General features: G+C 45.5%; 6 protein-coding genes across 13 annotated transcripts; 2 read left to right on the top strand and 4 right to left on the bottom strand.

Annotated features, from left to right (window-relative positions):
• Positions 1-4528: 4528 nt before the first annotated feature.
• LOC104331643 (alcohol dehydrogenase 1) lies at positions 4529-10740 on the bottom strand. Its single transcript, XM_009936978.2, has 9 exons — positions 10268-10740; positions 9875-9976; positions 9525-9666; positions 9134-9221; positions 8799-9018; positions 8419-8679; positions 7969-8104; positions 6003-6141; positions 4529-4781 (listed from the first exon to the last, which is right to left on the bottom strand). The coding sequence occupies exons 1-9, from the start codon at positions 10283-10285 to the stop codon at positions 4757-4759; spliced, it is 1131 nt and encodes a 376-aa protein (XP_009935280.2). The 5' UTR covers positions 10286-10740; the 3' UTR covers positions 4529-4756.
• A 2813-nt stretch (positions 10741-13553) lies between these two features.
• Positions 13554-26123, bottom strand: LOC104331644 (alcohol dehydrogenase 1). 2 transcript variants are annotated; one of them, XM_009936979.2, is made up of 9 exons: positions 25905-26123; positions 22785-22886; positions 21470-21608; positions 19713-19800; positions 19383-19602; positions 18446-18706; positions 17811-17946; positions 16359-16497; positions 13554-14836 (listed from the first exon to the last, which is right to left on the bottom strand). In XM_009936979.2, exons 1-9 carry the CDS (start codon positions 25920-25922, stop codon positions 14812-14814), a joined length of 1128 nt encoding a protein of 375 aa, XP_009935281.2. In that variant the 5' UTR covers positions 25923-26123; the 3' UTR covers positions 13554-14811. The 2 variants fall into 2 exon arrangements, with proteins under 2 accessions (XP_009935281.2, XP_075277593.1); XM_075421478.1 differs by lacking the exon at positions 25905-26123 and adding an exon at positions 25725-25814.
• Positions 26124-31976: 5853 nt separating this feature from the next.
• C5H4orf17 (chromosome 5 C4orf17 homolog) lies at positions 31977-42827 on the top strand. Of its 2 annotated transcripts, none has more exons than XM_075421467.1 (8): positions 31977-32027; positions 37599-37830; positions 38143-38349; positions 38928-38980; positions 41063-41227; positions 41753-41834; positions 42251-42395; positions 42506-42827. In XM_075421467.1, exons 2-8 carry the CDS (start codon positions 37728-37730, stop codon positions 42744-42746), a joined length of 996 nt encoding a protein of 331 aa, XP_075277582.1. In that variant the 5' UTR covers positions 31977-32027; positions 37599-37727; the 3' UTR covers positions 42747-42827. The 2 variants fall into 2 exon arrangements, with proteins under 2 accessions (XP_075277582.1, XP_075277581.1); XM_075421466.1 differs by having other exon boundaries at positions 38925-38980.
• A 4196-nt stretch (positions 42828-47023) lies between these two features.
• On the bottom strand, positions 47024-62466 carry TRMT10A (tRNA methyltransferase 10A). Of its 4 annotated transcripts, none has more exons than XM_075421465.1 (8): positions 62401-62465; positions 60884-61185; positions 59710-59872; positions 58257-58328; positions 57703-57777; positions 56550-56699; positions 55272-55377; positions 47024-47149 (listed from the first exon to the last, which is right to left on the bottom strand). In XM_075421465.1, the coding sequence occupies exons 2-8, from the start codon at positions 61156-61158 to the stop codon at positions 47133-47135; spliced, it is 858 nt and encodes a 285-aa protein (XP_075277580.1). In that variant the 5' UTR covers positions 61159-61185; positions 62401-62465; the 3' UTR covers positions 47024-47132. The 4 variants fall into 4 exon arrangements, with proteins under 4 accessions (XP_075277580.1, XP_075277579.1, XP_075277577.1 ...); XM_075421464.1 differs by lacking the exon at positions 47024-47149 and adding an exon at positions 49909-51689 and having other exon boundaries at positions 62435-62466; XM_075421462.1 differs by lacking the exon at positions 47024-47149 and adding an exon at positions 49909-51689.
• Positions 62467-66883: 4417 nt separating this feature from the next.
• MTTP (microsomal triglyceride transfer protein) lies at positions 66884-95035 on the top strand. 3 transcript variants are annotated; one of them, XM_075421461.1, is made up of 18 exons: positions 66884-67049; positions 71850-72037; positions 72635-72778; positions 74825-74932; positions 75691-75807; positions 76708-76847; positions 77697-77847; positions 81194-81351; positions 82229-82397; positions 82979-83086; positions 84088-84300; positions 85352-85563; positions 86194-86291; positions 86393-86514; positions 87166-87393; positions 91867-91991; positions 92323-92493; positions 93405-95035. In XM_075421461.1, exons 1-18 carry the CDS (start codon positions 66989-66991, stop codon positions 93571-93573), a joined length of 2682 nt encoding a protein of 893 aa, XP_075277576.1. In that variant the 5' UTR covers positions 66884-66988; the 3' UTR covers positions 93574-95035. The 3 variants fall into 3 exon arrangements, with proteins under 3 accessions (XP_075277576.1, XP_075277575.1, XP_075277574.1); XM_075421460.1 differs by lacking the exons at positions 91867-91991; positions 93405-95035 and having other exon boundaries at positions 66911-67049; positions 92323-92436; XM_075421459.1 differs by lacking the exons at positions 91867-91991; positions 92323-92493; positions 93405-95035 and adding an exon at positions 87494-89306 and having other exon boundaries at positions 66911-67049.
• A 4470-nt stretch (positions 95036-99505) lies between these two features.
• C5H4orf54 (chromosome 5 C4orf54 homolog) lies at positions 99506-113372 on the bottom strand. Its single transcript, XM_075422104.1, has 3 exons — positions 109932-113372; positions 109230-109841; positions 99506-103537 (listed from the first exon to the last, which is right to left on the bottom strand). Exons 1-2 carry the CDS (start codon positions 113370-113372, stop codon positions 109239-109241), a joined length of 4044 nt encoding a protein of 1347 aa, XP_075278219.1. The 3' UTR covers positions 99506-103537; positions 109230-109238.
• Between the last annotated feature and the right edge of the window lie 28163 nt (positions 113373-141535).

Raw genomic sequence — 141535 nt, 5'->3', positions numbered from 1 at the left:
AACAGTCTTCAGGAACATAAAAAGTAGCTGTAGGGTTGAGCAGGAGATTTAGCCTCCCTGATGAGATAAACTTTGACAGTAGGATACAGTTTGAAATTGGAGGCTTCTGAGCAAGGCCAAGTTATCTCTCAGAAATGATACAGAGAGTTGATCCTGCACTGGGAAAAAAGCTAATTTACATGGTCTCTCAAGAAGCATCTGAGCTCTGTTTTCAGATGAGTTCATTACTTTAATAGTCTTGCTTTGTTATTTTATGCACAGCGGCTTGTGGGTTTTAAAAAAACTTACAGGATGTTAAAAAAACACACGTGATCAGCGTCGTAAGAGATGTATTTGCTTACGATTTCGTTGATATGAATGATATTGCTAGAAAGGCACATCACCATCAGTTTCTCTAAAGTGGTGGTGTAAATTACAACAATCTTATGATATATTGGATTTTTGTGGGAACTAGGTTGCATTTAAAATACTGTATTTTTACAATAGGTATCCCCTGCTGGAGTATTTGGCATGGCTATCATAACATTTGTCTAAGTCAGAGCTCAGAGTACTTGACTTAAAATAAATGCCAAAAGATTATTTAGATAATATACTACATTTACATAGTGCAAGTTTACATGGTTCTAGAAGCAAAGATGAATTGACATTTGTGTTTGTGTTACTTGTACAATGTGAAAGACCTGGAAAAGGGGACACTTGATGAGAAATGGTGTATGATTGTCATCTCTCAAGTATAAGAAAACAGTACAGAGTCACAAATACTCAAAGAGAAAACAAAGATATTTTAAGTCATGGTCTGTTAAGAGCTTGGCGCTCTCTGCATTCACCTCTAACAGTATGTAAGCATCAGTAGAGAACAATATTTGATACTCCAATGCTTCATGAAGATGTTATGGAGAAAACCCATTTGTTTCCTTTTGATTTTTGCAATCTCATATATGGGCTTGTTGCCCATATAAGCTGTTTTCTAGGACAGGGTAGTAAATATTTTTCTGGGTTAAAATATATCTTGCATAAATCTACTGGTGTTTTGTTGATGATAGTTTTAGACTGCTGAGTCTGCATTTGTATTCTAGAAGAGATGGTCTTCTTGTTATTTCAAAGCAGCTGAGCATTAGAATTGATTAAAACAGAATTGTAGCTGCAACAGATAAGCTAAATAATGGAAATCACTCCAAAGAGCAGTGTGTTCTTCCCGTTGCTACTCTGGAAAGAAATGCCACACATTAAAATATTGAATGCACGTGGTTGTTAGGTGTAATTTGGCAACCAGCCAGAATCACTAGACTTATCACATACTCAACTTTAAGCTGCTGCTGAAGAGAGACTGATAAAAGGAACAGAAAGATGACGGACGAAGAGGTTGAAAATGGAGGTCATATGGTTAAATGCCAGTAAAAAGAATCAGTTTTTCCTAGTCACACATGTGAACTTGACCCCAGCATGTCAGAAATGTCATATATTGATTATAGCTTTGAAATCTTGCGTGTTCTTAGAAAAAGCCATCAGCTCTTTTGAAGTTGAAATAAAAGTCTTGCTCAGGTCTTACATCCTTCCTCTCTTTAGATCTATGTTCTCTCCCCACTGCTCTGCTCCATGCTTCCCTTTTTCTTCACCTTTAACTGCTTAGCCCAGCACTGAAAGCCAGTTCATGTTTCTGCCAGTCCCTCTCCCATTCCTGGGCCTGCTGTGCAAGAATTCATGTTGTCTGTAATGAAAGTAAGTTTCTACATGCCTAACTCAGCCTTGAGGACCTTTATGATCCCACCAGCTCTAGCCTAGAAGGAATTCATAGACTAGAAGAGGCCAGTCCACTAGAAAGGAATCCTCCTTCGGTGTGGCTGAAAGGATGTTTTTGTATACCTAAGGAATGGGATAATTTCCTAGAAGACCACCAATAACGACGTAAAAACTCTTCTTGGATCAGGAACCATTTAGAATGCTATAGTGAGCAGAACTCAACTCTTTAGCTGTTGAAAAAAATGCTAGATATACTAATATTACTATTTTTAAAAAATCAAAAGACATCTGTTAACACTAGGATGGAAAAATATTAGTCCTGATCAGAAAAAAACACAGCATTCATGAATCAGGAAGGCATTACTCTGTGGACTCATGCTTTGGACACGCAGCTTTACAGCTGGTTCACACATCCTTCATGCCTGTTATCCTGTCAGTTCACCCACCAGATCTGGTGGAGCAAAGGCGTGGTTCTTCTCCAGGATTAGTTGCTTTCATGTGCTTTGCAGCCTTCACTCCACTTTGAAAGTGGACTGATGGTTAAGTGCTTAGCTGAAAACAAAAATATTCTTTAAGCTGTTCAGACAGAGCCACTGTACACAGCTTTTGAGCCTTATTTTAGTTGGTTTTGGTTACCATTCAATTTTCTACCTTGTGCAAGAGTTGGAGAGCAGTTCCAGAGGACAAAGTCTGTATGGCTGATATCCCATATGGTTGCTAGTGCTTGAAGTTTAAAACAACGCATTTTACAACTGCTGTGACAGGTACTGAAATCCTGCTGCTTCCTAGATAACATTCCATACACATGGCTTACGTTTTCCTCTCACACATCAGGACATGAATGTGAACAGTGCTACAGGTACAGGTATTTCATGCCTCTTAGGACATGTTCAGTTTCTGCTATAGAGCTGATAGCCTACAACATGGTTGTAAAAAGGTCTTTAAAATGTGTAATATTATTTTTCCTTAAAGCATCCACGTGATGCTCTCCTCCATCAAACTTGCAAACCCAGAACTGATGTGAAGACAACATAGAGTTCAGAACTGCTGACTGCACTGCTTGCAACCGTGAAGCGCCACGGGCAGCTGGCATCTCTGTAAAACATTTGAAGTGTATGCAAATATGAGGGGAGCTGATACTGAGATCTTGTTGCTGTGCAGCTTTGTGTATACCTTAAGAAAGCAGGATTTTTTTTTATTATGCAATTAATAGAGGGAAAATAAAATCAAACTTGCATGTCAGTAGGCGTGGATTTAATGGTTAACTTTTTAATGACAGATACTGTGTATCTGTGCTCAACAGTATTTCATATCCTGACTTGCTATATGTGTTCACGTATCAGACAGGATTTAATAACTGATCTGTTAGGTCGGATATTTTTACAGATAGGCACGGACCTCAATGTCTTTGTCTTGGGTAGTCAGTGTTCTGACCCTCTTTTTGTATTATGGTCAGTTCCTGTCTGTATCAAAGTGGTGGAAAAATCGAAGAATAATTGGCAGAAATCACTTTGTGGAATAGACTAAATGCACTTACAAGGGCTAAGTACAAATCTTATCTTTTCCCTTGCATGCAGTAGTTCAAACCCTTCAATAATTTTTAACTAAAAGACAAAGGCAGATATGAATGCCTTTATTAATACCTCAGTGTTAAATTTTTGTCTTCAGTGTAACTGGGCACTAGTTTCAGAGACAATCTTTGCAGGTCTACTATGAAGAACAAACTAGATTATATCCTAGCAGGTATGGCTTTGCAAATTCACTATTCTTGAAGGTACCCTGTTGTTTTAATTTCCGTTAGGACAAAAATATTGCATACCTCATACAAAATGGAAGGGGGAGGAGGCCAATGAGGTAAGAAATGTGAGAGTTAGATCCACCATTATGTATTATACATTGAAGAGCTGTAACAAAAATATTGATAAAGGTGTATTAAACATGTGCAATTGATTCTGTTCACCCTAGTGAAAGAGAATGGCTGAGGAAACAAACTGTCTTAAAACAGAGAATGGGAGTCTTACAGCAATTGCTAATTTTGACTTTATGCTAGCGTAGAATACTAGAATATCTGAAGTTGGAAGAGACACGTAAGGATCATATCCTTGCATTTCCTTTTGTGCATGGAACAAATTTAGTTGCCAGACTGGTTGTGATCGTGGTAGTTCCTACAGAATTGCTCTCCTGCAATGTAAGGAGGAATTTTACTTTTTACTTTCTGAAAGTCTAGCTATAGTACCTCTAGCACCCTCATTTACATATCGTGGGACATCAATGCACTTATAATTTCTCTTCCTGATTTCAATCTGTAAATTTCTCTGAGGCTGTTATCAAGAACAAAACTAGATCAGGGGAAAAGCCACCAGACTGAGGTCAGCAGGCCAGAGGCTCCAAAGAGGACAAATGTGAATTGAAGAAGGGAAAATTAGGAGAGAATAGGACAAAGCAATGTGATAAGAGAGCTTTGTGTTTATATGAAAGTTGCTGGAGTGACAGGTTTTACCCGAGGATAACCTCATGTAGCAAAACAGATTGTGGTCCTGTGCGTGAGCCCAGAGCAGAGCAGCAGCAGCTGTCATTTCCCTGCCATGCTTTGGTTGAGGGTGCAGCATTCACCCACCTGAGATGGGTGCAGAGGCGTGTGGGCATCAGCGGGTAAGGTGGGAGGCAGCAGCAGTGGAGGGGGCAAAGGCTCACTGCTGAGACAAGGGGGTGATGGAAGGACCTGTGGTACGAGGAAGAGCTCCTGCTGCCCCGGGGGACCCCTATTGATTGCATGCACAGCATGGAATGAGTTTGACCAAAACTCTTTATTGATGCAAGCGTTTTCTTGGGAGAGGCGTCCTGCCGGGTCTCAGCCAGGCATGGGAGCCAGTGCTGGCAGCGGCCCCAGCCTGAGTGAGTTCCTCGTTCTTGTCTCCTTGCGCACCACAACGTGAGGTGCTGGGTGAGAAGGGCCCGTGCCAGGAGAGTGTCTGCTGTGCTGGTCCCTCCGCTCAGCCTCCCATGGCTGTGTCCTTCAAAAGAGCAGGACACTGCGAATGCTGACAAGTGGAAAGGAAGGGAGGCGTTAGAGGTGCTGCGGCTGGGGGTGTTCGGGAGCAGGCAGCGGGGCAGGCAGGTGTGCCCGAGGACTGGCCGCCTCCTTTCTCATCCAGCCTCTCCCTAACTCAGCTCTGTGAGACGTGCAGCAATGGGGCCGCCTTCAAAACCCTGCTGAAGGGAAGCCCTCAGTAGCCAAGGCACCTTGTCCCTCCCCAGAGCTCCTGTGCTGCTGGTGTGAGATACGATCTTCCCGGGATGCCATTCAGAGGGAAGCGTGCTCAGTGGGTTGCGGGAGGTGATTTGCCACCTCTGCTCCGCTCTAGTGAGACCCCACCTGGAGTCCTGCGTCCAGCTCTGGAGCCCTCAGCACAGGAAAGGCATGGACCTGTTGGAGTGGGTCCAGAGGAGGGCCACAAAGATGGTCAGAGGGATGGAGCACCTCTCCTGTGAGGAAAGGCTGAGAGAGTTCGGGCTGTTCAGGCTGCAGAAGAGAAGGCTGCAGGGAGCCTTTCCGTACTTAAAGGGGGCTTATAAGAAAGATGGGGACAAACTTTTTAGCAAGGCCTGTTGCGATAGGACAGGTGATAATGGTTTTAAACTGAAAGAGGGTAGATTTAGACTGCATAAAAGGAGGAATTTTTTTACAATGAGGGTGGTGAAACACTGGCATAGGTTTCCCAGAGAGGTTGTCAGTGCCCCATCCCTGGAAACATTCAAGGCCAGGTTGGAAGGGGCTCTGAGCAGCCTGATCTAGTTGAAGATGTCCCTGCTCATTGCAGGGGGGTTGGACTAGATGACCTTTAAAGATCCTTTCCAACCCAAACTTTTCTATGATTCTATGATTCCTTTGGCTTTTATGCTGAAGTGACCAAGGATGCCCCTTACTCCTCGTTCTCCCTCGACTGTCCTGTGCTTTCAAACAGTGCCATGAGATGTGGTGTCTGAGGGCCTGTGCTGGCCTCAGTGCAGTGCCGGTGCGGCGGGATCTCTGCTAAGCGGAACCTTGAGCAGGAGGGTTCCCTGTGCTGAGCATCGGCTCTTCCCTCTGAGCTATGGCAGATCCTCTCGGCACATGGCTCTGGGCCCTGCTTCCTCACAAGGCTCGGATGCTTTTTGCAACGGCGGTATTGCATGCTCTGCCTGCCAGGGTGTGGGGACTGTTGGAATTTTAGGTGGAGATGGCATTTGCTGTACCTTGCTCCTGCTGGTCAGGGTCTCACCTTTTTCCTGCACGTAACAACTCAAATCCCTCGTTCACTTTAGCAATGGGCAGCGTGTGTGTGATCAGCAAGTCTGAGTTGAATTTCTTCTCCAAATAGCTGGAAACTAGTTTGGGGATACAATCTTTCGCCTTCCAACCTAGAAACAGGAGAAAGCACCTGCAGTGAATAATCAGAGAAATGCTGTGTTGATAAGGTCGTGTTTGTAGAGTTTGCTGGTGTCCAATTGTAGCGAGTCTCCTCTGAGCCAAATGTTAGAGCCAGCCAGGGTCTTGTCCCCTCTACCAGGCCGTGCTGATCCATAAAATATACTTGAGGCTGTGCCCTTTAAAGCGCAGTAGCTACTTCTTGGAATGCATCAAAATTAATACGAGGAGGCTAACAAATGTGAGAGGGTCCCTTCTTTGAGCTGGGAGTATAGCTGGAGGGAGTGAGAAGATCCTTGAGGTGCACCAGCCCCTCCTCTGGCACACGCCAGTGAAATGCAAGTGGAGATCAGTTGCTGGGGCTCGAGGGGAGTGTGTATGAGTGGCCACACCTGAAGGTCCAGGTAGCATCTACGTGTGTGACCGAGGGGCGGCAATGAGAGAAAGTGAGAGCATGGGAGAGGGAAGAAGAGTCTTGTAGTGGAAGGAGAGAGCAAGGTGCAACAGGAAGGGGTTAGTGGGGCAACAAGGGCTTGCTTTCATGGGACATTTATGATCTTCCTGCAGATAATGTAGGGTCAGGACTGAGTGACCCGTACCGGTGCCATTATCTTGTGAGAAACTTTCCTCTCCTTGGAAGGAGAGTGGCTTTGTCCTTGTTTTAGTCTCTGGTTAGCATAGACAGGGGTGTGTGTCGAACTGTATGAAACAGTTACAGGTTTGTTAGCATGTATTAGGCCTATCTGTACAGTGGAAATGCAGCGCTTGTCTTTAACTGTGGTTTTTTTTTCTGGAAAGCCCTCTCAAAGAGGCTTCCTGGGACACTGCCAAGCTTGAAATACTCTTGGTGACTGAGAGGTTAGAGAGTAACAACTACAAGGGAAAGTATCTTTTGTCCTCCAACTCAGGCAGGAAAACTCTTTGCCAAGGGGAGAGTTACTCATACGCACTGACGGGTACCTCTTCCACAGATACACTAGAGAGAAGCGACGTAGAGAAGGCTGAGGTACTCAACAGTTTTTTTGCCTCATTTTTCAATGGTAATCTCTCTTCCCACATCTCTCAAGTGGGAAGGGACTGTGTGACATAGACAGAGGGATCAACCGGATCCTCGGCAAGTTGGCAGGTGACACCAAGCTGAGTGGTGCAGTTGAGGGAAGGGCTGCCACCCAGAGGGACCTTGGCAGGCTTGAGGAGTGGGCCTGTGCGAACCTCCTGAAGTTGAACAAGGCCATGTGCAAGGTCCTGCACCTGGGTTGGGGCAATCCCCAGTATCAGCATAGAGTGGAGGATGAATGGATTGAGAGCAGCCCTGCAGAGAAGGAATTGGGGGTGCTGGTGAATGAAAAACTGGATGTGAGACGGCAATGCGCACTTGCAGCCCTGAAAGCCAATTGTGTCTTGGGCTGCAGAAAAAGAAGCATGGCCAGGAGGTCGAAGGAGGTGATTCTCCCTTTCTCCTCCAGTCTTTTGAGACCCTAACTGGAGAGTGCTATGTCCAGCTCTGGGGGCCCTCAACGCAAGAAAGACATGGACCTCTTAGAGTGGGTCCAGAGGATGGCCATGAAAATGATCAAAGGGCTGGCAGATCTCCCATGAAGAAAGGCTGAGAGAGTTGAGATTGTTCAGCCTGGAGAAGAGAAGGCTCTGGGGGGAGCAACCTGTTCTAGTGCAAGATGTCCCTGCACACAGCAGAAGGGTTTGCCGAGATGGTCTTCAAAGATCTCTTCCAATCCAAACAATTATGTGATTCTATGATTTGGAAACTGCCATGAAAGGAAAAGGCTAAAATGTGTCAAATGTTTCCTTGAGTTCCATACCTCCGAGCACAGTCCCCTTCCACGTACGCCCAGACAGCAGAAGCAGAGGATCGAAGGAAATCACTGAACCAGAAGGCACTAGCCCAACCATCACGCAGACACCAGTGTTCATGTTGCAGGAGGCCAGGGCAGCAGTCTGATGGGACAGGAAGGTGAATTAGAGAGCGCAGCAGTGACTTTGTCAGAAAAGCGTTCTTTCTGTGCAGTCGTCTGCCCCTCCCTGGTAATCTGAAAACACCTACTCCCTTCGGCAGCAGACATGGCGAGCCCAGTACCCATTTTAAGACTGGTACCTCATTTTCTCCCAAAGCCAGTAGACTGCCGTTCTGAGCAAATCTGTGCCCGGCAGTGCAGGCAGGGGGCAAGGAGCTGCCCGCCGGGGTGAATTCCAACCTGATGGGAGCCTGAGAATGAGCTGGGAGGGAGGACACATGCTGAAATGCCACCTACCATGGTATCTGCGTGCCCGATGACCTCAAAGGAGTAGTCCACACCATGGCCGGTCATGTCAGTGAGCACATCCTGGATGGGCTTCTTGAAATCTTTAGGGTTGACACAGTCGGTGGCTCCCAGCTCCTTGGCCTTGGCAAACTTGTCCTTGTTGATATCAACGGCAATGATGCGGGAAGCTCCAGCCGCCTTGCAGCCTATGACGGTAGAGAGGCCGACTCCTCCGAGGCCGAAGACGGCGCAGGTGGAGCCTGGTTTCACCTGCACAACATGGGGCCCTGTGAGTCTCCAGTGTGAGGAGGAGGTTTCTGTTGCACAGGGCTGGTGAGGGTGCAGGGGCGGCTGTGGGGTGCCCGTGCTCGACACGCCTGAATACCAACCTTGGCGGCGTTGATGGCAGCCCCATAGCCTGTGGAAAACCCACAGCCAAGCAAGCAGACTTTGTCCAGAGGTGCAGCAGCATCTATCTTGGCAACGGCGTACTCCGGGACAACGGTGTATTCTGCAAAGGTGCTGATCCACATGAAGTGGTGGATCTGCTTCCCTTTGCAAGTGAACCGGCTGGTCTTGTCAGGCAGCAGGTTTTGTGGTTCAGAGAGGCTGTTGGGAGGCACAAGCATTTGTTTTTCACCAAGTAAAGCACCCGTGGTGGTGTCAGAATTGTTGAGAGACAGCCGACCCCATTTAGGTGTAGGGGAAGGAGAAGCAAACTCACTGGCACTTCTGGCAGTAGTTGGATTCGGGATTCCGGCAGAAGCTGCATTCCCCACAGTGTGGGATGCAAAGGGGGATGACTTTGTCTCCTGCAACAAACCAGATCCTGGTTAGGTGCCTCTCGCTCAGCAGGCCCTGAGGGTGCTGCCTGTTGGAGCACCTCTGCTGAGCTTTCTGATGGCAGCATCCTACCACGAACCTTCTGCTTTGCCTGTCAGGGGGAACAGCTCATGTGCGTGGGGAATAGACCAGGGAGAGTATGGGACAGTCCAGTGCAAGGAGTGTGAGCCACTGGCGCAGGAGCAGGGGGCAATTTCTGGGCTCCAGGCAGCCTCAGCCGCTTTGAGAGCTGACTCCCGGCGCACGTGTGTGTGTGTGCGTGTGTGTGTTACCTGCTTTCACAGAGGTCACTCCCTCTCCAACACTTTCCACAATCCCAGCTCCTTCATGGCCTAGGATAACCGGGAAATCCACGTTTGGAAAGCCGCCTTCCAAAACGCAGTCATCTGTGTGACAGATGCCTGTGGCCACCATCTGTTTGGAGAGGAAAGAGCAGATGATGAGCTTGAGCAATGGTCTGGCCTCTGTTTGACCCAGTTTGTGGAAGGACTTTTCACAGGACAGTTCTGGACAATTCAGGCCTATGAGTTGACACAGGTCCCTGACAGGTATATTCAAGGCATAACCACAAGAAGAGCAATACCCACAGGGCAGAAAAAAAATAATCGTGACGTGTTTTTACCTTGATACGGACTTCACCTGCCTTTGGAGGTGCAACCTCCACCTCCTCAAGAGAGAGCGGTTTGCCCACGGCCCAGGCAACAGCAGCTCTGCATCTGATAACCTGGAGGCGACAGAGAGGGTGTTTTTCAGAGCCGTATGACTCAGTGTTTTCATTCCTGAGCTGGTGGGCAGGAGAGGAGAGGAGAGGAGTGCACTGCCTAACGCACGCATGGACATGTGCGGTTGTGTGGAAGCAGACGCTCCTGTAATGCAGAGGGGTCTGCGTGGGTTAGGGGAGTAAGGTCAGGGAAAGAGGGCACACAGCAGAGGGGCGCAGGCTGGGCCACTTGCAGAAGATTTCCCCAAGAGCAGGGTACCTGGGAAGGGAAGGGGGGAAACGGGTTGTCCTTACTTTCCCGGACGTGGCCATGTGGTCTCAGTGGAGCCGTTGCCGTCGCTGCAGCAGGCTGTAGGGAAGCGGCTGCCCGTCTGGCCAAAGCCCTGTGTTGGGGAATGGCAGAGCCGTGGGGCTGGAGCACTCGTGGGCAGGGGAGGCCGGGAGCGTGGAGGGCGTCCTGGCGTGGGACTGTCGCCGGAGAGCCGGGAGCGGTGGCTGATCGGTGTCCGATGGCGGGTGCTGAGGAGCTGAGGAGCTGCAGAGCGGCAGGGAGATGCCAACGCGCAGCAGTCGCTCTCCACGGGGAGCGGGGAGTGGGCAGAAATCCTTCGGGGAGGCTTTTATCTGTGGCCCTGCCTTCGGTTATGCCCTGCCCTCCCTGCCTGAAAGGCACAGAGAGCTCAGCGAGACTTCTCTGCTCCGGTTGCTTCCAGCAGGTGTGGAGGGAGGAGATTCGCGGGACCACTGGGGCTTCCTCGGGGACCCCTGGTTGCCAAGAGGTAGTGTTCGACCCAGCAGCAGTTCAACCCAATGTGTCTGCGAAAAGATTAAACATTAAAAAAGGAAAAAAAGCCAGTGAAAACGTGGCATGGTGAATAAACACACATGTCCTTTTGGAGTCAGGCTTTACTGTCTGTGGTACTGCAGCGATTTTCCCCTGGTTAGTAAGGGCAGAGAGTGTCAGCAAGGGGGGGCTTTTCCAAGGACACATTTGTTTCACTCGTGTGTAACCAGGTTTGCGAGGCGAGTTCGCTCTCCAGGGCTCTCCTGGTTCCCACAGAGCTGTTTTCTGCTGAGGCATCGGGCAAAGCAGTTTAGAGGAGAGTGGGTGAGTGGGACCTTGCTGGAGGCCCAGGCTAAGGTGAGCACCCCGTGTGTGACGTGACCCCCCACGGTTATGTGTGCCGACACTGCCTGGAGAGGGTTGTGTTGGTGCTTGGTACTGCGTGTCCAGCCCTGTTCTGTGGGGCAAGGGGGATGGGCAGCAGCAGCACTTGCTGTTGACCAGCTGAACCCCCCAGCTCCCAAATCCCCTGAACCCGTCTCCAGCTTCACTGATGCAGGGCGGCAGCGCTGCCGTGCCCCAGCAGCTGGCTGAGCTCTTGCCCAGGACATGGTACAGTGCTCCGTCCCTGGGACAGGCTATGCAGGGAAGTGGCCACGGCACTGAAACTGCCAGAGTTCAAGGAGCGTCTGGATGACACTCTTAGTCACATGGTTTAGTTTTAGGTAGTCCTGGAGGAGCAGGGAGTTGCACTCAGTGATCGTTATGGGTCACCTCCAAATTTAGACATTCTGTGGTGGCCCTGTGGTGTGACAGTGGCTCCAGCTGGGTGGAAGGGCTGCTGGGCAGCCTGTTCCCCAGCCGTGCTGGTCAAGCCCAAGCTCTATGTGATGATGGCCAAGTGCTGCCGTGCTCCTGTCATGGAGGTGAGCACCTGGCACTGGAGCGGCCATGCACTTGTGGATCATTTTGATCTCTATTTCAGGTGCGCATGGTAGCTCAGCATCTTTTTCCCAGGAAACTTCTTTTTCATTGTTTTTTTTGTGCACCTTTGGTAGCCTCCATCAAACTGTGAGTGCTGCTGATGTGTAATTTCCCAGGAACAAGGGATTTTAGAATGAAATTTTGAAGGTTTCAGTATTCAGGCTGGAATGCCTGCTGCATTAAAAAAAATAAGTCTATCATGTCTTGTGGTATGATTTATGTATCTTGCAAGAGAAAAATCCATTTCACTTGTCCTGACTAGGTGAAGATGTGACAGCCCTTGAACAAAGCACTGGCCTATCATTTCCCAATTATCTGTGCAGCACAGTTGATTTTACTACTGGGAGCAGCGTTCTCCAGCTGATAACCTGGAAGCAATAGAAGGAATTATGCTGCATGGGAATGATCATTTGCCTGTGATGCACGGTCAGGGAGGGTGATCTTACAAGTATGTGAAAACAGAGCTGCACAGCGTGTGTCTCTGCACCCTGAAGCAGCGCTGCTGGAGCTCCACAACTGTCCTGTGCTGTTTCCTGGGGGACTTGCGGGGTGGGTGGGATGTGGTGGGAGAGCAGAAACGCCAGAGTGCTCAGCTGTACACAAAGCCAAGTGATGTTCAGTAAACACTGGGGCAGTTTAGGGTCTGAGGAAACACCATTTGTATTTTGTCAGCCAAAGAGTTTGTCTCTTGGGAAGGCATTGGATTTTTCATGGCTTTTGTGGATTGTGTCTTCATGTGCTAATGGAGAGGTTGTGCTCTGATGGGGAGCGTGGACCCTGCTGGTTGACAGGAAAGCTCCTAAATGGAGGCTCAGACAGAGCCACTGCATGTGGCCCTGAACCCACCTGGAGTACCCCAGCGCCAGAGCCATTGGGAAGGTCTGTCAGAAACATGCTATCCAGAGCTGCACAATCACCCACACAAACTGTTCTTAAGCTCAGTGCGGATGGGGATCTGCAGGGAGAAAAACTCTAGGGCAGTATGAACTGTTTGTCATTCCCCAGAGTCAGAAGCCACTTCGTTCCTCCATGCGAAGACAGAACTAGATTGCTGTGTTATAAAATGCCCCTAAGAAGAATGATTTCATAGCTTTATTGTTTGTTTTGGACCCCAGCAACTATCCTAAGAAAGGCACTAACAGCAGATTTTTACCTGCATGACGTTGAGGAGGACAGAAGCAAGGAGGTTCATTGTACTTTATTCCCTAGCTCTGTCTTTGTTTCTTCTTCTACTCTGAAGGCTCTGTTATATTCTCTACCCTTCATGCAACAGGGAATGCCTTGGAAAAACCATGGATCTGGCATACGGAGGATACTTTACCTCTCCGTACTCCTTCTTTCTATCCTCACAAGCTAGGTTTAAACAGGCCTTCTTTGGCTTCCGTTTAACTCAAGAGTTAAACATACCTTAGCTGATACAATAAACTAGCTTGGCCTCCACAGAAAACATTTCATGCTCTTGTTTCTGCTGACTCAGTGTTACTACAGATGAGCTCAATTAAGTAGAACTAAAACCCCTCTCCTTCTGCATAGTGATCCAGTTCACACTGTTGGTTCACACACAACCTGCCCTGAAGGAGATGAGAACTCTTCAGCTGAACTGCAACCTGAAAAGAATTATTTTATGGTCCAGAAGAAATGGACAAGGTCCTGTGCAGCCTGCTGTAGGTGACTCTGCTTCAGCAGGGGAGTTGGACTAGATGACCCACAGAGGTCCCTTCCAACCCCGAACATTCTGTGATTCTGTGAAATCTTCAGCCCTGACTGCACAGGTAACCCCACAGGAACGAATAACTGAAGTTTGGGTCTTAATTGCTGTGTAAACTGAGTTTATTACACACATACCTCTTTACAGATCTTCTTCTGTTAAAGGCTAATCTCTTGGTAAACTGGTCCTCAAATCATTAACCTAGCTGGGCCGCTCAAGGACTCTTTCTGCTGACACAAACAAGTCATCATTAGCACACAGTCCCCTCACTTCACAGGCTCTTCTGCCCAGCTGCCATGCACCTGAGTGCCTGCAAGCTCCAGTTAGTGCTTTCAAAAGGTACGTCAATGCTGACCACGTCTGCCAAGACAGAACTAGCCTCTGTTCCCGTTTCCACGTTACAAATGCAGAAAGCACTATGATGCTTTATGTTTGATTTCTTGCAAACTGTTACCAGTCACCTGTTTCTTCCCATTTACTCTGTATTCACACTGAAAGGTTAAGAAACCTCCCTTTTATTTAATGGAAACAAATAACAATACTTGATGCATGTTCATATTTCTTCAAATTGTTTCCCAAGCATCAGATGCACTTGTATAAATTGGCCAAAGATCTAAAACCATACTGATAAAACAACTAAAACGTCCCCAAGAGAGAGGTACAAAGTTTAAAAAAAACCCAACAAACCACAACACAGAACACCACCACAGCAGTTTTATGTAAAATGCTTGGCAGTGTTAATTTGGTAAAATATCCAGTGGTGAGACACTCTTCAGTACCTAAGTCTATGATTTACTTAAATATAAGTTACTGAAATTATTAATTCAAACACATTGTCACCATAAATTTTAATCTCTGCAGTAATTTCAGTGTCTATTGCATAATGGAATGCTAAAATCATTCAGGATGGATACATAGTTCTGACCTAGAGTTTTACTGTGCTGAGCTGCATGCACAAATCTGTTAAGCTTGCAGTGTTATGAAGGCCTAAAGAAACAGTTTCCATAATTTTTCTTTTATTGCAAGATTGCATATGAAAAGCCATTTAAAAAAATTCCAAACCTTTCATAACACCTGTGACAGCAGCAAGTTGTGTAATTCATAACTAGCTATTAAAAAAAAATTGCAGCAAAATACAGAGGATTTAAAGCAAGAATCAGGAGAAAAAGGCAGGAGGAAAAAGATTATTTCATTTATAAATGCTGTGCTTGAATTTTGGGGTTTGAGCTTGATCCCTTTCTTTAAGGATGGTGGTGGTAGACCATTCAGAAATGTCTTGGTTTGTATTTCATATCAGCTGTATTGGAGGATAATGAAGTTTATACTGGTGCCGAGACATCTGCTGCTTAGCAATTGGGAATCCTAAAACGTCAGGACACTGCGAATACTGCAATATAAAATGACAGGTTAGCGACTGTAGAAGAGTCCCTGGGCTAAGATCAGCAAAACACTGCTGTTTTCTCTGACGATCCAGGCTACTGCTGCCAACCAGGGTACTCCCTCCCGGCCTGCCCCCCGGCCCTGCCAGCCCCAGCTTGCAGCAAAATGACTGAGCGGATGCGCAAAGCTTCCTGCAGGTGCTGAGAACAAAATTCATGCAAGACTGCAACGCCTTCACTCAGGAAGCCCAGGGCTCCTGGCAATTAATCACCAAATCTAGCCTGGACAGTCTTTGGAGAGTGGCTTAGACACATCTTTCCCATTACAAACAGGTAACCTCTAAGGGCAGCCTCTGAATGGTACAGCTTGTTCTGGGCCGAAACACTGAAGTGCTTCACTTCGTAAAAATGGTCAGCTGCAACGTGCCTCTGGCTTCAGGCTGACTGTCAGTATTTTAGCAAAGCTGATGGCATCTCTGTCCTCACCAGTTCTCCCTGTTTGTTACACTAAAATCTAAAGCTAACATTCACAGCACTGCTAAAATAAGGCCAGTCGAAAAATTGAGTGTGTGCTGCATAGCTGGAACCTGAGAACAAACCTCAGGGGCTGAGTTCTTCTGTTGCATGCTTTTTATATTTAGAGCAAGTGACACCTAAAGTAACTGCAAGCAAATCACAATGAAAAGAAAACACGAATGTAATTCTCCAGCTGTTATAAACAGCTAGAACCTTCAAAAAGGGTAGCCCCCGCACATACTAAGATATACAAAAGTATTTCCCACTTCTGCCAAGGAAAACTTTCAATTATTCCCATGGTGAATCTTGTCAAATGTCTCTGGCAAACAGTATTTCCAATTTCAACACCCTGTGAAAACAGAGTCTGAGCTGAACTCCCACAATATGAGGAATGCGCAAGAGCTAAATTCTGAGTTTCAAATTCAAAAAGGAAAGTACTTGGTGTATTGCACCAGAATTTGCAATGTATGTATACACCAAGTACTTTGCTTCTTGAAAAGCTCCAAAATTCAAGGTAAACTGCCTAGTGGCTTTAGGACTAATTGCACTGGGGCTCTGTTCCCTAACTCACAAGAGGAATGGCGAGTTGCTCTTCCAGTAAACATAGCTGTTTTTGTGTTGCTGCTCCTCATCCTAAAACGTTGCTTGGAACATGATGTAGCTAACCCCTGGCACTCTGCAGCTCGGCATTCCCGGGCTCCCTTGGCTGTGTGCTGGGTAGTGGGCAGAGGCTTCCTCATCTGTGGGGTTTTTTCTCCCTCTGCCACCCATAGTCTTTGCTTGAACAAGAATCTGAAAGCTTCTCCGCAAGGGAAGACGGGGCGCACTGCATTTCAAAAGCTAAAGCTTTGCTGGCTTTATGGCTACCGCTGCACCTCATGGACACACACTGGGCGAGATTAAGGGCCACAGTGGGTTGCCTTCCCCATTCTCTGCCGTGAAGTGATACTCTGTGTTACCGTGCAGCTCTTGTAGGGTATTTACATAAAGTCTTTACAATGAAACAGTGCTTACCTCTTCCCTGTCCTTAGCAGATCAAATCCTTCATTGATTTTAGTGAAAGGAAGTGTGTGGGTTATTAATGGATCCAGAACGAACTTTTTCTTCATGTAGTCAGCAACCAGTTTAGGGACTGAATCCTTACTCTTCCAGCCTGAAAAAACCCACGGACAATGGATAATGTATATTAAATGCTTGTGAAAATAGACGAAACTCATGGCAGCTTAAGTTTTTTGATAAAAGATGTACAGCAGAATAGCATGATGAAATGTTGAGCACGTCTTTACCTTTGTAACACCGAGTGCCAGCAGGAAACATGGGACAAAGTGCAGCTATTCTACATGCGAGAGACCCAGTAAGTGCTTTACTGGTAGAAGACAAATTTTCTACCGTTTTAATCTTTACAGAATCCAGACTTTCCCCCCTATTAAATACTGTTCAACTTGTCTATCAATACATTGTCCACTCAGTCACACATCATAGGAAAGCCAGAGTGCTGACGTCCATGTTGGTAGCTGGAAACTCGATTGCCTGGTCAGAACTGGGGAGGTGGGGAGTGGGTGTGTCTCTTTGGTTTTACAAGCAGCAGGAGATAAAGCCATCTGAGGTAGCAGGATGCCCTTCCAGAGGAACCTAATCTGTCTCTGCTCTTTCATTCAGCTGTCTATTGAACATGCCAGAGGAACTGGTTGTGAGCGAGAAAATCCACTGTTGGAAGTAAGTTTTCTGCGGCCTTCAGCTTTGTGTTGAGTGAGCTGTGGCGTGCTGAGTGTGGGGCTCTGCTCGGAGAGCTCAGGAAGAAGAAAGAACTGGAAGGGACTGACGGCAGCTGGCAAGGGGCTGAGCTGGGGTCTGACCCATGTGGAAACCAGGTGGGTCTGGCCCCCGATGTCCCTGAGGGTCCTGACTCTCCAGCTCTCCTGCTCTCTCGTTTTTCTTTCCCTCTCTTTCTGTCTTTCTGTCCCCCTCATGCTGCTTTTTGCTCTTGCTCTTTTTCTCCCCCTCCTTCTCTGCTCTCCCCCCCTTACCTTTCCCTCATTTTCTTTTTCTCCCTTTGTCCTTTTATCTTTCTCCTTCTCTTTTTCTCTTCTCTATTTTCCTCTTCTCCCTGCCCTCATTTTCTTTCTCTCTTCTTCTACCTTTCTTTCTTTTTTCTCCCCTTTTCCTCTTATTTTTCTATTTTCCCCTCTTTTTCTCTATTTTTTGTCTTTTTATCTCTTTCTTTCTCTTTCTCTATCTCTTCTGTCCCCTTCTTCTCCCCTCCCTCCCTCCATGCTTTTCTCTCTCCTCCTCTCACCATTAACTAACAGTTCCTATCATTAATTCCTTTTGTGCTTCTTTGTCAGCAAAATAGCTATCTATATTACTTAGGACAACCTAAGCAGTTAATTTAGATATATCCCATTTCATTCAAGATGATTTACAAGTTTCCCAAGCCAGTTAAATCATATCTTTCCAAATCCTTACCTCCAAAAACGGACCCTTTGCAGGTGCGACCAGTGAAGAGGAGCATGGGGTCAAAAGTGATCTTTTGTGCTGCTGGGGGCACTCCCACAATCACACTGACGCCGTAGTTGTACTGGCAACTGGCCAAGGCTGCAGTCTGCATTTCAAACAGAGGGACACCCCAGAGTCATGCGAGATTTGCCTCTGAGGCACAAAAGTTTGAATTTATTCTCTCCCTCTCAGGGCTCAGCTTGCAATTCATTTTTTGTAACTGAAACCACATCAAACAATTTTCATTGTATCTTCTCACACCACTGAATCTGGTGTCATGGGGTCGATATGTCCTAGCTTTGTTCTGCTTCCCCATTTTGCCTTAGTCATTAGTGATAAGCCACTGCTGGAAAGCAGATAGTGGGCTATGTGAAATTTAGCCACCCTGGTCAGGCCAGGGGACTACACTGAAGTTCCCTTTCCTAAGTTTTTGAGTTTGCCTCTATCCCTGCATCTCACTGGCAGATTGCTGGACTTAGCAGGTTTTTAATTAGCTTGACACTTTGCCACTGGCTCCCAGCTCCTCACCCTTGGTGCTTAGTGGGTTAGCGAAGAGAGAGCTAACAAGTTAACGCCTTATTTGACCACATCTTTTGGTTGCATACCATGGTTTCGGTACGGCCGATGACCTCAAAGGAGTAGTCCACACCATGGCCAGTCATTTCGATCAACACCTCATGAATAGGCTTCTTGAAATCTTTAGGGTTGACGCAGTCGGTGGCTCCCAGCTCTTTGGCCTTGGCAAACTTGTCCTTGTTGATATCAACGGCAATGATGCGGGAAGCTCCAGCCGCCTTGCAGCCCATGACAACAGAGAGGCCAACTCCTCCGAGGCCAAAGACAGCACAGGTGGAGCCTGGTTCCACCTATAATAACCATATAAACATGGCATAGTACAATGCATTTTCTTATTATCAACATGTTTTCACTTAAGCCACTTCTTGTAATTTAGAAATTACCTGCTGAGAAGCAATTTGCATATGCATACCTACTAGTGCAGTAGCCAGCTATACTGTTAGAATCCTACATGTGACTAAGATAAATTGTCCCTAAACTAAATTTCTGAGACCAGATTTGCATTACACATCTCAGCTTCAGGTTTAGAGACACATCTCTTTTATGATGCTTTATATTCCAGTGATCTGTAGTGTCACTCCACTGGAGACAGTGCTAGCTGCAAAAGTCACATTCGTGTATTGCTACAAATGATAAGTGTTGCATATATAGGCTTGCATGTGTTCATAGACTTCAGTTACAACAAAACAAATCAGCTCTGTTGTAACATTTTTCTAGGGGTGATAAAACTATGAGAGAAAACTTAATAGATGGTAGTAAGTATTTTTACTGGATTTTAAATTGAAGACTTCTGAGTACCTTAGAGACAGAGAAAATGAAGTAGGCAAAGAACTAGTATCTTCTTCTTTCCACCCTGAACTCAACAGAGTCTACACCTCCTGGCTGCCTTGCTGACAACCTGCTCGCAGGCCACACACTCCTGAACAGACTCCATGAGGTACCAGAAACACCCACCACGATACTTACCTTGGCAGTCTGCACCGCAGCCCCATAACCCGTTGAAAATCCGCAGCCAATTAGACAAACTTTTTCCAGAGGAGCAGCAGAATCAATTTTGGCTACAGCAGATTCATGCACTACTGTGTATTCAGTGAAGGTACTTGTACCAATAAAATGGTGAATTGCTTTTCCTTTACAGGTGAATCTAGTGGTGCCATCAGGCATTAATCCAGCACCTGAATCAATGCTGTTTGAAAGATGACCAGAAATAACAGCAAGTGAAATCTGTTGAATGTGACCAGTTTTGTATAAATAAAAATCAAATAAGGGTCATAGGTAACCCCCAGGAAAACTCACTCGCTGTTACTGCAGAGATTACCCTTGGCGCTTAAGCAACTGCTGCACTTCCCACACTGTGGAACAAAGAGTGGAATAACTTTGTCTCCTAGAAATAAAACAGTGATGACAGAGGATTAAAAAAGGCAAACGAGAAGCATGCAGGTAAAAACATGAAGCAAGTCATAATCCCTAGGCAAACGTGCACTAGGAGAGCAGTAAACCATCTTTCTCTGTTATAAAGGACATAATTAGTGCAGAGTTATGACAACTAATTTCAATATGCAAAATCCCTGGTATCTTTCATAGAACTGAGTCTGAGCTATGTCATAAAACTGTGTTAGCTACTGACATTCCTGAAGTACTCATTCAGCAGTGTATTGCATCTTCTACTTCAAAGGAAAATAGTAATGCACAGGTAAAGAAACTGAGATAAAAACTGACAACCACAAGCACAGGAGGCTGGTGTGCCAAGGTAGCGGCTGTAAACTGTGCAGAAAAAGAACAGGCAATCGAGCATTAACTGGCCAGCCTCTTTCACCTCTTTCCTGTTTGCAGTCCAATTACTGTTGCATTGGAGTAAAGGCGGGTGTAAATTAAGCAACATTCACGAAATGAGAGAAAGTGAGTTTGGTGGGGGTTTTTTTTCAGGTCTGCCATTTCAACTCACCTGGAAACACACGGCAGCTAGAATTAGACAACAAAGTGATTTATGGACCCAGACACAAGAAAAAAAGCAGTAAAACTATCACTGAAATCTGGAATACACATATCTGTTTGGAGTTAAACCAGAAATCTCTAACAAAACGTCTTCTCGTCATACATACCAACCTGCTTTGGACAGACTTCGTACTTGTTGCAGTGCAAACAAAGACACTGGAAGTATGGAATGCGTTAAAAGCGAACTACTTAGGTATTATAACAAGCTGCCTGGATAAAACTGAGCATTTCTATGCAGATTCTGTTCACTGCATATTTTGTCTTAATAACTTGGCCCTTGTTAGAATTTGTTCGTCCCGTAAAACTGTATGGAAATCTTGTTGCATCTTGCAGCAGCTGGAGGAAAATCAGCACCCTTCACGGACTTCTCTGTCTACCCGCTGGGGCTCAAAGGGAGCGTAGTGAGCGGAGCTGCCGGTCCAGCTGCAAGTCCTGCGAGCGATCCAACCCTCAGCGAGCAGTGCTGCCTCAGCTGCACTGGTGCTGCACACCAGCAAAGCCTGCGGCAGGGTGGGCACTCCAGTCATGCCCTGATACATTTAAAGGGAAGCAATTGAACACACAAACCCAAGTTCTGGTCTACTGAAGCAAACAAATTATTTAGCTGTCAGGAGAATTAAAAGAAGGTGCTTTGACAGGTTGTCTAGTGCTTTGCTTTGCCTCAGGGTAAGATGAACTATGCCTGTATTATTACTGAGAGATTTTAGCTGTGTAAACTGTGTTATAAAAACCTGCAGCTCATACCTGATTTCCCATGACCAACAGCAAAGAATCTATGTTCTTCATCCCCTGACAGGAAAAGCACTATGCAGGTGGAAAGCAAGCTGCAAACATTTTTGCCAAAACCAAAAGAAATTGAATAGAAAATCTGAACATAAATCAAGACTGGGAACACAGAAAGATGTAGGCAGTAAGCAGTGTCCTGTAAGATACCCCTGAAAAAGCTCAAAGTTGGAACATTTTCCTCTGCAATACAAGTACTCATGCATGTAATCATCTTTGACTTAAACAGGAGTCTGGAAACTCAGCACAGGTTTGTAGTCAGTGCTGTTTCATACCTGGTTTGATCGAAGTTACTCCCTCCCCAACACTCTCCACAACACCAGCTGCTTCATGCCCAAGAATTATTGGAAAAGGCATAACCAGTGCACCAGTTACCACATGGTCATCAGAGCGACAGATCCCTGTGGCCACGATCTGATTTAGAGGAAAGACAAGAATATTTCAGCATTTAACTATGTGATGTCATATGTGGAAGTGAAATGGTATCATCCATTCAGAGAAGTCACTTGCTTCCCTCCAAAATCACATATGCACACAATAAATCTACAGGTAAAACACTTTTGATTGTATGATTCATGATTTTCATGGTTTCTACAAAGCAAGGCTCCTTTGTGAATGTTTGCTATGCTCCACTGAGCCATACAGGGAGTCTCATTGATTGTATGGCAGAACCGATGTTCTAGCAATACAATCATACATGAAGAACAGAATAAAATAAATTATTCCTAATATTTATATATAAATACACAAATAGAAAAAGGTTGCAATATTATAGAGTTATGTAAATATAAATTAACTTTCACATATTATTTATAAACATAGAAATATGTATTATATTCCTTATATTTAGGTTATATTACAATAGATCATATAATAGATATGTTGGATAAAATATTTATTATACAATGATACAATATTACATTATAATTATTATATAGTATTTGTATATTTTAAATATATGTATATGCTATATATACACAAAAATTTAGGCTACACATAGTGTTTTATATCACATTTTTCTATTTCTTGCAGGTAGCACAGTAGTATTTCTTCTGAAACATTCAGGTATGTCTTTACAACTTTTATTCTGGCAAATGGAGTTGTCAACGCCATGAGAGGGTTCTCCTCACTTGTGTAACACTTGAAACTGCTCTAAAATGAAAACAGCGGCTGAATTCCACAGAGTAAGTTCCTGAAATGTAACAGATGTTCAATATCCAGTTAAAAAAGGAAATTCCCAGCCCTTCTGAGCTATTTCCTAGCATAGATTCAAACAAAGTAAAGAGAAGCTCTTGCTCTCTGCTACAGGAGATACAGATTTTTCCCTTGTACTGTAATTTTTTCAGCCTCTTGGAAGCACTGGTGTCTTAGCAAATGAAAAATCCAACCCTGAAAAACTTTTTTTTTTTTTAAAGAACCTCATGATCAAATTTAGGAGGTAAAGCATGTTCCGTAGGAGCTCACTGAATAGTAGCTACTCGCCTAGTGCATGTTTTCTAACTGGATCCAAAAAATCTATAGAAATAATACTGATAAACAGCAAGAGAGAATGCAAGTCATAATAGTTGGTTTCAATTTTATTTTTAGTACCTTTATGCGAATTTCATGTGCTTTTGGCGGGGCAACTTCCACTTCCTCGATAGAAAACGGTTTATTGGCTTCCCACAATACTGCTGCTTTGCATTTAATAACCTGCAAACAGAGCAGAGAAAACGCGAATGGCACTGGCATTTGCAATTCACCACACAGACGGATTCAGATCCTTACATTTCTGCATATGAAACTCATGCTCATATTTGGGGCAGGGGAGGGAAAACTACAGGGAAAAAATTCTCAAACCCAAAAGGCAACAAAAAAGCCAACACGAAAGCACAGTGTAAGCCCATTTTTCCCCCCACCAAGACCATGTCTCACTTTGTTCATATTTCTGTCATACGCAGTTTTCAGCAACACGTATAACAGTCTCCTAGGACAACTGGATACCTTGTCCATCCTCATTGCTCCTTCTCTGCTGCTGACTTCCTTGGAGAATTATTTCTGCCGTGTTGGATTATGGTGTATATTTGAGTCTTCCTAGAGATGGCACACTAAATGATGCCAGATATCAGACTGTGATAAAGTCTGCGTTGCCTAGAACTGCCTGTGTTGGCTACTGACAAAATTGCTAAAAATGGAATTCAGAGCCTAACATGGGTTTATAAATGTTTTATTACAGCCCAAGTTCAGCCATGAGGTGATGGCTGAGAGGACGCCTATGTAAAATGACGTAGCACTATGCAGAGGAAATCTTGAAGAAGCAACAGTTCCTTTAGTGCAAGATTACCTGTGCTAAGGTACCTTGCTTCTCAAAAAGGATATTTAACTCAGGGTGTGTGGGGGGGTGTGTTACTCCCCATACCCAAGACAGGCTTTTTTTGTCTGTTAGGCTAAGTTTGTCCCATTAGCTCTGCAGGCTTTGTCCAGGTGCTGACAGGCCTCTGGGCTCCTCTGAACATCGGCCATTGAGAGAAGAACGCATTCAGAAGAGAGAGGAGCATTGTCCACTCCTCATCCCAGGCTCTGAGACAGAAAGTAGCCCCCGTTTCCACCCTGCAAGCTCACTCCTAGTGTATTCAAAGGCAGTGGAGCCTCTCTCTCCCTGTATTCATTCCTGTTCTTCCTTGGTGGTCTCTGCCTATCCCAGAGCTTTAAACAATATGATTTTCATGTCATCCTGATGGGTGGCACTCTATTAAAGTCCTCAGTCCCTCAGTCACTCTATTAAGTCCTACTGACTGCAAGCGTTCAGGTGGCACTATCTTGAGAGGGAAATGGAGGCGAATTGACTCCATGATGCAAGAAGTTCAGCACGTGCATAAGCATCCTCCGCGACCAGGACCCTGGGACTGGGACAACTTAACACCAGCATACTGCAAGGTTCTCAGGGGAAAAAAAAAATAAAGGGAACTTTTTTAGTATCAAAGCTTTTGAAGTAGAAGTAGAAATGATGTCTAATTATCAACAAATTGTCAACTGGTAACAAAGAAAATAATTGCTAGGAAATACTAAACGTGTGAAATAAAAAAGTGCACTTTCAGTAGCCAGACCCAAAGTGGGAATGAGCACAGCGCTTTGAAGAGGACAGACTCATGAGAGGTCTGCACTAAATTTACCGTTTCATGTGTCAAATGCAAGCGTGATTAGTAAAAAATTCACAAGGCCAAAGATCACATTTTAAAGGGCCATATTTTCTAGGAAACTTACTTCAAAATAAAGGTATTATGTATTTATACTGTATCCCACATAGCATAATAATGATTTCAAAACTTGCACATGCAAAGCACATGTAGTGTTTATGAGAACAAAGGTAGCCAAGAACTGTGGATTGCTGAGAACAAATAAATCTCTCCTACAATTAGACATTGATTAACTAAATATTGTTCTGATGTTTGAGTCCCTGTGAACCTTTACCAACTGTAACAGGTTCCCACAGATGCACCAACAGCACACTATCACCCAGTTCACCCATTAAGGCAAAGAGTAGCCGGAGGGGTTTTTTCTGCTCATGTGCTCTACCAGCCTTACAGGTTATTGCAGCAGGGGGAGGGTAGGTGTAGAAACACACCCTTTTATAGAGCGTAAGGATTATGCTGCTTGGTCCCGTAAATGGCATGGTAACTCACATATTACTTCAAGATAAATACATTGAAAACAAGGCAGCTTAGTTCCACCACAACACTTCATTTACCATGCTCAGTCCAAGGCTAGGTGGAGGAGTGAAGTCGGTGACTCTACCTACAGGTGAACTACAATTCATTTTGCACTTGCAGTATGTCAGAGTTAAAAAGAGCATTATTTTTTTTTCCTCTTCTTTAGTTTGGTTTTAGAATAGTGAAGACAGACAGCAGTAACAGCCAACGATCTTTCTTAAGGCACATTCTAGCAAGGTACATGCCTTCCTTCGTTTCCCATCTCTGGGTTCCTGCCCGTCAACCTCTCTTGCATGTCTCTGGTTGTATGTTGGCATCTCTCAGGTAGTGCAAGCAGCAACATCTACTGTCTCCAGCAGTGGTATTAACTTACATCTATCTTGTCACTTACTTTCTAGCAAAGATACAAACACTCATTTCGGTCCCAGCTCAGTACTGCATTGCATGTGATACTTACTCTGGTCTTCATTAACTTAAGCTCCAGATTTGTTATATGCACATTCAAATTTAATGACTGTCCTAATATCAGCATAATTACATCCTGAAATTTAGCACAATATTAACTATGTCTTTTTTTTTAGAAAACTAACTGATACGAATCACAAAGAAGCTAAAAATAGCTTAAACCACTGTGGGATCTCAGAATGGAAACAGATAGAGCTGATAAATACACTGATCAGAACAATGACTACATTGTATCATATTTTAAACTGTCCGGTCAGAGATTAAAAATAGTTTGCTAACGCTGGGGGGGAGGTTATTATTATTCTGGTGCTGTTACCTTATGTTGCCTCAGTGTTTAAAAAAATAAATAAATTATCGCCTTGAGGAGTGTACCAACCATTTCCTAGGAGAGTACAGTGGCCTGCAAGTAAAGGCAGTTCTCCTGTACCAGCTTCCTCCTAAACTCTCATCCGTGCTATACCACCAGCACTTACGGTGTCCCTGTGAAGAAACTGCATTTAAAAATGCATTACTCAGCTGCAGCAGAGAAATTTTTCTAATATAAACTTTTGCTTACTTTGCCTGCCATGCTCATGTTGACCGGCGTGTCTGTTTCAAATCTTCCTTGTGCCAAGAATTCAGTCGGCTGCCAAGCAGTCAGGTTGCCGATACTACAAGTCCACTCAAACACACTGGAAGCGAAGCCAGCCTTGTGAAGTGCTCCTGCGAGTGCACTGCTCTGACCTTTCAGCCAAGCCTCCCAGCTTGGAGTCCCACCCCTCAATCAGCCAAAGCGCTGGAAAGAAAACAAACCACCCATCTGCTGAAACCTCGCTCCTTACAGTGCTTCTGTCTCCCCGACGCTTTTGTCACGCTCTTCCCCACCCTTTTTGCATCCCACCTACGGCTGCCCTCAACTCCACAGGAAGAAAGCAAAAGCCCTGGCTGGAAGCCGTCCCCTCTTTCCACCTGCCTGGGAAGCTGCTCTCCAAACCCACTGCTCTCCCTGGCACTGCAGGAGCAAAGAGAAAAGGGGAGAGTGGCTCTGGAGTTCACAGTGGCAACGACACAGTGACAACATGAAGGCTTTGCTGAATTACTTTGGTGACACTCATAAGAGCCCAGCTGATATGTTAAAGCATGCTAATGTGCAAGCTGCTTAAGATACAGCGTCCAGCTGCGGCTGGACCTGCTCCTCTGATTCCTTGGTTTTACAATCAGCTACTCATTAATCTGTTAGAACGGCTTTCAGTGAACAGTGACCAAGGATGACATGCCGATCATGCTGATGGGAAAACAAAAATCAGTAAGTCAGCAAGAAGTGCTGTGAGAGGATGCGTGTTTCTTACCACGTGCAACACCCTGCTTGATTTGCGGGTGATTGCCTGGCCCATTGGCTCCACCAACACCCCCAAGTGCAGGCCCCATCGCTGCTGACGCGCCCACACACTTGCCGTCTCCTGCCATGACATGCTGGTGTGAGGGACTGGGCGGAGGTTGGCACTGCACGCTTTTGCTGTGGATTTCAAGCCTCATCTGTTTTCAAATTATACCCATTCTGAAATCAAGATATTTCCTTCAGAAACGAGCAAAAAAGAGATAAAATACTGCATATAACCTGACTAGTAATTGCTAAGTACAGCACTCTCTCAGGTTTACCAGTATGACTGTAATTAATTTAGGAAGGGGTACAATACTCTCAAAACCCTCAGAACTTTCCTCATGTCTTTAGCTATATGCACATTAAGTCCATGAAATGTTTTTTTCAGGGAATGGAGCTGAGGGCATCTGGAAACCATCTCCTTTGGCCAGAGTGGGTACCTCCAACTGGGAACACTGGGCAGTGGATCCTGTCTGCAGCCTGTGCAGGGGTAGCTGGCATGGTCTTTCGGAAGAAGGTGGCAACAAAAAGGACTGTGCATAGTGCCAGTGAAACGAGCCGTCTTGCCTAACTATGTTGCAGACACTGTTTTATTTGCATTGCTCTGCCAGATTGCTCAAGATGCTCAGGATTGAGGTGTACAGGGAAACTACAGTGCCGCCCCTCTACGACTTGCTCACACAGGCCCTCAGGCTCAACACTTTGCTCTGATACTTGTCCAAAAATACTTAACTGTTCCCTTGAGGCCATCCTCTCCCCTTTTAGGGCAGTTCATTATGAAGAGAATTTTTCTTTATGTTTATCTATGTATTGTATTCCTTCTTATGCAATTAAAGTATACACAATTCCTTCATCAGCTTTTTATCTCACTTTGTCCAGCTGAACGTGTAGCCCTAATATTCTCTCTCCAGCGATCTGTCAATGTCAGCAGATCGCAGTGAAGTGTAGTGACAGAGGCAGAACTTTGGAGTTGGTAATGACTGGTGAGCTTGCACACAAAAGAAGTTAGGAGGGGTAACCGAAGGCCTGTTCATGCAACTCCAGGTTGTCTTTACCTGGGGACTGTAACTTGGGCAAAGGACGTGAAACACTGACCGTGCTCAGCAGATTGTAGCCATAGCTGCAGTTTCTGACTACAGGCACTTGGAGTGGAAGGGGGTTCTTCTTTACTTCCACTCCACAGGCAGTCCAGCCTGCTTCCCACCCCTCACTCCCATCAGAGCTGAGCAGCCTTGCATCGCTTGCTTTCCTGAATCAATGCATGCAGTTGACTCCTGGTAAAGAGAGCTAGCGGTTTGTGAAACAGCCTGCTTTTCACAGAAACAAAATTAGTTCTTCTGCACTGAACCTGACCCAACTTAACATGAGAATATTATAATGACAGCTCAAGTGGCTTAACTCTTTAAAGAAAAAAGCTTTTAGGGGCAGTTACGCATCACAGTTTTTAGCAGCAACTATATTCGGCCCTACAAATAGTAAAATGCATATTAGCTTTAGCTAATACTTAGGCATTTTTAAAAAGTTTACTTTTTCCTGCATCTACACTGTTAATACTTATTTTTAAGCTTACCAAGGTCCATGTATGTTTCTTTTCAGACAGTGATTTAGCTGTTAAGTATCTTTATGAACAAATACAGTTTTAGCCTTCTGGAGGGTCTTTAAGTTGAAAATTCAGCATTTCTTCCTACTGTGTGATAGCATTTCCAAGTTACTCTTTTACGAGTCCCTTCTTACTCTTCAGAACTTGATAAGCGCAAAAGATTCAGCTCTGGGCTCCACAAGTTAGTGGTAAACAGAAAAAAAAATACAGCTTTTCTGAAGTCCCACCCTACAGAGCACAGAAGCTCTGACTGCTCAACTGCTTTGTACTTTTCTACCTACACATTTAAGGATGTCCAAAGCATGAGGTGCACAAAACACTCCAGGTACTTACTAGTCTGCAGTGCAGAGATAAAATGGAGCAGCAGGTAAGATTCAGATCTAGCATGCAGGGCAGGTCAAATTAAACCTGTTCAAACAGCTTAGGGACCACATCTGAACATTATACAAATGTGCATGACAAGGCAATGGAGCTGAATTAAGCAAGCATGAGATAATGACATCCAGTTTTGTGAGAATGTAAACAAAGACTTCCAGAAATAAACATCACTACCTTCCAAGAGCACACAGAAAATAAATCCATTGCTCACGAGACAATGCCTTACTCATTTGAGTAAACTGAAGAACAAAAGCCAAAGGTAGAAGCTGCAAATTAGCTCTGCACAGGTTCTAAAAGTTTGTGGGTTTAGAGCAAGTATTAAAAGAGTTTGAAGAGGAAAATAATATCTCAGGGGAGTACTGAATCAAGTATGAACTGCTCTTTCTTAAGTAATGCTTTTTATCTTCCTTTTAGGTCTCTGAAAAATCACAGCCAAGCGACAAACACAAAGAACAAAGCACATCTTACATTACTTGAAGTGAAAATGGAGCAAAAAGGAATGAGTCTGAATGAACAATTTTATTATTTCCTGGCTTCAGGAGTGTCAGTAGCAGATGCTGTTGTTCCAGCTAACAGAGCCACCTTCTTGGAACAGAGACAAGCTATACATTTGAAATATGGGCCAAAGTTTAGTCAGCTTTAGATTTGGAAGTCATACTGAAGCCCACTTCTACTTCTCAGCGTAACTTATCACAAGCAGAATGTGTACTTACTCAAAGTGTATTTTAAAATCCCCCTGCAGAGTAAATGGATACTCTCCAATAACATGAACCAACACCAATAACAGTGCGGTGAACCTATGGTCTACAGCACAATTACCTAATGAGCTGCATGCTGGATCTTCAACATGTCCTGAGCAATAAAAAGCACTGTTTCAACCAAAGAAATGCTGGAACTGTTCAAACTTCTCCGACCTTATCCTCAAGCTGTAAGGATTTTAGGAATGCCACCTTCAAGACCTATTTTACAAACAGGTAAATGCATTGTTAATTCATGCGAGCCACCTAAATCTGCCCAGCGCACAGCAGAATCTTCCCCTGGAAGTTCTGTGACAGCGCTCGCACTTAGGTACCTCCTTGCTGATTCAAACCAGGTTAACCTCCAAATGTGTTGTTACAGCCATCTACATCATTGCAAAGTGTGCATCAGCAGCGTGACAGCACCCATAAAACAATACATGTTTACATCATCATCATCTTATCTATTGACTTTCAGCTAACCATGCATTTAAATAGTTGACACCTGATCTTTCTCTAAGCTTCCAACAGGAAGGTTTGGGTTATTAGGCAGCTGCAGAGAAGGGACTGATGTCAGTAGGTAACAGTATTTCAAAGGCAAGCCAAATAGTCGTAGGATGCACTTCAGGGTGTTTTCTTTGTCAGTTCCTCGGCCCTGGGGCTCCAAGCGCAGGCACAGCCAGCCTTCCAGCTGCAGCTGGCAGTCAGACTGCCCCAAGTCTGCCCTGAGCTGAAGTGCTGACATGGGTTTTTGGAGTAACCAGTGAGTATGCAGCATGCTGGCTTGCACTGCAAAAACCACCAACAGTGGCCAAGTTCTTGACCAAAAGGCCCTAAGATGGGGATATTCAGAGAGACTCTTTTCCACTAAAATTGTTCAGTGTCCTCCTGGACAGTCAAGTCTAGAATCAAACACAATTGCTCCATAACCAAACATAGGGTCAATGAGCAGATATGACATGGGACAGGAGTCTATGTGGAAACCAAATCAAAGATAAATTGACCTAAATCCAGGAAAAGGACAAGCAGGAGGCCAGTACACTAACCTGCAGTAGCACAGCGTTTGGGAAGTTGCCACAACACAAATGCAGATGAACGCTGCTGGGGTCCCAGACTTCAGAAACCTGGTAGATCTGTCACATCCCACCCATAACCAGGGGCCTGAGTCTCAGCAGTAAGGGAATGAGACAAGGGCTTACTCATGGCACCTTGCTGTGAGCTCCCCACTGCATGCTGCTAAAAGAAAGTTTGTCCATTTCAGTGAGAAGGTTTGACTTTCTGCCATATCTTCTGTTTCCTGCTTCTGAGGCTTTCTTTCAAGGTGCATCGAGCCATACCTTCTTTATTGTCTTTCTAATGTTTTATTAGACAGGTGTAAAGATCTCTGGACATCTTCTGCTGTTCAGCAGCTGCTCAGGATTGCTCAGTAATAGTTCTGGCAGTACCCAAAACTTTACAAAGCTCAGCGTTGAAAATCAGAGCTTTGCTACGCAGAGCAATGGTGCCTGATGGCGAAACACAGTCATCATATTCTTCTAGAGCTTCTGTGCAGCTTTTCTTTTTAATGTTCTGTTCTCCATCTCCATGGTGACCATGGAAAAAAATGTACTTAAACTGACACAAGGAAGATTCAAATCACACTTCAGAAAAAAGCTTTGTCTGGGCATGGATAGCAAAAGAGGTAGATTGCTCGGCAATGGTGTGGCACCATCATCTTGGAGGTCTGTAAGGCTGTTTAGACAGGCATGCCAGAGCTGATCTTCCCCGGGGACAGCAGGGTGAAGCAGAGAACTGCCCTGCCTATTTCTCTACGGTTTTGTTACCTTTGTACAGGTGAAGCTGGGATTCAAAGAAGGATCTTTAAGAAATGCCTGAGAGCACAGCATATAAATACTTATTTCTGTTATGAGAAATTATTTCCTTTTCACTGTGCAAACAGTACAGTGCTTCATCTCTGCTTCCAGTGCAACGCTTCAGTGGGCCATGCCTGACATATGCAAGTACGTCTATCTCGAAAATCTTGAGACCAATACAGCCAGGCCTGTAGATTGCAAACAAGGAATAAATGTGCTTTCTTAAATAACATGCCACAAGCTAGAGCACCAGAGTGCCAACCAGTGCTATAACTTGCATACAATATATACATTCAAAATGAAAAAAAATTAGAATTACATTTAGTGGCCTCCCAAGCCAGCGGTATGTGCTGCCTGTGGAGCTCTCCTTTTCAGTCCCATCTCACCTTCTGGGCGCATCACTGTTCAAGGGGAGGTGGAGGGAGCTTTAGGCCCACCACCACCGTATCTTTGGATCAAAAATGCAATTACGGCTGTCAGGTATCAGTACGATAAATAGGTGGAAAGAAAAAGCTCAGTGTCCTGGGTTTGGCAAGGACAGGGTTAATTTTCACCGGACTCCAGGAAGGGGCACAGCCGGGGGATGGGGGCTGACCCCACCTGACCAAACAGAGCCCGGTATTCCATACCCTGTGACGTCACGCTGGGTTCCGGGGGGGGGGGGGGGGGGGGGGCGGCGCGGCGGGAACGCACTCGCGGCTCGGGAGGGCTCAGCGGCGGTGCGGTCGTGTCCAGGAGAGCGGCTGTCTGGGTCGTGCGGTTTGTGTTTTCTCCTTATTTGTGTCGTTGTTGTTGCTGTTCCCTCTGTTTGCTGTTCTGTTAAACTGCCCTTATCCCGACCCACCGGTTTCTGCCTTTTTCTTTCCATTCTCCTCCGCACGCTGGCGGGGGGAGGGGCGGCCGCGTGGCGCTTTTGTTGCCGGCGGCAGCCGAAACCAAAACACTCAGAGAAGAAAACAATTTACTGCCTGATTTTAGCCTGCAACCAGAACCAAGAGGGGCACTTAACCACTGAAGGAATACATGTTCCCATTTGTTAAATCATCATATCTGGCATTACTGAATTTTGTAACTCCATTCCTGAAAGTAGTGATAAAACCATGGAATTCAGCCACCAGGAAGCAGGTTCCCAATCCATAGTAAGCACTGATAATAACAGCCTTGCAATGTCGTCAACTGGCAGTTCATGAAAGGATCCAGATCTTAAAATGTTACAGCAGCCCTTCCCCTCACACCCTGGAGATACTTGAACGTAGAAAGATCACAGACTTTTCTCAAGTTGGCTTTTATCCACCATTTCTGTTTGTTTTGTCATTATTTAGTTACAGTTGCTATTTATCGTCCCAGGTTGTTCTGCTTGCAAACTGATCTTAGCTAGCAACTGCCATGAACGCGATCGAAAACAGGGATGGTATTTCTTTTGCCTGAAGAACATGTGGCACTGAGAAAGTTATCTTTGTGTCTCCATGATACGATCTTGAATGGTCTTCTCTGTATCACTATAGGGCTGGAGCTGGGAATTACAGGAATGGGGACGACAAATTGGTGCATGTTTGTTTGGGTTTTTTTAACTAGATATTTATCTTTATGTAGGTGATCACCGTCTGAATTGCACAGGAAATTCCACAGGACTGCTACCAGGACTGTAGCTAAAACTTTTTACTCTATAATCTATTTTTTTTTATTCAAAAAGTTGGATGCCAGTTTGGAACAGATATTCTGTCTCTCCACCTTTGACTAGAAGTCTTTCAAAAGCACCTTCCCACACAGACAGAAGATAACCCCTACTGAACCACTGCTTGAAGAAACATTAACAGATATTTTAAACCAAAGGAAACTGTTAGTATCGCCCACCAACCCAGACTTCTTTCAATTATCTTTCACCAATACGTTTCTCAATAACTCCCAAAACAGTTCCAGCCAGCCTTTTATTTCAAGATTTTCAAGATCCAAAGTTGAAACAAATCTCTAATGCTCTGCTGTATCTGCTCCTACCTTTCTCAACTTCTGAGTTCTAGCTGGGTTCAAGAGCTTTCATCAGTTTCCCAAAGAAAGTTAAGCTCCTTGCACTGCATCTCAGGAAAATGCTGTTCCAGAATGTCACTCTGATTTGCTGTATTTCGATAAAGACAGTACTGCATTATGTGAGGTCTTAATGGCAGCTCCCTTTTAACGAGTCCAGCTGGCTATTTGCTTAAGTTGCATTTATAGCAGCTACTTGTAAATCCCAAGCAATCGTAAAAAACTGCAGTACGCTAGAAAACCAAGGTTTGCAGATCACACTCTGTTCTGTAGGCAGACAGTTGTGGTCCATTTTTTTTTGTCACAGTTTACTCAAAAATTAACTGAACAGCAGTATGAAAGACTTCTACTTTGCAGTCCCGTCCACATCCTTTGAATATCTCGCATTCCCTCTTCCAGCAGTGCCCCGCTGGTTCTTATTTGTAGCAAAGATACAGGTATTTTCTGTTACCTCTCACTCTCCTGTGCTTTTCCCCCACCCATAGATACAGAGCATTCATGATGAAGTAGATCCACAATTTCATGCCAACCTTGTTGGCTTTATTTAAAAAGAATTGATAAAACTGCTTTCAGTGATAAAATACACATCTTCGCACATGCCCCAGGGGTCGTGGTACTTTGCCTCTCCACATGTGGCAATCCAAAATCAGCCTGTGCTTCGCGCTACCTCTGTCCCTTCAGGACAGCCTCTCCTCCACGTGGGCCTTACAACAAGCAAATGGTAACAGGCCATTCTGGGCTGCAGGATCAGAAGCTAGCAGCTGCACGGACCCTTTCTCAGAGCTTCTGCTGTCAGCTCCCTTCTCTTCTTGAAAAGATTCAATAGAATCTTAGCCTGTAAGTTATCCAAATATTTGTCATAATGACAGAGTCACCCCAGTCACATGCCTCTATTTTTTCTCCAAGTGTAAAAAAACCTCCCCATGCTTCTTCCATTTTTTGCTTTTCCCCAGCTACTTGTGGACACCACGTATTCCCACTTCTGCTGAGTCATAAAAAGAGACTGTGCCCCATTTTTCTGCAGAAGACCTTAAAATCACAATAAGAAACTTAAATCTAAATTATTGTTGACCTTAGAGCCAAAGTTTTTATCCTCCTCTTTGTTCCCGAGATGGCTTCCCAAACCAAAAAAACCAACAAAAAATTAAATGCGTAGGAGTCACTCGCAGGTGCAACGTCCTGAAATAGCTGGGCCTGGAGACCACAAGCTAACAGACTGCTACGGCCCCCCTCTGGGACCAAAAGCGCTGATTCTGGCCCACCCTCACAGGGAGGGAAAAGTCACCTCTGACAGCTGTGCTTTCTGGAATATGAGCAGTGGTAAGGAAATAACAGCCTTTGAAACCCAGACACACAAAACATTCTATGACTTAGTGTCTGAGTCTACAGAATAACGCTTGTGAACTTGGAGGATTTCTACGGGAAATCTTACAGGTGGCTTTCTTATGTTTGATTCACTTGATTTTGGATCATCATGAAATAGATTGGCTAAGCCCTCTGTGTGACATTTGCAAGGTGCCTTCAATAAACCGCCGTTGTCAGGGTGTTCCCAATCTTACAAGTTACGGTACTGAGTGTCCTAAACAAGTGTCAGGCTGTGTCTGTGTCTACAGCACAACGCTTATCAACTTGGAGGATTTCTAAAGACACGTGAAAAGTGGAGTTGAAACCTCAGTGTAGCAGGAATCTTATTTTTGTGGGCAAAGCACCATTGGAGACCTCTCCAGTAATAACCAGTGGCCACATCACAATGTAGAATTCTACATTTTCTTTCTGCTGCTAGGTTCAAATGGCAATTGCACGATGACATTCAAGATCCTTACTGGTCAATGCCTAAAAATGTATTTTTAGCCTTACTCATTTAACCCTATTAACCCTACTCGATAACAATTTCACCTGTTGAAAATGAACAGGGCGACTACGTAGCCCTGCACTTGTACTCTACAAAAAATCATCCCTAAAATCTTCTCTGCATTTTGAGTATGATTTTATTTACAATATTAAAATGAGTGCGCTGGCTGGTAACACTGTTCTGCCAAATGCCCAATCGTTTGTGGTATCGCTGCATTTAATTTTAGAATATTTTATGGTACGTACTACACAGTTACAAAAATCACAGGGCTTTAGAAAAGCTAGTCTCTCAATTAAAGTTATCTTTTTGGAATCAAAGTTATAAAAGTTGGCTGATAAATACAAGTGCTATCAGGATGTTACAGAAATTAGCCATTTGCATTTCAATTATCCAATCAATCCACTACCACCAATATCAGGAGATACAGGTATTTTAAATTTTTAGTATATCCTGGTAGGCAGGCAAAACTAGGCACCCTATATAAAGAATTTCCTAAAAAAAAAAAAGATAGTTCTATTTCTATATTATTATACTATCTTATCCTTTTAATCTCTCATTGGCTTTTCTGCTGATATATTTCGGAATTTGTGTTTAGAACAGATGAAAGCTAGGATAGACTACTGTGATAGTATAGACAGAAGAGTTTAATGGCACACAGGCGTTCTTTTTACAGCCTTTAAAGCAGTCTTTGCACAGGCAGGTCTCTGATGGACAATCCCAACAAAATGTTCTGATTACCATGCATTTAACATGGTTACTAGACCAAATGGAAGGCATGGTCTTTACTGAAATCACAGGAGCACAGTAGCTCCAAAAGGAAGATGGCACCTGACATTTGTCATGAACATGCCAGGTTAGCTAATGTAAAACTAGGACTCACTCACTGGTGCTGCATATTGCTTATAATTCACATCTGTAAAAACAAAGATGAAGCAAGAATTTATTTTCTTGCAGTAGGGAATCAGAAATCAATTAATCTTTCATCTTGCTGTGCAGACCAGTTGAGCATTACTAAAGGTGGTGAAAAAAACAAAGTTCAGTGTAATCTCATAGGTACACTATACAGGTCAGAGTCTAAACACTTCTTGAAAATACACAAACCATGAAGGTCATTTACTACTTTGAATTCTCTATGCTGATAAATCCATCATTCCACAGCTTTTATGCAATCTCATAATTTCTATCCACTAAAATAAAAATATTTCCTTTTAGTTTTTAAAATAACAAACAACAACACAAAACCATAAAATAATTCATTTATTATTAAAAAAAACCCACAAACAAACAGCTTGCCAGAAGCTACAAAGCACTTCTATGAACTGTAGCTTCCACCCTGCCTCCTCGTGCACCGAAATGTGATGATTCACGGGGGACAAACACTGACCTTGCCTCTGTTGCTTTGTCAGGGCCTAGGATGACCTTAATGCAAGACCTTCAACTCTGGAATTTGCACTTTTTCGTTTTCAGATGGGCAAGCCTCCTCGTGTCTGTTGACCTTCTGTGCACATTGCAAAATCTGTCAGTTCATTTGAGTTTTTCCCCAGAGTCAGACGTAGTTATGGAATAAAAATGTAATCTTGCAAAACATTAAGAGTTGCTTAAAAAGATGTCCTGCCTTTTCCCAATCTTTTTCTCTCCACATATTCTTTAGAACATGCTTTTTCCTCAAACTAACAGATAACTGACGAATGCTTATTCTGTTCCCAGCCCATCCAGGCCTTTACAGCCAGCAGCTCTTAAAGGTGGATTTCTTATGTTTCATTCACTTGATTCTGGATCGTCACGAAATAGATAGGTTAAACCCTCTGTGTGATATTTGCAAGGTGCCTTCAATTAACCGCCATTTTCAGGGTGTTCCCAGTCTTACAAGTTGTGGTACTGAGTGTCCTAAGCAAGTGTCAGAGGCAAAGAACACTGTGATCATTAGAGGCTTCTGCTACAGGGAAGGAAAAAAAAAAATCAGGTTAATGGTAATAACAGCTACAAGTCTATTATTCAACCTTTAAAGACAAAATCTAGAACAGATACCAAGTATTAAGAGACATGGGACTGCCTCTCTGCATACGCAGCCCTTAGTAAAGACAGAAATCAACAAGGCCTGTACATCTCCTTTGCTATCATCACTTGTCACTGCACTTCAGTCCACTCCCCCTGCTTCAATATACTCTGTCACTACAAAAAGGTGTCTCAGATACACACCGCCATGAGCAGCTAAGCTCCTGAGCAGAAACAACAAGGAAATAAAAGCCACTGGAAAGTGCCCACAAGCTGCCTTAGTTGCCCAAACTTAAGAGTAGTAGCTTGCTTCCACCTCCTGTGCTTACAGCTTCTCCAAATTGTATATGGAAGAGGTAAAAATAACAGGTAAAGTGGTTACAGAAAAAGAGTAATTGAAGTTTCTGCTACCTTTCTGATTATGTCAATTTGTGCTCTTTACTTCAACTGCAGTGTTTGGCCTCAGGCGAGTAGCGCAAGAGCTAACCTGCTCTGCAAGAAGACACTCTGCAAGAGAATAATAAGAACGGTTACACAAAGAATACCAATTTCAAGTCAGTGTATGAACCTCAGTTCCACCACATGTGGCAGAACAACTGGTATTACTCTGAGTCTAGCTGCTCAGGGAGAAAGTACTACTTCTCCAGGAATGTTCCCCATCCTAGGATGGTCTATCACATGCCAGGTAAGAGTTGCTGAGAAACCACACAGTTAGCCCGGACAACTACCCTGGCAAGCGTGAACTGAAATTTGAGTGTAATGCAATTTTGTTTCAAAAGTACCCACCGCTCCCATTTCTTGCATCTAAGAGAAGCATTTCATCAGCATGCACAACTGGGTAAGAAATCCCACTCTTGGAACAGTGATTAGTCACAACCAAAATACAGAGACCTCTCGGGAACAACACGGATCTGCAGTGCCCCCACCGTGGCCACAGGCATGGCAGCGAAGCATGTTTTCTGTAGTACAGACCATACCCATTTGTTTGCTTGCACAGGGTTGAACAACACTCAGGTCTGTGTTGTGAGAAACAGAGTTTTACACAAATACCCGTCTGCTGGCAAAACAGCCATCCCCAAGCAAGACGCTGATGAAGAGCTTGCTGTAACCAGGAACGCCACAGGCAATGCAACTGCCAGCTGCTACAGTCCAAGCCTTGAGACCCTCGAGCAAGGGGAGCCAGGCACTTCCTGGCCCATGACAGGTGAGTAGGGGGACCACACTGCTGTGCTACACAGCACCAGAAGAGGAACCTGAGCTGTAAAAGGTGCAGCTGGGGCTCAGCCAGGGCACTGTGTCATTACAGCTCAGGTCCAGGGACAGGGAACATAGGGCAATGAACGTGCATTTAAAAGGCGAGTATTTCTTTCCTTCTACGTGTGTTAGCCACCACATCTTAAAAGATTTCTCCCCATTAATTACACTTGCATCTTTATAGCTTTTAGAGATTGTACGCTCACTAGACATCTAATAACATTTGTCAGCACTTATTGCATCTGTGAGCAACATTCTGCAGTAGTAGTTACACAGCACCTATGAAATATGCTTTCCAGGATTTTCATCATCTTTGCTATGCATCCCAGCAAATAACTGCATTAATATACTATATGAGGTAGTGAAAGCAAACAAAAAAGGAAGAAAATACACCCTCTTACAGATATCTAAAATATGGCTTGTGCATTTTTGTAATTAGAAATGGCTCCCCTGGTTATAGCACAAGGCGAATCTTAGGTCCTTTGTGTTTCAACTTGAGAAAACACTCTGCCTGTTGATTTCCAGAAGGACGTACAGATGTGCCTGAAGGGATTCAAAATGAGACTACTTCATCTGAAAAGGTAAGGGAAAAAAAGACAGACTTCTTTATTTCAGCACTCTCCTTTTCACTTCTGAACGCTGTAACCTGAATTGACAGTCTCAGACTGCTAAGGAGGACAGCACAGAATAAAAAGAGGGATGCGAGGATCCCATGTGTAGAACACAAGAGCTCGGAAGGAAGATGGTATCAAGTAGGGTGATAACTAAGCTATAACTGTATCACTTTCAGCTCTGTAATGTCACTCTTGTTTTGCTAGCAAGAAAAAGGGTCAAACCAATGAAAATGGAAATAAAATTCACCTTGTTTAAAACTGCTGGGGCAAAAATGGTCACACTAACAAGCAAGCACAAGGTCACAAACAAGCACGGAAAAAGCCTTCTCCCTCACAACACAAAGATTCTTTAGACTATTTGCTGCCAACAGTTTTACTTTTGCCGACGCTGCTTTGTAGAAGCAGCACGTAGGGGTTTAGATCCAACTTTGCAGCTGTGCTCACAAACTCCAGTAAGTGATTCTTTAGTCTGAAGCTGCAGGCTATCTAATTAATTATCTCCTCTATTGTGACTGCACAACAGCTGAGTACTAAGTTATTCTTCCATTGCAAACACGTTATCACCTGCACACTATTCAGAAAAAGGTAATGCAAGTGTTGCTGTCTTGGTTCTGGACAGCAGAGGGCATGATGAAGACGTTTTGCAGCAAAGATGCTAAAAATAGGATTAACTTTTCGTCTGCCTAAATGATGCCCTGGGGTTCTTGAGCTGGGTAAAGACCATGCTGGTAGCTGGAGAGAGCGATAACTTTTCCCCTCAGCCTCCCTTTCTCCAGACTAAACAGACCCAGCTCCCTCAGCCGCTCCTCGTAAGACTTGTGCTCCAGACCCCTCACCAGCCTCGTTGCCCTTCTCTGGACAAGCTCCAGCACCTCAATGTCCTTCTTGTAGTGAGGGGCCCAAAACTGAAAACAGTACTCGAGGTGCAGCCTCACCAGTGCCGAGTACGGGGGCACAATCCCCTCCCTATTCCTGCTGGCCACAGTGTTCCTGATACCAGCCAGGATGCCGTTGGCCGCCTTGGCCACCTGGGCACACTGCTGGCTCATGTTCAGCCGGCTGTTGACCAACTCCCTCAGCACGCTTGGGTGGATCCCATCCAGCCCCATAGACTTGTGTGTGCCTGAGTGGTGTAGCAGGTCGCTAACCATTTCCCCTTGGATTATGGGGGCTTCAGTCTGCTCCCTGTCCCTGTCATCCAGCTCAGGGGGCTGGGTACCCCCAAAAAAACTGGTCTTACTATTAAAGACTGAGGCAAAGAAGGCATCAGGTACCTCAGCCTTTTCCTCATCCTTTGTTGCTATGTTCCTCCCTGCATCCAGTAAAGGATGGGTATTCTCCTTCGCCCTCCTTTTGTTGCTAATGTGTTTAGAGAAACCTTTTTTCTTGTCTTTTACAGCAGTAGTCAGATTAAGTTCTAGCTGGGCATTGGCCTTTCTAATTTTCTCCCTGCCATATAACCACACTCAGTACAATAACTGTTAAGTGCATTTTGCTTTTCCTCTGCACTTCCAAACAAAACCTTCTGCCAATCACACTTGTATTCCTGGGCCTTTAGTAGACTGGTGAAGCCTGCACATGGAGAAATGAAGGGTAGTGGCTCAGCGGCACACTATAAACCCACAATGGCAAAGCAAACAGAATACAGAGGTCCAGATTTAATCCCTTCCTCATCTGAAATCCATTAGTAGTTACCTGGCATCACTTTCATTCTTATGCCAAGATCCAGCTCTTTCCAAAACACACAGCTACTCCAAAAAGGTGTTTCAAAGCACAGTGTACAATTCTACACATTTTCTTCAGCAAAAGGGAAAAACCCAGCATTACACATTATGCCATGGATATCTGTTATTATTCTTGGTGACCACATACTAGAAGCTGTAACAATCAACAATATGTGGCCACATTGAACAGAGTAACAGTTTTAGATGCATTTTCTGCACACCCTTGCTGGGGACTAGTGTTAGCTATGTACTTCACATTGCCTTTACCTGACGCTTAAATGGAGTCAAGCCAATTCTTTACACATTGTTTTCTGTTTTGGAAAAGCTTCGGAGAAAACAATTCCGAGACTCTGCACAACTTGCAACTGGGCAGAAAATCCACAGGGCGTCTGTCAGCCAGCCTTCTACTCCATTCATCAACTCGCAACGTGGCCCTGGTGTCCAGGAGAAGGGGAAGTCTTACCTGAACTACCTGGAACAGGATATAAAGGTAAGACATGAGTGCTGTAGTATATGGCTTCCAATAATGTTACATATTTTTATTTCTCTTGAGAATGGTGTGGGGTATTCTTTGTCATATTTTTTTCCCCAGTGTGGATTCTACTCACTTAATTTTGTGTTTAGCATTTACTCTGAGTTGGTTTTACTCTAACTGGATGTTGCCACTGGCAATCACTGGGGAAGCAATGCATGTGGCTGAAACTTGTTCTCTAAAAAACAGCCTGCGAATATTACATCACAGGCAAGGGGCTTCACATGCAGGAAACGCTGCTCATGCTTTCATTCCTGTGTCTCTGAAGTGCTGCGTACATGGCACTCTCTGAACATCACCTTTTGCAGACTGGTGTCCGCAGCTCACACTGTGGCAAAACTGATGGGACACTTCAGGCTAGGCAAGTTGCACAGCTGTAAAACTGCACGCTCACGCAGCTAGAGCTAAACTAAAACACACACACAAACTGTGTGGTGCGTCAGCTTCTCTTCCTTCATGGTAACAACCCTGTACATCTTCCAGGTGCTGAAAAAACTTGGCAAAGTTTTACAGACAGATTCGCTTACTAAGATCCAACAATGGTTCGCAAGTGCAAGTAAAAAAGGTAAGAAGCATAGGCATCTGCACCCTTTTCTGAAAAGCGCGCTCTCCTGTATGTCCACGTAAAACCCTGAAATTGTGATAGACCTGAACTGAGTGGGATTGCTGAGGTGGAAGGAATAGGATCCAGTGAAGTGTGCTTGGCTCAGCTGTGGCTGTGCTGAGCAGTAAGCTGACGGTACACAGAAACCGGTCACTCGGGCTTCAGCGCACTCAGGTTTGGTGCAGGGTGGAAAAATGTGCTCTCCTAGTGGAGCTCTGGGCTGCTGTGGACTGGGGGAAGGTGGAAAGCAAAACAAATATATCTCTCATGTCCTTAAGCCCTTTGAAAATCAGGTAAGGGAACTCCTGAATTCACCCCTAAACATCCAGATCAGCAAGTGAGAACTTCAGTAACATTTCTGCTACTTTCAATTTCAGAGAAAGATTTCGTGATCAGTCAGATTTACACAAAAGTGCCTGATGAAGGTGTCCTGAACTATAAGGAAGGTACAGCAGAGAACATGGATATCCAGAGTCTGCTGAAGCTTCAGACTGGTCCAGAAGGGGACATGAATCGGTCCAGGTAAAACCTGCAGTGAGGTTGCTAGGATTAGCGATAGCTAAATCTCATAATCAGAAATCCTTGCTTTCTCCTCTTGTGAAAAATGCAACTTTGCAACTTTTTTTCTCAAGGCTGGGAAGCAGAGGTCCAGCACAAGCAGACAAACTGCTCCCAGCGAAGAACTGCAGCCGAGAAAGCGCTATGGAAACAAAGACACCGTCCTGCCCTGACACTCTGGCAGAACTCTCGCCTGCAACAAGCCATCTCCAGACTATAAGGCAGCTCCCTTCCCGTGAAGGCCCCCATCTTCAGAGTCACGGAAGCAGCTCCCAGTTACCTTCACTTACAAAAATACGTGATTTTAGCACTTAGATTACAAAGATGGCTGTTCAGACTCCCTATTAAAATAAATTTAGGTTTGTTATACCTAGTCCTCAAGTGATTCAACCAAACCATGCTGCATAGGTACATGAGAAGTGAGCTAAATGAAAAAAAGGACAGAGGCAACACTTTTTTGGCATCAGATTCCTTTTTTGCATGACTCAGCCAGGCCTGCACAAAGAGCTCTTGCGTGCAGACTTGACTAGTCACAGACCTACTCGAGTAAGCAGAGGGGTACACACACATAATCTGCAGAGTCAAGCCCTAAGTACTGGGAAAAAAAATACCCTGAATTTTCAAAATCGGGCCAGCAGAGTGACTGCAGATGTCTGCCTCACAGCAAGCTACAATTTGCTTCCATAGCTCTCATTATTAGCAGAGAAGCATCACAAATTTTAGCACCCAGTGGAGGGGGCAGATGGGACACAAATGGGATGGGACGACACCCAACAAACATTAAAACCATCATGCAAACCTCAAGCTGTTGAAATAGAAGCCAACAATGACAGAAATGTATCTGGACCTTTTTCAGGCCTTGTGAGCCAACTGTGAAAGCAGAACTGGGGTTTATCTGTTTTAAGCACACCTCTGGCAATTTATTCTTACAAAACCAAAGAAAGGTGATAAGCCAACCCTACTTCCATTTATCTTCCACAGCGAGACGATTCAGTGCAGACAGGCTCGTTCAAAGCATCTGGCTGTTTGAGGGGAAGGGAGAGAAATCCTGTCAGCATAGCATTAAGGAAAGAGGAGCTTAGCCCACAGCAGACCTCAGCGTACTCTTTCCAAGACTCCCTGCTTTCATTTCAAATCATGCCTACTGCAGTAACAACTACCACCTCCATTCCCATTTCCCGCTGCCAGAGAGGAGTATGCTGAGACTCAGAGGACAGCCTCAGCTCTGCTTTCGCTTGGTGCTCGCTTGCTGCGCACATGCCCAGCCGTGCTACAGCGCTGGATGAAGCAGGCTGGAGAGCGTGAACTAACCTGTAGCCCCAGATCAACGACCAGAGCATCTGTGAACGGCCAGCAGAAGGCCGGTCACCCAGGGCGGTCACTTGCCAACACAAACCACAGAGGCAGAAATGCATTTGTACAAAATTATTTAAATGGGTATCAATGTCCTGGATAGGTAATTTCTGTACAGCTGTGCAAGAGTATTAGCCTGCAGGCCGCAGTAAATGGCACCGGAGCTTCAAGTGGCAGAGGAGCTGGCAGCACTCTGAAACATCCCTCACGTCTTAGGCGTAAACCCTACAAAGCCAGCTGGAGACCAAACTGGAAACCAAGTGAACTGGAAACCAAACAGTGGGGTTGAGTGACCATACACTGACTGAGCTGCGGTAATGACTTACTGAGAGGGCCAGATACTTGACCAAATGCTTTTGGGCCATACTCACATTGCCTTAATTCCACATAAATCTCTGTCCTGAGTGTTTCTTATCAGCTGTCTCAGCACCACGCTGCGTTAGCTGAGCCTGAAGAATTTAATTACATCTCAGAGGCTCGCTATTAAACAGAATCAAAATGAAAGCAACCATGTTAACACAGTCTTTTAGCAGCATGGATACATTTCCTCCATGAAGCTGACAGGTTACTGAACAAACATGTCAGAGCCAGAAGTGGGATAGTTTACGAGGTTAGTTACAATCAGTAGCATCTTCTCAGCCATTTCCCTTCTTAAAGCATCTGTTACTGTATTTGCTAGATGTCCGAAAACAAAGCTCCCTCAAGGGCATTTCACCCATCCTAGTAAAGGAAGAACAAGGTTATGTTTAACATGTGAATCTGAAGATCAGAATTAAAGTCCTTTATGTTAGGAAGTGTCTCAGATCCATAGTAACCTGCCAATCCAGCCTGAACTTTGCCATTCCCTAATATAAATGTTGCCCAGTCAAGTTTTCATCCTAAACTTAAGCAGCGCACGTGTCCTCCGACGCCTTCCTTGATCTCATCACCTGCCTGCTTTATTGGTGACCTGGATTCTGGTCTTGGTTTCGGCTGCCGCCGGCAACAAAAGCGCCACGCGGCCGCCCCTCCCCCCGCCGGCGTGTGGAGGAGAATGAAAAGAAAGAGGCAGAAACTGGTGGGTTGGGATAAGGGCAGTTTAACAGAACAGCAAACAGAGGGAAACAGGAACAACAACGATACAAATAAGGAGAAAACATGACAGAAACAGACCCGCTCTCTCGGACCGTACCGGTGCCGCACGCTGCTGAGCCGCGAGAGAGTTCCTGCCGCGCCGCCCCCCCCCCCCCCCCCCCCTCCCCGGAACCCAGCGTGACGGCACATGGTATGGAATACCGGGCTCTGTTTGGCCAGGTGGGGTCAGCCCCCACCCCCTGGCTGTGCCCCTTCCTGGAGTCCAGTGAAAATTAACCCTGTCCTGGCCAAACCTAGGACATTATCCACCCCTTGTTCCATACCATCTACGTCATGCCCAGGTCCCCCATGGTCCAGTTGATCACCACCACTTCTCCTGTCTCCAGATATCATTCCCTTAGTCTATGGATCATCACTCTAAAGTGTCCGTTGAGTTCATTTAATCCATGACTTCAGGCTCCATCTGTCGTAATGGTCTTCCGTGGCAGCAGAGGTGATGTGTGGTGGTGGGCGGTCACTTGCTGCATCCAGAGCTCATGGCTGATGTATCTGGTGCGGCCCGTGCCCACAGTCTGCAGGAAATGTTGATCTTGATGAAGTTGCTGGATGCCAGTTGTTGAAAACCAGGTCCAGTTCCATCATCGCTGTGCTCTGCTAGGTTTTCATTGAAAAAGTCCATCCTTCTTTAATCTGGATGATTCTTACTATGCTACTACTGGTACAAAATATAACAATTGTAACAGTGATAACAGACAGTGACACGGTTATTTAACAATTAACTTTATACAATTTATTTATGGACTATTCTCGCCCAAAATTAAATCCCCATGAGGTACACATCGGACTTCCCCATCCTTCCGCATTACCCACCAGGTACACCCAGGTCCTTGAGCAAAAGCAATGCCGCGGACGGGCTTGCCTTTGCCCGAGGCAGGACTGACCCAAACCGTCTTCCCTAACATGTTCCGCACGTGCACTACAGGGACTTTATCCCCTTCTACAGGGCGCTGAGGTTTTGACTGGGCAGGACCAGCCCGGTTGGTGGACCCTCTGGTGTTAACCAACCAGGTGGCCTTTGCTAAATGGGTATCCCAATTTTTGAAAGTCCCACCCCCCCATTGCCCTCAAAGTGGTTTTTAGCAGCCCATTGTAATGTTCGATCTTTCCAGATGCTGGTGCATGGTAGGGGATGTGATACACCCACTCAATACCGTGTTCTTTGGCCCAGGTGTCTATGAGGCTGTTGCGAAAATGAGTCCTGTTGTCCGACTCGATTCTTTCGGGAGTGCCATGTCGCCACAGGACTTGTTTTTCCAGGCCCAGGATGGTATTCCGTGCGGTGGCATGGGGCACAGGGTAGGTTTCCAGCCATCCGGTGGTGGCCTCCACCATTGTGAGCACATAGCACTTGCCTTGGCGGGTTTGTGGCAGTGTGATGTAGTCAATCTGCCAAGCCTCCCCGTATTTATATTTTAGCCATCGTCCTCCATACCACTGAGGCTTTACCTGCTTGGCTTGCTTGATTGCAGCGCATGTCTCACATTCTTGGATAACCTGTGCGATGGTATCCATGGTCAAGTCCACCCCTCGGTCACGAGCCCATCGGTATGTCGCGTCTCTTCCTTGGTGGCCCGAGGTGTCATGGGCCCACCGAGCTATAAAGAGTTCACCCTTATGTTGCCAGTCCAGATCCACCTGAGCCACTTCAATCTTAGCAGCCTGATCTACCTGGTGGTTGTTTTGATGTTCTTCAGTGGTCCGACTCTTAGGGATGTGGGCGTCCACGTGATGGACTTTTACAGCCAACTGCTCTAGCCGAGCAGCAATATCTTGCCACAATGGGGCAGCCCAGATAGGTTTGCCTCTGCGCTGCCAGTTGTTCTTCTTCCATTGCTGCAGCCACCCCCACAAGGCATTGGCCACCATCCAAGAGTCGGTGTAAAGATAGAGCACTGGCCACTTCTCTCGACTGGCAATGTCTAAAGCCAGCTGGATGGCTTTCACCTCGGCAAACTGGCTGGACTCACCTTCTCCCTCGGCAGTTTCCGCGACTTGTCATGTAGGGCTCCATACAGCAGCCTTCCACCTCCGCTGCTTCCCCACAATGCGACAGGACCCATCCGTGAACAGGGCATACTGTTTCTTATCTTCTGGCAGCTGGCTATACAGTGGGGCCTCTTCAGCACGTGTCACCTCCTCCTCTGGCGATGCTCCAAAATCTTTGCCTTCTGGCCAGTCCATGATTACCTCCAGAATTCCTGGGCGACTATTTAACTAACACAGAAAAATGCCTATAACAAAATTTAACAAAATCTAAGAAAGCAGTTTTAACACCTGCTGCTCAGCCCTGCCGTTATCCCTGCCCCACGCTCGGGCGCCAATTTAATGTCTTGGTTTCCGCTGCCGCCGGCAACAAAAGCGCCACGCGGCCGCCCCTCCCCCCGCCAGCGTGCGGAGGAGAATGGAAAGAAAGAGGCAGAAACCGGTGGGTCGGGATAAGGGCAGTTTAACAGAACAGCAAACAGAGGGAAACAGGAACAACAACGATACAGATAAGGAAAAACAGACCCGCTCTCTCGGACCGCACCGGCGCCGCATGCTGCCAAGCCACGAGAGAGTTCCTGCCGCGCCGCCCCCCCCCCCCCCCCGAACCCAGCGTGACGTCACATGGTATGGAATACCGGGCTCTGTATGGCCAGGTGGGGTCAGCCCCCACCCCCCGGCTGTGCCCCTTCCTGGAGTCCGGTGAAAATTAACCCTGTCCTGGCCAAACCCAGGACAATTCTCTAGAAGGAGAAGCTGAAGCAGATTCTTACAATCATGTCAGGGTACAGCAGAGACGGAGAAACTTATAATACTATTCTGGCAAGGCAGCTGCATTTCTTTGTCCTGTAATAAAATTAGATGCCCCATCTTCTGAACTACCACATATCTCTACCCCTAACAGCTGGGAGCCTGCAGTCTTTCAGATCTGTCTGCTGTTACTGAAAACGCTCGGATATGACACTCGTTTGAATGGTCATGCACCCCTGTCAAGTATTTCCAAATGCTTCATGAAGTGCTCAAGTAGCAAACCAATATTCCTGCACAAGCATTTATTTCTATCCCACTTCAGAGAGGTTATTCTGTCACTGCAGATCTGGCCCACTCAATAAATATGTAAAATCTTTGCATTGTGCAGTGAACACAGAAATAAGTGTTATACGCATTATCACGATAACTAAATATAGGCAACTTTTCAGAGCTTTCAAAAAAAACAAAGGTGAGCTCAGGTAGCCATGCAGCCATTTAAAACAATTTCAGTAGGCAGTTAAGAAAAAGAGTAAAAAGCATTAGAATAACAGTGAGTATTATCAACTCTGTAACTTATTCATGGTAGGTAAGTAAAGAACCACTTTAGTTCTACCTGACAAAGGAGAAACACACTAACAGCATCCTCCAACGAAAAAGAATCACGTCAGACACTTGGACTGCACAATTTAATCAAGGTTGAACTGTCTTCCCCAATCCATCCCCCCCCAGCTATGTATTAAATGACAGAACAAAATATGTAACAGGTATACCCTGCAACAAGATAAGGAGAGATTAAAAATACTTAAAAGCCGAATGCCGCACTACAATTAAACAAACTTGAAAGCCACCCTCAGACTCCCATGGTTCCTCACAAATCCCACGATACAGATTTCTGGTCACCTGACAGTTTGCAAACAGTTCCCCTTCACTGCAGGGGTAGGAGGTGCTACTTGGGAGGTCTGTGCCCTTCTTCAGAGAGGCAGCCAGGGACACTCAGGGGTTAAAAAGAAAGGACACAACGCGTGAAACACATCAGAGTATGCACTGCGGGATCAGAGTGAAATACAGCACAAGACCAACACCTCTTGGGATGCTTTTCCCTGGGGTGTCAGCAAAGCGCCATCCTATCAGCCTCCACTTCCACACTGCAGAAAGACATTGGAGAGACAGGAGGACTACCTTCCTGGTCTGTCATGAGGAGTCGCGGCATCACGGCAGGGACCGGAGGTGTCACAAACAGCACAAGCCTTCTTGCTTTTACAAGCTGCCCTCTCAGACTCTCTCACAAACAGGTTTATTTCTTGCACTTGATCTGCTGCTGGGATGATTTTCAAGTCCTCCAACCAATTAAACTGTTTTAATTGATAACTTTACATTGAACTCACTGCAAGAATGGCCCCTTCAGGGCTTCTTGAACTGTCGCTTCTCTCTGAGGACTCCTGCATAGCTGCAGCCGGCTGCCTGAAAGCGAATCACTACTACTCTAGTATGATCGTGTCCTGCACTGGTGATTCCACCAACAGCCAAGCATTGAAAGCATTTAAAGAAGGGTTAGAAATCTCAATGCTGCGAGTCCAGGTCGGCCAAGAACAGCCTTTTCTAGATGGCTGCAGAACTGTAGGATATTGAAAGGCTGAGGACAGCATCAGTAGTCAGAAGGCTGCGCCCATCAAAACGCCAGTCTACTCTCGCTGACTGCTCCATCACACCAATTAGCACATCCCGAGGACAGCATCCTGCAGAGACAGTTCATGACAACAGGCATGTGTTTCAGCCCAATATGACCTGATTAGGTTAGCATGAGCAAAGATGAGGTAAACAGCAGTCATGGCCTACTGGCTAAGGCACCAGTGAGGACAGGAGGACCACGCGACTGAGACAAGCAACGCGTATGAACAGGCAGCAGCTAGTCACCAGGCTGCGGTGACACTGTGGAGTTAGCACTAGGAGCCTTCCAAGAGCGGCACAACGGAGCATCTTTTGCTTCTGTTTCTCCATAGACAGGTAAGCTTCAGATTTGCAACAGCTTGGTTTAAAAACACGCGCATGGGCATGTGTGTTTATCTGATTTCACTGGTAAAGATGTAAGATAGGTTGTGTTTTAAACCAAAGAACAATTCCGTAGGATGCTTTTGGACCCTTGCAGAACATCTCCAAAGTCCCCAGTTTGTCTGTGCAACCTGCTCTTGCACTCTCAAGCCTGAGTAAAGGTGGCAAGCGTATGAAATGGTCTTAAAAAAACCTCAGAGAGACTGAAGAGTCTTAGATCAGGTTTAATAGGTACTATGGGCAGTAACATGCGGAACCTCAGCTGTAAAGATATAACTCCTTGTAATCTCACTGCTTTACACATTTATATCAGAGAACCAGTGTAATAGATGGTAGGTATATTTATGCTGCCATTTTTGTTACAGAAATACAACCAGCAATGCTTTTATGAAAAAGCTGATAAAATTTCTGGAACAGAAATATCACATTTTTGTAAAGCCTAACATAAAAACCCACATTACTTGAGCAACAAACCACCATCCATACCTTCAACAGAAGAAGCTTTTCTGTGGTTATTTAAAAAGTACAGAGCAAAGTGCACTGAGCGTATGAAGTCATAACCAATTGGTTGCCAGTCCCTTACAGACCATAGGGACCTGCAGGGATCCCACTTCTAGTCTCCACTTGAAAGCAGTAACAACAGAGGGAGGAATAAAAACGGGTACAAGCCAAGTCATATCTGGATCAGCCCTCTGATTCCAGCTCAGCCAACACGAACAGTTATGAGGGTATGTTCTTACGCTCTTCAGCTGACGTGCGTGAAAGCTGCACTTGTTCAGAAGCTGCAACTCCCTGGCTAGTCCCTGTGGAAGAAAGGCTCACAGGGTGAAGCCACACTTCCAAGGTGTCCATTTCAGTACTCTATAAAAGCACTTATGTCAGTTAGAAAGAAGCTGAATCAGAACATCCAGCCAAGTCTGAGATAATTACTTCTTTTTTGTTTTCCAAAAGGAAAAATATTTGACAGACAAGACAACACATACAGGATTACGTGATTAAACAGGTACACTGAAACTGAGTAAGCGACTTGTAAGAAAGAGTTCCTGTCTCCTGGTATTGGTCTGAGGCTGTGTGATAAATTTTGCTAAGAGGATCAAGAAGTAATTAAAAGTGATGGTGTCAACTCAACCTGCACCGCGTGCCAGTCAAGGCACATGATTTTCACTTGTGCAGACATCCATCCCACTCAAGCTGAAGTATAAAGCATTGGCTTAACCTCAAACTCGTATTTCATCTACTGACCCCAGCTAACTAAACAGGGTGTACAAATCAGTGTGGCTCAGCTGATAAAGGCAATATAGTTGCTTGTGATTGTCTGTTGAGGTGCTCAGGAAAACTAGAATTTTTGTTTGAGTGCTCATGCACACTTTGCAATAGACATTAGCAGTACAGGTTTTGAGGTCACAGGAATGCCCGTCATTCACAGCTTCTAAGAAAACTCAGAGCAGAAATGGAGAAGAATGCACACATTAAAATAGTAACTACTAATGCTCTTGGGTAATACACCCAATTTGGTATGTATAAAATATAATATTAAAAAAATCAAATAGCTTCCTTGGGAAACAAAATAAATTCTGCATTTGCCATTCATTTATTTTTTATAAAAAAGCTATTTATATGGAAGCTTCAGGATAAAAAAACCTGTATTTGTCTTTACCCTTTATGTCCAGAAACAGCTCTGGGCCAACTATGAAACTACCGAGCATTGAGACAATTCAGTATCACAAGGGCAGCAGGTGGTCTTCGGAGCACAGCTACTTCACATCCCAGTTTTATCCCACAAACCACGTGTCTCATCTTTCCCACTGTGTCATTCTGAAGCCTAGCTGCTGTCCGAGTCATTGTCTGTATCTTCTTTTCCAGACAGGGCACGTTTGGATGAATTGTTGGCTTCTCCCAAAGCAACAGCGCCTTTCCTCTGTGGCAAGACACTGAAAAAGGCCTCCTTCCAGTCTCTCTTCTCCAGGTATGCAAGGATGATCTCAAACACTGCAACATCAAGAAAGACCATCAGCTCTCTTACAGGGAGATAAGCGCACTGCTGATAGGAACACACACCCAAATCCACCTTTACAGAGGTTTACACACTTTCGGTTGTAGCATCTTCAGAGTAAAGCTGATGAAGTACAGGCAGAAGACAAGGCAATTCTGCTACTTCTGCAGTCTAAACCCAAGCACGCTTTGAGTCTCCAGCTGTAAGGCAAGTTACTACAGCAGTGCTTTACTGCAGCGGCTCCAGTTTGAGTTAATTCCTCTCAGGGACAGAGAGCAATGTCCCCCCAGGTACTTCAGGTCTCACCCGTGCCTTCTATGCAGGCACCAATGCTTTCCCATGTTTGACAGGAATACCACCGTGGATGCACTTTAACGACGACTTTGTCCCTTTCCCAACACATGGACAGCCCAGTCTTCCTAAAACCTGCTATACTTAGGCTTCTCTTTCATTCCCATCTGAACTTACAGCAAAAGTCCTTATTAGTCTCCAATTCTGTCACCCTTTCTTGCTGTTTCTATTTATGCTAACCATACAGTCACCCTACTTCTCCTGTTTCAGGTCCCGAAACCTTCCCTGGGTGACAATAGCTCCAAATGGCGTTATATACAAAATTAATTGGTAAATTTTTATTTAGAAAAATCCCAGGCTTTCCAAAAACCCTCTCAACACAGACTGTGGCTCAGCAGCAGCAGGGAAGGCAGGAGGAGGCCCTATGGCTGGCGAGTAAGCCAGACTCAAGATGACAAATCTGGGACAGAGGGGTGGCTCCCCAAACTTGGGGCTACAGGAATAGTGCTAACACTGCTGGAGAATGCTGACTTCAAAGAATGCACTCAGCAGAAGCGTTCTCGATGCCAAGCGACAGCATATGAGAAAGGATCAAAGGAGCTGTGGAGGGAAAAAAAAACCTTACAGAGGGTTAGGGAGGCGTTCAGAAAGGGAGAAGGAGCACGGATCTAATACTCGCCAAGAGTCAAGTTACAGAAAAGTGTCAAGAGGTTTCCTAGATGCAGGTTTACTGGACAGCCAGCTGCTCTCTGTGACACTGATACTGAAGAGTTGGCCATTGCACTAGGCAGGTTATTCACCTGAAATGTACTGTGAAGGTATGAGCTCTCAAATGACTATATCAATAGCACTGGAAGTTACTGTAGAAAGCATCTGTGGTAAAACCGCTGGCTTAAGAGACAAGAAGAGTATAAGCAGCATGTTTGTTTCTTCTTTGTTTTGGAACTTCCTTTATCTGCATACTAAAGTCAGAACTGACAGATAAAGAGTGGCTTCCACAGGAGAACACAGGCTTCTATGATGGGCTTCAACAGCAACAAAAATACTATGTAAGGACAGAAAAAGGCAGTGGGAACAGTCAGTAGAAATCATTGTAGACTGGAATGGAGCAACATCATCCCTGCAATATACATTACAAACTCTTAGCCTTGGAATACAAACATGAACAGAAGGAAACAAACTCTCTCAGCTACACTTAACAGTTGTGTTTTGCAATAGTGTTTTACACAGATCTCAAATCTTCCAAGTTTTAAAATTCCAGATCAAGTTAAAAAAAAAAAAAATTCTCATCTTACACCTTGTCAGTTTTCTAGCATCAAATACTCCACCCATACGTGTGTTCCTCATGTCATTTTAACACGGCAATGCAGGCACTGAACTGCCTGAGCAAATATATGGAGACCCAATCCCAAGAGAGAAGGATTATAGGTAAGTAAAAACCAACAAGCGAATTCCACTGTTAACGACATTCTAATCTCCCACCACCAGAGGGCCCACCTAATTAAAGCCCCTCAAAGACTGACAAGGCAGTTCAGAAAGAGTTTCTTCTTCTCCAGGCCTTTCCAAATTCACAACTATCAAAAGCAGTTCCACAGGGACCAGGCCGGTCCCACAGTCTCATCTGGCAAGCCCTGTACTGTACTTTGCAAGCTTCAGCTTCTGTACCAAGGGTGGGAACCCAGAGCCCAGAATAACCAAATCAAAACAGAAAGGGTTACACAAAGCAGTGAGGTCGATGTATTTACAGGAAAATACAGAAGTTCACTGCAAATATCCTTCTCACCTACACAAAATACATGAGATTTGAGAGTCAGCTTGATTCTGTCTACCTTACCCACGCCAAGTTCATCTCCTGTGAAAGTTGTCTTTTTGGATTTAGGTTGTAAGCTATTATGGTTAGAGTACACACCAGCGCCTTTATTACAACTGTTAAAGGTACCTCTACTTCTGGTGGTGGTCGAGTTGTATTTATTTTCCTGCCCAAAAATCTTAAGCAAAATACTGCTATAGTATAAACTTTGGCTTAAAAAGGGTCAGTGTGTTAAGAGCCTTCCAGCTGCAATTTGAAAATGTTTAGAAGGGCAATGGAAGACAAGCTCATGCAAAATGAAACCTCAGCAACTAAACTGCAGTGGAATCAGTGCCTAAAAGTCTGGCACAAGAAACACACACATGACCATTAGGCAGATAAATGAAAGCCTCAATGCAAGTGACCCAATTTATACCCAGTGCTCAAACATGTAGAAGACTGCCTCCAGAAATGCTGACGCTAGAGGTCAGTATAAGATTACTGCAGAAAAACTCCAGCAGAAAGCTACAGCTATCATACCTTTTGAAGAATAACACACCAAGTCCTATTCTTGTCTATATAAAGCAACGTTTAAAGATCAAGTTTTAGAAACATGTAAAATATTAGAAATACATGGGATTTGATCATTTTTAATTCCAGTGATATACTATATTCTCCTCCATGTTTAAATAATCTTTATTATCATGCAAATACACACCTCATCACTCAATGGCATTTTAAGAAAATAAAGTTATAATCGAGCAATGTGTTACATAATAAAATAAATTTGGAATAAAATGAGGTAAGATAAAATAAAAGAACCTGCAGTGGGGAAAAATAAAGACGTGGACACCATGTCAAAAATTTCCATAAAGGTCTGAGTAGGCTCCTCAATGCATGTATTTTTGTTTAATGACACAAAGATAATCTAATAATAGAACTGAAAGTTTAAAAGGAGTGGGATTCAAGGCTTGGTTAAGCAATTGTATACGTCAATCAGAACCAGGAAAGCGGGTAAAAATACAGTTACAAAAACTCAGCGCACTGAGTACTGCAGATATCAAATGAGGCAAGTCTACAGGTACCTCAGCAGTTACGGCTCAACAAAGCCATCCAAAGAGGTGAAAACATCACACACATTTATCCTCCCCTGGGATAAAACACATGGGATAGTTTCCAACATTTTACTCACTTATACACTGAGCCTGGAAACAAGACCAGGATTGTAAGAATGCCACAATTACTCATGGGACAAGTCAACAGATGAGGAGGTGCACTTCTAAGCGGCTAAGACACCATCCTTTACATTTAATCATATATAAAATATTTAAAGGTCAGAGCAATTACTGTATCCCAAAGGCGAGTAGATTCAACAAATACCAGCATAATAAACTAAGAATTAGGTATCTGCACTACAGTGCACATTTCAAAGGTTCAAATTCCAAACATCACAGGTATATTCTATAATAACGTCATTATTTTGTGGTTTAAAACTTACCGTGATTAACAGCTAGCACTTTCCGACTGTTCATCTTCACAAAATTGCCAAGCGGGAGCTGTGCATGACCAATTCCCTGCTCTACAGCTTTTTTGTAAGTAATTCCCTGGGGAAGAGACACCAAAACAACTGGACTGTTAATCGTTTCATATCAGCCCATAGATTACCACAACTACCATTTTCTGGCAAGAGTTTTGCCAATGCTGCCATGATCCTGCTTTAGAAGATATTTACAAAAAGAAACTTCTGCCAGTTAGACAGTACCTGCTTCAGTGGCTACCTTTGGAAAACTTACTGCTTTGAATATCTGTCATGCTGTGATGTATGGTCAAAAGGATCATAAATAAAACTTGTTCATGCAGCTGCAGCTCTACATGTCAGCTATAGCCTGTTTTAAAGGCGAGTTTATGCTTAAGTACAAAGTTACCCTGATTGCAGTAACTGGGTATTTTTTGAGAGGAAGAGTAAAGGGTAAATAAATTTTGTTTCCTTTTTTCAACCTGGCAACTCCTGTGCCCAAGACAAGCAAAAAAAGCCTTTAAAACTGTGTAAACACTTTATATCATAATGACTACGTAAAGGATCTGCTTTAGCTCCCTCCTAGTCTTTAACTGTGGACTAACGACTGCTGAAGTATCATTTGGTAAGGCTGAAGGATCCATCCCTCTTTTCAGCATCACATTGAAATATTAAACATGTCACTAGAAATTACATAGGAGTATCTTTGAAGAAAAGCAGTAACAGTGCTTTGATTTCCCAGCTGAATTCTCTATGACATTGCAGGTCCACGCAGCACGATCCCACATACAGGTATAGAACCAGATCCCTGAGGTATGTGTGTTACTTAGCCAAGTTCTGACAAGCAAACTTATTAAAAAGGACATCCAAGACTCAATCGCTGTTCTTCATCTATATTTGGGCACGTGCACATACGAGCACGCGCACACAAGTGCATGCACAGAAACCAAACCCTTCTGTCTGAAAATACAACCCTCAGTAAGCTGAGCAGTGTTATTCATTCTGTTCCTATATTTAAAATGAAACGATAAAAATCCTAAAAAGTTCAGCATATCTGCACTCTGGAACACAAGCCACCGCTACCACCATGAGGGTTTTTTTTTCCCCATTTCTTTGAAATTTTTTTTAAGTAAGTCTTTTTTGAAGAAGTTTTCTTGTTATTTATTTTTTTTTAGGTTATATATGTAACAGCAGTCATGTCAAGTAAGGTGCTAAAAAACAAACAAAAAAACCCTGTAAAGAAACGGACCCGCAGCTTACCTTGTGGTGATTGTGATCCACCAGTCCTCCAATCACATAGGCTTTCTTCTCATCAAGCTCGCTGAGAATCTCCGGGGAATCTGAGGTAAGATATACTAAGTCTTCTTTCTTCATTAGCTCACTATAGTGCTCTGTTCTAATTTGGATGTCCTCAAGAAAAGGTAGTTAAAAGAAGTTACATTCAGCTGATGAATTGCTGGGCAAGCTTTTACAGTTCCAAGACGGAATCAGCAAAAATACATCCAATAGTACGCAGTTATTCCACATCCCTCAGTCATGTTTAAGTACATGCCACAGTGCAGATTTGACTTCTGCACAAACAATCCACAGTCCCTACAGCACTGACTTGTAAAAATCCTCAGGAAATTTTACGAAACCTGAAAAGAACTTTATAAATCTTTAAGTTTTTGTGATTCCCTTCAAATGTTACCATGTTTCTCCTAGGGATCCAAATAATTTTCAAGTCCACCTTTTTTAAAAAAAGCAAAACCAGAAGTAAATGCTTAGTTAACATTACTTGTTTGATAAGAGAGGTTTATGCTATGCTTTTGCAAAGCAGCTATCGCACAAGACATGCTGAAAGCAGAACTGTTTACAGAAAGTGCTCTTCATTTGAAGTTGTTGGAATACTGGTTTAACAGCAAGTCACAAGGAAAACCAATGTGAGTTTGACCATCAGACAAGCTACTTCTCTAAAGAACGCTTCTGTATTGAGAGGCAACATAATGGAAGTGAAGGTGCACACAAGAGAATCACATCACGACTTCAAAGTCTTGTTTTTCCCCAAGAAAAAAAGAGCACTGTCAAGACAGATGACTGCCAGAGCTGCCTAAATCAAGTAATCTTGCTTAGTCTATAAGAGAATTGAATCCGTTCAATAAAAACAGGCAAAAATGGATGCATGTGGAGTTTTTCAAGCAAAAATCAAACCTAGATTCAAGACAAGCAGTCTTTGGCTTATTTAAGTTAAACTACTACTAAAGCACAAACAGCCAGACTATTTCTAATATGCTACTGCTCCGGTGTCTTAGAAAAATCCACATGGAAAAAGCATGGGTCCTTCACAACTAACAATCTAGTTAGCAACTATAATCAAGACTTCATTTTTTTTTTTTTTTTTTTTTTTTTTTAACAGAAATAGTGAATTATTCACCTTCCAGTTCACCCATCCTTTATCATTTTCATTCATGTTGCTCTTCAACTGTCCCCCATGGCTGGTCAAGTAAAACTTTGAAAAGAACAAACAAGAGGTACAAAATACTGAAGTGTTAATACGCCAATGTGTTTCCTCTCTGTACAAGACTTTTTCTACCCTTAACTATTAGCTAAAAGTCTTAATTACTTTTTAGCTGAAAGTGGTACTAAGACCATATTCTTACAGTTAGTGACACATTTAAAAGACAAATATGCACTTATAGTCACTTTTTTTTTTTAATCTGTCACAGATAAAACTGAGTATCAACAGTATTTTAGTGGCACGCCAGTATCTGGCACTCTTCATCTGCATGAACATACTTTTTCACATATATGGCGATTTTTATAACACGTGGGTTAAAAATTAATCTATTACAATAGAAGTAATTTTCTTACTAAAAAGAGGCAGCTTAATTTTTTTCTCCTACAGTTCTCACCACTTTGGTCACAGCCGCCTTTCTCATATGCTTTGTACATGGCAGTACAGTCAGTGCTCAGTTTGCTTAAACATACCTGCACAGGATGAAAGGCTTTACGGTTTTCTGCATAACATCTCTGAATTTGCTTGTGAAGCTTCTTAACATCCTGTATACAACACAATTTGTTGTTACATAGTCCTTCAGACAGACCACCACAAAATGCTTTACCATGAGCCAGTCAGAAGCTAAAGAGAGAAAAAGGAAGCTTTTAACTGGCAAAAGGGACTGCTGACAGAGAGTGGACATCAGACCCTGAGAGAAAAACATCCACTGTGAAGGTATTATGCTGACAAGGAAACACACACATCTTTCACAAAGTGTATTTAGACACCTCTATGCATGTACTTGATTTGCATTGTTCAGGAAACAAACAAAACTCATAAACAAAAATCACAGAGATTTAATGATCCGTAATAACATACTCAAAATTAATCTGAGGAATCAAGCAGATTTATCATTGTGATAATACTCAGTCTTTCACCCACCAGAAAACCCTGAGAATATACAGTTTATGTTTAAGAAAATGAAATATGCATATTTAACCTGAAGAACCCCAGAACAATGCAAATAATTTAGTGGTTGGCTCCAGCATTTTGACCTGACAATTTGGACAACAGTTAACTAGTACTACTTGAAATGCGGCAGACTTAACTTCTAGCCAGTTATGGTTTTTGTAAGGTACATTACACAGCTTTATTCTCAGTGCCCCAAAAGCAGTGTTTTGTAAATATAACCAATTCCCATTTTAAAATGAAACACCATTATATTGCTTTGATTCATGTAGTGCTTTGAGAACGTTTTGATATCTCCAAAGGATTTCAAGTAAACTAGACTTCATCACTACAACACTGCAGTGCAAGTTTTTACAGACATTAGAGAAAGCGTCTAATGAACCCCATTGGTAAAGGCCACAACCCTGATCACACTGATCTTTCTCATATTTACCTATCCTGCAATCATCTCACCTGTTCTTTCATCCATTCTAAAATTTTAGAGACGGGCTGAACAGTGTCCTCCTGTCCCTACTGCCTCTCATGTGACTGAGAGAAAAAGTTCATAATGCTCAAAATCCTTATTTCCACAGACAGTGACCAACGCAGCTGGGAGCCTCAGGTCCACTTTGAAAGAGAAAGTAACTGGATGTGGCATTTGCAGCCCCTCTGGCAAAACCATTCTGAGGCAGACTGCATCTAACGTCATGGTGAACACGAGACACAAACTGTTGCTATATTCCTGTCTTGGGAATCAAACTGACTTACCACTTCTCCATGAAGGCAAACAAAATCTTTGGCAAGCTTATATAAAGGTACATTCCAAACCCTAAAAAATTCAGCAACTGATGTGAGCAGGTCTGGGAGTCATCATAATCTTAAACATGCTAACTGTTCTCTGAAAGCTGCCCTCCAGCTTTTGTGCTCTGACCTTGCATCAATGATGCCACCGGGAAACCCTTCAACTTTTATTTGTGATGGGTAAGATTCTTTTACCTTTAGCATCATCAAGTCATCAAAGCTGCAGTCCACAATGAGGCGAAGCGTACTAGGAACAACTTCCCTTCGCATACACTTTCTGTTGTTCCCTTCGCTATTGGAGTCCACTTTTGACTGACGTTCCAGTTTCCTCTTCTGGCGCTTTTCTTTTCGTTTCTGCCTAAATAAACAAACAAATCTTCAAAAAGAGCTGTCAAATCTGCTGAGGTACATGTTATGCACATAAATGCATACTTCTATGATCGAGGCGATTGTCCCATGACTGGAAGTTTAAACTTATCCTGTTGCTTGCATTTATGCTAGGCTGATACCAGGACAAAACACATACCTCGTCTCTGTGAAGTTCTGGATGTACCTCCACAAATTCAACAAAGTCAACAGTGGCAGTCTCACGGATTTAAGGGTGTTTTGAGTCAGGTCTGACTGATAACAGAAACCACCAAAAAGATTGCCAAAATTGCAGTATCAGAATCAGAATGTGGAAGGCAATTTACCTCCTGTTCCATTGAACAGTTTTTCAAACAGGTTTCTGAAGCAATTGTTTCTCCCCCCTGTTCCCCCCGACGGGAGCAGGGAGTTGGGAGATCAAATTTCAGGGACTGCAACTTTAACAGCCACTGTCTAGGGAAGGAACAGTTCGCATTCAGCAGGACAAGGATAAACCAAACCAGCCCATTTGCAGATATGCTTTCTCTCAACAACAGTACAATACAGAAGCTTACCACCTTCCAAAACTATTTTAACAGATAAGTCAACAGAACTTCTAGCACAGCATTTCTTTTGCCAAAAGAAATTCCTTTTCTTCACTGCCTTTGTAAGATTCACCAAGTCTCGACACCACCAGGGAAAGAGGGCGCAAGCCCATGCCAAAAGGAACAAGGCCGTATGTTATTTTTTCCTTCTGACAAGCCAAACACTTGCAGGTTTGAATCCCTCCTGATACCCTCCTTAAGTTAAACTTCTAGCCTGAAGAGAGGATGCTTACTTTTATAGCTTCTTCATATGTAGGCGCAGTAGCCTGTGACTACTGCTTTAAACCTGGCATGGGAGAAAACTGGTTCAACTGCCTTGATTCGCTGAAGCGATTTACGTGCAAATTCTGCTGACACACTGTTATTACTAGCACTAACTACGACACATGATCCTAGGAAAGCCATTTTGCAAACCCTACCTCCGTAGATCTTTCTGTTCTTCCCACTGTTTCTGCTTCAATAGTTTCTTCCTTTGCCTCTTGGACATGGGCTCGAGGCATTCTTCCTTGTCTGAGCCTGCCTCCTGTCTCTCTACTGGATTGTCACCCAACTTCACCTTTCCTTCCACGTCAGGAGCTTGAGGGGACATAGCATCTTCCGTTGGCACCTCTGGACCTTCTCTAGGTGTTTCTGAAGACATTAGCTTTTGGTTGGGTTTACCAACTCGTTCTATAGCATGTGATAAATATTTCATCAAAAGCCCGCTTTTCGCTCACCAGTTCTGTAAGAAACAAAACAACAGTATCAGCGTTATTAAGCAGAAGTCCAATTAGAACAAATATCACTCTACACCTACTGTGAACCTGAATAAAGAAAAAATAATAGATAAGAGACAGCCTTCATTTGTTTAAAGCTAGGTTAGTATCTCTGCAAACAGTAACATAGAAACACCAGAGAGATTATAACCTGTATTCAGATCGTGTCTAAAACTCTGCCTGCTATATCTGCAGCTATTCAACAGCTTCCAGTCAAAAACTTTGTGAAAACATAATTGCATATAAGTAAGGAATCATACTGGGCTAAACGTAAAAGAAAAAACATTAGCAGCACTATTCCATGTATGCAAACTAATCTCAAACACACAAACCGCAAAAATTAAGGAGGTATCTGGTGATCTACCTATGGCAGCATGTTAGGGAAGTACGATTTTAGAAAGATACATTTCGTTGAAAAAAAAAGTGCAAACAAGCTGTACACCTTCAAAATTAATTTTTTTTCTTCTGAGAACCCAAGACACTGGCCAACCACTGCCGCTGGCCACCGCCAGTGGGCAAAGCACAGCAAGGCAGGGGATGAGCAGACTAAACCATTACTCGGCAAAACGTCCTGCCCTCTCCTCCTCAGGGGCAAGCGCCACTCTCCCACGCTGGCAGCGACCCCGTGCTCACAGCCGCGCCCCTCGCCACAGGCGGTCACTGCGCGGGAGCGGCTGCACCCGCGGAGCCGCCGCGCCGCAGCAGCCAGGCCCCGGGCTCCCGCGGCAGCCGGGAACACACGAAACGCCAGAAGGCCCCAAGCGCTCCGGCCGGCGCACCCCGCTCTCCCTGCCGGGGGGCGTCACAACACGAGGACCCCGCAGCCACCACAGCGTGCCCCGGGTTCTCCGCAGACCTCTTTGCGCGTACATACAGACACATACACGCGGGCGCACGCACAGCTACAAATACACGCAGCGACCTACACAGGCGTCACACATACACGAGCACGCGCGCCATTTTCGCTCGCGCTCCGCATCGCCCGCTAACCCAGAGGGGCGGGCCGGGACCCCACAGGCGGCGGCGGCAACGGCAGCCGCAGCGACAGCCGGGCGTTACGGGGGCGGACATTTTCCCCTCCCTCCCTGTGAGGAAACCCGAGCCCGACCCCCAGCTTCCCCTCCCCCGCCCCTCAAGGGGTAACGGACGCGGCGGGGGGGGGGGGGGGCAGCGCAACGTACCCGCGAGGCGCCCCGCGCGCGGAACGACACCCACCGCACACCCCGCCGCCACGACTTCAAATCCCGGCAAGCAGCGGGCGGCGGTCACGTGGCGCTAGCGGGTCCCGCCCCGGCGCGGAGGGCGGAAGCCGCGCGACACGGCGGTACGAAGGGACGGGCGCCGGGGCCGCCGCTATGGCAGCCGAGCCTGCGAGGGAGGGAGGGAGGGCGGGCGGCGCGGTGCCCTGGCCAGGCTGCAGGGCCTTGAGGGCCCCCCTGGGAGGCGGGCGCACGGGGGAGCCGCTTTGCCGTGAACCCGGCCGGGGCAGGCTGATGGCCCTGCTGCGGACCCAGCCGCGGGGGAAGCGGCGTGACACCTCCCTGAGGGCTGCGGCCCCTCCAAGGGGTGAAGAGGAGCCAGAAGCGAGAAAATCGTGTTTTTGTCTGGTGGTTCTGGTGACGCCTCCGAGCTCACGCAGGGGCCAGCGAAGTATTTTTAAGTGGTGAACATTTCTCAGGGCGGATTTCTACCTTCAAAGGTCCCTCAGCAGTGCCATGTTCCCTCCGCCCCCTAAAAAGGGGTACGCGCCTTCACCCTTTGTATTTTTAAAGGCCACCGACAAGTAGCATTCTAAACTCTAGTGTCCGTACTCGGCGAAGGGCGATGTTCTTTCGCCTGCAGATAACTTCATGAAAGAATGCTGCCCTGCCACAGGAGTCAGTTATGGAGACCGAGGTTATATTATATGAGAAAAATGTATTTGGGGCAGCCTAAATACGTAGGTATCTGTTCGCCTCTGGTTAATGAGGCACACAAAGTTAGCAAACATACAAGTGCGTGCTACTATAACACCCTTTCCATCTGCCTCAATGTTTGTCTCAAGTTTCATTGGTTCCAGATATACACACTCTTTCAGTTTTACTGCTGGTTTCAGGTTTACTACGGCTATGTTAAAGTCACAAAACTGTATGGTGTAGCTATAGTAAGACACTGACCTTTAACTGCTGTTGGTATTTAATATTTGCTGTAATATTTTCTTTCATTTGTGATTCCTAGTCCCTGCATTACTTTAAAAATAGCTAGATTTGCATTTGCTTTCGCTAGCATCTATTTAAAACCTCACTCGTGTTACTATTAATATCTAGCTTCACACGCCAGCACCACACAAGTCCAAATGTGCCACTCTCCCTGTGAAGAATCCGTCGTTTGCTTCTGGTCGTTAACAGGCTGCAGATCACTTACTGATAGAAGCCCATTTGCTTTCTTGCCTTTTTTTTTTTAAAAAAAGAAAAGGCGTCTAACAAATTCCCATGATATTCAAAAGTGCTTTTTCTTGGAATGAAGAAACTGCTTACGTGCTGTGGTTTATAAATCTGTTTTTCTCATATTACACTTCCCAAAGGGGCAGTATTGCTAATCCAGACCCCTATGTCCCCAAACACCGATACAGGGTAATGCAACGTTTTCTGAAGTCTGCCAAGCGGTGACAATGCAAAATGAAGACCTGAGCAGCTGCAAATATTGAGAAAGAGCTGTCCAACTGATTTTCATTATTTTGGTGGAGCCATAACGTGACTTTTCAATATGGTGAGTTCCCCCCAGCAACAGGCCAAACTAAACACCCCAAGGTTTAAAACTGCGTATCGAAAAATTTTGTACAAACAGCACTGTGGGTCAAGAGGCAGAGTATGGAGAGAGGAGGAAGATACTCAGTGGAGGCTCAGGTGCAGACACAGACACAGCTCCCTGCAGGCCAGGTCTGACTGCAGCGCTCTTGAGGCGAGGCTTAGGATGCGAGTGACACGCATGACTTGCCTTTTAAAGGCCTCAAGTTGCATCAGGGAGGTTTAGACTGGATATTAGGAGAAATTTCTTTACTCAAAGAGTGGTCAGGCATTGGAACAGGCTGCCCAGGGAAGTGGTGGGGTCACCATCCCTGAAGGTGTTCAAAAAACATGTAGATACGGCACTTCAGGACATGGTTTAGCAGGCATGGTGGTGTTGGGTTGACAGTTGGACTTGATGATCTTAGAGGTCTTTTCCAACCTTAATGACTCTATGGTTCTGTGATTAGCCAGTGGCTTGGGTGGGCATGTCCCTTCCCCTGCAGCAGAAACAGGGGTGGGGGTCTTATTCACTGAAACGGCACGAGCTGGGGTACGCAGGCACCAGCTGAAGGGCAAAGATGGACTTGGGTACTTGGGTGCACATAGCTGGAAGTTTGAGTTGGAAACTGAGATCTTCACACTGTCACTTGTGAAGAGAAGACAAAAACATTTCGTTTGCCTCAGGAGATGTGAGGAAATCTCATTAGTTTTATTAGGTCGTATAAAGATACGAGCGTTATAGTTTGGACTCCAGAAAATGTGCAGCAACAGTAATACTTTGACCCTGGTACATACGCCAGCATGGCATGAAGCGTGCCTTAGGGGCTGATCCTGCAACCTCAGTGTGCAATGGACTTTGGTGGGCGCAACGCTTCTGTGTAATCTGACTTGAAGGAAGTCACTGCTGATTTACTCTGGCCATAACTGAGGTTGGGCTCAGGCCTCCCGTTTTTATGATGTTCAAAGAATATACCAAGTATGCATTATGGGTATGTATATAGAAATGTGTACGTATATGCGCATGGAAATGTAGGTACACTATTTCTCTACATGATGGTTACATCTTTAGTTCTGCAATTCACACTGCTACAGTGGTGTCCAAAGAGATACGCTGATTTACCTCAGCAGGGGATCTGGCCTCTGATATTCCAGTGTCTAAAGAGAGGCCCTCTTTTTTAAGAACTTCATTTCAAGGAAGAAATACATTTCCTGTGTCCGAAGAGCACAAGTAGAGGACAACTGCTCTGCTCCAGATTTCACCATCAGCTCCTCCCCATGAGTGAAGTGTGAACGTTACATTTCCACAGCAGGATCCATACATCTGGTCTCTCTCTAGGCAGAGTTGGTTTTGCACACAGATAGTGTCCTTAGCTTTTTCAAAAAAGCGCCGAAAGCATGGCAAGCTCCTTGTTTACCAAAAGCAGCAAAAGGGTCAGCTGGAGTCCTCTGCCTCAGTCCCTTGAGTTCAGGAGCACGTCAGAGCCTGCGCTGGGGAAGCAGCGTAAACAACCACAACCTGGGGAGCACCACTAGCAGTCCCCAGGGTTTCCTACTAACCTCCTCCCTCCCATGTGTGCACACACACATGCACGACACACGAAGAGCTCCGGGGGGACTTACGCAAGGTGCAGGGAGATGAACATGAGCGAGGAGCATTGGCATGGACCTGTTGTTTCTCTCTGCTGGGCGACGTTTGACATCCATGACGGTTGTCTTCTCTTCTACTGCAAGTCAATGAAGAAGGCATTTATACCACCCAAGGCAAAGGCCATTCTCACCTTACAACCCCTTACGAATACAGAGGAGCTGGTGGCAGAAATGGCAGAAATGGCTCACTGGGACCAGCTAAATGCAGCCCAGGGCAGGAGGGGTTCAGTCGGGGTGTTTGTAGTTTGTAGTCTTGTTAAAGCAACCTCTGGAAGTCGAGCAGAAGCGCGTGGTGATGGCTCGTGGGTGTGCCTCCTCTGCAAGCAGGACCAGATCCTCCCTCCCCACAGACCCAGGGAAGCTTCATATGCCGGGGCAGAGGGTGCCCTCTCGCAGGCTGTGACACCCGGGGGTGCCGAGGAACATGAAGGGGTGACCTACTGCCCTGTCGTTACGCGAGGGACAAGGGGTCCTTTGGCAAGCCTGGTGGCCATGAGGCTTAGTGCGAGGTGGCCTGGGATTTACCCTCAGAGAAAGCGAGGAAGCGCGTGGGTTAGTCAGCTGGGGGCTTATCAGGGGAGCTGGTGAAAGGAGCGTGAGAAAAGGGGAAAATAGGGGTGAAAAGGAGGCCTTGGTTTGCCCTGCTCCCAGTCATAGCCAAGCAGGTACTCTTCACCGAGGTGGGACAGGATGGCAAGTCTATCTCATCTTTTCAGTCTGTAACCTCTGCCACTGCAATGATGTAAGCTGGGGGTTGGGGCTGCTGAAAGAAAGGGAATTTATGTGGTACGACACAATACAGCAGGAGCTGACGTTGCATCTGAACCTCCCTAACAAAGTAGCATCACCTTTTGGTATGGAACTGATAAATCCCATCTGCTTCTGCTTCCAGGAAGACCCTTAAAAAGCATCTGCCTCTGGGGTTGCTCACAGAGATGATACAAGACAGTGGAGACAGCAGTCAGGGTCTGGCCCCTGGCAGCAACAGACCCCAACGCCCTTTTGTGCAGACAGAGGAGGGGTGGCGGGAGCCCCTGGTTCTGCCAGGACTGGAGGTGGGCTCCTCTGCTCAGAAATGTGGCTGTGTGGGCTCAGTATTCAAAAATGAAAGCTGAAGCGATAGATAAAATGGGGCAGAAGCCACCAGTTACCTTAGTTCTTAATAATTAACTGGAAGTCCTTTGATGAACTTAGTACCTGAGTGTGGAATTTGGAATCTGACCTTTACTACATCTAGATAAACAGTGTGGCCGACCTGGTGGCTCTCTCTGCAAGCGTCCTTCCTCTCTCGGCAGCTCACTTCTTGGAGGCTCTCACGCTTCATGCTGCAGTCAGGAGCTCGGGGGAGTCCAGCATGATTCTTCTTACCGTGCTGTTCCTTTGCATCATTTCCACTTACTCAGCCTCTGTTAAAGGTAGGTCTGTACCAGGCTTGGTTCAGCTTTTGGCTCAGCAAAGGCATAACCAGTGTGTGTATGCAGATCTGTTTTGCATCAAAAATGATCATCTTTACTCATCCATCCTTGAGTAATGCAAGATGCATTTAGTAATTACGAAGGCTTAAGTGCTTGTAGCATTCATGTCAGCAGAGGGGATGGAGGAGATGGTGTTTTCAGGTGCAGAGGGCCAGCAGTGGGAGACCGGGGATCTTGACCCTGCTTAGTCAGGACATGCTGTGGGGGGACCAACTTGAAAGGGACTGTTCAGACGCTCGAAAGTTAAACACACAGAAGTGCTCCGGTGGAGCAGAGCCAGGGAGGGCTCAGGGCTCTCCGGGTTTCAGCTTCTGAGCAGTTGACTCAGCTATCACAGAAGTCAGGAACAAGCGTCCCATTAATGTCATGGGGAGCTCGCTCTGCAATAAGTCATGAAAACCTGGATGTCTGCACAAGCCCTGGGAGCAGGGCGTTACTCAGGTGTCCTGACAAAGGTCAAGAGTATGAAATCCGGAGACTGCCCGCTTCAGCAGTGCCAGTGTATGAAGCAAGGAAAGGTGTCTTTAGTAGTGGCCTTTTGCATACACCCTGATATTAAATTTAGAGAAGTAGCAACTTTAAAACGTGAGCCACCATGTAGTTTTTAGTTTAACAAGGATGTCTTCATCATAATGAGGAGCAGAGGGGCACGCCATCCTAGGTTAAACTGTTAAAAAGGCTGTCAAGGTGCTCTCGTGGGTGCCTCTTCCTGCTCCCTGTAAGGGATCCAGGACACTGTATCTGTGTAAGCACAGAGCAGCAACCATCCTCCCTACCTCCACACCCACTTGTGACAGGAGTTATAAAGCAGAGAAATTTGCAGGCAGTTCCTCTACCCGTGAGTGTATTTCTGTGTGACTGCCAAGTAACGTTTATGGCTAGATATCAATGTGCCACATTTCTGGTGTCTGCCTTTCCCAGCTTCTCCTTAATATCAATTAAGAAAAGCTCCTTTTTGATGTGAAGTAATATTTGCTTGTCACTTTACATCCCCAGGGTACTGAGCAAGCATTTTCTCATTAACTAGTCCTCCCTTCAGCTCTGCCAGGTCTCATCTCGTGCAGAGAGATTGAGAGCTAAATTACTGGCCCAAAGGCCACTTAGTCCCTCAGTGACAGAGCTGGGATTAGGACGGGTGTTTTGTCTTTCCACCAGGCCACGCTGCCTTTCGGAAATATTGAAGGAATATTCTTTTCTTTTAAGTCAGCTAGATCAGCACACATGAAACTTTCCTACTGCAGTTCCACTTGAAAAATGTTTTCAAAGAAGCTGATGGATTTTGCTTTTTAAAGCTATCCGGTATCAGAAACAGTGGCAAGTATAATTTATGAAGGTAGAGCTAGCAAGTAGTTAGAGACACGCATGCTGTGCATGCCATGTGTATTAATAAAAGGCACAGGACTTGACAGCTGTCTCCACTTATGCAGTGTAACCTTCTGTATTATACAGTATCATGATTTAATTATAGACTTGGCATGTTACCCTTAATGACAGACACTTAACATTACTAGTCAAACTATGTGTTATGCACTCCACCTTGAAAGCAGGCACTTCTGACCCCAGGAGAGCACGGCTGATTGCAGTCTTTATGTTCATCCCTCCTCTCTTGTCAGTCAGTGGGACATTTGCCATCAGCTGAAATGGCAATGGGTATACGGGCAGCAAGGATCCTAGTGCTGTGCTGAATACAAAGGAAAAAGCTTCGAAAGGCAGGGGTTTTATTTTTAAGAAAAGTTTCTATCAGAAAAGCGTAGGAATATTCCTTTTTAAATAGTACCAACGTTTCTTCATGAAAGATGGCATGAAAATTTAGCTATGCTGTTTTGAATACTCGTTCTGGGCAGTGACACTGTGTCTCTGTCCTTCGGCCACCAATATCCCCCTTGCCTCTCAAACTGACCATGCAATCCAGTTGCCTCTCTTGGCTTGGCCATTTCCACCAGGGTAAGCGCTAACTCCTTGGGACTGCCTTCAATACTGCCTCATCCCTGATGCTTTGCCTCTTGTGATCCACCACTGGCTCACCCGTTTCCATCAGTGACATCAGTCTAGCAATTAAAGGTGTCTTCTGCCCTGGCTCCTGCTGTGTTTTCCGCGTATGAGATGGTGAAATCTTTCAGAACCTAATGTTCTTCTAGCTCCCGGAAATACTTCGCAATTATTCATCTTTTCCATGACACTTGCAAGAAGCTGCTGTGCCATTTGCTCATCTGTTTCCTTCAGGAGGGAACAGCTCATTTTTTATGGGAGGACAAACAAATGCTAAAAGGGAAGAAGAGGGAAAGAGCTCTTGAAAAAGGAAAAAAAGATCTATGGGTTGAGCTGTAGGAAAAGGAAGAGGATAGGTGAGAGGTGATTTTAAGTGCAAAGAGAGAGGGAGCAAAACCACCAACATCCACCCTAATTAATGAGACACATGTCTTTCAGCACCCAGAGCATTTTTCTTGGGTGTGCTTTTGCCCCACCTTTATCTTTAGGTGAGATTGTGTTGCCCTGTGCATTTAGAAAGCACCTAGTGGGTGGCACTCATAATATCTCAGCTGATATTAAATCGTTAGCGCTGACATTTCTGCTGCAAACAAAGGACGTTTGGAACCAGGAAGCAACCTGCTCCAAGGCACTGCAAGGAACCAGGGGCGTCCCTGAAAGGCACAGCCATCTCTGGGCAGGCACCGAGACCCCCTACTCCCAAGGGCAATGGAGCTTCAAAGCTGATGGGAGTGTGGGGAATTGGGGGACTGGCTAGGAAATTCACAGTAAACCTGAAGGAAGGTTTGTACACCTCTGGGTGACTTTTTTTCAAAGCAGACACAGAAGACATGCAAAACCAGAAGACCCTCATCGTGCCAACCTTAATGCTTCAGCATCCCTGCAAAAAAATCAATAGTCACAGCTTTGAGCTCTCACATGCAAACAGGCTGCTCCCCCCGGGAATACCGAAGTTGCTATGCCGCATCTCTAGCTGGTGTAAAGCACGAGTCAGTTTAGTTCTGTGTAGCTTTGCCAATTTATGCAACTTGCAGACCAGATTTGGTGGGGTCACTGTTTTTCTCAAGAAAAGGTTCTTTGAAGCTTACTTTAATCTGCTGCTATGGCATCTGAGTGAACATGGGAAGAAAGCGAGCAAAACCTTTAAAAAAGAGGTTTTTGGACTCTTTGAGCACTGCCGAGTATATCCGTATATATCCAACAGCCGTGCTGCAACAACACTGTCCACCCACCTAACTGGGATTTAAAATCTGAGAGTGAAACAAGAAAAGACTTTGGTTTTCCTTTTTACCAATGTAGTGATTTGACATTTGTTTAGTAGGGACATGACATAACTCATGATAGCCTGTTGATTCTCTTCAAGGGATTTTGAACACACTAATGACATTACAGCATGCTTAAGAATTTGTCTGAGATGTTTTGATAGATTTTTCCTTTTTTTTCCCCCATCCATAAGACTGAGATGCATCTCCCTGAGGATAGCACTTTGCTTTTCTTAGATTAACTCTGTTGTGAATGTTTTCTTCTGCTCTGCACCTCCTGTACTCCATGAAGAAATTCCCAATGGATTCAGTGGTGCACTGTTCAGGTCTGAGAGGCTAGTGCCGTGCTGCTTACAGATAGCACCTAAGGTCACTGTATGTGTATTTACTTTGTGGATGTAACAGCACTTTGTGTACAGCCAGCTTCTCCTCCCTTCCCTTCCCTCTACAAACTGACTTCATCAGTTTTTCTTGTGTGGGAGAGACCTTTGTAGCCATCCACACCAGAGGAGGAAAGCCCTTGAAAGCAGTGAAAAGGGATGTTGTGTATACCATTTGTGACAAAATATTCAAGGGTATTCAAGAAGAAATTGATTTTCCTTAGCCACAGATTTTAGGGGCACAATCTTCATGCCTGTGCCTGAGGCTGGGTAGAGAGTTGTGACACTGGTGCCACACATTCCCCACGTGGCTTTGCGTGAGAGAAGAGAAAGAAAAGACAGGAAAGCATGTGGTACTAAGTAGTTTTATAAAGGAAAAACAAAAGTCATTTGTATACTACGGATTTCAGTTACACTAAGAAGAGTGCAACTGAATCCCTAAGGAAGAGCCTGTCCAATTTGTTAATGCAGATGTAAATGGCACCATACATTTGGTATGCAAGTTGCATTTATGCTAGAATTTGGCTTTTTATATCCCTTAAACTACATTAATTAACAGCAGAGGCACAGCTACAGGGACAATTATATAGTTTAAAACATATTTTCCCAATGACTTCCTTACATTCATCTCACTCCTGGGGAAGGCTCTCAATGGAAAGATTCCCAAGAAACATGCAAGAGGTGCAGAGAACAATTTCTGTTGGCTCAAAAAAAATACATCAGTGCATTTCAAATTGCTAAGCACACAAATTGCATGATTAATTACAGTATTGTGAGTTGCAAATAATTTTGGATTAATTTCCAATGCTAACATATCCAAGTAAAGAATTTGACTCTCTTTTATTTATTTGTAGAGCTAGAACAAAGGATTTTGTGGACATTCTTATCTTAAATGTGTGAGATTAGTGTCAACTTAATCACAGAAAATTCCCAACTGCTCCAGTGGGACACCTCTGTAATCAAGGGTAGCAGGATCAGTCCCATAAATCTTTTGTTGGCAATTAATTTTTTAATTTTTCTAAAGGTGTTTTTTTTTAGGTAAAATGACAGATTATGTGAGTTAGTAAATTCTAAAACACTAAGTAAGTATGTCTTTGCTTTCCAAACAGGCCACACTACTGGACCAAGCTTAAGTAATGACAAGCTATATAAATTTGCTTACTCAGCTGAAGTGTATGTTGATCAGGTGAAAGCATCACTGCAGAAAAGTGCAGGCTACCGGATCTCTTCTGGTGTGGATGTCAACCTCTTATGGAGAAATCCCGACAATGATGATGACCAGTTGATCAAAATTACGGTAATTAATGCCATCAGACAACTTAAAACATGCCCAATCTTTTTTGCATTTATACAACTGCTAATCTAGTCTTGAAGAACTTGTTTTCAGAAGATGAAAATAATTAAAATAATTAAAATAAATCTTTTATTCTTTTGTAGTTTTATCAGCTAAACCCAGCTTCTTTGATAAGCTGATTCCTGTAGAATAAGACTTCACAAGAATGTATCTAACATCATAAGATGGAACTTCAGAATTTCTCCTATATTTTGAAATTGCTTCATACAACTTCCATAGCTTCAAACAACTGGTGTGCAAGCACCTACCTGAGGGGCAATAGGTTGTCTGAAGTGCTTGGTTCTAGCTGCATTAACATTTGCTATATATGAACTGTGTTTGTTACTTAGCTTTGCGGTGAGTTTTTCTGCCACTGATTTCACCAGTGGTGAGTGCTGGTTTCTTTTGAAAATGTAGACATAGTAATCATGGAAGATTAATGGTCAGAACCAGAAATGAAACAATAAAAAAGATGTATTAGGTGATTTAGTCTATTCAGCCTAGCCCAGGCCAATACTAGAATGCTCTCTGCATGAATTTTCTCTGCTTTTACTTTGCTAGATAAAAGATGTTCACGTTGAAAATGTGAATGAACGTCCAGCTCCTAAAAACATCTTCAATGGAAAAAGCACAGAGAAGATCATTGGGAAAGAATACCTGCAAGCTTTGCAGAGGCCCATAGTTCTTGAGTTAGTCCGTGGAAAAGTAAGAGCCCATCTTTTAAAATTCAATCTGTAAGGAAACCTGAGACAAATCTTTTCTTACAGTCTTGGAGAATTTACCAATTCCCTATCCTCTCGGTGTTCTGAATATGCTGTCGTGTCATATCTTTCTATAAGAAATACAGTAGTTAAGAACAGAAAGTAATTCACCTGTACAAGGGGCCCTTCCACCCCAAGCCTCTTGTGCATTGACAACAATGTACAGTGTAGAAGTAAACAGCAGAGTGGCCACAAATATATGGGTACATATGCAGATATGTGCACAATTGCTGTGTAGGATGTGTGCTGTTGACTTCAGTGAGGCCAGGATTTTATCTGAGGTCTGAAGGCAGAAAAGGAGATACAATTTGCCATGAGGGAGGCTGTACTTGAGTCTGTGAGGAACAGTGTCAATCACTTTAAAGCCTTAGCAAATATTTTAGCGTGACTGCTTTTCCCACCTCTCCGGCTTACTTATTTACTTCAGTGTCACCTGAAGTTTCAGTGGTCCTGAGTTAATGAGCTTGATGCTGAAAGAGCTACAGCCTTTCATATTGTTCCTCTACTGGGAAACTGTTCCCAAAAATCAGAGGAGAAGGGACAGTGAGCAGGCATGTCTCTGTGTGTGCCTGGGTTTTATAGCCTGCCCTGAGAGAGCACCGAAGCACTGTCCCACCACGGGAGCATCCATGTCCCGCTGCAGCTCTCAGCGTCCCAGCTTTGCTCAGAAGGGGAATCAAGTAAATTCATCTCCTCCTCTTTTTTTCTGCAGAGCTGCTCACTTGTCTCCTTGTACTCAGCCTATTGCTCTGGCCAGGGAGTGGCAGGGCTTGAGCCACGGCTGCTCCTGCCTCCTCTCCACGCTCCTTCAGCCTCTCATTGCTTGGTGCATTAGGCCAACAGCCCCGCTCTCCCCTCCACAGCCCAAGCAATGCTCGGCAGGCGGGACATGGGCAGAGGGGCAGCGAGAAAGGAGGAAGGTTGAAGGTCACACTCCCTTTTCTCTTCTGCAGAGCGGAGCGAGGGCTGTGACACCCTATCCCGGCAGGATCTTTACCTCCTGCTCTAAATAGGCACTGAGCACATACCCCGGCCACCAGCTCAGCCTGCTGAATTGCAGCTGCTATCAGGCCCGCTCAGTAACTTTCAGACTCAGCCTTGTCATCAGTTTTACACAACATAAAAAGAAACAGGACAGCACTGGCTCCCAACTGTACACATCCCTAAAAGAGGACGGAGGTGTCAGAAGAACACAGTCAAAATACACTTGCTCCCAGTACGTTGCAAACCCGCTGGGCAGAAGCAGTTCACACGCTAAGGTTGAGGATCAGTATTAAAAACTTGGGCTTTTTCTCAGGTAGTAGGATCTGTACACTCCTTTTATGATTTCTCTGTGGTGTGATACTTTCATCCCTGGCACAGTGATTTAGCTTTCCAGCATTGCCTCAAGATAACACACTGATTATACTTACAGTTCCAGAAAAAAGTGCACTTCCAAAGCACCTTGAAGGCAAAGTGGAGGTGCAAAGTCTTGTTACCAGAGGAGAGGTTCAAGCACAACAGTTGACCCACAAGTGCAAAGGTTGTGATGTGTTTGACACGTTGTTTAAGTCATTCTGAGTGACACATCGTTTAAGTCATTCTGACTGTGACTTACCTTTGATTCATTCTGGGTTTTTGTAATCCGTGATTAAAGTGCAACAGACATTATGTGCGTGTGGGGAAGGATTATCTGAGGATTATGCAGAAAAAGGAGTCACTTGTGAGATTACGTAAATTTTCCCATTTCCCTTCTAAATTCTCGCTAATTAACAGGCAGGAAAGGTGCTCCCTGCACTGAAACAGTATTTAGGTACAGCTAAAGACTAAAACATGTTTGTAGTGCTATTGGCAGCCCCCGCAGACTCTGGAGTTTGCTTAAATAAGGAAAACAGGTCCAAATTCAGCTTCCTAATCATGAAAAAATTAAGGGAGTTTTTCTAGAGGGAATCCTTGCTATCCCTTTCTCACTTAACCAGCTTTGTTATATACTTGCTTTTTATTCGTACAGGTCAAAAACTTCTACTCGTATCAAAATGAACCTGGGTTTACTCAAAACATTAAGAGAGGTCTGGCTAGCCTTTTCCAGCTACAGCTGCACTCTGGCACTTCCCATGAGGTACGGTGCTCTACTGGCAAGATAATCAACGTCAGAGAAACAGGCAGAGCCCGCCCTGCTCTGAAAGGTAGACCTGTGGCTCCCACTGACTTCAGAAGGAATGAAATGTGACAGACATCAGCCCTCTGATCGCATTTGAAGTTGGGGACGTAAAGGCAGCCTTCTGAGTATTTGGTGACACAAGTCAAGTTTCTGCAATTAACATAAAGAACTGGTGAAATCCATTTGATTTCAAATGCTCCTACCAATTTAGCAGAATTTGGCAATATACCAACTTTAATAAGGTCACTATAAAAGAGATTATACTGATGTTTAAAGTCGGTTGATTCTTAAGATCAATACAACAGATAAGGCCATTTAAAATCAGACAGAGTATCCACACAAAGTTAGCAATGGTTTAGCTGCGTTCATTTAACCTGTGTTACATTGTTAAATTTGTACATCTGTCCACATGAGCAAGCTGGAATTTAACTCAGATTTGTGAGTATAGTGCCAACTGCCAGATGTTTCCTAAATTTTTTGTTTAAACAAATGTTGTTACTTTCCTTCATAGCCATCTAATGAGAAGTACCTCTGCCTACGCAAAGCAGGTAGTTAGAAACACTGATACCTTCAAGACTGGTAAATAAACCCAAACAGTGCAGTATCTCAGGTACAGGATTCCAACAATGGAGAAAATTATTCATCTTTGGAAGGTGTTCTGGGGTCCCAAAGATAAATTCAAGAAATTTGTCCTAATCTAACTCTTTTTTTTCAAGGTGGACATATCTGGGAAATGCAATACTACTTATCATGTGCGGCAAGATCAAGTGACTAAAATAAAAGCTCAAGACTCCTGTGAAACAGAAAAACAAGGATTTACCAGTCACAACCAGGTATGATTTCTCTAATAAATTAAAATCTGTTCTGCCTAGTTAAAATATTTTCCTAGTAGCTATTACTCATTTTCTCAAAAGTCTTGTCTTGCATTGCAGAAAGCAAATTCTACATGTACATTTTGTAGTATTGCCAGTACAGATTTCATATGTAGTACCCATGCGGAGAACAGGGAATGGATTCTCCTCTTTTGTAAACCACTTTGGCTCAGCTGGCATTGAATACAGCACATGAATTCGCATAATTTTTTTATCTCATCTATAACATATTTTAGTTTCTGTGCAGATTTACAGCACTTTTGTCCTGGCTGTACTGAAGTTTTAATCAATATGAGGCTTCTTTTTTCTCTGGAGGAAAATACTAGGTACAATCACAGCCATAGTGACAACAGTAATCTTTTTCCCAGCTGCTAAGTCACAGCATTTAGTGTGCACAATAAATGCCAGGCAAGATGTTGACTCCTGAATGGAGCCTGGTCAGCCTTGCTCGGTCAAAGGCTTCCCTAATGCACAGGTGTAATGTAGGAGATGGAAGAGGTAACTGAAGCCCTACTGTGGCCTTAATGGTCCTCCACTACTAGCAAATAAATAAAAAGTGTAGTACCAGGCATTTTCTCAGTTGCGGCCTGCTCAGTAACTTCCTCCCCTCCATCTCCTTTTTTTTTCCTCCTGGTACAAATTGAATTTGAAACACATGGTGCAGAAGTGAGTGGCTTCTTGTTGCTTCTTCTTGTTGTTGGCTTATAGGCTTAGCTTGAGATGTTGTCAACCCACATGCGCTTTCCTCATTTGGCTCTATTTCATTATGAGTTTTGCCCTAATTTGGAACTGCGAGTTCTTTTCCTATTCTATTGTTTATTGACCAGCCCTTTTTCTGGTTTATTTACAATTTTTTTTCAGATTTTGGATGTTGGTACAAAAGCCACATCTGCCACAATTTATGTTCTGGAAGACAGTTTCATTAAATCCATTAAGGCAGAAGAAAATTATGTTTTGCTTCTGAATTTCCAACGAAAAACAGGTGCCAAAATAGTTTCAAAGTAAGTTGGGCAATTTGTCATTGATGGTAGCAGGACTAGTAGTTCAAGTCAGGTTATATGTGTATGTCTTATAGCATCAAGATCTAAGGCTGTAAACTCTCCAGGTAAGGATTTAGATCTCTTCTGTACTCCCATGGTACCTAGTCCAACTTTCATTTGAGAGCTCTACTGTACTGCAGATAACAAAAAAGGCATTCATAAGAAATTAAATTAAAACAGCTGGAATTGGCCAAAACATCTTAAGCAACACATTACTTCTGCAGATATTCTGTTTCTGTCATCTCGTTTCTTATGAAATGCTTCGTGGATCTCCATTTCTAGCATGTGAAAGTACAGAAGTATAGAAAACAGAACATGCAGCATAGAGAGAAGACAATGGTGAAACCTAGATCTGTGTTAGACTCCAGACTCTAAAACATGAAAAGTTTGGAAACACTCATACAAGATAAATGATTTAGTCATCTCCTCAATATTATGATATTAAAAATACGTACATTCAAAATCTCACTTTCCAGATCTTCTGAACAAATACATGAAACATATCAAAATGTATCTGGTTACTGAAGGCTGCTTACCAGGTGCTATAAATCCATACTTTAGAAAGTCTATTATTTAGGTATTTTATGCCACATATCTCTAGCAGTAATTCTGCTGGTACCAGATACTTCTGTTACCTTAAAAAAGTCATAGACTTGCTATGTTCTGAACATTTTAAAATAAGACTTCAGTAAGCTGTGTTCTATATTTTTGGTCTGTAGTGGGTTTTTTTTTGTTTCCTCTTGCTGTGATTTCTGCATATCTGCTGTAGTGGTGGAGTTCTAACAGTGTCTTCACTGTATGGATACACAGGCAGAGACTGGAACTGAAGTCAGTACAAGCTGGCCCTGGACTAATCGCTGCGAAGCAAGTTGACAGTGTTATCAAGACCTTGGACTCCAGTTATGTTGCCATGCCACTAGTAGCAGAGCCAGTCAAATCCAAATGCAAAAACTGTCCTTCGGTAAGTAAACACAGGCTCATCGGGCATCAGGTCGCTTAGCTGAGCAGAACAAGTGTGAAGGAAGTTTCTCTCCAAGCAGCCCACTAGGAGAAGTCTAATGTACCAACATAAAATATGCCCCGGAGTGGGGAGCATGGTAGTGGCGCAATGGTGCTCCACCACACAAGTGTATTTTAAGATCTATCTCTAAAAGTACCAACCTTTTTGCTCTATTTCAAAGACTGAGTGCAGTATTTCTGAAGACCACTAGAAAACACAACACCGTTTTATCTCATCGTTGCCAGCTTTGAGTTGGCAGGAGCTTATTTCCTCTGGGTGATGGAGTGGGAAATTACCTTTAAGATGGTTGGCCAGTGTTTATAAACAATTCTGTTATGGAGGAGCTGAACTACTCCTAGAAATTAAAGGTAGTTAGCCATTCCTTAGGCAGGCTAAACATTTGTTGGTAATATATCTAGCCCTTTCTTACTGCCTGACCCTGAAGTAAGTCTTTTATTTAAAAGACTATATAGGTATTTTGTAAGTATAAAATGGGGCTTTAGTATTCTTGGTAAGCCCAATACAGTTCTCATTTTTCCCCTGAAAAAAAAAAACCTCACACTTTTTTTTTTAATATATTTAAGACATCTAAAGACTACAAAGAGCTTGGTACTGTAAATGCATCATTTTTTGTTTTACTGATGCTATTAATCATAAGCTAATATAAATTGCTGCAGTGATTGTTGGCAAATAGTTTTAATGCTATTGCCATTGTGGAATGAATTTAGCAGTGAATGGGAACATTAATTTAAAGGTTATTATTCTCTGCCAGCTTCTGATAAGCAAGATAAGGCTTCTGTTCAGCACACATAATTTTAATCCTCCAGAGATACTCCTTATAAGCACAAATACCTTACTGTACTGGAACTTGTGATAGTTATTTAAAACATTGCACTGTAATGATTTATCTTGTCCAATGTTTGTTGAGCCACAGAGAACATAAAAAAGTATGTTGGGGGAAATGACTTAGAAATGATGCTGCATGCATGCTGGAGCAGTTCTGAGCAGGGAACATCAAGGGATCTTAAACAGCGCAGGGACAGGTGCTTTTTCCCTGACTTTGACCATCGGAGTTCGTGCTGACCAATTTGTCTCTTGGAACTGAGTTTGTCATAATAGTTATAGAGATAATTTCGAGACCAAGATAACAAACACAGGGTATAATTCCAGAGCACTGCCCGGGGACTGAGCTAAGTCCTTATAAACCTAATGGCACGATGAGAATGAAGTCCTGCTTTCTCGCTGTATTTTACAGTAACTGCTATGAAAAGATGGAGTCTATAAACAGAACACCGTATCCAAAGCAGCAACATAACATTTGGTACTTATATATCATAGTATACATTAATGCCATGCTGACATGGTATGCCCTACAAAACCCTTTTTCAGTCATAACAGGTCTTATCTCTATCTTTATGAATTTGGTAAAATAACCGTTACTAACCGCACTTCACAGATAGCAGCACTAGCTTCAGTGAGGTTACGGCCAACATTTACATTTAAATTTAGGCCTACATTTCTACATTTAGACATCATAAAGCATGCTCTTTTCAGAAGAGCTCATGGTTCTGACATTTTTTTTGTGCTCATGGTTCCTACAGAAATGTTTGCCCATTCTGAAACTGAGGTGGGTTTGTTCTGTTTTGTGCAGCCAACCGTTGTAGGCTGGTAAAGCAGCTGCTCAGTTTAGGACCTCTTGGTTTGGCTTGACCCACAAGACCTCTGGTCTGATCTCTGGCAGAGAAACACAGATTTGTGTCTGAGCTCAGCTGAGTTGCCGTGTGGAAGTGCATGCATCTGTGCCTGAATCCTTGGGTATTCAATCCAAACTGCCTGACATTCACATTGGGAGAATGAGGCCCCTTGCAAAAGTTAATTGTGAATCCTGTTTTTTAAAGTCATGGAGGAGACGGCAGCTGCTCCTTGAAGCAGTTGAATGCTTAGAGCACACCTCCAAAGAGGAAGACTTGGTCTCCACTCTCTTTTCCTTCAGATGGCTCCAGCTTGCATTTTCCACCTTGCTTGTCTCTAGGGTATGGGCTAAGTTGACTAAGAGCAGCCTGCATAGCTGGGCTCTGCACAGGAGAAAATATAGGATTAATGAGGTTAGAGATTTTTTTCCAGGCTATGTTGCAACTTCAACAGGGGCAATAGAAAGTTCCCCATATATTTATCCAATTTCAGCTTATAATAGCCGCATTGACCTTGGTGCCAAGCTCTAATCACCACTTGAGGTTAACAGACCCATCTGTGCCTCAGAACATGAGCTCCTCCCAGCTGGTCATTAATCCTCAGGAAATATCCTATGTCTCAATCATTGTTGCCTAATTATTGTTTGTTACAGCTGATGGAAGTTGCACTATGTACTGCTGAATGATACTTCTATTTGGCAGCAGGTTCAAGGTTATTGCCTAATACAAAACCCATGAAGAGGGGAAACATTTTAGTGAAGGTCAAATGGGTGCTAGTGTTATTTCCCACTTGGGAAAACTGCAGTAAACACTGCTGCAAAGAACAGCTGAGTTTTCACCAAGGAATGTTCTTGATAATTTGAGATAACAGAGGCAAAGGCAAGTGAGAGATGAAAGGTCAAAATACCTGAACCAGTGTCTTCTGGGAGTGTATCTGGAAGGACAGATATAGGTGCTTTGGTACCATCTTGGCTCAGTCAGGTCAAAAATGTTGTGTGTGGAATAAATACAGCAACCACATATGAAGAAGCTGATACCTGTTCTAATACCATCTTACCTATCATTTTGCCCAGTAACCACAAATCCTTCCCCATCTTCTGCAGGTTTATGAATAAGAAATGTTAATTACTTGTGGGACATTTACTTCTGTTCTACACAAACCACTTACAAAATTACCACCTTCTAAAACAATATGATTAATTTGTGAGTTGGAGATTGTGCATCTCCCACTTTAAAAAAAATGACTTAGGAGAAAATGGGAGCAGAAGGCAAGCACCATGTTCACCAGAAAGCACAGTAAATTTGTAAGAGAATTCACCTTATTCCAGTTACGGTATAAATAATCATTTTGTTCCAAAATAGATTGCATTTAAGTCAATGTGCATTATCAGCAAAATACTAAAGTGTTGAAGGAGAGAGATACATAGAAAGTCTTCAAAGATATTTGCACTGGGATATCATAAATTAAATAATACTTAGCTAAAGGATCAGCAATCTATTGGATTTCAGCTAATTTGAGCAATACCTGGCCTACATATCTGCATTTAGTTAAAGTCTGACTTTGAGAACTGAAACCACAATCTGAGAGATCTGACATAATGTGAATTATTTTGCAGCTTTCTGAACACTGGCAGAGCGTGAGAGAACATATGTATCCTGAAAAACTTTCCAAAGCTGAAGCAGTAAGAAGCTTTTTGTCCTTCATTCAGAACATCAGAAAAGCTACAAAAGAGGAGATACTGCAGATTATCAGAAGTGAAAATAAAGAACTTCTGTAAGTCATCATGCACAAGCTTTCAAAAAGTTTAACTTACTTAAAACTGCGGAAGGGCAAATTGCATGCAAACACATTCAGTTCTACTGGTGATGTCCTAGCAATTAAAAAAACAGTATTCAGTCCTGTCTACAGGAAAAGGATTTGTTTTTTCAAAGCTGTGTTTGTTCTTGTGACATAATATATTTGCAGCACACTATTCAGCCACCAAGATTATAGGTAGAATGCAAGGCAACCATGCTTTGTAGCTTACCCAAAGGTTCTCATCTCAACTGCTTGTTCTGAAACACTCTATAACTTGTTCTTGACTTGCCATTTGTTTCCTTCAAATGGAGGTACAGCAAAGAAAGGGATGGTTTGCGTCTGGATATTGTCCTAATATTAGAGTTTGCATGTGAACAGCATGTGCACTTAGACTTGGAAGCTGGAAAGCATTTCCAAGTCCCACCATACAGAAAGGATCTTATAGCAGTTGTTAACAATAGAGATAAACCTGAGAGTAACTCAGTGTAGAAGCCTGTTCTCTAGTTGCAATTGTGTATGTAGAAATAAAACACTTTTTTTGATTTACAACCTTATCCTGTAAACTCTAAGACACTCTGGGTAGTTCTGATTTTGTAATACTTTTTTGGTTCCATATTTGCATGAATTCAAATATTATTATCAGTGGATATAAGTAATTTTGGACTTCATCTACCATTTTGAGGTGGAAGAATTCAGGGACACAGTTTTCTTCAACAAGAGCAAAAAATTCTACCTCTTACCTGCAATGAAGAGATCTTTCAGCACATTAGCTTCTTTCTTTCCACATGCAGCAAAGTCTTTTCAGTATTCTCTAGCTCATTACAATGATACGTTAATTTCCAGTTCTTTGTAGTCCGCAGGTAGTGGATGCCGTAACCTCCGCTCAGACCCCAGCATCACTGGAGGCCATGCTGGAGTTTCTTGACTTTAAGGATGCAAGCACTTCTATCCTGCAGGAGCGATTCCTATATGCCTGTGGATTTGCTTCTCACCCCAGTGAAACGCTCCTGAAATCTTTAACTGTAAGTCAAAGGACAAAAAAAATACAACCGGGCTAATACTCTTGAGCCTCATTCCTGTCAAACGGGAAAGGAAGAAGAAACAACTGTTACTGTTTTCTGTTTTCCTTTCTTTACCCCTTCCAGGGTTTCCTTTAAGTGTGCCAGTAGCATATAGCCTGGACACAACAAAAATCCGAAGGTCCAGACTGAAAGTCTGTTTACTTTGTAAAATGTTATCAGTATCTACTACTTGGAAAACAAAAATATTTCTGAGTGTTAGCAAAACAATTTTAGGATTGTTTGATTGTTGCCTTATTGAAGTCCTGTAACCATTTAATATTTTTTTTTTTTTTAAACATAGCTTCAGAATAACTCTACTATTTGAGACTGAATGTAACTCAAGGGGAAAATGGCAGTCAATTATTGTGTGTGATGATAGAGCAGTGCTCTGCTTAGCCTGAGCACAGGCCGTTGTGGTCATCGCTGCCTTTGCATTGCATTAGTGGTCACAGGAAGTGAGGGAGGGTATTCAGCCCACTACAGACAGTGTTTAGACATCATGTTTAGACAGAGAGACTAACAGCATTGCTTTTGCATAACAGGCTAAGTTCAAGGGTGATATTGCAAATGAAGACATCAGAGAAACTCTTGTCATTGTCATGGGAGCGCTCATCAGAAAGCTGTGTGACAAAGAAGGCTGCAAGCTCCCAGTGAGTATCTGCTGTTCACTCCTGGCCAAACCCTGGTCTGCAACACACGCGAATGATCCCTACTGATGTTACTAGGAGAGCAGGAGAGACATGGGAAGCAAATTGCCCCTGTTTTAAAATAAGCCTGTAAATTCCTATGTTGGAGAGAGAGACGATTTTTTTTGCTTTTAATAATCACATCTACTTTGTCAGCTTTAGGCTTTCATCTGGTCTCTTCCCATTTCTGTGGATTTCTCCCAGTTTGCCCTTGTTTGACAGAACTTCTTCTCACTGCCTGGCCTGTCAGCAGAAGCAGTACTTGTGCTTGCTTGTCCAAAAGCTTTGCATGTCCTCAGAGAAACACTGGCAAGCTCAGTATCTATTTAATATTTGCAATCACCTTATGTTATTTCTGTTCTGTGAAGAAAATTCGTTGGTTGAAGTACTCAACTCTGCCCCAAACATGTGTAGAACAACCCAGGAGGAAGGCTATCACCTTAACCACGGCCTGGCTAGATGCTGGTGATAGAAGATGAGGATGATCAGACAAGGCACTGCTGCCTGCTGGATCTGTGCTGCACGATTGCAGCACACTGCTGAAAAGACACAGAACACTTGAATGGCCCTCAGGAATCCCTTTTTCCTTCCCCTGTTAATTGCCAAGCACTTTCATAACATTATGTTATGAAGCACTAAAGAACATTTCCCTTGTCTGTTGTTGTGGGGGAACATGTTGGCCCCACAAGTAGGACCTGTGAAGTCACTGAATCAGTCACCAAATCAGAGCAGGGGCAGCTAGCAAACGATAAATCTACGGACCAGGTGTCACTGTGGCTATAGCCACTTCAGTTATGCTTGAAGGAAGCCATCCACATAAAGGTTACAAATGACACCTTTGCTAACCCTGTGCAATGATGGTTTGAAACAGAAACATTCTAGAACCCAGCCCTGCCCCTCCTACTTCTGCAAGGGGAAAGGTAGATTTATGATCACCATTTAAACGTGCTGTTGATTTTCTTTAGGCCGTTGCGGAAGCCAAAAGGATGATTCTAAATAGACTGGAGAAGGCTAAGAAAGACGACAATGTGAGGATGTACCTGCTGGCACTGAAGAACGCACTCCTTCCCGAAGCAATTCCACTGCTTCTGAAGTACGCCGAGTCAGAAGAAGGGCCCATCAGCAATGTTGCTGCCACTGCCTTACAGAGATATGATCCTTCTTTTCTCACCAAAGAGGTAAGAAAATATACTGCCCAAGAAAAGAAACAGAAGAGACTGTATTAAACATAAAGCATAAATTAACAGAGTTCATTCGTCCATCCCACTCTTTTTAAATATACCCCATGTATGTTGGGTTTTTTTTTACCTCCAGGAAATTATTACACACACTTCATTTCCAGCCAGAAAACTCTACACATTCCTGCTTGCCAAATCCCAGCTCCCAGTCTGCCAGTCCCAGTCAGCCTTTGGCTCCAGAGTCACACACAGACATTGAAGGTGGCAGGCAGTCTGCAGGGAAAACTGGGCTCCCTTACCAAGAGCTCTCCCTACAGAGGACATTAGGAACACTTGGGCACCTGCGTAACCCCTCTTCTTCCATGTGCTTTCACATAGCCAGGGAGAATGGATGAAGTAAGGAAGGATGAAATAGCTGCGTCTTACCTTGCAGCCTCCAAGAGTAAGAGAAGATATACAAAATAACGGAACATGAGGTCCTGCCTCTGCTACATTATCATGCATCCCATTTCATACCTATGGTTGGTAGCTGTGACTGAAGCGGCCAGGGTGCTGCACTGCAACAAACATGCTGGAGGCTGTTCTGTCAATGGGGCTACGTGGCTCTCCATAGACCTATCTGTAACAAAAATGTGTCACAACCTTCTCAGGGACACGAGGCCACCATAGGCATTATCTAGAAATTAAAATCGCAAGGTTCTTTATTTTTTTAAGTTACCTATTTCCTTAACAGTCGAGGAAATCCCTCTTTTGGTGTTACCACTGCCACAGTACTTATTTACAGCCCTGCTGTAAAAATCATCGCAGAAGACTGTGTTTGGACTGTGGCTGGGAGAACATAACAGATGCCCCACTTGCCCATGTGGTCACTGAGCTATACATATCTCGTGCATTCCCAAAGGACCACAAAAAACAGGGTGCTGAAAGTATATTTTATGTATTAGCCTTAGCTATGGAGCTAGCTTAAGCTGATACTGTAAATGAGATTCCAATCTATACTTTGCCCAGTCATCTATGTGAGCACTGACTGAATAATCTGTTTCCTGACCAGGTGAAGGCAACAATGAACAGGATATACCACCAGAACCGTAAAGTCCACGAAAAGACAGTGCGAACCACTGCAGCTGCTATCATCTTAAACAGTAACCCATCCTACATGGAAGTGAAAAACATCCTGCTCTCCATCGGTGAACTGCCTCCGGAAATGAACAAGTACATGCTCTCCATGATCCAAGATATACTTGAATTTGAAATGCCTTCGAGGTACATTAAGTTCAGTATAAATAAATATTGCTCACCCTTACTTCTTTGCAGAAACCTGAAGAACACACAGGTTCTTGTTAATTACTACTGTAAAATTCAAGGAGATTACAAAAGGACATCTGATTTTTGTGTCATTTTTAAGTATTGATATTTCAGAATAAATCTCTGCATTTCAATTGCATTCATTTAATAGCTATTCACATTTTCAGAGGTACAAATAAGAATTAGGCATCTAACTTGCATTACTGTAAGAAACATCATCTGTTGGTCTTAATTCTCTCAATGAGGCCCTTGCTTTTGTATTTTAAAAAACAGCAAACCAGAAAAATTCTAAACATCACAGCACTAGAATGAAAATAACCAAAGTATCTCTTCTTCTCAACACCATTCATTTTCAAGCAAGACTTCTGCTTGCCTTTCTACCTGTGACTGCAGGGAGCAGCTGAAATTGGAAACCAGACTCTGGGTTAGGGCAGATTTTTAGTGGGAAAATGTGAGCGCTTTGAAGACCCTCTTTCCTACTGAGAAATTCACCCTCTCTCAAATTTGGTATTTCTATAGAGCAGGAATACTTTTGGTACCGTAACATTTTTGTGTCTCTGTGTTCTTGTTTGTTTTGAAATACCACAGCAAAATAGTTCGGAAAGTTCTAAAGGACATGCGTGCTCATAACTATGATCGCTTCTCCAAGATGGGCTCTTCCTCTGCCTACTCTGGCTATATTATACGTATGTAACCATGAAACTGCCTTTTAACCCTGTTTGTATTCCCAAACATTTGATTATTCTACTAGTTTAGTCACAGGTACCTTCTTTCTTTTTTAATTAAGGTGGGCCTGACATATCATCCACATACAGCCTTGACATCCTCTATTCAGGCTCTGGCATTCTAAGGAGAAGTAACTTGAACATCCGTATTTTTGATAGAAATGCTGAACTTCATGCCATCCAGGTAACTGCCACACTGTACATAAAAACTAAGCCAGTATGTGGTCCTCTTCTTACAATTTCTAAATCAATTCAGCTAATGCTTAAGACCATAAGGTTTGCTGCACTGGGCAGAAAACAAGCCAATAACAGGGGAAAAAGAAACTCACAGCAGCCAGTGAGGCATGTTTGCCCCAGTCAAAAAGACAGGTGTTTTGTTCTGTATCACATATCAAGTTCTGTCTCTGGTCAAAGCCTGCACTGTTTATCTGATGTAATTAGTAAAAGCTTTTGAAATTTTTGTAAAATCAAATTTTGTTTTGGGTATAACATAGAATAACATAACATCTTTGGGTTTTCCTCCCAGCCGCCTGTGGAAAATAGTCATATGAATAAAGGAAAATATGTTTGAAAGAAAAGTAGGCTCTGGATTATGATCTGCACATGGGCAAATTCTGCCTGCATCTAAAGGGAAAAAACATGCCATGAGATTATTTTATTTTCCATTTTTCTAGCTGCTTCACCTAGTTCCCTTGCGTCTTAACCTTGTACTTTTTAATCTACAACTACATAAATTAGAGTTAGGCTCTTAGACGCTAAGAAAATGTGTAGGGTTCTTAACAGCCTGGGTCAGGCAGAGTGTTTTCATTGATTCTGTATCACTGTTGCTTCTTAGGTGGTGATTGAAGCTCAAGGTCTGGAGTCCATAATAGCTGCAACTCCTGATGAAGGCGAGGAAAACCTGGACTCCTTTGCTGGCATGTCAGCCATTCTGTTTGATGTCCAAATGAGGCCAGTTACATTTTTCCAAGGGTATGGTGATTTAATGTCTAAAATGTTCTCGGCAACTGGAGATTCCATGAACGTGGTGAAAGGACTTGTCCTCCTGACAGATTACTCACAGGTACTAACAGCACACTGTTTGCTTCTTTTTCTGTCTCTTAAGCATAGATGCTCCCTCCCCCACACCATTACGGCAGGGCATCGTATTTTCTTTCTTTTAGATGCTGATAAACCTGATTGATGTTACGTAGGCTTCTCCTACTATGGGAGCAATAGAAAAGTCACAGGTATTAAAAACCAGAATGAAATTACATGAAAAGCAATCTAGAACAAAGTTGAGAACACATATCATTCTAGAAAGCAAAGTAACACTGAATAAAAGCAAATTGAACTGTGTTTCCTGTAGAAAACTCGTATGGCTATCAGCTATGGCGTCCCCTCCCACAGTTTCTTGTAATAAGGTATTGTCCTGTGTGGCCACCTAAGCTTTCCTCTTCACAAGTTGTCCAAGGACCCTGTGTCCAAATAGGCAATAACTGTCAGGTACTGAACAGATGAATTACTGATACTCAAACTTTCCCAGATAACTGACATTCAAAGAACAATGCTAAGAGGTCCAAATTTCAAATACTTATTGCTAGGCAAAACCAGGAATTAAAATGAGGATTACATGATTTGTATGCAACTGTCACCCCAAATGATCTGTTAATTTTATGCTTAAGCATAGACTCATATACAAATATACCCGGCTACATAATGTATTATTGGAGGACTAAAAATCTAGCCATGTCTCTGAAAGTGCAGGGCCAGCATTTGGTTTGATATTTTCGTTCTTTCCGAGCAGAGATCTCCTTAGACCCTGTGAATTTAGCAGCAGCCTCAGCTCATGAAACATCTGCAGGCTCAAACTTTACTTTTTACTTTTCCCCTTTAATTCTTGGCAAAAGAAATTGCCAAAAGCAGATGATGAGAAAATCCACCCTGATCAAAATTACACTGAAACATCTCCTGCACTTGACAGCTGTCCCCATGCTGAACCCAGCTCAGCCCCTTTATAACGGTATTAGAAGTCTAGAGGGCTTCCCACGTAGTGCACAAACTGGCGAACTAAAGCTCATTCCAACAATGCTTTACAGTTCACACGCAGATTATGGGCAAAAACTTTACCGTGACCTATTTAACAAACAGGTTGTGGAGATGAGAAAGATAATCACGTCCAGCCCTGAGCATACGAGCATGGTGTTTACAGAACTAAATATTTCCAACTGCTGTGCATGTACCAAGCTCCGTACATACCCCAGCTGAATCAGCTGGCCGGGCACCCCGAGAGCTCTGCCAGCCAGCAGATTCTCCACTCCTCGTCTTTGAAGAACTTCACAAAAGTCTGGGGCACATCAGGGCTGGGACTGCGTGCCATTTTTAACAATATCAGGGTGTAACATTTTTGGTCAGTCGCTGACTCTCTGGAAGCCTGAGCAGCAGTGTGATGAGATGGGATCCCACCATGCTTTCTCTCTTGGGTTGCCACTAGCACAGTTGCTGCCTCACAACCAAAAAGGCATTTGTTCTTACCTCTAGCCCCCCCAAAGGCAAAAACTGTTTAAAGCACTGTTGAACACAGCGTCAGGCTGAGCTGCATTTTAAACACAGCACATTTTTCTAAGAAAGGTTTTACAGCTATGTTCCAGGTCAGCAGCTACATCAACACGCCTTGGGCACTTCCACATAACCCAGTCAAGCTTCATTAGAAATGCTTTCCCCTGTCAAGTTCTTGAACTGTGATTACAGCTGTACCAGAAAACACTGTCAGAATGGAGGTGTAAATGGTGTAACACTGGAATTGAGGAAAAACAGTGCAGGAAAGCCATAATTAATCTAGATTCTTGATAGCTGAATACTACCTCCCCTTTCCCTGGCCAGCACGGACAGGCCTTGCCTGGAACATAAGCCCCTTTACAAATTCATACTGGAGACAACCAAGCCAAACGTGGATTTATCTTCTTTCAAAGAAGAAAACCAGGCAGGGGAAACAGTGCCCATTCTATACCAAAACTCAGCGTGCCACTGGTGACCGCAGTGGGATTTCACAACAGGCAAAAAATGTTAGGACACAGACAGCGCAGTTGAGATCAAACACCAAAAGAATGCCTTGGAAGCCAAGACAGGAGCTTAAAAACAGGGCAACTGAATAGTCAGAAAAGAACTTGTATGATATTTGGGTTGCAATTTTTGCATTGGTGTAGTCTGATTTTCAGAAAAGGGATTTTTAAATATTATAAAACTTGTGTTCCCCTACTGCTGTTTGTAGGGACCATTTTGCATAGAAAGACCAAAACTGAGTCAAAGTGCTGTCAAATCCACCAAATAACCTTACCGCCCCTGGAAAATAGCTTCCTTTCATTAACTTTACAACTGCAGTAATCACAATAGACACATTTTGGAGAGGTGATTTCCAAGTTAATAGTATTGCTTCTAAAGCTTACGCTCCTGCCCACCACTGTAACAGCTTTTCTCACATAACTCCACAAACTGAAGTTAGAGTGTATTTTACAGCCATTGCCCGTTCTGACAGAGTTGTTTGAGGGCTAAGAGTAACCATCCACAAGTTACAATTCCCTCTATAAAATAAACAGCTCTCATAAAACTGTTTTTGAGACTTCTAAGTCACCTCCATTAAAGTTCAGTAGTGTTAATATTTCTCCTAGGCAACACACCTGCCAGAAGCACAGAGAAATTAAATACTGTATTAATAGGTCAGAGAAGCCATTTGAAAGCCAGACCCCGGTGGAAGATAGCCAGTTCCCAAATAAGTGCCTGTTTCAGCCATCTCTGCATTGCATTACAGTTGCGCTGTCACTGCAGTATATAAAGAAACTTATTTTTATTGAAACATACAATGTTTTAGCATTTTAAACAGTAACATAGTACTGATTCTGATCTTTCGGATCACATTTTGCACTGCAGGTGACATAGAAAACTTAAAATAGGAAGGGAAATGAAAATACTGCTCCTGAGGAGGCTGGGTCCCTGTGATTTACACCTCCCATCAGCCTGGATCGGATTTGCACGAGGCAAAGGACAGGACTGAGCTCTAAAGAAGGAAATAGATGAGCTAGTAAAACACAAGGCAAGGGCTCTTTAGCTTCTCTGCTGGTTTCAGTGACAAACCTGACTTCATTCTAGGTAGCCTTTAAAGCCGTAAACTGTGCAAGCACTGCAGACCAAGCCTACTCTAACATTATTAGGTGTGATTTGACAATGCATCTAAAAATACCTGCTCCTCTGGTTGTGTGTACATGTCTCTGCCAGAATGTATACTGTTACCTCCTTGCTCGTTAACAGCTACCCACCAATTCAGTCCCAATTAAAAGCAAAGTAAAATATAGTAAAACAAGCTTTATCTCCAAACCTAAACATACCAACAAGGAAAGTGTTCCTTGCCCCACTGCAGCCAATAGAAAAACTCCCTTTGATTTCAGAAAGGCCACAATTCCAACCTGTGATTTTTACTTGGGTGAAAATAAGAAATTGGAGGACAACATGACCACGCGTGCTGGGGGCGTGCTGGATTTATAAACCACAGCCAGCCCACTGCATTCTTACGTTAAATCTGGTGCTCACTTCAGCAGCAACTGACTGCCAAATTGGTTCTGCCAGGGAGGTTGTTTCAGAAATTGTTTATTTACCTTAAAAGGTGAAGTAACCATACACAGCCACCATAACTATCCAAGTCCTGGATTACGGCAGGAAAACTTTAAGGGCCTGAATGAAAGCCTCCCCAAATGTTGCTCTTTGCTGTAGGGATTAGGAAACCACACTGTCTCTGCTTGCTCCTTTCTTAAATCCTGGGACAGCATTAGCTGGAAGCACTGGGCTCCTGAGTAACTAAGAAGACAAGAGAGACTTTTAAGGTGCCTGGATATCAGAATGGGGGAGGAAATTGGGTATTCACACATCCTACAAAAGCCTGCACCATTAGAGGTGCTGAAAATACCACAGGCATAGAAACCTGGAAGGAGTGAGAAAACCAGCTGGGAGAGAGGAGGAAGTGTCCTGTACACAAGGGACGTGATCGAAATAGACTTTCCCTGAATTAATGATTCTTTTAAAACAGTGAATTAATCCACTAGTTCTTAGAGAGGCAGGACAACTGTATAACGTGAGTCAGATTGCCAAGCTCAGTGAACCTTAAAATCTTGGCTGTGCGTCAAAACTTAAAAGTAATGAGCTGCCACGACCCTGAGCTATATTATCACTTCCGAAACGGACTCCGTGTGATGCCTTTCCAGACCAGCCACAGAGATTTCAAGAAGCCATGAGCACACTCGATGGCTGATGGCAAATACATTAAATGCAAATTTGTGGTGGCAATTAAGGTGCATTAGCCTCTGGAAGAATGCAAGGTGCCTCATCTCAGCCTCAGCCCATTTTCTGGGGAGCGAGGTACATCAGAGGTGTTTTGTCCACCCTTTCAGCAAAGCCCTCTGTTCCTTTTTGTTCCTGCAAAACGACATGTTGCGTAAGGAAACAACTGAGGTCTGCAGTCAGTAACGGGGGGGGGGGGGGTGTTACCTGTGCTTTCTGATGGCTCTAGGAGTTTCAGCTGCAGTCTGGGCCGAGCGCCAGCGCAGAGTTCCTGGGTGGCCTCGCCATTGACATCTCAGGAGGGATGGAGTTCAGCCTGTGGTACAGGGAATCCAAAACCAGTGTCAAGAACCGGTGAGATACTCACAGCGCGTGCTATAGTTGTAGAGAGCTCAGGCTCCTGAGCCCCGGTAGTCCCAATGAGAAGAATTTAAATATAAAAGACATTGCAGATGAGTTAAAATTAAATAACAGTTACCTGTATGGGAGAATGTTTGTACTTCACTTTTCCTTTCCGCCTCAGTAATATCAGTTCCCTCTGGTCTCATCTGAACTTATATACCTTTGCTTGAAGAACAGGCTCTTGAGGGCAGATTTTATGTATGGATGGTAGGACTGCTCGCAATCTAAATTCCTCTTTCTTAATGTGTTTTGAATTAACTGTAATGCCTGACTTTATTTGCAGGGTAGCCATGTTTCTAACTGGTAACACCGAGGTGGATTCCTTCTTTGTAAAAACTGGTATGGAAACCACTTTGGAAGTAGAAACGACATTAGACTTCATCTCCACGGTGCAGTTTTCACAGTACCCATTTTTAGTCTGCATGCAGATGGACAGAGTGGAGTCTCCATTCAGGTAAGATATAAGAGCACGCAATTTATGAGGTGTCGTTTCAGCCGGCTCCTGAATCTTAAACTTTTGGTGTTCACAGCCATGAGAGATTAACAACAGAGGTCAAATTTCAGCCTAACACAATAAGGTGCAGTGTTGGCTGTTACGCGTACCAAACTCTCTGCTAACCTCTTCTTCCCTGTCCCTCACCCCTGAGATTGAGAAAGGACGTTTCTGAAGATCACAACTTGCTCCAAACGTGCACTTTAGTCTCATTTTTTAATTTGGTTTTGGAACTGAAGTGGCAGGACACTGGTTCCCTCGTGTACAATCAGTTCTGACAGTGACCTAAAGCTGTGCCAGCAGTAGTTCTCTATTACGCTGTTGAGAGAGGAAGCGCATAGCCGTAAACTAGCTGAAGTTGACAGTTTTCTTCATCATCTGCTCTTTACTAATGTCAGCAAAAGTACCTGGTGTGTTAAGTTCTTGCAGCCATCGTGTTCTATCATATTTTATTAAGGCACCAAACTTTCCGGAAAGCTAAACAACTGCACAATAAGGTAAAAAAGATCCTTTCCAGCAGCCAGAGTAGTAATTGCATTGCCATGTGAGAAGTTTACTACTCCCTCCTAATCCCTATTTGCTAAGACCTAAGGGTGATAACATTTGCAGAGCCTGTGCCAGATTTCCATTCAGGCTTTTCTGATCCAAAAGATGGTAAGCCTGAGAGAAAGTAAAGAACTCGAGGGTCTCTGGGAAATCCTAAGAAAAAATATCTGTTATTCTGTAGATACAAAAACATCTTCTGCTTGTACCTACGCACTGTGGAAGTGTGATCTCGTCTGTATGTAAAGTGTTTATCTCTAGCCTCAGCTACAGGGTACAGATTTTGCATAAATTTGCGAATGCCAGATCACCACGTTGTGTCTTTGCAGGCGTCAGGTGACGAAGTATGAAAGTCTACCGTCCGGCAGACGGTACACTGCACAGAGAGGGAAAGCAGAACTGTTGGCAGGTAATGAATACCCTCTCCATCAAGAAAACTCCAACATGTGCAAGAAGGTTTTCGACGCAAAGTCTGATTCCTCCAGCAGCTGGTTTTGAAATGAGCACCTGAGCTTTTGCTTTCCTGAGTCCGTGGCTCCCTCAATGACTTCGGCTTGTACGTAACGTACTAACCTGGAGCTTGGTCTTGTACTGCTGCAGTTAATGGGAAATTTGCCATTGATTTCAACAGGCTGGGATCAAACTCTCAGTGCGTGCACAGTGTTTACATATTAACCTATATTTAAGACTTTTGTAAAGTACAAAGCTAAGGCAAATAAAGAACAATTTGGTAGTATTCCAGGCACTCCCTCAAGGGTGGTGCTAATTCTTTATTTTTACTATTTTTGTGCGGAAAGCAAAAGTAATCCCTCATTTTTCTTTGGGGAATACAGAAGTCCATGTTTTTGACATGCAGTAAGAACAATTATGATGTATAAGGAATGATTATTTATGAATATGTTTTAAAGTATTTCGGTGTTTTAGGCCTATGACCAATCCTCATTCAAATATTCAAGTACAATTAACATCTAAATGGGACCATGAATTCCTGCTTACTCAGTATTGCCTGTTTACAAAAAAGCAGGTTTTATTTTACGTGATTTTAAGGGATTTTCCCTTTTTTAAGCAGTCGGAGCTTGCTTATTATTATTATTTATCTTTTGGGTTTTTTTTATTAACTGTTTTAGTTAAATACAACTGATTAAAAATGTGGGGTAACATTTCCAGAAGTACTTATGGCTACCTGAATTCTGTTCCCACTGAAATCAATGGTATAATTTCTGTAGTTATCACCAGTAGCAGAGTTAAGCCAACACTGGTTGCTCCTCAAGGTTGCCTCCTGAAAATTTGTGTCCCTTTGTATAATCAAGGCAGGTGTATTTCAAAATGTGCACCCACTAAGGCAATTCTGAACTACAGTGAAGGAAAAGGTCCTGAAAGAAATGTGTTTTGAATGCGCGGTCTAGCAAAGCCTGTGCAGAGCCAGAACGTTTTCTTCTAGGTAAGTTAGGCTCATATTTCAATGCAAAGAAGCTATCACTACTCATACAAGTCCTCCGATTAACGTGACTTACCCCTTTTTGCTCGTTCAAACAATGTCTTCTTAGGAACTGTGAAAGTTTTACAACAGCATTGCAGATTAAGAAAGGATATACCTCATCCCAGATTAAGAAAGGATATACCTCATCCCAGCTCAGCTGATCTCTGACATGATCCATCTGATTTAATTTTTATAGGACAAGGTGGGTGAGTGCCGTCACAAAAAAGTGAAATAAAAAGCCAGGAACAATTGCTTTTCAAACAAACAACACCAGGCAGGAAAAACTTGTAGATTGTCATGAAAAAAAATGTATTACAAGAATAAAAAAAATTTCCAAATTCCTTCCCGTTGTAAAAAAACAAGAGTGCAGAAATCTGCAAAAATCAGACTGTCAATGGGATGGAACAGTCTACTTGTTGTCTTTCCTGAAAATGCTGACACACTTCTACTCAAAACATAAATAAATCAGGTAAAAATACAGTGTGAAAAGCCTGTTTTGTTTTCAGTCTTGGCTTTTGTCCATTACCTTCTGGGTTGTGAAAGCCTCTAGTTGGGGAAGGAACGGTGTTGACATGGGTGAGAGGAACCATTTCATTCATCACCACATAGGAACCAATACTGTAAGGTGGACACCCACTCATCCCGGGCTCCCCCTCTGCTCAGGAGACGGAGGCATCTCCAGAGGGTGGTGTAGACCCCAAGCAGGATGCATCACGTGCTGGAGGTGCCTGCCCGAATCCTCTGCCCAGAGGAGAGGTGAGACCTAGGCGGCCCTCTTCAGTGCCGATACTTAACCAGGAATGAGTTCAGGCCAAAGCAATACCGGCGCTGCTGGCAGTGTCACCAGCCTGTAAAATAACGTGGCCAGCACTGCCAGTGACCCCGCTCCTGATCCTCAGCCTTAAATGCCCTCTCACTCCTCTGCTGAGGATTTTATGCAACACCTCATCCCCAGGCATTCCTCCTCCCTCAACGAGGGGCAGTTTCTCCTTCATCCCTTCCAAACCTCCCCTCCTTCTCCCCAAGCACAGTCTTTCTTTCAGCAAGGCTCCCACAAAGCTGTCTCTTCCCCTCAATATCCACGCTCAAAGCCTGCACCTTCTGTTTTGTAGACACTGTTTGATACCTCCACTACCATTTTAGGAACTGGAAACGAAGACAAATTTTTACATTTGTCACTATTGACAAATACTTGCTATTTGTGCCATATAAACCAAAAACAAGATCAGAGCTAAGTATTCACACACCTAGAAAGAGGCAGTCTCCTCCTGCAGTGACTTGACACCCTAAATATAGGAGGCAGACAAAGAGTGGCCCAAAGAAATAGCTGCCATAACTATTTCGCTTGTAGAGAATTGAGATATCAACAGATTATGACCTCAGCCCTACGTCCTAATTTGCATCAACAGTTTCCCAGGCTTGCCCATGACGTCACAACTCAAAATCAGAATAAAAATGCTCTAGATAATGCAGTTCGTATCTGTGTGATCTATATCTGGTATCAGCAGTACCACTGCAAGGCTTACTCGCTCTCAAATTTATCAAATCTAAGAACCTTCTGAATGTGTGCCTGTAGAACAGGGTCCTTTGGCATATAAAAATAATATAACATCGGTGCTCACTTTTAAAAAGATAAAATATTTTCCAGTTATGAAGGATAATCTCGCTCTTGCCGAGCATCTGGCCAACGACACCAGGTTTGCTTCTCTTTCACATGGAATACACAGGTCTGTTTCCCATAAATACATCCAGTCTCCCAGAGTTACTGATCTCTGTGTTTTGCTTTTTTATTTACTCACCAAGCCCTGGCACAGCTTACTGAGGAAAATCCCATGCCCATCTGCATTATCAAAAACTGGTCTTTCGGAAGCGGATGACCAGCCCGTAAGGGCAATTTTGGGGCTTCCACAGCTTTGCCAGCATCCCTTGAAACAAAATCAAACGGAGCTTCTGAGGCCCACGTTGCTCCTTCAGAAGTGATATGTGTCCTCGTGGAGACCCCCTGCCAAGGCAGCATTACACTTGCCTCTGAAGCTATCTGACCCTAACAGCTGGACATGATGGGGATTCCAGAAGGGGTTTAGCCCAACAGCTGGGTAATGGAAGGCCATGGCTTCCTTACGTGGGCTCCATAGCTACGGAAACAACAAAGCTGACCATCTTCTAAAAATACGGTGAAATTAATGCATTGCTTAAGCCTGCACTTGAAGTGAAAACACACTGAGGGTTACAACCAAAGCAAACACTATGAGCGTTAATCACAAACACGCAACGTGCATCTTTCATAATGGGTATTATGCATACTTTTTAAATCAGCAGCAATGGTAGCAATTAAACAATATTTCATACAAGAAGTTTAGAGAAGCAAATAAATGCTCAGTCCCTTCTAATCGGAAGCCGCAGAAAGAACAGTGCAGCAACCCACTTGCAAAAGAGATTTTAAAAACCTTCCCCTTAACCTCTCAAGCAGCGCTAATTTTTAAAGAGTATTTTTCATACTCTCTTCAAAAAATATTCAAATTCCAGCATTCAGTTTCTAACTCCACCGCTAAACATATTCTGGTGTGAAAAGCACAAGGGAATATAAAGATCAGTGATCTGGGAGGCAGACCTCCTCACGAGGTTATGAATTAAGACACCAGTGCAGTACAGGTTAGCAGATATTGGGACTAAACATCATCATTTTGGTAACATTTGACCATACACAACTGCTGGTAAAATGCATTCTTTCCTACCAATAATGGATACCAACCAGAGCTGCATGGGTGTAAATCAGCACGATCTCAGAACAGCCTGCAATCATGCTGCCAGCATCTGCCTTTCCCTTTGGTAGTGGGAACGAGATCATAATTTTAATTATTTTACTTTTAATAAAATTAATGGACACTTGGTGAAAGGTGCTAGGGTTAACGCACATGCAGCAACTCGTAAAATATTTAGCCTGGATTTCCACTGAATATATGTTACTTATAAAGTAAACTCTGACTTACTGAGAGCATCTGGCAGAGAATTTGTCTGGCTACATAGTGTAGAAGGAACCGCAGTCCTTAAGTGCGGACAGGTTTCAGGAGTCACAAGCCCATACGACGCATGCTGCAATTGTACCTTGGAACACAGCAGGATTTGTTAAAAATAGCAAAATAAACAGAAGTCCTGGTTGAGCAAGGTTTTTAACCACATTTTCAACTTGAACTGTGTGCCTTGCCCAGCAGAGGTCAGTGGATAGTAGCAGGGCAGCAGCAGAGCTGGGCTGGCAGGTGCTATTCTGCAGCATCAGGTTCGAATTGGGTAACTAGATGACAGGTACCTCAAAAATAAAACAGCTGGATAGACTACGGATACAGTTTGGGTTTGGCAAGAAGACTGCTTGTTCTCGGTAGTGACAATCCAAAATGACAGCACTTGTAAAACAGGTGCTTTAAAAATAATAATTAAAAAAAAGGAGCCTTGTTTTATCCTGGATAGCTTACTTAGATTTGGTATCAGGGAATTATCTGCTTCTCATTTTGCATTGTTCCCGCTCCCCCTGGCAAGCAGTGCTGCGTTTCTACCTTTTGGTCTTATCTTTCCTACCAGTGATGTTTTAAAGTCTGTTTAGAAACACTTTTCTCCACCAACCCTCGAGAATCCTAGACATATTTCACTTGACTTTTCAGATTACTTATAGGTGTCATAAGAAACTCTCTCACGTTAGTTTCAGTGGGTTTTTGTAGTGTAAGGCACATTGCTGTCGGACAAACACTGGCTGCAAGATCTTAAGAAAAGGCTGGAGTTCATGTCTCCAAGCATAAGTACTTCCGACCTCTCTTGTAGAAGTTTCAGCTTAAAATGTTCATCTGCCCTTAGAAACCAAGGGTGCTGCGATGAGCTCATTACAGAGGTCCACTGAAATCAGGCTCCAGGGTTCTTGGAGAAAAGTAAAGGAGCAGTTGCCAAATCTTCCTGTTGACCACCCCAGGTCCCTTTGCAACGTCAGACTCCTCTAGTTTGAACAAAGTGATCTAACGCCTTTCTCTCCACGCCCACTATTAATTTGGTTCTGTCTTGGTCATGCTTAGATCTCCTGTGATCGCCTGGCTTGCTCTTGTTGAGCTAAGCTTGCGTGGCCGCGCCCTCCCCAGTTCATTCCCCCCTTTTCCGAATTCTTCCATTCAGCATCTATGCCCATTCGTCTCTTCAGTCTTTTGGGTCCGCCAGTTAACCCACCTGGATTTCTCTATAGCCATCACTTGCTATACATTGCCAGTCTGGTGACTGATGGCATCTATCCTAAGTGCAATGCTAAGGTACAAGTTTCAAAGAAGCCAAACACAGAGAGAGAAGGAGAGAGACACAAAATATCACAAAGACCAAACCACTGTTTTACCATTAACCTTGTGGTTCCAGCAAGGCAGGAAGACTGTGTAGCCACGTCTTGGAACGACAACAGCAAATTCACAGTTGATGTCTTCATATTGTATTACTTGTAGATAAATAACCAGGTGAGAATCTATTTTCCTTCAAGCATCTAGGGCATGGGATTAAAAGGCAGACCATTATAAGGCGCCCCTTACACAATGAAAACTGAGAAGTGAAAGAGTTCTTTTTAAACTGCAAAACTAAACTTACATTTTTCAAGTTCATTTGGTGATTTTTCAGTGTTTGACTCGTGCTTTTCTAAACATTTGAACTTAACATCAGAAAGCTACGCAATCTCCACTAGGGTAAAAGGGACACACAAAAGCAGCAAAAGGTTTTTCCTAGCAGTAATTCAAGTAATACTGCTATCCACTAATAAAGTGATCCTACTTTTGATAATGTCACAATATTAGACAATGAAAATAACAAAGAATGAGCAGAAAAAAGTTATTCACCCCACCATTTGCTCTCTCCGAACATGTTACAACAGACAAAGATGCAGTTCTTTGAATGCCCAAACCCACACACCAGTCAAAGTCAGTCCACTGAAACTGGGGATTTCTTTTTTAATTTCAGTTATATCTGGGGAAAAAAATAAACAAAGAGAGTCAAACAAAGCAATGCCTCCACCTTCCCTTTGTCCTAAGAGGGCAGAGCAAACAGAGTGAGATCAGGTCAGGAAGAGACGTACAAGACTGGGACAAACTCAAAGAGACTCTGAGTGAGCGGCTTTGGGTCTGCTCTCTGGTGAAATCTCCTCTTGCTGTTTACACATTGAACGAAGTAATGCCTCTGCTATCGCTTGTTCTGCACAACAGCAAAAGTATCTTTGCAAAAATACAACCAAGCAGGGAACTGCAGGCTTACTTGTAGTGTGTCTTTTACTGAAAAATACATTTTATTTATTGCAACATTCAAAAAAAAAACCCCAACGTAATACAAATGCTTACTCATCCAGTTACAAACTTTGGTACTCAGCGGTTTCAGACAGTCCGTTCTCGCGCGGTCGTGACGTACGGACGCATTTCCAACGTGCAACACGCTGTTAGTGCAATTCTCAGAGCGACTCCGCTGCCCTTCAATCCCAGACTCACGGCATCCTGCAGCGGGATCACTTCGGGCTTCGGCTACGCGCTTGCCACAGTGCCATCTACGTTGAGAGCAGCTCAAAGAGTCCATTTTTCTCCGGTTATATATCTTCTTTTTTTAATCCCCCCCCCGCCCCCCCCGGCAAACAATCATCAACACAATGCGTTCACGGCGTTTTGCCCTTTGCCTTATAGCCCACCGCTCTCTCATCAGACATACCACCCACATCCTCTTAACAATCATTAATCCTGACTTCACATTTGCACTTTTAAATATCTCTACACTGATAACCCACCCCCTTAAAAAAGGAGGGAAAAAGAAAAGAGGAAAAAAAAAGAAAAAAAAACAGAAAAAGGGGAAAAAACCACAAGCATTTTTAAACTAGTGTATGTGTTCTCAGGTAGCCACAAATTAATGGTAATTTCTAAGCATAAGGAATGACACTTTGGCCATCAACACTAGAGAGTAAAGGCAGCTTTGAATGCAGACAAGAAAAAAAAACAACCCACACAACCCATAAATACATTTTAAATCATTCATCAAGTGATTCACCAAGGATTAAATTCAACTGAGCGAAACTGACCCTGTTTGCAAAAGACCAGAACAACATCCGTGCATCACTCCAGTCTCGCTCAAACTTTTACTTGGATCCTGACCTAAAACGCGCGGCAGCGGCTGGACGGCTGCTGCAGACCCCGAACCCTGACGGCAGGGTGGGGAGGGAACTTGAGCGGTGCCCAGGATTTTGCCCTGCTTTGCACACGGGCTGAATTTCAGCTGTAACGTCCTATGACTGCACCGTGAAACACATATAATACTAGCAGCTTGTGAACCCTGGTGTGGAGGGCTTGACTCTAACCCAAGATATGTGGTTACACATCACCCCATCAGCTGGAGAAATTCACCGCTGGGTATACACGGAGGAGCACCGGATCACCGGATTTTTTTTCTGGTGACCTTCCATGGATGGCACTGTCTGCTGGGTCTGGCTAGATGCAAGCCCAGAGCTCCGGTTTGATACGTACGAGGTGAAGAACCCGGGACTCGGGTCTGCAAGGCACTCAGCGCTCTGGGCCAAGTTCAGCAAAGTGTTGCGTTGATGGGTGAAAAAACCCCACCAAACAGACTGCACTTCCACTGAAGTTCCCAAGAATCTGCTCAGATACTTGAAGTTAGAGATGCACATGAAGGCTTTGCTGGCTTTGTGAAGCGAAGCTCCTCGCAGAACTGACCCCTTGATGCAAACATGGAGTCTCTTTGGAAATAGGCAAAATTCAGCAAACACTGTTTGACATTAGAATTGACACATTCCACTGAAGAAATCTCCCCTGAGAAAATAAATAGCTGTTGGTATTGCCTCATTTCACTGCTTTCAACTTTGCAGGCAGTTTAAAAAAACCCTGCAAAACTTTCCTCCAACAAACACATGTTGAAATCCTGGGCACTTTGTTTTCTATGCACTTTTTTTCCTTTCAAGTACACCGGGTGAAACTGTAAACCCTGAGTTTGTGCGTGCAAACCTATATCTTGTAAACTGCAATGTGGAACTTCGTTCTGAGCACCAATAAGACAGGACAGAAACATGTTTCAAGACGGATGCTAGTATTATAATGTACATACCGTGCACGCGTACGTCACAGGGGACAATCTGCTCTGGTACCTGCACTGTCCTGCAGTCCAAAGTACTGTCTCGTTTCACCCCGATACTCTAGCCGTACTGTCTACAGACTCATCAGTCCTGAAAACGGTGGAGAAGCGCTCATTTTCTTTAAGAGGCACTCAGCCCGAATCCCGGTGGGAGGTGAAAGCTTGTGACTGCAGACCGCACAACCGCAGAGCACGGGGATTAAGCTTACGCACTCTACGCTCTAGCTGGGCACGCCAAGCTCTTTACAAAGGGTTAGAATAATATTTTTTCACTGGATTTCCACAGCGATGAAGGTAAAAGAGGAGATATATGTTAAATCACTCACTATCTGTATACTTGCAGTGCATTTCATCCTGAGGGTAATTTCAATTTGTGCCTGTAAACAAATAAATTACATTGAAATACAATCATCTCACACGTACTGTTGCACTGAGTTTTCAGTATCTTGCGAGTTACTCAGGAAAATGAAAACCTGGGGCTTTCTTTAAGAATGGGAAACCCTGAAACTTCCTTAGCAGCAGGAAACCTTGAGAACAGGCGCAGGAAAATCCTGCCTGTGAGCAAACTGTTAAGTACAGACTTTCGAGTTTTGCATTTAGATTTTAAATTTCCAACCTGTTACCTCAAGAAAGCTTTACGCTAAATAATATAGGCTTGATCTTACATTTATTGGCTTCCTAAAGTGCTTCACTGCACTGAAATTTTGGGCCGGGAACACACTACTGTAGTTTAGTTTTTCTGCCATGGTAACAATTTTCTTTCGCTGAGACCAACTGGTTCCTGGCAACAAACGAATCAGTTGAAGTAGAGTTCGACACATGGAAATCCATATCACTGCATTTTGAGTAATCTTATTTTGTATTTTCTTGTTCAAAAGAGGAATATTTTCTTAGCAGATACAGGTAGCATGGATGTAGCCCTCAGATAAACCTGCCAAACAACAGACAAAGAAACGACTGCGTATTATTGGGGCTGTAACATTAGAAAACTCGTCTCACAGGGGAATCACTAAGATTATGTTTTCAGCAATGCTGCAATTTAAGGAAGAATAGACTGCAGTCTTAAAGAAAAACAAATGCTGTCCTCTCCTTTAGAACCGGGATCTAAAAATATCACATTCAATTTCTGGCTTTCCAGTATTTAAACACTACTGTAATTAAGGCAGCTTGTGACGTTCAACACAGTACAGAGAAGCAAACGAAAAACGAAAGCAACCAAATGTGTTTTCTGACATCTACACAGCCTGTTGTGAACCTTGCCAAAGAACGAACGCTAAAGATCATCCCAACACTACAGACCTCTCCGTTTGCAATTCCAAGTGCAGGAGTACAGAGTACAAAACAGTCATCTGGTCGCAAATCATCACCGAAACCCATGGGGAAGACCCTCGTTTAGTGCAGTGGGAGAGAGCTGAGGGCTGTATTTTTCTTTCGAGAGTGGCAGGGCTGCAGTGGATCATCACAACACGTTCCTGGGACCCGGACAAAGCTGTGCATCGATCTGCACCGAAACACCGCTGCGTTTACCCCCTGCGTTTCACAAGCAGCTGTAGTGGCACCACCACTGCTAGCCACCGGCACAGGGGCAACGCCCGAAGCCTGCACAGTGGCTTCAACATAAAAAACAACTTTGCAGAAAATAATACAGTAATTCAGTGTTGCTCGCATAATTAAATGTATGCGTATTCCAAAACTAGAGGATATTTAGGAGAAAACAAGAAACTTACACACTTGTTTTGTATGATGAAGCAAAAAAATGAGAAAACTGTTGAAGCTGTTTTTAGGATGAATGTTTAGAGTTACCAAGTGTGTTTCAGATTAAAGGAGCGTGATTCTTCTTCCTTATCCCTGTAAAAAAAAAAAGGGCATCATTAATAAAAAGTAAACTGTTAGAGAGCTGCCAATGACTGTCTGAGCAATCTTTACTACTCCAGAGAAGCGCATAGTATCTCCTTCATTGTCACGCTATTCTTGCTACTGATTTCCCAAGCTACTGCCAAGAACCCGACCATAGCACCCAACTCTTCAAATCCAGTCAGTGGCGAGGCAGCCTTATTTTTTGAGCAGAACTGATCCTTTCTGCTCAAGGTGTGAAACGCGCAGTGCCTTACAACCCCGCGGTTCCCCGGGGGCTGGTCCTGGGGAACACCACGCACATAGGTAGGAGGAGGGCAAAGCGATCCGTCCGGGATTTAAGCGACCCCCCCAGAAGTTACAGGCCTGAGTGCTCTACTTGGCAACACAGCATCCAAGCATGGCATACACAGGCAAAAATGAAACGATCTGTAATCCTGTGCTCCAAGATTTGTGGAGTTAATGCATAAATACTTGCCCAGGAAAGTGTCCCGGGCAAGAAGAGTAATTAAGCTCACACTTAACTGTTGTTGGTATCAAGGTTAAGCACTGTTTAAATGCTTCCTCATGCTTATTTCCATTTGTAGTGATTTGCTGGATCAAATGCTGGAGCCCTTTTAGTTGGAATATTCCTGTATTTCCCACTAAAATTGGAGAGGTGCTTTACTAAATTCTCAGCGAAGGCATCAGCATAAGTAAACCCTACATACTGCATGTTTCACTGTGCGCTGACTTTGACTTAATAATGTAGAGTACGTTTTGCTGAATAGGGCACAACTAAAACAGAATTTAAAAACATAAATTTATGAGCCTTTAAAAAAGTCTTTCATATACATTATCCACACAAAATTAATTTTTAAAGGCAGGCATAGATTGTCTGATGGCAGGTAGGAAGAAACACAACTATTTGCGTACTTTGGTGACAGAACTGCTCTCATCTGACTTCGCCTACCTTCCACAAAAATAAATGCCCCTTGTAGTCCTGTAACTATAAGGTGGCTTCAGTTCAGGCACATGTTTGAACAGAGCAAGGAAAAATACCTTTCTAACACTAGCAGTACAATTTACTACAGTAAATTTATTTTCTAATTTATCTACCTAACACAAGGCAGAAACTCCCCAGAGTGTAATACAGACACAAACGTTAAAAACACATTTTGCGTCACTCCGGCTGAGAACGCGCTCCCTTCAGGCAGTCCGCTCACTACAGGTCAGCACTGTGCAGGCTCGGATGCAGGAAGACTGGCAAGTTTACCAGAACTGAAAATTAGCGTGACTTTTCATCCATATGAAGGAAGATGTGCAGCAGGCAAGCACTATGTTGCTAAAAGCTCACCAACTACTGTGAGCGAAGAAGAGGAGGGAGAAAAGCAACCTCACGGTGTCTCTCAGAAACACATACATATTCTCTAATATTGGCTGTACAACAAAAATTTAAGAATTGTTCAGAACTGGCTTGGATTTTCATAGAATCATAGAATCACAGGTTGGAAAAGACCTCTAAGATCACCAAGTCCAACCATTCGCCCGACACCACCACGCCTACTAAACCATATCCCGAAGAGCCACGTCTACACATTTTTTGAACACCTCCAGGGATGGGACTCCACCACCATCCCAGGCAGCCTGTTCCAATGCTTGACCACTCTTTCAGTAAAGAAATTTTTCCTAATATCCAATCTGAACCTCCCCTGATGCGGCTTGAGGCCATTGCCTCTCATCCTATCACTAGTTACCTGGGAGAAGAGACCAACACCTGCCTCACTGTAACCTCCTTTCGGGTAGAGAGCAATAAGGTTCCCCCTCAGCCTCCTCTTCTCCAGACTAAACAGCCCCAGCTCCCTCAGCCACTCCTCGTAAGACTTGTGCTCCAGACCCCTCACCAGCCTCGTTGCCCTTCTCTGGACACGCTCCAGCACCTCAATGTCCTTCTTGTAGTGAGGGGCCCAAAACCGAACACAGTACTCGATGTGCAGCCTCACCAGTGCTGAGTACAGGGGCACGATCACCTCCCTGCTCCTGTTGGCCACACCGTTCCTGATCCAAGCCAGGATGCCGTTGGCCTTCTTGGCCACTTGGGCACACTGCTGGCTCATGTTCAGCCGGCTGTTGACCAACACCCCAAGATCCTTTTCTGCCGGGCAGCTTTCCAGCCACTCCTCCCCAGGCCTGTAGTGTTGCATGGGGCTGTTGTGACCCAAGTGCAGGACCCGGCACTTGCCCTTGTTGAACCTCACACAGTTGGCCCCGGCCCATCAATCCAGCCTGTCCAGATCCCTCTGCAGAGCCTTCCTACCCTCAAGCAGACCGACACTCCTGCCCAGCTTGGTGTCATCTGCAAACTTACTGAGGGAGCACTCCGTCCCCTCATCCAGATCATTGATAAAGATGTTAAACAAGACCGGACCCAAAACTGAGCCCTGGGGAACACCACTCGCGACTGGCCGCCAGCTGGATTTAACTCCATTCACCACCACACTCTGCACTCAGCCATTCAGCCAGTTCTTTATCCAGCAGAGAGTACACCCATCCAAACCATGAGCAGCTAGTTTCTCCAGGAGGGTGCTGTGGGGAACAGTGTCAAAGGCCTTACTAAAGTCCAGGTAGACAATATCCACAGCCTTTCCCTCATCCACTAGGCAGGTCACCGGGTCATAGAAGGAGATCAGGTTGGTCAAGCAGGGCCCGCCTTTCATGAACATTCTTTTGCCAGAATCCAAATCGATAGGGTCCATTTTAATCCGTTGATTGTGCAGAAGAGAGCACCGGCCACAGAAAGCAGTGCTGGAAGAGCGGCAGATGTGCGGAGGGTTCGGTGCCACGGGCAACACACCACCACAAAAGCTTCAAGTCCGCGCTGTCACGTTGATCTCCAGGAGGTGACAGAGTCCAAGCCCTTGACAGGATGATAGTTTGTGAGTGAAGATGTGAAAAAGAGAGGAAAAAAAGTAGAGTAAATGAGGGAGGAAGCGATTATATGCAGTACGTAAGGAAGTACAGGTGTGGAAGGAGCGAGCATTCATCCAGCTCATTTTGGCTAGTAAAAAAACGGGACCTGAAAAGGACAGTATTTTATTCAAAACCCACGTTCTTGTGATGAGATCTAGCTGTTTTGAAACCCGCTTTAGGATTGGCACAGCATTGCTGCAATCAGAAAAACCCTGACCTGATGTGAAAGCAATTAGAATGGAAAATGTTCAACAGTTCACCCTCCGATTTGTATGAAATTATACTCCCGTTCTTCTTAGGCAACAAAAAATTACCCCAAGCAAATGCATGCATCTAATTAGGAAGAGAAAGACAAAAGAGATACAGGAAAAGAAGGGAAAACATATCAAAAAAAGTTCATAATAAAAGAGAGAAGAAGAGAAAAAACCATTCACAGGGACATGAAACTTACATAGATGAATGAAATACCTGAGTAGGTACAAGGACAGAACAGAATAACGAGAAGAAGGCTACAGATGCCATTCCCCTCTGACATATACCTTATTTCCCACTGAGAGCTGTATGACTAACCAAAGTCTGATGAGAAGCTAAACGCGTCTTGCAGCACGCAGCTAAAATGATTTGTTTTACTGACTTTCAGAACAGCTTGAGAACTGCCCCCCCCCCATCCATTCTGCACGGGCAGGTCGGAAAGGGCAGGGAGGGGCCATCCCTGCCCGCATGAGACACCACGCAGCTGGGCATCATTAACAGCAAAAGATGCAAGTCTTCCCCCTGCCAGATGACCTTCTGTGATGAGCAGGAAGGTTTCTGCATCACCGATCTCTTTGGGCAGCTTTCACACCTGCGACCAAGGGCAGAGCCCTAACACAACGCGAAAGAGCGGAGCACCGATGCGGTCACTGACATCACCGGTAAGAAAGAGCAATTTGCGGAGAGCATCGCCCGCCTCAGTGGCAGCCCAGGCACTGCGGGCACGTGAGCTGCGTGGCACGGCAGGATCACCCCTGGGAAACGAGGGGTGAATCGCTCAGGGAAATGTGATGGGTTTCGCTTTTTTTAAAGAGCAACGTGAGGTCAAGATGCTAGGGCTTTTCATTCAAAGAGCTGCTGCAAGACAGGAATGTCCTTTTCAAACACAGCGAGTGCCTAACTGAAGTCTCACCAACAGCTGGTTCCTTGCGCTAGTGGTCTGAATCCGGCCTTGGGAGCAAATGGAAAAATCAAATAGCCTTTGCCATTTTATCCAGATACTGTTCAGTTTACTCTTCCGTTTCTAAGACTTTACTGACAAGATCAACTTGAGTAGCACAGCAGAGCTTGACTTAAATTGCTGCTTCGCCTGGCCCGAGTGACCTCACAAGGGCCAATGAAAACAGCTTCATTTACAGCCAGGGTACAAGAATGGCACTTTCAAGATAAAATATTTACAAGCAGAGAAGAAGTCAGCGTATAAATCATTTCAGTAAGGTTTCATTCAACAAATATTCTACTATGCAGTAGTAGATGATGCTGATTAAAAGAACTACAGAAGCAAAAAAAGGTAACCCAAACACTGGCAGAAAAAAATTACCCTCAAGCATGCGACTGAACAAAACTCTGCACAAACTGATGGCAAACCCAGACCTCCGACTGTTCCCGCTGTTTCTCTTTGCCTCTTGATACACACCAAGAACAAACTCCGTGAGTCTTCAGGAAGCCACGAAAGACCTTGGTAGCTCTGCCCAATACTGTGCTTGATAAAGATGAGCCATGTGTGTTCATGCAAGAGGCAAACGGAGCAGTGACGCACATCCCCAAGGCACTTTCTTAATATTTGGGGTATTTTAAAATGAACTGTCATCATTCCTTGGTTGCTTTGCACAGGACATCCCGCACCCTGGTTTCAGCACGTGCCATACACCCAGCCCCATGCCCTCCTCCCTGCCCCAGACCGGGCACTCCACGCTCCTCCAGTCGCATCCCCGAATTTGGAGGCCAGCCCTGGGTGACAGCCCAGAGTAACCGGACACTGGTGGGACTACAGCGGGCCAAGCACGGAGTAGCGGTGCAAAATCGTGACTTGCAGCGGTGCCCGTGGGCTCCGCTGGAGCCCTCCTGCAGCGCGGGCAGCCGCAGGCACCCTCGCCCACAGCCCCACGGCACAGCGGAGCACACCAGGGTCTGCCCCGTGTATCCCCCTCCCTTGTCTCGCTGACAAGCACGACTCCAAATGAGGGTCTGCCTCCATCAGAGCCCTCTCCCACTCTTCCTGTGGAGGAGGAGAAGCGGGGGTCTCAGGGCAGAGAGACGGGCGCTCGCCTCCCCTTGGGAGGAAGAGGCGCGAGGTGAGGAAGGGGGGACGCGCTGCCGAGGCAGAGGGGCTGTTTCACGGCTTGCAAGGTGGGTCCAGACGAGGTGCCCAGCCGCGCTCCCCTGCCCGGGAGCAAGGGGACCCCACGGAGGCAGTGCCCCCCGGCCACGGGGCTGCACAAACGCAGGCTGCATGACGAGCGGCTGTGGTCAGCTTCTACTGGAACTGCCTCTGGGCCAAAAAAAAGTGGAGTCTTTACCTGCCCTGAGGGATGCCGAACCGCACCGATGGCCTTTGTGTTTCCGTCTTATGGCTGTACTCTGGGTCCCGGTGAGGGCCCACCTGCGGACCCCAGGCTTACCCGCCTCCAGGAGAAGCTGTGCCACAGCTCTCCTTTGGCGAGTGACTGGCGACCGCCGCGCCTAGCTGCCTGCACCCACTCACCCGCGCTCTTCACCGGTGCTCCACCACGAAGCGCATGGTGGTGCCGTCGAAGGAAGGCGGCGCGACGATCCGCGGGCCGGTGGCCGGGGCCGTGATGCTGATGACCGGCTTCGCCTCGGCGGCCCCACGCCGCGGTGGCGGCGGGCCCTTGCCGGTAGCCACGTAGTAGGGGGTCTCGGCGAAAGCCGCCTCCGCCGTCCCCGGGCTGCCGGGCTCGGCCGGGGCGCTGGCATCGCTGCCCGGGTGGGAGAGCGGGCGCGGCAGGGCGGCGGCGGGCAGCATGGCGGCGGGCAGGAGGCCGGGGTAGAGCATGTACGTGGCACCGAAGGCGCCGGCGTTGAGGGCCAGGGGCGAGAGCGGCAGCGGGAGGGGGGCGACGGGCGGCTGCTGGGGCACCGGGACCTCCACGTACTGCCCGGTCTCGGGGTCGAAGAGGCGCCGCTTGGGGGGCTGCTGCACCGGCGCCTCCACCAGGTAGTAGTGCCCGGTGCTCACGTCCAGCAGCACCCTGCGCTGCGTCTGCGGGAAGGCCTCGGCCGCCGTCGCCGCGGCGGCGGGCACGGAGGGCGAGAAGCAGAGCAGCGGCGGCGGCGCGGCGAAGGGCGGCGGCGGCGGGCGGTAGAGGGCGGCGGGCGGGCCCTCGGCGGGCGGCGGGGCGGTGGCGGCGGCGGCGCGGGAGGGCTCCTCGGCGCGGGGGGCTGCGGGGCTGCCGGGGCGCTCGGCGGTGCCGAAGGGCTGCAGGCCGCACGGCAGCGGGGAGGGGGGCTCGGCGGCCGCCGTCAGCGGCAGGGCCAGGTAGTTGCCGCAGTCCGGGCCGCGCTCCGCCTCGCCGCCGCCGGCGCGCAGCCGGGGGGAGCGCGGAGCCGCCGGGCCCCGCAGGCCGCCCTCGGAGCGGGGCTTGCCCGGCGCGGCGGCTCCGGCTCCGCCGGCTCCGCGGAGGGTGAGGAGGGCGCGGGGGGGCGGCGGGCCGCGCTGCCGCTGCCGGGCCAGGCTCTCGAAGGCGGCCGCCTTGGCCGAGACCTTGTCGGCGGCGTTGTTGAGGGGGCGGCGGGGCAGCCGCTCGCCGCCCGGGCCCTTGCCCGACGGCTCCTCCGCCTTATCCGCCGGCGGCGGCGAGGGGGGTGCGGCGGCGGCGGGGGGTGCGGGCCGGGGGCCGGCGCCCCGCTCCTGGCTGGCGATGAGGGAGAGGACGTGGCTGTCGGTGATGGGCAGCGGGTCGCTCTTGCGCTTCCACTCGCGCTTGTCGAAGCTGTAGAGCTCCTCCATGCTCCGCACCGCTGCCGTCAGCTTCTCCAGCGCGTTCTGCGCCGGCGCCGCCTTGCCCTCCTCCCGCGGGTCCTCCTCCGGGCCCGGGCCCCGGCCCCTCTCGGCGGGCGGCGGCGGGGGCTGGTGCCGCCAGGGCGCGGCGGACTTGGAGACGATCTTCAGCACGGCCGGCTGCCGCGGGTCGCTCTTGTTGGGGGCGATGGTGGCCACCGGCAGCCTCCCCGAGGTGCGGTGCACCAGGACGGTGCCCTCCGGGGGGCGGGCCGGCGCCCTGCCCGCCGCCCTGGCCCCCACCTCGGCGGGCTTGGCGCTGGGCTGGCCGGCCGCCTGGCAGGTGATGACCACGGGGGAGAGGGACCTAGGGACGCCGGCGATGACCAGCTGCTGCCGGGTCTTCTGCTCCGGGCCGCCCTGGTCGGAGGCGACGCTGCCCTTGTCGCTGCTGTTGTCCCCGGAGTCGCAGCTGTAGGAGCTCTTGATGAGCTTCCGCACGTCCCGCACCTGGTGCAGGGGGCCCTGGGCGCGGTGCTTGCCGTCCCGCACGTCGCGCACCAGGAACTGCGGCACTTTGTCGGGGCCGTCGGCGGCCTTGGGCGGCTTGGGCTGCTGGCCCCGGCCCTCCTCCGGCGGCCGGGCCGCGATCTGCGGCGTCAGCAGCTGGGCGATGCTGAACGCGGCGTCCCGGGGCTGCTGCAGGCTGCCCAGGCTGATCTTGATCTCGGGGGCTTTGGGCTTGCCGGCGGGGGGCGAGAAGGAGGAGGCGGCGGCGGAGCACTTGGTCGCCCGCTTGCCGGCCTCCTTCTCCCGGGGGATGTGCTGGATGGCGGGGACGAACAGGCGGGACATCTTGGTGGACTTGCCGGCGGAGATCTCGCCGAGGTCGGCCCGCCAGTCGCGCCGGGGGGAGAGCTTCAGCTTGCCGACCGGCGCCCTCTCCTCCTTCCTCTCCGCCTCCCGCTCCTTCCAGGACCTGAAGGCACTGTTCTGGCTGCGGAGGAAGGTGGCCTTGATGGCCTCCGAGGCGCCGCGCTTCACCTCGCACAGCTCCTCCGGCAGCGCCCGGTCCAGGCTGCGGCTCCCCTCCCGGGGCGTCGACGCCTTGGAGGCCGGCGACCGGCCGCCCTCGCCCGCCTCCTCCGCCGCGGCCGCGGTGCCGTCCGAGCCGCCCTCCGAGTGCCGGGAGCTCTGCCGCTGCACGCCGGCCTCCCGCTGCCGCTCCCGCCCGCCGCCGGGCTCCGGCTCCCGGCCGCCGCTCGGACCGGTGTAGGAGGTGTCGGTGATCTCGCCCCGCTCCATCTTGAACTCGTGCTCCAGCTGCATCTTCTTGGAGATGACGTTCTTGAGGAGGCTGGAGGCGAACTTGGACTTCTTGCTGGACGCCCCCCCGCCGCCGCCGCCGCCCTCCGCCGCCGGCTCCCCGCCGCCCGCCTCGGGGGTCGGGCCGGCCTCGGGGCCGCCGCCGGGGTCCAGCAGCGTCACCAGCCGGGAGCCCGCCCGCAGCCCCCGCGGCGCCTCGACGTGCGCGATCTCCCCGTCGAGCTTGCTGACCACGAACTGGAGGGCCCTGGTGTGCGGGCGGCCGGAGCGCGGCAGGCCGGGCTCGGCCCTCGGCCCCAGCCCGCCGCACTTGAGGTCCAGGTGGGTGGACCAGCGGCCGACCCCCAGCGCATTGTCGGGCAGGGAGGCGGAGGAGGCGCGGGAGCCGGGGCGCAGCGTGTCGAAGTAGGGGTACGCCAGGCTGCGGAAAGCCCTGGCCGTCAGGTTCCGCACCTCCTTGTCGGCGTCGTCCAGCTCGCTGACGGCGCTGGAGGCCCCGCTCGAGTGCTCCCCGGCCCTGCCGGCTCCGCACCGCGTCTGCAGCCGCGCCGGCACCGCGATGAATTTCCTGGCGTGCTCCGGTTTCGCAGCCGCGCTGCGCTCGGGAGCCGCGGCCGGGCGGAGGCTCATGTCGCCTTCATGCTGGGCGGCCGGAGGAGCGCTTTGCTCTCCGCGCACGTTGCTAGACTCATTTATAGCCCGGGCGGCGGCTTTGATTGATAGGAGAAGCTGGGCGGCCGGGCTCCCGCCGGGCCGCTTGGACCGGGTTTCCCCCGGGCCGCCGCGCTTGTCCCCGCCGGGGGTGCCGCCGTCGGAGGCCAGGCTGACGATCTCGGTGCTGCTGGTGTTATCGACGCTGTCGGTGCGGTTGTTGGGGTCGCTGGTGGTCGTGCTGAGGTAGCAGCTGTTCTCCTCCTCCTCGGTCGGGGTCTCCCCCGCCGTCTCGTCGCTCCCGAAGGAGGCGTAGTCCACGAAGGAGTAGATCACGTTGTTGTCCTCGAAGTCCCAGCGGGCGGCCAGCCCTGCGTCGAAGTCCATGTCGTGGTCCACCTCACTCAGCTGGATCTCCTGCGTGCTGATGTAGTGCGCCTCGTCGCGCCCGGGAGGCGGCGGGGGGGGGGCGCCCGGAGGGGGCCGCGGGTCTCCCCCGCGCCCCGCGCCCTCGTCCTCCTCGCTCTCGTAGCCGAAGGAGGACGAGGAGGTTTTGCCCTCCGCCGAGACCGGGTCGCCCATCGCCGGAGAGCCGCCCGCCCTGGTCACCGGCGAAGGGCAGCAGGAGGAGGAGGAGGAGGACTCCGGGCAGCTCCCTACCGCCCCCCCGGAGCCGGGGCCGGGGCCGCATCCCGCCGCGCCCGGGGAAGGCGGGCGATCCCGCCTGCGCTCCGAGGATGCCGGCCCCGCGGCCCCGCCCGGCGGCCCGCCGCCACCCCCGCTGTCTCGCTGCGGGGCCAGCTCGGGGGGCTCCGCGCGCTGCTCCGGGCCCCGCGCCCACCCGCCGGTCTCCGCGCGCGCCGCCGCCGCGCCTTCGGGGCCGGCTCGCGGCTGGCCGCGCGCGTCCATGCCGGGGCCGGCGGGGCGCGGGAGTGGCCCGAGGGGGCGGGCGGGCACGTGCCGGCGGGGTGGGGGGGGGACGGGACGGGGGACGGGACACGCGGCTCGGGCCGCCCTCCCCCCGCCCCCGCCCGCCGCGCCGGCTCCCGGCCCGGCCCCCCCCCCCCCCCCCTCCCCGTGGCCGGCGGGGGATCCCGGGACGGGCCCGGGTCGCTCCGGGTTCTTCCGCGGTGGGCGTCGCGCAGGGGGGGCCGCTCCCGCCGGCAGAGCTGCTGCCACCGCCGGTGCCGCTGCCTGGCCCGGCCCGCAGAGGCAGCTCCGCTCCCGGGGCACCCTGAACGGCTCTTCCCGGCCTCAGCCCGCCCCGCCAGCCGCTCCTGCTGCTGCCTTTCCCCAGGAAATGCCGTTTCAGACATAACCAGCGCCGAGCACCTCTCAGCGGGCGTTTCTGCGGCACGCCAGACCTTCGGTGGCCAGGGGCTTTACTAAGCGGTCCCCAGGGTGACACACCAAAAATCGCTCCGGAGCCGTGGAAGGAGAAGGTGAGCTGTCAAACATCAAGGAGGAGGCATAGAGGAAGGCAGCCAACGTTGAGGAGCAGCCCTCAGGTGTACAATTGCAGAGAACAGCCGAAATTTACAGCTTAGAAATGAAGAAGACCCTGCGTGCTTAGGCAAGCAAGCGGGCGTTGGGCTGGTGACACCGGACATTAGGTAGGGGAGGGCTGTGGAGAACCCCAAAGCGGGTACGAGGATCCGTGGCCCTACGGCTGTGTGCAGCGGCGCGGGGGGGCACGGTGTGTGGCTCTCCCAGGAATGCCGCAGGGATGCAGGGACCAAGAGGCGAAGCAGAGCCCATCCCAGTCCTCTCTCCAGCACCATCTAGCTTATAGCAAGGGTTTTCCAGTGCTCCCAGCTGTGGGGTGACCCCAGCTCCTCACCCTGCTGCCATCCACCCCACGAGGTCGCAGTGTTCCCACTGCCTCTGGGAAGAGTGGCCCCCCTTCTCTACGCAGCTCCGGCAGCAGCGTGTGAGGGTCCCTGCATTCAGGGCAGGTTTCATATCCCATTTTGGCTAAGAGTTTTTCTTGCTGGAGGAGAACAAGTGAGGTGGCTGCAGCTCTTATACCCTACATAGATACACACTAATTTCTTTGGCTGCAGAGTGACATTGTGGAAATGGTTGCTAAAGCACCAGGTGATAACAGAAAGAGACATCCCCCAAAACCTGGAGGGTTTGGAGCAAGTCACACCAAGCGCAGTGAGGCTCTCCCCACGCGGCAGGGATAGCTGTGTGGTTCCTGTCCCACCTCCAGCGTGCTTTTAATGAGAGGCTGGCCACCGGCTTTCAGGAGCGCCAGGCCCACCCAGCCTTAGTCTTTCCTTAACCCAGGTTCACGTAGCTTCGACTCCCCTTGTACACGCAACGACTGTGCAGTCCTCCACGGAGCTATGGTAAATGGCATCAGTGTTCCCTAAACACAGCTTCACCAGGTTTTGTGTCTGTCCATGTTCCCCCCTCCCCCCCATTTTAGACTTGCCCCTCTGTCCCAAATACCCGTAACAAAAAAACATGACATTAATAGAGAAAGAGAAGATTGTTAGCATCTTATTAAAGAGAGATCTTGGTTTCAGCTGGCAAGGGGACAAGACTAGATGCTCAAATGCAGTCCTTTCCAGACGCCTGGGATGCAGAGGGATGTTAGGTTTTAAACCCTGATCATTCATTGTGCTTGGGTAGAGCGCCGGCAGCTGTAGTATCCCTGCCTCCTGCTCTGCCTCCTCGCAGACAAGACCTCCACCCCACATTCTCACTGCCCATCTGATCCCCCTCTGATCCCCCAAGCCAGGGTCTCGGGTGTCAGTCTCTCATACCTTACCCTCCTCTCTAGTATTTGGTTTAACTGCATTAAGAATGCACAATAAATCAGATCTTTGGTTGTCAGATCTGCACAATTAAAAGTGCTGTTGTTTTTTTTTTTTTAAAGTTGTAGCAGTTGTTTGTATAGTCCTGCCAAGATCCCCAGACAAGATCCCCACCAAAACGAGCACTGAAACTTGACTCTTCATTTATCTATTTCCATGGTCTAGTTTCCAGCTATGGTCCAGGGATGGGTTTGCTGCTGTTTTGCTTTGGTGATATCTTGAACTGAATCCACTCAATCTTACAAAGTCAGGTGATGATTCTCACAAATCAGGCGGAGACCATAATGGAGCACTCATACACGTATGTTTATAACATATCTGTGTCTCCACCGCAGGAAATTTATGCTCCCGATGACAAAAATACATATGTAAAATCCACACCTGTTCTCCCCCACTTTCGGTTACAGCTAGCCCCGGAGGCCTGCCTGCCTTGGGCAGTCAGATCAGTGTATTTCCCATGGCACTAAGATGTTTCTGTGGTGTGCGGAGCCTCCCAAATCCTAAATCCCATTGAAAAAAGTGAATCTGTAACATCCAACTTAAGTGCTTTAATAATCACCCTACACATATTGGAGGAGGTGGCAAAAATGAGAAGGATTTCCTCCTCTTTTTTTTGTACCAGAAATTTGTGCCCTGATGCGGTGCCAGCCCCTCAGAGATGCTTTGCTGTGAGTCTGGCCCAGAGCAAAGTGTAATATTCCACGAGGGTTTAGGTTTAATTCCTTCTCCTCAGCCTTTCCTCTTAGCTACCTTAGTGCCGGCTTTTGCAGAGCCTGTTTCAGAGGTGCGTGATAACCCCCATACATCATATTCGAAGCTTGGGCGCACGGCTTGAACCTAGGGATCGACTCCCTGGGACTGCTCCTTTGTAGGGCTGCCTACAACGGATCAAAGTTCTCCAGCAGCTTTGCAAAGGTGTGGATGTTTTTTTAAAAAAAGTTTTTTCTATGTCTATTACTGTTGCAAGACAAACCCTGCACCAAGCAAAAGTAGCGAGAGACCTGTTTGCTCACAACCAAAAGTATACGGGAAAACTGTGGCTTCACCACATGTTGCTGCACACAGAAATTTCTTGCTCTACTCTAGCAAAGCAACTCCGTTCATTAATAATCAGATCAATGTGATTTACTTAATAATGTTGGATATCAGTAACAAATGCATGTCATCCTTATGCTCCCAGTCATATTCTGTTGAGGCGTTCATTAACGCCGGTTGCTCTTTTGTGTTTTCCACCTTTAAATTGTGTTTTCCACCTTTAAATCTGGCTCACTTACTAAAGCTACCGATGTCTACGACTTCTGCATCCAAATCTGTCAGAAAGCATTCCCGAAGCTGTACCGTGTGAGATCTGTACTTTGAACACCTTTCGTAACGTAATAGGTACTCTAATTTTAAGCTCTTACTGTTAAAAAGGACAACACACACTGTTTAACCACATTCTGCCCTTTGTTAGCGTAAGGTTAGATCAGACAGGTGAAGGTGATGGGGAAAATTCAGACAGGCTGCATTGTCTCTCTGCACCTTAAAGTACCTCACTCAAGGAAAGCAGCAGGGAAGTGGGATTTAAAAGGAATTTGAGAAGAGGGACTTCAAAGAAGAATAAAGACCTTAAGGATGCGGTTAGGGAGACTGTAGCTATACTCTGCATGGGAGACCATGCAGAAGGAGGCGTAGGGTTTTTTTCCTTTACCTGAGACATGGACAGGAAAGTGAGTAACTGGTAGAGGAATAGCAGGAGGGGAAGGGTTGAGTTGAGTTTTCTCTAACTAGGGAAAAAAAAAATTTCGTAATTAACATTAAGAAATGTTGATACCACAATACACATTTTAGTTCTTATGGTGCTGAGCCACAATTTTTGAACACTGAAGTTGGAATAAAAATCATAAAAAAGTTAGTAAGATCAGGCTGATATAGAAGGAAAATGAAAATACTATTTGCACAGAGATGTCAGACACAGTTCCAGTAAGTACGATGGTCTGCAGGAGACGTTATGCTTCCCGCATGGAAAGAAATGATGGCTTTTGCAGAAAATAACGAAACAGCAGAAGGATACTGCTGCATTCTGTGCACGCAGCAAAAGACGTCGTTATCCTGTAGGTTCAGAGAGAGATGAAGACTGATACAGTCATAGGAAGAAGCTTTCATTTTGGCTGATTAGTCTCTTTGGAATAATATTTGAATATTGCTGGATTTGGTTTCTCAGTAGGTTTTTTTTATACATTGTGTATTGTCAAAATGAGCTTTGTGGTAGACATCATCTTCCTCATCTTTCAAATCAAAGCAAATAAATACTTGGCAAGAGTTTAGATGTGTGTGTTGTGGAGAAAGAAAAATCAAAACCAGTGCCATGATTTGGCCTCAGGAATAGTGCTTGAGAAGGAGGGAGCAAAAGCCACTTTGGGAAAGAAGAAGGGGACTTGTGGTTTAGCAATAAACGGCAAAGCCCAGCACACATTATAAATCTCCAAGTGCTACCAGATATATTGCAAGAAAATACAATATCCACAAATGTCATTTGGTGTGGAAACTTTCTAACAAACCCAAGCGGAAATAAAATGAGATTTTCAGAGCTTGCATTACAACGGTGTCTCTTCTGGCATTTGGCAAGGGCCTGGCTGACAAAGTACTGAGCCCTAAGCAAAAACCAGCACCTGGACGGGTCAATCCCTTCTTGCACAGAGAAGACTACACCAACTGAGGGGATCATTGCTTTTCCATCCTGAGACTGCTGAAGAGATTTTGGAGGCTCTTCTAAACATTCAGCCTGCAAATTTAAACCATATGTGGGCTCTTTCCTGGCAGACCTCTCTGTTTTAGTGAAAGTCAGACCCTCTGCTTAGGAAAGAAACTCCGGAGCTGAGCAGATTTCACAGAATCATACAATGGTAAGGGTTGGAAGGGACCTTAAAGATTTCGAGACCTAACCTGAGTGTTTGAGCTTGCAGGATTCAAAGGCCTTGGCGGGGCCCTCCAAATGGGAGCCACTTTTCCTTCCAGGATGAGACGGGATCATTTTCTGGCCATTGCCTTAAGCTCCTTAACACGCTCCCGTGTAACTGAGACCCTGCAAGAATCGGTGGCTGAAGTGCTTTTTAAACAACAAAAAGCACACTCACCCCCGCCCTGCGGCTCTCTCTGGCCCCGCTATAAGCAGCTCCTGCTGGATGCCTTACAAGGTCTGAAGAAGATGCATATATTTTTAAAACGGATCCTCCCCCTTGCTACCCATCCTTCTCTTCCAGACCCCAAAATCTCATGCCAAAACAAAGAGGCAGGAACGTAATCCCGGAACGAGCTTAGATGTCTTCGGTACTTTTCAGTCGTGCTGCAAATACAGTCTAAATATGAGTTCATGGATTTATATGGGGAGTCTGCTACTCAGATGAAATAAATTAAATACTTGCTGAATTTTGCATGTGTCAGGTTAAACAGTGTCTACAATGTCCTTGATACAAGAGAATACACTGCTGGCTATTACACGTAGACAGCAATAGCACACGCAAACTGCAGGAACGTGTTGAATAAGACTATTTATAAACACTTTATTGCCTTCATGAACATCCTGACAGGTGCCCATCCAGCCTGTCCTGACAAATTTCTGCTTGCAGAGGCTTCACAGCTTCCCCAGCCCATCTCCCCTGGTACCTGATTATCCATATACCATCAGGAAGAGGGTCCTCAGCTCTGCCTGACTCCTCCTTGCTGTAAAGCCATTATTTCTGCCATGGATGGAAGAAGAGATGATTCCCACTCTCTGTGCTGCAGCTTTTTGCATATCTAAGGGTGACCAGCGTGTTTCTTTCACTGTCCGTCTTTTCGCTAGGCCTAACAGCCCTAATTCACTTAACCTGTACCCGTGGGACACGCCTGCTAGATCTCCCGTCACCGCTCGTCGGGCGTCCCCTAGCACATCTGTACATGTGGCGCGGAGAAGCGGCCACAAGGTGCTAGGTGGAGCCTCACCCCTGGTGAGGAGAGGGGAGGGGTGACCCTGTGCCCTGCTTGTACACCCCTGAGTAACAGCCGCCGTTTTCACGTTGGCGTGGCTGTGTCCTTCAGCTCAGGCCCTGCTGCGAGCGCGTTTTCCATTTGTCCTCCAGCTGCTAATGAAAACACTGAACAAACGCAACCGTGGTTACTCCCATGAGTTCACTACTAATACAAATGATGCAGTATTTGTAACTGACCTTCGAGCATGACCCAAGGAGCCATTTCTCACTTCATAATTTCATCCGCACAGTGCTTCTCTGGCTGGCTAAAAGAGGAGTATCACGCCATACCAAAGCTAAACGCTGTTTCTGCTCTCTCTGCAAAGACCATTGCCCTATTTTAAGCAACTCATCAAGAACAAACCCCGTCAAGCTCACGTTGCCTGTTATTTATCTGTTTGTTCTCTTTTAAGGGCCTACAGCTTGCATGTTGATCACAGAATCACAGAATGGTAGGGGCTGGAAGGGACCTCTGTGGGTCATCTAGTCCAACCTCCCTGCCAAAGCAGGGTCTCCTACAGCAGGCTGCACAGGACCTTGATGCCCGTATTTCTCCAGGAACTGAAGGACACCGACCGATCTCAACATTCCTGCTCCTTCCCCCAGGTCTCTCGAGGTCCCTCGTCCACAGGACCGCCTGTCCCGGGTTGCTGGGTCCGCTCAAGCCTCCCGTCACGGGCCTGCCTTTGAAATGAACTCTCCGCAGTGACCCTATTCGTTGTATAGTATTATCAGGTAACCCGAGAACTGCAGATGTATCTGATCATGGGAACTGTGGACACAATTGCCACAAAATCTGAAACCGCGACCTTTCCTTGAGGTGTTATCAGCCAAGCTGGTGGGGGGACAAGACAGCTGATTTATAACCATTCATTAATATTACACGAAACTGATTATTTATAGAGTAGAATTGAGCTGACAGGTTCAGGCTCAAAACCTGTCGTCTTCATAATTCAGGGCGTTTGGACAAGGGAAAACAACGAATGTCCTCTTGAACCAATGTGAATGTAACCAGAATACATTTTATTATATTTCTACTATGCCTTGTATTTTATTTAAAAATATATTTCATTATTTCTATTTAATTTTTTAATTATTTTTCTCATTGTTTATTAGTTTATTAGCCTATTTTTATTAATAGATTTTAAGAAAATGTTCTTATTATTTAAATTAAAAAAAATACCTGTTTTTAACTGTCCAGGGGTCATCACATGAAAACATAAAGCGGTACCATTGTTTTTCACTCACTTTAGAATTAGAAATGCAAAGAGCTGGCCTGGATTTTATATTGGATAATATTGTCCCTTTTTGCAGTCAGCTGCTTCACAGAGAGGTTTTGAATTCTGGCAACAACTTGTTGATGCAGGAGAGCTCCTACGGACGAATGCGTGCCCAAGCAGTAAATGGCGAATCTGGTATCGCAAGGCTGTAGCATGAAATTGCCATGCTTTGGAGAGCAGCCAGCATCGGATTTGGATTAATTTGCTTGCAGCGTTCAGTAAGTGATGTTCGGAGGGCCACGAGAAAAGCGATCCCTGTTCGTTATGCTCACCTCCCTGCCACGGGACCTATGTTTGGTCACCGAGCCGGCGTGCGTGCAGCAGACGTCTTGGGGATATGTATCCCCAGGCTTACAGTAAAAGCCAGCTAAAGTGCCTCCCACCGCATGGCGATGAAAAGGAGGATCAGGAAGCCCTCGGAGTGAAGCCTCTCTCAGGCTGGAGTTTCTATATATAGGGAAGCTCAATAAACACCATTATGCACCGCATGCAATCCGCCTGCCCAGAATTAAGGTCACATACAGACTTCTGTATATGTTTCTCCACCGGCTTGCTTAGCTTACAAATTAAAGAACTACAGGTGAGAAGCTGGCTATGTATTGAGGAGTTATAAATCCAGCTGGCTCACATCTGACAAACCCCTTTATTCAGTACATGAGTCAACTGCAGGGGAAAGTAAGAGTAAGATTTTCAAACCCAGGTGTAAAATGCATTGTAAAGGTCAGGTTTATAAGGAGACCATCTCAAAACGCTAATGACATGACAGTTTTATGAGGCTGGAAAATGATAGCTTGGCTGAAGCCGAGTAACACTAGAGCAAGGGATTTATTTAAATTGGACTACTTTTTTTTTTAATTATTTTGAATTTTGTCCTTGATCCTGCCAAATCTCCCTGAGATGAGAAATCCGTACTTGCGTAAGTAGCCCCCCACATTCAGCTGAACAACTGAGGTAAGGAAAGGTTATTTTATATATATTATGTATAATATAAATTACTATTATTATTTATGTGAGGCATTATTCTGTAATCTTATCTTCCAGAAGTTTTACATATTTTTCTGCAGTATATATAATTGAAAGCTATACAAATTTTAATGTCTATACTTTGTAAAAAGTATATAAAACATCAATTCTTGATAGCTAGCCTCAGAAACAGAATTAGTAAGAGTTGTTACACAAACTCTAACACAGTTTTAACTTGCAGAAACTGCATTTCTCTGTTGCAGTGCAGGAGGACAACCTGTCCAGTAGAACTTCTAGTCAAATGTACACTTGTAGTCAAATGTGCACTTTGAACGGAGACGCATACCAGCGGAGCCTGCGCAATCTTAGCTGTGCACCCTAAGTACAGGCACTTGTGTATGTAACCAGAGCAAAAGTACTACGAAATCTCTTGTATCCTAATACTGTTTCTTCAAAAAGCAGTGTTAACACCTGGTCTGGGTTTTTTTTCACTTTGTCCTATTCTTTGCAAGATTAGTGAGTTAATTCACCCTCTAGTAGACTGCAAGCCCCAGGACACATCCTTCATCAGCTGGCAAGTTCTTGTCATGCTGAAGCATAATGCAATTTTCATTAAACTGCAGTTTCAAGCTTCGGCCTCAAAACATATAATACCTATCTATAGCTATGTAAAACATAGCTACAGATCTGCTATAGCATAATATCTACCTATAGTTATGTAAAACAAGCAATATCTATTTATAGCTACACTAGGTTTTTGCTTATATAGTTCCACGTTTCCCACAGTTCCATTGATCAACAATGATGTAGGAAAAATAGGAATATTTTAAACACACAAATTGTCTGTTCTTTTTGGTCCAAGCAGTTCCAGGTTCTCTGACTAGGCCTACTATTTGCCTTTACCACAGTATTTTGAAAACGCAGGTGGTGTGTTTCAGCACCTGGGAGCTTGGGGTTTGGTAGGGCTCTCTGCACTGAGCATGCAGGCCTGATCCTGCGAGGTGTTGAGCGCTTCCCGGGAAGCGATGAGCTCTCTGAAATCCCTGCGATTCAGATCCTCGGGCCAGGCAGACGCTGACCGCATCTCCCCCGACACCCTCCTGTGAATCCTCCCCTCCGCAGCGCATGCCAACCTCATCCTCTAGTTCGCCTTCTGGAGGTTCTCATTTAATAAGTTGCTCATCCTGGTAGTGAGGCAGGGTGGATTTGGGGCAAATACTGGCTGCTCTGGAGATCACACTGCCAAAATGCTGATGTATTTGGCCACTTTCTGGCCGGAGCACATTTGCACGTAGCTCCTCAGCAAAGAGGGCTGGCGTGCAAGCCCGCTGGGGCGATGGCATCCCCATACAGCCCAGCAGCTGGATGCCGCCGGGTGTGTTTCCCTTCCCTCAGCCCCAGAGCCCTGGGACAAACCGACCCCACGGGGCAATGCTTGTTTCCTCCAAACAAGCCTCTTGGGCTCAGAGGCTCTTGCAGCTGACAGGCAGCTTCCTAATCCTCTGCCCGCATGGGCACAGCATGGCCAGGGAATCACGCAGCTGAGCATGGATCGTCTTCTGCTGTGGGTAAGTCTCCAGGTTGAGAGAAATCAGAGGGAAACACTTCCCCCTCCTGTCTGTGAACGGTTTCCAAGCCTCCTCATGAGTCAAGACTGAGAAAACAAAACCAAAACCCCCTCTGTTTCAGAAAATTTAAACAATAACCACTTTTTCTCCTTTTTTTCCAGTTTAAACTATTTGCTGAATTTGACCCAAATTAATAAATAGGTCTGAAGCGTTTAGTAAATAGGCAACTTATTTGGCCACACTCCAATAACCATTTTCTTTCCTATACTATTAGCATAAGCCTAGATGACACAAAAGATTGCTAGGCAGTGATACGAGTAACAACTATGTTAGCTTGTGGCTGCAGGGTGGCACGTGGCGCAGAGATACTTGAGCTAGCTTTAAACTGGCTAGCTGGGATGCTGGCCATTCGTCCATCTGCAGAAACAGAGAGGTTAAGTTGGGCTGGGATCTCTTGCCTTTAGGTATCCTTGTGTGAGCATTTTTTGTCTCATCATCATGTCACAGTTCCCTCTGGAACAGTGAAGACCCTCAAGGACCAAACCTGAGAACATGCTCCTCACCAGAGAGATTTTATTTGTTTTAGCACTTGTGATGTGAAAGAGATTAAAAAAAATAAATAAAAAAATGACAGCACCTAGGTTTTTTCAGAAAAGCTGTTTCTCACCTGCTGTTCTATGCTTAGAAGATTGGAAAACTGAAACTTTATCTGAGTTTTATCCCTTTACAATTACTTTACGTATTTTCATTCCTGTTTCCTGACCCCACCAGGACTAGGCATAGATGGGAGAAAACGCTTCTAGAATAAGACTCTTCCTCAAACCTTAAAGAACAGAAAACAAAACCAAAACCAACAACAACCACCTCTCCAACCCCCAAAATCCCAAATCACCTGATCCAAAACAAACGGATATCATGCCCTTAGAAATCTCCCAATGTATTTTTTAAGGCTGAAAAGACTCCAGGGAGACTCCTCCACTTTAATGCCTCTCTGGCCAAATGCTGAAGTTCACTGATCTGTAGTTCATCCCACTTTGCACCAGGAACTTGGTTGAGCTGCTCAGACTGGGAGCACAGGCCAGCAAAGTGGAAATTCAGCACACCTAAAGTCCCAGTCACTCTGTCGTTAGCCTACACTAATCAGCTTCTTACTTCATACGGGTCCCTTTGGTTCATAAAGGCACGTAGCACAGGCTTCCCCATCCGGCCATAACTGCCTTGCTTCCCATTTGCAAGGAAAAGCAAATGGTGTTTCCAGAGGGACCGCTGCCTTGAGTCCTTTTAGGGACTCAGAGAGGTACGTGATGTACCAGAAACCCACTGCTGGGTATCAGTAAAAAGATCTGCCAGATGGGTAGCTCCAACTGAACTGGGACCAGTGGTCTCGCAGAGCCCATGTAGTTAAAGGGAAAGCAAACAAAAACCGCTTTGTGCTTTGGGCTGTTTTTGTGAATGGTGGCAAACCGTTCAAGTGAGTTTGTATGGAAAAAAAGTAGTCATATATAAGCTTAGGGCCTGACACCTCGAGCAGCACGGCAATGATATATTTAGCTTGAATGAACTCCTGAGCCCTGAACTCCTTTCCATGATGGAAAAAGATGAGTCCATGGAGTTCTTATTCTGGCACACCAGCAGTCCGAGCCAGTTGACTTTCCACACAGTAAGTCATATCAAGCGAATATAAAGCAGGTTGAGAACACAGAGTAATGATTTTCTATCGTTGGCTGGAAGGACACGCTGATCTTTTTGGAGAAATCACTGCTCTCAGCTGAAACCTACGTACCTTCTCCTGTGAATATGTTGAAGAGGGTGGGCACTTAAAATGATCTGGGCTAAAGTCAAGCACCACTTGACGATACAGCCCTAGTTAACACATATCTTGTTTGAGCTGCACAGTTGTTTTTAGCGACCAGATACAGTAAAAAGCAGTTATGGGGATATGATGGCAACCCGAGAAGAGCTGTGCAGTGACGGAGAGTGTATAGCCCATAGATCGAGCTGAGCTGATCAATGCTGGTCTCTAACATACGCAGCCAGGCTCTCAAGTTACGCAATTTAGTTCGTTGTTTACCAGGAGCAATATAACTAATCACGTATGTTTAGGGGAAAGGCACGATTTATCAGATCCTAACTCAGCGGTTCATGTTCTCTCTCTTTACCTAGAAAAGATGGTCATCCAAGGTTACGGGAGAAGTAGCTGAGAGATCAGCATGCAAAAACTTTCATGGCAGCTGCCTTCGTCTGTTAGGCAGGCTTTTCTACCCCAGAGCAGATGGCTTTGAAGTTGGCACAAAAGCCAAACAGACAAGACATAGATACATGTACAAAAGCTTTCTCACCCCCGCATGCATTAATGTCCTCTGAAGACATGTCACACTGGGCTTTTGCAGAGAGATCTCTGGGTATGAGCGCGGAGGAAGCTCATTACATTCTCCCTTCTAACAAACTAGTTTGTTTCCCAAGCTTTCTTACTTGGGAAATGATTGGGTAGCTAAAAATCCAATACTGTCACAGTACACTGCTGCAAGAGATGAAGACATGTTTGTCCTCTACTACATTCTGCACAGGTTTTGTTTTCAGATATAATGTTTATAAATTTAAGTACTAGAAGTAGTGAACAAATACTTAGAACATATTATAAATGCACCTGTGTTAAAAGAGCATCTCAAAAAGGAAAACACTGAAAATCCAAGGAATAGCTGTTTCTTCTGTGCTTATCAGAGGAGGATACAGTGCATAACTTAAGCTGAATACCATGGCTTTCTTTTAGGGGTGACCTCCCCCCCCCCATTAGCAATAAGAAAAGTCAGCAGAGCTATTCTTATTCCCAATAATGCTTTACAAAGTTTTCTGCAATTGTACAACCTTGCTGTTGTTCCGCTACAGAGTGCTTCCCTGGATATGAATATCAACAGCCCCTGAGAGAACAAGGCTATAATTTCCTGACCGATCACCTGACCCACCAGGATATGGATTATCTGATCTTCTTTAATGCAAAGTCAGGACCTCATGGCTGTAATGGCTGGCCAGAGAGGCAGAACAAAACTGCAGACTTCTTAAGAAAAATTAACATTTAAAATAACATACAGTTGGTTGTGTACATAGAAGTAAAACACAGAGAGAGAAGGCAACTTCCTTTTAACAGAAAGTTTGCAAAACTAGAGAAATAGAAGTAGGTCCTGGGCTCATATCTGGGCACTTCCTGTTGATCGGGTGCCCCTGCCACCAGTACAAGGCAAACCTTCTCCCATTTTGACCAGAGGAGCGGCTGGCCTGTTGACTTTACAGCCTATCACCAGATTTACACCAGCATGAAAGCTGAATCAGAGGCTCGCTCCACCTGCTGAGCAACCTGCAGCGCTGCTCCCGCATTTTCACGGGGCACAAGATGGAGATTTCCTCCCAGCTGAACATTACCTGACCTCCCAAAAGCAGAAAAAGATTGCAAGTTTCTGAACACAAGAGCATGCCAAAGCGCCACGCTGGATTTGTACTGATCAAGCATTTTAACAGCTCTCCTCAGCCTAATTTTAAGTACAGTGTACCACAGCAATAATCCCTACCGTCCCCTGTCAACTGGACAGGACTAAAATATGTCTCAGTAGAAGACAGAAAGGTGAAGTCAGTCATACAGATTTTTTGCCTTAAGAACCTGGTATCTTCCACAGACACTTTGGGTTTTTTGTCACATTAATGCTGACATAAGCATTAGGACGAGGATGCAATAGCTGCACTGGTTATTTTTAGAGACACCGTATAAAGATCAACAGATGCTTTCAGAACAGCCACGCACTTCAACGGTCACTTGCAAAAATTTCCACTAGAGAAGTCAGAGCATTAGAAAAAACTATAATGCAGAAACTCAAAAATAAAAGCCTTGAATTGTTGAGGTTTTCTAGAGCATCCACCAGTCCTAAGGCTAGTTGCTGTTCTCGTCCAGCTGCAGCGGGAGCTTTTGTCTTTGATCAGTATCAATTTGAAACATGGAAGGGCGGTGAAAGCAAGCCAAAGGTCATCATGCTGTCAGTAATTCGTAGCAACACTGCAGACAAGGTACATGTTAAATCCCTGGCACTAGATTAAAAGTTAATTGTATTGCCAATCCCAAACACTTAAAATTCAAAATTCATCAAATTTTTGAAAACAGTATAGACAGATGTACTGGTGTGGAGCCTCTCTTGCTCACTCTCAGATTCTACTATTAAATCACAAGCTATTTTTTGAATAAAAGCTGACACTGAAAAATAACCCACAAACCAGAACACAACACTGATTCTACTGCTGTCACTGCACGGTTACAATGCAGCTGTGAGGCTACGCTAACGTGCACAGTAAGCACGAAGTACAAGTACAAAGTACCCCTTTAAAAACAAGGCACATGTTGGTGAGAGTCTGGTTGCAAAACACACCCAAGGTAAGCCGCGTCTCAGTCAGTATAATAGCATAGTTATTGGTTTTATCTTTGAAGTTAGATTTGTTTTACCCAGTCCTGTTTAGTGCCTACAGGTGCTAAAGACATTTGCCTAATTTCCAGGGTGAACAGTTTGAGCAGTCAGTTATTTCAGAGTGCTTTAATACACAGAATAAGTATATATACTTATATACACCATGTTTGCACAGAAGTGTAAGTGGTGCAGGCTGAGCAATCATCAGGCATCTACAGGGTCAAGCCTTTTTCGCAGTGACTGGGAGCAAAGAGTGAAAATGAACATCATTATCACTGCTAATGAAGGATGAAGAGCTCAAGCTAGCCACGCGGTAGAGCTATCAGGAAGGATGTCAAAAATTGGCTAATAAAAATCTAGTAAGTGTGAAATTCATGTGACCTTTCTATACGGAAAGTGAGCTCTCCATAGAGAGCATGCTCAGAGCTGCCAGCTGGGAGGAAATACCTGGTTCAATACCTTCACCACTCTCAGTTTAGCACATGGGGCAGAACAGAGCCTGTGCTTTTGCTAATCTCTCACTACATCCCACAAGCAGCATGAATAACCATTAGGAAGAATATCCTGACCTTCATTAAATATTTGCGGAGCCCGGAGCTAGGTGCAGCCAACTTTACCAGCATCCTGACAAAATTCACCTCCTGAAACTAAAGGCAGCCTAGAACAAGATACCTGATTTCAGAATTTCAAGATTTAATTTGAAACACCTCATAGGACCCCGGTCATGAGTGGAATTTGAGAAGAGTTTTACTGCTGAACTAAAGGCATCCAACTAAAATCCTGGCTCCAAACAGCTCTGAGTTTGTGGTGCCCGAAATGCAAACTTGGCATTTTGCAAAACACCACATACGATTTTCTGTTCCTTTTTTCGTCCACACCTATTACACGTTATTGACCTGAATGGCAGTGCATCAAACTCACGTAGTATCTTTGCACATCAGATGAGCAACTGGCAAGTTAGTAGACCTCTGAAGTGAAGCATCTTAGCTGTTTTAAGCAGAACAGGTGCTCTGCTGTAGTTGTCCTTGCCCGTACTGTGGTCCCTGCCAAAAGCTCCGTTCAGGACAGGGTCCTGGCCGGGCTTGGTGCTGTAAAATCAGAGTCCAGGCCTCACACAAGAGCTCCAGCTAAAGCTTTGAAGGGCTGAAACAGGGGTGGTGTGGAGAGAAAGCAAAGTGATCGGAGTAAGCCTGGCACAAGTGCTGCTAGACTGCAGGCATCAAAGAGGCAGCTCTGAGGACATTTCATTTCAAATTTGGCTTTAATCTGCCTGACCCAGCTCCTCCCTTTATAATTTTTAGTTAAGCCTATAAGAAAGAAGTAACACAGTCTTGTTTAAACCACTGAAAGAAAATAAGTCTGTTCTGCTGGTTTGAGCGGCAGACTGCAATAGCCTGTGCTGTGTTCAGGCAAAATACGGTTTTCTCAGATTCTGAAGCTTCCTGCACATTTCCATGATCAATAATTTAATCCAGAAAACCCCATCTCCATCTATAAACAGCAGCAGGATCTGTTCTAATATGAACACTGGCAGGCACAGGAGCCAAGGTGTTGCCTGTGCACCCCCTGGCAGCGGGGCAATTAGCACAATTACCCCTGGTTCTGGATTTCAGTGAAGACTGTGAGCGTAGCTGGCCTTGTTTCCTCACCTGAACGCGGCCAGGCTGTACTTGGGTCCTTCGTGTGGTCTGCTTGTGCGGCGGTACAGGGCAGGGGCAGATGAAACGTTGCTAGCTAGAAGGTCTCGGTGAGGCTTCAGCAGTCTGCATCAGCTGGTCGCTATCCTGCTGTGTTAGTCCTAAATTAGAGTCCTTTGTTTGGGTGCTTTAAAATTTTCCGTATGGTACAAAGAGACAGAAATCACCATTTCCCACCGAGGGATCAGAAGTGACCTCTGCCCAAATGCTTGGGTACTCTTGCCTACAAAGAGGTAAAACCAGGCTCCTTTTGCTTTTGCTGGGTAAGGGCGGCAACTTGTTTTATCTGAACTTTTTCAAACAGGTCTGATAGCCCCATGGGAACTCCCAGAGAAATTCAGGTTGTTGCAGATTTCTCCAAGACCTTCTGATCTCCCAGTTGTAAATTATGGCTTACGTTTAGCTTAGGTGTTTGCCTTTTACAGGCGACTTCTTGCAATACTGCATGCTGTAAGCACATTTTAAACAAGCTAATGCTTAAACATAGAGTTTTAGCAGCTCTCCGAGATGGGGCCAGTGTCTGCAGGGACCTTGCAGAGTCCCTTGCTAAATGGCAACAAGACAGATGCACTTAGGGGCACCTAAGGGACAGATTGGCACCTGTGGGACAGAAGAGACATCTGTTGTGCCCATATTTTAGCAGCACTAATCCATGTCAGGAAGAGCTAGTTTGAAGCCCTCAGGCTTGAAGTCAATCATATTGAAATGCCATGCACTAGAGGATCGGGGGCGGTAGACATCTAATGGAGGTCTAGATGGGTCACGTTCATTCAAGGCAGAAGATATTTGGGAATTTTAGGAGACCTAAACCCTTGCCAGCCGTGTGTCGCTGCCGTAGGTGGCAAAGGGGACAAGAGACGAGCTGCAGCTGTCTTGTCTCAGTACAGGAGCGCAGGGTGCACGTACAGCTCCCGAGGAGCTATTTGAGAGGCTCCGGCTTTGGACCCAGGAGCAGCATCCATAACAAGAGATACGCAAGGACACCCAGAACGTGCCCACCCTGTCCAAGGCAGTGCAGGATGAGGCCCCCGATCCTTACAGATACCTACACCTCACGACCTTGCTGTATGCCAGAAGCAAGGACCACACCAGACTGTAACCACATGCATCCCAGCTGAAGCAGTGACCTCCTGGACAGCGCTTCGGTGCAGCGGTTGTATTGCTTCTGACTCCACCATCTTGGTGTTAACTTCAGCATCTTGACACCCTGCTGCTCCCTTGCACTTGTGGTCTTCTCTCACAGGAAGCCCAGAACTCACTGCCAATGCAAACAGCTACAGACAGGCACACAAACAAGTGGCATTTAAGCAGATTTTCTCCCTACAGCCTGGGAAACCATGTCACATCATGACTTGCCGTCTACTCCCTTTCCTAAGGAACTCGTAGTACCCATATTATCTCAACACGCCCCTCACTGTTCAACAGCCCAGCCTAGCTGAGTAAATGCTACTTGAATAACATTTAGCGCCCACTGTACAGCGTTGTTCACGTCCAAGGGAATGCAGAAGTATTAAATTTCTGCAGCTATGAGGTAGAGCCATTTATGATCCTTACAGCTCTATGTTGTAAAAAAATTTTTAAGACGATGAAACGCATGCAGAAAGAATTAAAGACCAGACTATGGCTGCAAAGCCCCTGCCAGTCTGGGGAATAATGTAACACACACAAGTCCTCTGAAAGTCACAGGACAGCCCAGCTTTCGCCAGGTTTTTAATGAGAAAAGCTTATATGTCTTTGTTCAGAAATATCCTTTCACTGTGCTTTCAGATCATGGATGTGATCCCATTTCATTCCTTTCTTTTACAGACCACAGGGTGGCAAAGATTGCGCCGTGCTTGGCTACAGGTAGAGCCATATGCAGCGCCCACCGCCCCGGAGTGAACAGAAACTGCAACCATAGCAGCATGCGCTCCGTCACTCGGATATGCAGGTTAGATTCCCCTCCCGTGGGAGGGACAGAGGCCGAGGAGCAGAACAAAGACTCGGATGCTACAGCAGAAGATGGGCTTCCAGGTGGAGTCCATATAAGGCGAGGTCTTCGTGCGTTCCAGGTCTCCAGACCCTAATATGGACTGATGGCACTTCAAGGCCCTGCTGATGATTCACGCTGCAAATAAACTTCAGAAGGCAGCAGGTGCTGGCACTCGTCAGAGGACGAAGTACAATTGTTTTCTAGTGAACAGAGTAATTTGAAAAATATTTGTGCCATCTTGCCAAAACCACAAACTGTGCCACATTTATTTTTAGATACAGATTTCCCTCCGGGAAGAAACCACAACCAGTTATGTCACACATAAATCAGAGCTACCTGCTGGTACCATCACAGAGCTTACTACAGTGCTTTTTGAAATGGCTACCTACCCAAATCCAAGCCTACATTTTTTCTTGCCACTTGGCGAGCTATGATGCACTATTAGGTATCCAAACTTAAATTTACATCTCAAACCACCTGCTTTCTCAGGGAGCAAAATACTCACTGGGATAGAGGTGTTGGGCAGGGAAGAGAGAATATGAAGGAGCAGGGCTGCAGCCCTCTCCTCCTCAGCACATTTCTACCCCACGCTTTCAGCTCCCCGTGGAGTACTTTGTGCTCCCTGCTAGAGTGTGATGATTTTATTTTCTTAACGTTTCTCCTGTTGGGTGAATAGTGCTGTGCAGAAGGGAAGGGAATTGACGTGCTGGCCTCAGGGCTATCAAAGCACACAATGCAGGGGCGGTACCAGGGATTTGGGTGGATGGATGCTTGATCCTGCTGCGGCAGTTCTGGGTAGCTGTGCTGCAGGCAAGCAGGCAGCTCTTGTTAACCTCTGTAATCAGTTAGCCACTGGAGGGGCACAAAGGTCTGCGTGGGCTTGTTTTCTGGCAATCTGCTTTCAGCGCCATGCTATGCTGAGCCGCCTTCTGCTCCAGCCATCAGGCTCCGGCTCCTAACGTCTGCATTAAACCACGTGACGTTATTCACCCCTGGATCCCGCACAGCCCTGCTGCTCTACGCAAAACAGCAACATGCTCCTTCAGGTATCAGCATCCCAGTCAGATTAACAGGATTCATGACAGACAATGGAGTATAGATCATAAAAACCCCAAGCATTTCCTATATCGGCAACAAAACTTGTACTACACAGAAAACACATGAGTCTTAGAAAAGGGTGTGTGAATATGTGTGTATACAGAGGAGGATTATGTTGAAAGAAAGAGGTTTCTGCAAGACTGCCTTAACAATATCTTATTTTTGTTCTCGTGTCATATGCTATGGACAGTACTGGTTATCTGTTGTCCCAGATTTCCTGTCTTAAAAGGCTGTTTGACCCTCAGCTCTTTCCAAAAATAATCGTATTATTCATGGTGCAAGGTTCTGCAATTACGCTTTCACCATTCTCACAAAAAAAGTAGCATTTTTCCACATCATCTTCATTATCTGGAAAATAAGATCTGCAAATCCAGCGTGAACAAGCCTTATTTAACTCATTAAGGCAGTACGCTTTCTGACTACATAACTAATTTTGAATGCATATTTTGAATACTTAACCAAAACATTAGATGCAAACCCGCACATATCGGTGGGTAATATTAGGGATTCAGAGTTCTGGTTTAACCCAAATGTTACTGGTGATTAAGAGTTAAGAGCTCTAATGTCATTTTGTCTTCTCGTTCTGTCCAATTTTTATCATCGTCCTAGTTTTTATGGCTACATAACGAGATAATTATGATGCAATTACTGCACTGACAAAAACAGTTTTGAAAAACTCATACAAGAGCCCTCGATAGCTGCTCAGATGGTGGGCAACAGCCTTATGGATGGAGGTTGGACTAGATGATCTCCAGAGGCCCCTTCTGACTTTAATTTTCCTATGATTTTTTAACATACACACTTATATGCCAACGCTTAATATTACCCTTCTGTACGCCCGTTCATCCAAACAGAAATACCCCCACAGGGCAGACAGGCCTCGGAGGCTGAAATTCCTCTGCTGGATCACCTCCTGTGCCTTGCCAGACTGAGCTCTGAGGAAAGGCGATACGCTGCTCTCTAAATATCACACGAGCCCCATCCTCGGGGAGCTCGGCAGCAGTGGCATCTGGGAGGATGGACGCACAGACCTGGCAGCCCTTGGGTTGAAACGACCCGCAGAGAAGCCAATTCCTCCAAACACCAAGCCTTGCTTTCTCCTTGCAGGGCGAGGACTTCGTCTGAGGTGCTGCTGTGCATCCTCACGCCCACCCATGATGAGGTTCTCCAGCATGGGTGGGATGCTAGAGGTAATGAGCACCGAGCGGGGTCTTGCCAGCTTGCTTTGCCCCCTGCCATCGAGCACTTCTTGTGTTCACCCCCCAAACAAATTCTTATGTTCCACCAGCTTACTACCTGGCCAGCACCCAGGCAGCACCTTGCAGGCAGGCTGGTATGCCTGTACCAACCTCAAACAGCTTCCCACAGCCCCTGTCTGCTGGTGTTCTCCTCCTCTTGGATACACATACATGTGTCCACCCACATGTGTTACACAACATCATTTTGTAAGCTACGAATCTGCAGTAGAGGCCCAGTTTCTCTACCAGAGATTGTATACCGCCCCAGAGATGCTTAGTGTTAAGATTAAAGAGCTATATCATTTTAATAAAGCCCAAGATTAAAATTTTTATTCTCATTCTAATGAAAATATATATTCCTTATTGCCATTCTGGAAATGGTAATACTAATCCCTACTCAAAACCAGAAGAAAATCCATCTGATATTCTTAACCTATAGGTTGCATTAGGAACCCCTAGACTGACTCGTGTTTACAAATTCTCATTTGTTTTTCTCCTCAATGACATTCGCCTTGAGGAGGAGCAGCTGTTTATACCCTGACCCACAGATCCTGAAGACTATTTAAATATAGTCCGGACAAAGTATTTGCTAGGACTACAAGTAGGTTCTGGGCTTTCTTTTTTGCTATCTGTCTCTCACCACTCCAGGTTTTTAGTTTCTTTCATCATTCCTTCTTCAGTACTTTTAGTTCCTATCTACCCCGTGATTACTCTTTCACTAGCTTGTCTGGCTCCTGCCCATTTGCTTGCAAGTTTGACAGTGCATGTCCTATGCTGGAAGAAAACACCGGAGCCTTCCTTCACCCTCATGTGCCCCCCCAGCTCACAACCTGCTTCCAGCACCAGAGCCCCCCAAGAGAGCTGGTGCATTGCTTCAGCACCTGGGGCTGCTGTCATCCATCTTTGCTCTGCTGGCATTACGGAAACACCTCTCCGGAGCATCATTTCCACCTCTCACCTCAGAAAGCTTCAGTGACTTCAAGGCCCTTTCCCCATATGCTATCTCACAGCACAAACCAATCACACATAATTTTTCTACTCAACAGTTTCAGAACTAGATATATTTTATGTAGTATAGAGTAACAAGGAACAAAATACTTTTCTGATGATTAGTTAAAAAAAAATTATGCCATTGCCTGCATTTTTCTTCTAGTAACAATTTTTCTCCTTCGGTACTACTTCAAGTGGAAGTGGTAAAAGCATTTGAAAATACAGTGAAAGAATTGGATAAGAAATTAAAGAAGTAAGAAGAAGGAGTGTATTTGGAAGGGTATTTTCTGCCCTCACCTCCTTCACTTCCTCTCATACTACTATTATCTTCTTAGTGCCACAGAAACACTCAAAGGCTTTGGTTTTGTTGTTTTACGCTATGTATGCACACAAGCCAAGGAGAACAGGTAACTCTTGGTTTCAAAAGGCCTGGACTCTGCTAATGGTTCAAAATGCGGTTGGCTTTTAAGGTGGTTGCACCGTCTGCAAGCCAGCGAGGCTGCAGATTTTTGCAGGGTCTTGACGAAGTGTGAGCCCACAGGGCAACAGAAGTAGTGGGAAGACATTTGGAAGAAAATATTTCTATGAAAAAAAAATGTCCGTGTGTTTTTCAGCTGGGGGAAAAGACTGATTTTTAAAGCTAAAATTGGAAGCTGGAAGAGGTAAAAATATTACCACCTTCTTTAAAAATCAACAGATGTGTTCTACTGTAAAACTGCGACTGAGCTGAAAAGTCTTTTTGACTGCAGTCTCTCTGTGCTTTGTCTCCAAGCACGCGTCCCCTCTGCCAGCCCCTCCTGGGCTCTCCCTGCGGATGCCAACCCGTGCGACTCTTACTGGGGAGCAAGGGAAAGAGAGAGGCTGCTGCGAGCCCTGCTGACGGCGGGAAGCAATGCGGAGAATCCCGCCCTGGCACCTGCTCGCTGCTCTTTCCTGGACACCCTCCTGAAACGCCTGTCAGGTAGCTTCTTCTAAGAAAATTTATGCGCAAGAGCAAGAGAGTAATGAATTTCCCCCTCCTCGGCAAAGCCGGTGCTTGCACTGTTTCCGATGAATGACTGACGGTGGCCTGGCTGGAAAGGTACGCTCCATCCTGCCGTCAGGGAGAAGGTAGGGCCACAGCCTGGTGCCAATAGGGCTGCTCACCTTTCACTGAAGAGGCAAACCAGAAGTCCCTGGCTGAGCTCCAAGACCCATATGACCCTCTGAACCTCTCATTCTTTCCGCTCGCCTCCGACAGCCCAAAGCAAGGCAGCTCGGAGGTCTGGATGCAAAGTCAAGAGCAGCATCAGACACGCTACCTATGTTCGGTCTGCTGTACACATACTTTATTTTCTCTTCCCGTTCACAAGACGCCAGGATGAGGCGAGGATGCTGCGATATGATGACTGCACAAACAGCACAACTGCTAGCTGAAATCCCATCCGTGTTTCTCTCCTCTCTAGAAAAAATATACAAAAAAAAAAAATCCAGACTAGGTGATGAGAAAAACTGGGCAACCCTACAGCTCTCAGAAAAAGCCCTGCCAAGAAAGACAATTCCATTTTTCCACTCCTCTGGCTTCAGATATCATGTGCTAAGCCCAGCTGTAGAAATTTAAATCTGGTCCTTAAATTTAGGTGACAGGCCACCTTCAGGGCTCACCTGGACAGCTGCAAGGCTATGCCAAGTTGAAGGGAGGGGGTTCAGAGCAATCGCTTAGTACATGAGCCTTTAGGTATCGCCTGGAAGATTTTCAGGATCTTTTCGTACTCTCCACAGAAATTACGAACGGTCACTGCTACCTCTACTCTCTGTCCACTCCCTTTAGACTTATTATATTCTGTAAAATTACATTAAAATTATATTCAGGATTACTCAGAAACCAGTAAGTGCCTTCATTTGTGCATACAGTATTTGCCTTTCTCATGAACCTCTCTCCAAAAACAAGCTCAGAGAGCAGAAATTAAAATACCATTCCCCAACTTGCCCATGCAGACAGTGCGAAACCAGATGGATGACTGACTACTGAAATTTTGGATTTGGCTTCACCAAATTGAAGGACCAGAAGAACTTTTAGCTACTTCAACAAATAATTAGCTTAGCTAAAAATAGCCGCTGTTCCTTTCTTGCACTGCGTAGTCGCTCAACTAAATTAATAGAAACAACCAAATTTAGTGATGTTGGAGGGGAGAGTATGAGACTTCTAGCTGATGAAAGAAGAATCAGCCTCCTGAATTCTTGTGTTTGACAGCTCTGATGTTGAAAGTTTTCTCCAAAATAAAACCACAGAGTTTGATATTCTTCTCCCTCGGGGACGATCCTGGAGATTTCAAGCAGAACCTTATCTTATTTCTTCTCCTCTCACTCGAAGTTTTACATGGTTTCCTATGTAGAGACTCCTAAAGCAGTCCAAGCATTTTGAAACAGCTATTCCAAGTCCCACACATATCTCATAATGGAAAAATATGCTGGGTTTTATTTTCTGGAAAATGCTGAACTTCTCAGCTTACATGTACCGTGCACCTTGCTTGTTTAAATTTTCCTATGCTACTAACCGTACCATACCCTGAACCAGCCAAGAGTGAAAACCAGTGCCCATGTGTCTAAAAGCAGGGTACTCCCTGCTTAAGCCCCCCACGCTGACCGTGACCACCACCATCGCCCCTCCAGCAGCCCACGAGCTGCCTCCTGGGCTGCCAGCGGCTGGTTCCCCCGCCCAAGCCCAGGCCTGCACTCTGCACCAGCTGGAGGGGAGCCGGCTCCAGCCCGAAAACTACATAGCTGTGTCAGCAGGCCCTGCAAAGCTCTGTGCTCTGCTGCAATGCAAAGATGCTAGAGCAGCAGCAAGCCTTAGAGCTTGTGTCTGTCGTGGCACAGCTCAAAACTGCGCTGTCATTAGATGCCCCAGTTTATCCCAACTTCCCTCAGCCTATATGCAGGCACAAAGTCCCCAGGCGGGGAGTTCACCGATGGAAGAGGTCATGGTGTCAGAAAGCAGCCCCAAACCCTCCCTTCCACCATAGAGACCCAGTGCTAAATCATATTGGTACCATACCCCTACCCCTCAGCAACAAGCGTGGTATATAGCTGTCTAGCAGTATTTATACCCAGCGACCACTGCAGTATCTGGGGAGTGCAGTATAAATACAGACCGAGCGATAGGCAGGGAAGCCCAAAGAGTGGGCGAGGAGGGCGAGTGGCCAAAGCAGCTGAGGGACGTGCTGATTCAGTGCATCTCCTTCAGCTGTCCTCAGCAGCGGGTGGCCACTGAGTGGAGGTCGGTAAGGTTATAAGAACCAATCTTTCTTTTAGTTTTCCTCCCTTTAAACAGCACCCTCCTTCCCCCCCCTTGTTAAACAGCCTGTTTCTCACACTTCGCTTGAGCCCACGAGGTACTTCCTTTGCATATCCAACCACAGCACTTTGCATTATTATAATAAAGTATAATAAACACATAGCTACATGTTCTAAAGCAATGATTTGGTTGACGCCCGCCAGCCTGCAGCACTCAGCAGATGAGGCTGAAGTTGTCATCCCTGTCTTAAAGATGGGGAAATCCATGCAGAGGGAAACTGCCTTGCCCCAGCAGGCCCATGGCTGTGCCAGAAGTAGAGGTGAGGTTCACATTCTCACCCAAAAATCCAGCCATGGGGCTTTTAAGAAGCCAGCTCAAAATGTATTCCTATTTAAATGTGAGGGAAACAGAAATGGTTGTTTAAGATAAACTCCTGGATGTGCATCTCTCAGTCATACACTTCGTTTCTTCCCAGCGCACATTGAAGGCAAGTATTTTCAGCTGACACTGAATAGGGCCTGTCAGCAGTGAAATCAGTGAGAATTTGAAATACGAGCTTTGCATGTTGACTTCTTTCTGCTCTGTAAATAAATTGAAGTTCTCTATTGCCAAACGAAACCTTTGAAATTAAATAAGCAGGGAAGAATCCTTCACACAAACAGGGGATTTGCAACAGAGTTTGCAAGCACATAGCTGGCTTGGGGGACCTTCTTCCCATCTGGTCTAGCAATCCCTGAGTACCCCTCCTTGCTAGAGAAAGAAGGGCACTTTGTCACTTTGTTCTATTTTTTCCACTCAGGAGACTGCATTTTTTCTGAGGAAAGGGACGGGTGCAGCAGCCTACCTACTTGCTGTGATTCCCACAAGAACAGTTTCTGTTCTGACTCTGCTGCTCCACAGGGAGCCGGACTTATCAGCAGCACCTCAGCATGCAGACTAAATACTCGGCAACTGCTTTCTGTCGCGCCTTCAGAGCCCCTCTCGTGGCCAGAAAGGCTAGAGTGAAGTATTCTTGGGGGTAAGATCAGATTTGGGAGGGTCAGATCAGATTTGGGAGATCCTTTTCGCCTACCGCAGTGGAAACTGAGGAGTGCGCAGAACTGCACTTAGAGTGCAAAACTTAACTATGGTTTACGGAATTGTTATCATTTGACTGATTTGGGGTATTTCTGCTCCTACGAAAGAAACATTCAACACGGGTGTTGCTGGAAAGCACTGCAGTGACTACCCATCTCTTTGCATGGCCGCTCACCCAGAAGGGCACATGGACACTACTTCTTGTGCACGACGTTGTTCATGCTGCCCCTCCTGGCTTCATTCACTTAACAGCCTGGCTAAGGACCCTCTCTTCCTGCTAATTTGGCACTCCAAGCTCTTCAGTAGATCACCAAGGCAGGCAAAATCAAGCACAGCTTTATGAGAAGCCCTTGCTTCTCAGTGTACAAACAGTGGGAGAGCTTTTGGGCAGAGCTCTAGGAGCGGTACCTTCTTAGCCCATTTCTCTAACCAAGTAAGCTGCCACAGCACCAGCTTCATTTGCCTTGGTTTGATCGCAACGCATGCTCAGTAATATTCTGCAAGTACAATAGATCTTTCCAAAATACCTCAATCCTAGTAATCTTCTCCCTGTTTTTGTGGCAGGCTTCAAAGGCAATTTTCACAGCGACTTTGCTGTGGATGTTAGTTCTTAGCAAGGAAAAAACGCTGTAGTAAGAAAAATCTGTTTATCAGCCTGACAATACAAAGGGTCCCTGAAGCCATGGGTTTTGATCATGAAAGATGTGATGCAGATTTTATTTTCTTTGCAGCTTCAGATTTTATTTTCTTTGCAGTTTTCTTTGTGTACAAACGAGTAGATAAGGATCTGCTATGTACCGGTCTGAAGGACCTGACAGTACCCACCGCAACAGGAATGTGCCAGCTCCTCCTGGATAAGATTTCGTCTTTCCTCCCCTGCTGCTGTTGCTCACCAGCAGAGTGTTTGTGCTTGGAGATCCCCGAGACAGCTCTGCTTCAATGTATTGTATTTCTAATGTTTAAGAAAAATAGAATTTAAGACCAGGACAGAAAAACAAGGTGTTTTCTGGTGTCAGGATGTTTAATTTGCCAAGGGGATAGTTTACACTTCCTATACTCTAGAAGCTAAAGGAAACTTTCAGTGCTTAACTATGTGTTGGTAGGCACAGAGCGGCCAGTGGAGCCTGATCCCCACAGTGCGAAGCCGCACAAAAATGAGAGCAGAACCTATCATGCATGGCCCTTAAAAAGAGTTTTCACCTTGAATCACAAACAAGCAGGAGCTTGTTTTTCAAAGCGCTAACAGAGGCTGCTGCTGCCTAGGTTATTTCTTGTAACCATGATAGCAGACAAAGAATCAAAGTGACATTTTCCTTCTTGGCATCAACCAAACTGCCCCCACCTCCGCCCCTGCATCTGACTCCACAGGTTTTTTTCTAGAGATGCTGAGTGTGATCCCTATTTGTGCGCTGGTGAGACATCTCCAAGGTATGCTGGATGTGCAGTTCTCCTTTGATGAACGTGATTATGAACACGCATCTGTTATTAAAATGGATTTTTACCACTTGCAAAATATACCACAGATTAAATGCTCTCCAGGTTATCAAGGCTATATTTTTTGCTACATCCAGATTGAATTGCTCTAAATTCCTTGTCTGCAGCTTTGGCAGAAACACTCTGACATGACTTGCAACCAATACAGAAGTCAAAATAATTCTCACTACCTGAAGAAGATAAACATTTTGCTCTATTCTGAGATCTCTACAGCAATTCTGCACTTTTTATTCAGAGTGGTTTTGTTCAACAAACTTTTCATTTACAGAATTTCAATTTACTTCTGTCAGCCTTAGGGCTGCTATTAAACCTGCACTAAAACAACTATGAATTTCAGCAGCATTTCCTAAACAACTGAGCTTGGTTCTAGCAGATTCAAAACAGTTTCAATCTCATTAGTACTTTTCATTGCCATACCATTTCCTTCCCAGGAGCCAGTGATTTGCAAACTTTATTAGTGATGCAGAAAGGGATTCGCTTGTAAAAGCACCTGGGTTCTGCTCCCGGCTGTGGTAGAGGTTGCTTGGCCTTACAAAACAAGGCAGCTCATCTGGACTTCTGACTACATATCTCCAATATCTGGTGTGATTTTGTGCGCAGTTTTGAACCACGCCACAAGCATGAAAGCTCACAGATCTCTGCCTGACACTGGCACACCCTGGGAAACCCTCGGATGTCACATTTCTGGGTCTTTCAAGTAAAAGAGCACCATTTATGTGGTGAAGTGCCATGGGGCCCTGCAGCTCTGGAGCAAGCCTCTTTGCTTCTGTGCATGTTTGTTGCTTATATTAGAGCGTGACTTGTATCTGGCTGTCAGGACTGCGAGGGTGATTCCCCTGGGTAGGATCCTATGGTGCCCCTGCAGAAATACAGCAGGGAAGTCTTCTGCTTAGTATATGAAGCTCTTACGCTTTTCGCAGTAACTTGTATGTGTACCATATACAAGCTTTACAGCAGTTAGTAAAATACTTTCTGTGGGTATAGCATATTTACTTTGGCCAGCACTGGCTGAAGTGACAATCTATAGTTTTTTAAGGCTGCAAAAGTCTGGATTATTATAGACAAGAAATGTAGTCTAAATAACTGAAATTTCCTGGATATAAGTGGGGTTTTTCTGCCTTTATGTATGATTACACTTCTGATGTGTACATCTTATTAC

Source organism: Opisthocomus hoazin, chromosome 5 (genome assembly GCF_030867145.1).
Source record: "Opisthocomus hoazin isolate bOpiHoa1 chromosome 5, bOpiHoa1.hap1, whole genome shotgun sequence".
In the NCBI taxonomy this organism is placed as follows: Eukaryota; Metazoa; Chordata; class Aves; order Opisthocomiformes; family Opisthocomidae; genus Opisthocomus; species Opisthocomus hoazin.
Note: the sequence above shows the minus strand (reverse complement) of the source record. Positions and strands in the feature narration are given on the sequence as shown.

Coding starts and splice junctions, on each gene's coding strand:
- TRMT10A (XM_075421464.1), bottom strand. CDS start 61,158: ATGAAATATTTATCACATGCTATAGAACGAGTTGGTAAACCCAACCAA. Junction 56,700..57,702: donor AAGGATGGGTGAACTGGAAG/GTGAATAATTCA, acceptor CCTTTTCTTGAG/GACATCCAAATTAGAACAGA. Junction 55,378..56,549: donor TGGATCACAATCACCACAAG/GTAAGCTGCGGG, acceptor TCTCTTCCCCAG/GGAATTACTTACAAAAAAGC.
- C5H4orf54 (XM_075422104.1), bottom strand. CDS start 113,372: ATGGACGCGCGCGGCCAGCCGCGAGCCGGCCCCGAAGGCGCGGCGGCG. Junction 109,842..109,931: donor CCGAGCGCCCCGGCAGCCCC/GCAGCCCCCCGC, acceptor CTCTACCGCCCG/CCGCCGCCGCCCTTCGCCGC.
- LOC104331643 (XM_009936978.2), bottom strand. Junction 9,667..9,874: donor CAGGTGAAGTCCGTATCAAG/GTAAAAACACGT, acceptor CTCTCCAAACAG/ATGGTGGCCACAGGCATCTG. Junction 4,782..6,002: donor TTGTTACGTGCAGGAAAAAG/GTGAGACCCTGA, acceptor TCCACTTGTCAG/CATTCGCAGTGTCCTGCTCT.
- MTTP (XM_075421461.1), top strand. CDS start 66,989: ATGATTCTTCTTACCGTGCTGTTCCTTTGCATCATTTCCACTTACTCA. Junction 72,038..72,634: donor ACCAGTTGATCAAAATTACG/GTAATTAATGCC, acceptor TTACTTTGCTAG/ATAAAAGATGTTCACGTTGA. Junction 76,848..77,696: donor GGTGCCAAAATAGTTTCAAA/GTAAGTTGGGCA, acceptor ATGGATACACAG/GCAGAGACTGGAACTGAAGT.
- C5H4orf17 (XM_075421466.1), top strand. CDS start 37,728: ATGTGGCAGAACAACTGGTATTACTCTGAGTCTAGCTGCTCAGGGAGA. Junction 38,981..41,062: donor AGACTACTTCATCTGAAAAG/GTAAGGGAAAAA, acceptor GTTTTGGAAAAG/CTTCGGAGAAAACAATTCCG. Junction 41,228..41,752: donor ACCTGGAACAGGATATAAAG/GTAAGACATGAG, acceptor TACATCTTCCAG/GTGCTGAAAAAACTTGGCAA.
- LOC104331644 (XM_009936979.2), bottom strand. Junction 18,707..19,382: donor CTGCGGTGCAGACTGCCAAG/GTAAGTATCGTG, acceptor TGGTTATTATAG/GTGGAACCAGGCTCCACCTG. Junction 16,498..17,810: donor CAAAGGGTCCGTTTTTGGAG/GTAAGGATTTGG, acceptor GGGTTTTTTCAG/GCTGGAAGAGTAAGGATTCA.